At 43.4% G+C, this 121896-nt stretch overlaps 2 protein-coding genes across 2 annotated transcripts; one reads left to right on the forward strand and one right to left on the reverse strand.

Annotated features, from left to right (window-relative positions):
• Positions 1–27325: 27325 nt before the first annotated feature.
• On the forward strand, positions 27326–112202 carry KIAA1210 (KIAA1210 ortholog). The gene is made up of 13 exons (XM_086388257.1): positions 27326–27520; positions 56595–56641; positions 58509–58579; positions 64107–64272; positions 67203–67329; positions 67569–67694; positions 70903–71046; positions 97147–97344; positions 100873–100981; positions 101922–105620; positions 106712–106911; positions 108282–108387; positions 109880–112202. Exons 1-13 carry the CDS (start codon positions 27455–27457, stop codon positions 110050–110052), a joined length of 5232 nt encoding a protein of 1743 aa, XP_086244383.1. The 5' UTR covers positions 27326–27454; the 3' UTR covers positions 110053–112202.
• Positions 112203–115804: 3602 nt separating this feature from the next.
• CT47C1 (cancer/testis antigen family 47 member C1) lies at positions 115805–119090 on the reverse strand. Its single transcript, XM_086388258.1, has 3 exons — positions 118279–119090; positions 117271–117412; positions 115805–115955 (listed from the first exon to the last, which is right to left on the reverse strand). The coding sequence occupies exons 1-3, from the start codon at positions 118883–118885 to the stop codon at positions 115943–115945; spliced, it is 762 nt and encodes a 253-aa protein (XP_086244384.1). The 5' UTR covers positions 118886–119090; the 3' UTR covers positions 115805–115942.
• Positions 119091–121896: the final 2806 nt, after the last annotated feature.

Consider the following 121896-nt stretch of genomic DNA (forward strand, 5'->3'; position numbering starts at 1 on the left):
ATCACTGCAGATGGTGACTGCAGCCATGAAGTCAAAAGACGATTGCTCCTTGGAAGATAAGTTATCATCAACCTAAACAGCATATTAAAAAACAGAGCCATTACTTTGCCAACAAAGGTCCGTCTAGTGAAAGCTATGATTTTTCCAGTAGTCAAGTATGGATGTGAGAGTTGGGCTATAAAGAAAGCTGAGTGCTGAATAATTGCTGCTTTTGAACTGTGGTGTTGGAAAAGACTCTTGAGAGTCCCCTGGACTGCAAGAGATCCAACCAGTCCATCCTAAAGGAAATTAGTCCTAAATATTCATTGGAAGGACTGATGCTGAAGCTGAAACTCCAATACTTTGGCCACTTGATGTGAAGAACTGACTCATTGGAAAAGACCCTGATGCTGGGAAAGATTGAAGGCAGGAGGAGAAGGGGACGACAGAGGATGAGATGGTTGGATGGCACTATCAATGGACATGAATTTGAGTAAACTCTAAGAGTTGGTGACAGACAGGGAGGCCTGGCATGCTGCAGTCCATGGGGTTGAAAAGAGTCGGACATGACTGAGTGACTGAACTGAACAGGCACATCTCGGAGAGCTCTCCGGTTTGGTTCCAGATCACCTCGATAAAGTAAATATTGCAATAAAGTGACTCACACCATCTTTTTTTTGGTTTCCCGGTGCATATAAAAGTTATGCTTATATTATATTGTTATCTATTAAGTGTGTAATAATAGCATTATGTCTAAAAAACATATTATTAGTCACTCAGTCGTGTCCAACTATTTGCTACCACATGGACTGTAGCCTGACAGGCTCCTCTGTCCATGGGGTTCTCCAGGCAAGAATACTGGAGTGGGTAGTCATTCCCTTCTTCAGGGGATATTCCTGACCCAGGGATTGAACTTGGGTCTCTGGCATTGCAGGCAGTTTTTGTTTTTTTTTTTTTTTACCAGCGAAGCCCTAACTAAAAAATACTTTATTGCTAAAAAGTGCTGACCAAATGTTGGCAAAATGGCATCCATAGTTGTGCTCAACGCAGGGTGGCCACACATCTTCCGTTTGTTCAAATCGCAGTGCCTGCAGAGTGCAATACAGTGAGGTGCAATCAAATGAGCTATGCCTGTAATCTCACTGAAGCCTCATGTCAGCCCTCTGAGGGAGGGACCACTGTCATCTTACAAAGAAGTTACAGTGACAGAGGGATCCATGCTGTAAAACCTGAAGGTGTGCCTAGGCCAGCTCTGCCGATTGTTGTAGGTTTAGTCACTTGCCAAGCAAAGGCTACAGTATTTTCGGAACTCACAGGAGGGGCTGCTTCAGGCTTCATAGGCATGAAGGGAGGTGAGGACACTCTGTGCAGATGTTTGCATGTAGGCAGTGCATCACTCCTTAGCTCCCCTCCCCCACCCTGCCAGCTTCCGTATGGGAAGTCTGTTGGTGATTATTCTGGCTTCTATCTTGTTAACAAACCTCGTGGCCAATTGTTAGCTTTAAGAACTATCTTCCTTTAAAAAATCATTCAGGAAATCACTTTGTTTTTGAAAGCTTAAGACAGCAGGGAAGCAGGTCTGTTCATAGGATATCTGCTATATTTGAGTTTCTCTTTGTAAAGTGCTCTGAACATGGAATATAAGTGATAATTATCATTATTGTATTCATATTAGCTGAGTAATGCCTATTACTAGAATAATTTAGGCCTCCAGCTTCTGGCCCTTTATATGCAGCAACTAGCTAGACACCCCTTCCCCCCCTCATCCCCACCCCACCAAGTACAACCTGCAGGGGCAGATCCTGCAATCTTAACAGGACTATGAATTCTTGACTAACTGTTCTATGACCTGAAGGAAAAGCAGGCAGGAAAGTAAATTGTTCTCTCTTGGCCTTTAGTGTGTCCATTGGCAGATTTAGGCAGATCTAGGACAGTAGGCTAGTTTAAAAAAAAAAAAAACCAGCAGCTTTATTGAGATATAATTTATATGCCATGCAACTCAATCTAATTTTTATAACTTCTTGTTATGGCCATTTCTAAACATAGAAAAAAGTACCTGGTGGCTAGGTGGTAAAGAATCTGCCTGTAATGTGGGAGACTCAGGTTTGATTCCTGGGTCAGGAAGATCTCCTGAAGAAGGGAATGGCTACTCACTCCAGTATTCTTGCCTAGAGAATTCCATGGACAGAGGAGCCTGGCGGGCTACAGTCCATGGGATTGCAGAGTTGGACACGACTGAGCGACTAACACACACACACACACACACACACACTCATATACACAGAAAACAGTAGAATGAATCCCCATGTACTCACCTCGGGGCTGCAACAATGAACAACTACTGGCCGATTAATCTTGTATCCATCCTGACACTCCTCACCCTCCTCCCCATATAACCAGGAGTATTTTAAAACAAATCACAGAAAACATGTGAATTCACCTATAATATTCCAGTGTGTATCTCTAACACAGAAAGGATGAAAATAAAATAAAACCACAGGAGCTAATCTGGGTTCAGATTGCTACACTGGAAGTTTCTGTAATGTGATGGGGGTGGTGGTGGTGGTGGTGGGGGTGGTGGTGGTGGTGGGGGTGGGAGGGGGTGTTCACGAAAGGCTTGGGAGGATCTATGTCCTCCCTGAAGCTATGCAAAACACTGTGTATTTTGTGAGGGGGCCACCGAAGGAGTATAGGCTTCTGTGTGGATGTGTCTCAGGGAAGGAGGGGCAAAACCCAGACTTCCAACAAATGTCAAAGTGGTGTATGACCCCATAAAGGCTTAGAGTCCCTGGTCTAGACAAAGGGGCTAAGTAGACCTGGCATGGATAAAAGAGTCTTAGTTTTCAGTGGCCAGCAGGGGGCGGCAGAGTTGCTGGGAAGAATGCCACAGCGTTGGGCCTGGTGTGGAGGCTTTAGCCTTTCGGCCTGCGGTCTATGCCAAACTCAGGGAGTAGCATCATTTTGAGTGGGGCCCTAAATCTTCCCGGTACCTCAGAACCCCTTGGTGTGGTGTTTTAAGCGTGCAGATTCCCGGGGCCCACCCGCCAGCCTTCTGAGTCAGTGGGTCTGAAATGGGGCCTGGGAATCTTCGCCTGTTCACCAAGCTCCGGCTTTGAGAAACACAGGTTCCGTGGCTAAGAGCACCGGCTTTGGAGTCCCACAGGCTTGGGGCTGAACCTTGGCTGTACCTCCTATCATCTGTGTGGCCTCGGGCAAGTCATGAGACCTCTCCTTAAAGTGGGCCTACTTATAGCTCCTCTGCCCCATGGTTGCAAGAAGTAGGTTAGATAATACACATAAAATATGTGCATGGTGTCTTACATGAAGAATGGCACTCAACTGGATGGTAGTTCTTTTTCTTCTTTTTTTGTTAAAAATGACAAATAGTGACTGGAGTTTCTCTGGTGGCTTAGGGATAAAGACTCTACCTGCCAATGCAGGAGATGAGGGTTTGATCCCTGATCTGGGAAGATCCCACATGCCTTGAAGCATCTAAACCTGTGAGCCACAACTGCTGAGGCTGTGCCCTAGAGGCTATGTGCGGTGACTACTGAAGCCCTGGCACCCTAGTGACAGTGCTCTGCAACAAGAGAAGCCACCACAGTGAGAAGCCCTCACACTGCAACTGGAAAGGAGCCCCTGCTCACAACTAGAGGAGAGCCCACGCAGCAATGAAGACCCAGCACAGCCATAAATAAATAAATATTATAAAAAATAAAAATGTGCCACAGTGACAGGCTTTCGGAAGGGCACTCCTTACTGCCCCCTGGATGATAAGGATTTACTGTCCTTCTCATAGAATAATCTAGATTTTAAAAAGTATCAAAAGTTTATATGAGTCATGGGCTCTGCTGACTTCAGCTGACAAGAATGAAGCTGAGAAAACTGATGGGCTGAGGTGGTATTATCAAACTGCCTGGGCCAGAGTGGAACTGGAGTGTTCCTTTTTTCCCTAGACTAGGCCTTCCTGGAGTTTGTGTTCATCTGGAGCATGGCGCATTGGTCAGCAAACCCTTCATAGCAAAGCCAGCCTGATTTGGCAAATATGTTTCCTGGGCCACAATGAAGACTCCAGGAGAGAATGTGGCTGACTTGGGGCTGGTCCCTCTCACTTGGAGAAAAGGAATTCAAAGCTCACATCCAGCTAAAGGGGGAGTGGGGAGCACTGCTTGCCATACTTTCATATGCATGGGGGAGGCTCATTGTGATGCCAATGGCCTTTTCTAACTTCCAAACCCTGGTGGTCTCTGGGGACCCCGGGTTGGGAGGCACCAGCGCTGGGTCTAGATTTCTTTTATACGAGGGAAAGGCCCTGCTAGGCCTTTATGAGGGCAGGGCCCTGTCTAGGCCTCACCAGAAAACTGTAACACGTACTCAGGTCCCCTGGCCTTTAAAACAGGATAATCTGCCCATGAACACTGAGGCCTCAACTCCCCCGTGTCCAGCCTTTTTCAAGGTAAATGGACTTTCTCACCTTGCTGTTACCCTTGTTTTTCCAAGCTTACCTCCATTCTGGTGTCTGCGTGGTGTCTGACTTTCCAGGTCCCATCTCTTGTTTCTGGCTCTGTGCAAGCCCTTGGAAATGAACAGTCAGACATGGCATTCTCCCCTCACCCCTGACCCCCACAGACCCTCTGGTCTCCTGGGACACAGATCATATTTTTTAGGGACTTCGGGTAATTGTCCTGCCTCTGGGCCTCCTGCTCAGGAGAGCTGGCCTGGTCACCTCCATCCCCAGACGAGTGGCCATATAAGTTGTGAATGCAAATGAGTAGTGATGGGCTCCAGAGGGCACTGGCTGTCCAGGTTGCTGTGAATGGATGGCTGGTGAGGGAGGGAGTGACCCTTCCTCCCTCGAGCCAGCGCTTCTGCCTGTCGACTGTGCTCACAGGTCCAAAGACAGGCTGGTGGCCTTTTGGTCCTGGAAGGAACTCTAGGGCCAGGTTGGGGCTGACTCCAGGTCTGTTCTCTGATGGCTGACAAGCATGTAGGCCACTTTTCTGCCCAGAGGCCTCTGGCTGCAGGGTCCTTGGAGCCAGTGGGGAGCTAGCTTGAGCTATCTCTGGCCTTCTCAGCAGATGGAAACTTGGACTGGTGAGAATCTTGGGGAAGGGACTTCATGGAAATTTCTGGGAAACTGAGGCTTAAGCAGAAAGCCTATTTTGTCATCCTCCCCGTTGAAAGAGTTCAAACTGTCTGAGGCCTTCTTCCTGTCTTCCTGAGCTCAGCCTGGTGGCTGTCATGAGCGTTTATGTGGTGCTTAAGCTTCCCAGCTAGCTGGGATCACTGCCCATGCTGAGGAAAGACACCAGCAGTGTGTCATACTGTGACCCCAGTAAATGTCCAGGTAATTATGCATGTGTGTGTGTGTGTGTGTGCACACTTGTGTTTTGGAATGTTGATTTTTTTTTCCCTAAAGGAGAGTTAAGGAAAATGTTTGCACAGGGAACTCTGTTCAATCTTATGTGGCAGCTTGGGTAAGAGGGGAGTTTGGGGGAGAATGGATACATGTATATGTATGGCTGAGGCCCTCTGCTGTCCACCTGAAACTATCACAGCATTGTCAATCAGCTATACTCCAGTATGGGCTTCCCATTTCAGGGTTGTAGGAAGATAGGGAAGAAGGAAGAGTTAGGGACTTTGGGATGGACACGTACACTGTGCTATATGGCAATGGCACCCCACTCCAGTACTCTTGCCTGGACAATCCCTCGGACGGAGGAGCCTGGTAGGCTATAGTCCATGGGGTCGCTAAGAGTTGGACACAACTGAGCGACTTCACTTTCACTTTTCACTTTCACTTTTCACTTTCACTCATTGGAAAAGGAAATGGCAACCCACTCCAGTGTTCTTGCCTGGAGATTCCCAGGGACAGGGGAGCCTAGTGGGCTGCCGTCTATGGGGTCGCACAGAGTCGGACACGACTGAAGTGACTTAGCAGCAACAACAGCAACTAACAAAGACCTACTTTATAGCACAGGGAACTCTGCTCAATTTTATGTGGCAGCCTAGATGGGAAGGGAGCTTGGGGGAGAATGGATACATGTACATGAATGGCTGAGTCCCTTTGCTGTTCACCTGAAACTTTCACAACATTGTTAATCAGTTATCCAGTTTAGTTCAGTTTAGTCACTCAGTCGTGTCCAACTCTTTGCGACCCCATGAACCACAGCACGCCAGGCCTCCCTGTCCATCACCAACTCCCAGAGTCCACCCAAATCCATGTCCATTGAGTTGGTGATGCCATCCAACCATCTCATGCTCTGTCATCCCCTTCTCCTCCCACCCGCAATCTTTCCCAGCATCAGGGTCTTTTCAAATGAGTCAGCTCTTAACATCAGGTGGTCAAAGTATTGGAGTTTCCGCTTCAACATCAGTCCTTCCAATGAACACCCAGGACTGATTTCCTTTAGGATGGACTGGTTGGATCTCCTTGCAGTCCAAGGGACTCTCAAGAGTCTTCTCCAGCGCCACAGTTCAAAAGCATCAATTCTTCTGCACTCAGCTTTCTTTGTAATCAGCTATACTCCAATGTAAAATAAAAAGCTTTAAAAAAAATCTAAAAAAAAGAGAGCTAAGGAAAATGCTTGAGGAGGCCCAAGTAATTGATTGAGCCTGCGTCCTCCTAGGAAACAGACTCTTCTGACCCGAAATTGTTTCAGCCAAGGATGATTTGGAAAATCAGACAAAGCAGCATTTAAGGAGGGCTGCCAAAGCCACCCCTCCCTTGGTACCATTGGCTAGACTAACTTCAATTTGGGTTTCTGTGTTCATTTGAGTTTTCTCATGAAGAATAGCCCAGGAGCTAATCACTGAAGGAAATTTGATAGGGTGCTGCTGTGCTGAATGGAGAAGGCAATGGCAACCCACTCCAGTACTCTTGCCTGGAAAATCCCATGGACGGAGAAGCCTGGTGGGCTGCAGTCCATGGGGTCGCTGAGGGTCGGACACGACTGAGCGACTTCCCTTTCACTTTCCGTTTTCATGCATTGGAGAAGGAAATGGCAACCCACTCCAGTGTTCTTGCCTGGAGAATTCCAGGGACGGGGGAGCCTGGTGGGCTGCCATCTATGGGGTCGCACAGAGTCGGACATGACTGAAGTGACTTAGCAGTAGCTGTGCTGAATGCTGTGGGGGACACAGAGATCAAGGAAGAAAGAGCCCTTGCCATCAAATAGCCTCATGAGGAAATATGACAGTAGTGTTACAGGGTAGTTTGGGGCTTATTCAGAGCCTTTTTCTAATTTTATGGGTGGGGGCCCAGGAATCTATTTGATCACACTGCCCAGGAGGCTTGGCATTTATGGCAAGCCACTTCTCTCCAACCCTTGGGGTCCTTGGCACAATGAGACAGTCAGACCAGATGACCTCCCAGAGTTTGTCCTGCTCTGATACTCTGAGATTCCCTGAAAAGCCAATTCACTAACCCCACACAGAGGCCTATAATGGCTGCCAGACTTACCCAGACAGATAGCCTTTCTAGGAGCTCTGAGGAGGGGGAATCCTTGTTGAATTGGTGAGAATGGCCTTTCCTTGTTGCCAACAAAGCTCCATCTAATCAAAGCTATGGTTTTTCCAGTGGTCATGTATGGATGTGAGACTTGGACTATAAAGAAAGCTGAGCACAGAAGAATTGATGCTTTTGAACTGTGGTGTTGGAGAAGACTCTTGAGAGTCCCTTGGACTGCAAGGAGATCCAACCAGCCCATCCTTAAGGAAATCAATCCTGAATAATCATTGGAAGGACTGATGTTGAAGCTGAAACTCCAATAATTTGGCTACCTGATGCAAAGAACTGACTCATTGGAAAAGACCCTGATGCTGGAAAAGATTGAGGGTGGGAGGATAAGAAGATGACAGAGAATGAGATGGTTGGATGGCATCACTGACTCAATGGACATGAGTTTGAGTAAGCTCTGGGAGTTGGTGATGGACAGGGAGGCCTGGTGTGCTGAAGTCCATGAGGTGGCAAAGAGTCAGACATGACTGAGCAACTGAACTGAACCGACGGCCTTTCTTCATGGAGATGTTCCAGATGAGGCCTCAGAGGGTGGAATGAGGATTTGGAGAGTGTGGTGAAACTATGTGATCAAAGGTTCAAGGCTGTACAGTGCTGCTCCTCTGTTTTTCTTTGTGCTTCTTACCGGGGACTGGCAATGGAAGAGTTGAGCTGGGGATAAGAAAGTCACACTGAGCACCGCTGAAGGCCAGATCTCAAGACCCTTGAAATTTCTCAGATCCCATTCCTGCACAATGTCAGGGAACCCTCATTAGCTACTGACTTGTTGTTACTTGGGGGGAATTTCATGAGGTCATTAATTCATTCCATAAACCTTTACTGAATGCTTACTTCGGCTAGGTCTTTTTTTTTTTTTTTTTGAGATATAATTGACATACAACATGATATTAGTTTCAGTTGTACAACATACTGATGTGATATTTGTGCTGCTGCTGCTAAGTCACTTCAGTCGTGTCCGACTCTGTGTGACCCCATGGACGGCAGCCCACCAGGCTCTCCCGTCCCTGATATTTGTATATATTGCTAAATGATCACCATCATAAGTCTAGTTAACATCTGTTACCACACAGAACTACAAATTTTTTTTCTTGTGATGAGAACTTTTAAGATCTACTCTCTTAGCAACTTTCAACTCTCCAATTCAATATCATTAACTATAGTCACCATGCTGTACCTCACATCCCCAGGACTTATCTCTTTTATAACTAGAAGTGTGTACTTTTAGACCTCACGGACTTGGTCTTGTGTTGAGTGCTAAAGCTACATGAAGTGAAGTGAAGTGAACTCGCTCAGTTTTGTCCGACTCTTTGCGACCCCATGGACTGTAGCCCACCAGGCTCCTCCATCCATGGGATTCTCCAGGCAAGAATACTGGAGTGGGTTGCCATTTCCTTCTCCAGGGGATCTTCTGAACCCAGGGATCGAACCCTGGTCTCCCGCACGGCAGGCAGATGCTTTATCCTCTGAGCCACCAGGGATAGTGGCTACATAGATGAATAAAATGTTGTGCCCATCCTTTAGAGCCTCAGTTTGAGCAGTCAATTACAATGAGATGGGTGCATTCAAGACCTTACATGGTGAGCAGAGAGGCTGTGGTGGGGGAGAGGGGACAAGGAAGACCTCACAAAGGAGGTAGATATGATTCACCAGATTGAGGGAGGAAGAGGGGAGCACTTTGGGGTAGAGGTGGTAGAGAAGTGTAAAACTGTATGGCACACCAGTGATGAATTAGCACAGCTTGACAGCTTGTAGGCCTCTAGCTGATATAAATGGTTTGAGGCCCCTATGGGACTGTTGGGGTGTTGAGTACAGTATAGCAGGGGCCATTGCTTGTGTCTCACCAAGTTTTCCCACTCTATCTTGAAGGACCTAGGGAGGCAGAGGAGTGATTTGAAAACAGATATTGACTTGGATGAATTTGACTTTTAGAATTTTCCCTCTGGTGGTTTTATAGATGGCGGGGATGGAATGAGTTGAGTAATAGCCAGAAAACTATTGAGAATAAATTTCTCTGGTCCACTGAGAGTTGATGAATTGGGGCAGTACTGTGGAGACTGAGCTACAGGTGGACTGGAGATCTATTTGGTAGTTCAAATCTGTAGTTTATTGATTAGACAGTGGGGTGTTGAGGGAGAAGATGGAGCTGAGAATGACTTCCCAGTTTGTGACTGGGATCATTAGGTGGGAGGGGAAGGTTTAGGAGATTGTGGATTAAGGAGAGAAAACAAGTTCAGTTTTGGACAAGCTGAGTTTGAAGTGTCTATGGGACATCCAGGTGGAGATGTCCAGTTGTTTTTGTTGTTTAGTCACCAACCTGTGTCCAAATCTTTGTGACTCTATGGACTGTAGTCCACCAGGCTCCTCTGTCCATGGGATTTCTCAGGCAAGAAGACTGGAGTGAGTTGCCATTTCCTTTCCCATGGGATCTTCCTAACCCAGGGATTGAACCCACATCTGCTGCATTCGCAGGTGGATTCTTTATCACTGAGCCACCAAGGAAGCCCTGATATCCAGTAGGCAGCTGGATAATGAGAGAGGCGCAGCTGAGAAATGTTTCTGAGGAGGGATTGCTGGATCCTGTGTTTATTTCCTCCCTATATATTAAAAAAACAATCTTTTTACTCTTAATACACTTCTAAAGACATATTTTGGTGCTATATAAGGTTTTATAATTTCTCCTTCCCAATATCTACATATCTACCATTCATAGCACATCACATATCCACTCTAAAATTCCTATTATTTATATAAACATTCCCCTAAATCATGAGGGCAATTAAAAGATCTCAGATCTCTTCTTGACTTCTTGCAGTCAAGTGTGGATATTCCAAAAGTCAACCAGGTATTTGCTCAAGATTCTAGAAGTCATTGTAGTTTTCATGGGCTTATTGGCTGTTTGTATATCTTCTTTATAGAAATGTCCATTCAATTATCTTGTCCATGTTTTAAATTAGGTGGTTTATTTTTTGTTGTTGAATTGTAGGGGTTCTTTTTATATTCTGGATATTAATTGCTTATCAGATATACAGTTTGCAAATACTTTCTCCCATACTTTGGGTACATTCATTTTTATAGAATGACTTTTCTTTGAACAAGGATCCCAGTCCTGTTCCCCTAGTTCTACAATTGACTAAAATGAGGATAACACACCCTGCCCTGCCCAATAATAATAATAACAAACACTTATCAAGCACTTGATAAGTGTTAGACACTATTCTGTTTACACATATTAACTCATTTAATCTTTGAACAAAACTGTCAACTAGGTACTATTTTATTTTCATCCTTATTTTATAAATGGGAAAACTGGGTTACAGAAAGTATGTGACTTGCCTGAGGCCAATAGGTGCCAGAGCTGAGATGTTACCAAGCACCCTGGCCTTAAAACCATACATTAATGTCTCAGGGAACTCAAACAGGGGCTTTGTATCAACTTAGAGGGGTGGGATGGGAAGGGAGATGGGAGGGAGGCTCAGGAGGGAGGGGACATATCTATACATAAGGCTGATTCATGTTGATGTTTGACAGAAAACAACAAAATTCTGTAAAGCAATTATCCTTCAATTAAAAAATAAACAAAGTCAAAAACAAACAAACAAAAAAACCCATACATTCACCCATTTCACCAGGCTACCTCCCTTACTGTGCTCTTGTGAGGAGCCAAGGTGTGAGGAAGGCCAGAAAACTGGTAAATGCTGTAGAGACAAGAGATGGTTTTCATTTCTGGGCATATTCAGAGAACAGTGAGGGTTCATTGACCTGGACAGGCCAGATCAGGGGCACACTAAGATCATGAGGAATCAGGGAGAGGCCTGTGCCAGGCACAGGGCCCAGGATACAGACAGACCATGGGCTTTGGAGTCCAGCCACAAGACATGAAGATAAAAGATGTGCCCTTCACATTGAACTCTCTCTGCCAGGTCTCCAATTGTTAATGTGCGTTCCCTAGGAATATGGGTTGCTAAGCCATGTCTGACTCTTGGCGACTCCATAGACTGTAGCCTGCTGGGCTCCTCTGTCTATGGGATATCCTAGGTAAAGATACGGGTGTGGGTAGCCAGTTCCTTCTCCAGGGGATCTTCCCAACCCAGGAATTGAATCTGCATCTTCTGTGTCTCCTGCATTGCAGGCAGATTCTTTACCCTCTGAGCCATCGGGGAAGCCCTATGTCCCCTAGGAATAGTTCCTTGTATCTACATAACACTTAAAAATTAAAACAGAGGGTTACACACATTATTCCACCAGATCCTTGTAATGACCAGTCAGACGGAAAGGGTGGGGGTTATTGTTACTATTTTACCAATGGGGAAATTGAGACTCAAAGCTTAAATGCCTAATCAAAAGCCCAAGTTAGTGGCCAAATCAGAAATAAAACAATGATCCTTGAATCTTTTCATTCATTCAGTCAGTTCAGTCGCTCAGTCATGTCCGACTCTTTGTGACCCCATGGACTCTAGTATACCAGGCTTCCCTGTCCATCACCAACTCCCGGAGCTTGCTCAAACCATCTTGCCCTGTCGTCCCCTCTGTCATCCTCCTCCCTTCAATCTTTCCCAACATTAGGGTCTTTTCCAGTGAGTCAGTTCTTCGCATCAGGTGGCCAAAGTATTGGAGCTTCAGCTTTAGCATCAGTCCTTCCAATGAATATTCAGGACTAATTTCCTATAGGATGGACAGGTTTGACTTACTTGCTGTCCAAGGGACTCTCAGGAGTCTTCTCCAACATCACAGTTCAAAAGCATCAATTCTTTGGTGCTCAGCTTTCTTTATGGTCCAGCTCTCACATCCATACATGACTACTGGAAAAACCATAGCTTTGACTAGATGGACCTTTGTCAGCAAAGTAATGTCTCTGCTTTTTAATATGCTGTCTAGGTTGGTCATAACTTTTCTTCTAAGGAGCAAATATCTTTTAATTTCATGATTTCAGTCATCATTTGCAGTGATTTTGGAGCCCCCCAAAATAACGTCTCTCACTGTTTCAATTGTTTCCCCATCTATTTGCCATGAAATGATGGGACCAGATGCCATGATCTTAGTTTTTTGAATGTTGAGTTTTAAGCCAACATTTTCACTCTCCTCTTTCACTTTCGTCTAGAGGCTCTTTAGTTCTTCTTCTTTCATTCATTCATCCATAAATCTCTTTGCACACAAAGGAGCCTATTCTTTCCCTAGCTTGGGAGCCCAATAGGCAGGAAAAGCTATGTGTGCTAACCTCTCCCTCTCCCAGAGAGAGGTGAGCCAGAGCTTGACCCCGGGTCTCTCACATGAAAGCTGTGCAGGTCACTAAGTGTTTCCTTTTCAGCCCCTCATCAGCAGCTGGCTAGGACCTTGGTTCTGAGGGTCAGGAACTCAAGCATTTATATACCCCTCTAGGTCGACACTGTCTCCCTTCTGTGATGCAACAACTCTATGAAAGAAGTCCAGAGGACACCATTGCCTCCATGGATAGATGTGGAAACTGACACCTGGGAGGGTGAGTAATGTGCCTGAGGTCATGCTGCTAATAAATGCTGAAGGATCTGCCTTCAATATCAGTATGTTTTTTAATCACTACAGCAAGTTGCCAAAAGGCCCCTGGGGTGGTTAATGGTTACAGACTTAACCACTGAAGTTCTGTATTATGATGTGGTTGTGCCACTTCAAGTGCGCCAGTATACACATCCTGGGCTGCCCTGGCCAATAGCACGTAGCAAGCTTGGAGCAGACAGCCAGCAATGTGGTATGGCATTGTGCAAATAAACAAACAGCACCCAAATGAGAACCAAAGACACTACTGATTCAGCGCTTACTACACCAGGGAGTCAGCCATCCTTATCTGGCAGAGACTCTGAGGTAGGCAGGGGAGGGGGAAAGCTTTACAGTGAAAAGAGGGGAAGGCTTCAGGTATGACCTGACTAGAGGCTGTTTCATGGGGAAGCTGGAGGTGGGCTAACTAGAAGCAGGATATCCTATACAATTGGTTTGTGAAGCCCATTTGGCTTCCTCTGGCTATTCCTGAGTTGGAAGTGTTGAGGGTGTGGGAGGTGGAATAGTGGCAAAAATAGGGAATCTGGGCTGATTATTGAGAGCTCATGGTTTGATGCCCCAGCTGGTTGTTACAGAGGTATGGGTCACAGTTCTATTGTCATACACTATATGGTCTTGCTATTGTCTGCTTATATATCCAACTTTTCAAAAGAAGGCAGTGAAAAATTGCCCTAACTGAAAAATCTATTGCAGTGGCTAAAATGTCCATTGTTGCTGTTCAGTCGCCAAGTCGTGTCCGACTTTTTGCCACCCCATGGACTGCAGCATGCCAGACCTCCCTGTCCCTCACCATCTCCAGAATTTGCCCAAGTTCATGTCCATTGAATCGGTGAGCTCATCCAACCATCTCATCCTCTGTCATCTCCTTCTCCTCCTGCCTTCAAACTTTCCCAGCACCAGGGTCTTTTCGAATGAGTTGGTCTTCGCATCAAATGGCCAAAGTATTGGAACTTCAGCTTCAGCATCAGTCCTTTTAATGAGTATTCAGAGTTGATTTCCTTTAGGAAAGAAAGGATTTCCTTAAGACCCTAAAATGTGTCTTTTCCCATAGGTTTAAGGTACTGCGATTTTGGAGCTTTTTAACACCAACCCTAACAGGGTTTTTGTTATTTGATTGATTTTGATTGACTCATATGTGTCTGTCACTGTCACCCATGAGAAGCTAGTTTGCTGTGTACAGGAGAAGAGAGTTCAGATTAAAAGTTTGGTGGAGGAGGGTGAGGGCAATGTCTGGACTCCTGAGGCTATGCTCAGTCAAATAAGACCAGGCTGGAGATCGGAGGAGGGCACTCAAGAGTGAGCACTCCCCAGATTAAACAGAATAGGTATGAAAGAGCCTCCAAGACATTTTTTCAATTGATGCCCTCCATTCAGAACACTTTTGCAGCATATCGGTTGTCTTAATTCACCCATGCCACTTTCCACTATGACTTTTTTCCCATTTATTTTAATTAGTTTATTTTTGGTATAGACTTCCTTTTTTAAGAGCAGTGTTAGTTTCACAGCAAAATTAAAAGGAAGACACAGACATTGCCCATATATCCCCTGCTGCTCACATGCACAGCCTCCTGCAGAGAGGTACATTTGTTACAGTTGATGAACCTACACTGACACATCATTATCGCTCAAAGACCATCATTTACATTATGGTTCACTCCTTGTCTTGTACATTCTATGGCTATGGACAAATGTATAATGACATGTATCCACCATTATAATATCATACAGAATATTTTCACCACGCTAAATATTCTCTCTGCTCTGACTGTTCATTGCTCCCTCATCCAAATCCTGGCAACCACTGATCTTTTACCATCTTGAGAGTTTGCCATTTCCAAAATGTCATATTGTGGGAACCGTGAATCATACAGGATGCTGCCTTTTCAGATGGGTTTTTGCCTTAGTCCATTTGAACAGCTGTAACAAAATTCCAAAATCTGGTTGGCTGATGAACATTTCTCATAGTTCTGGAATTCCAAGACCAGGGTGTTAGTACAGTTGGTTTCTGGTGAAGACCCTCTTCCAGGTTGCAGACTGCCGACTTCTTGGTCTGTCATTGAACATGGCAGAAGGGTCGACCTAGTCCTGGGGCCTCTTTTATAAAGGCACTAATCCCATTCATGAGGGCTCATGACCTAATCAACTCTGAAATGCCCCACCTCCTAATACCATCACTTGGTGCTTTAGGTTTCCAACGTATGAATTTGGAGAGGACACAAACATTCAGACCACAGCAGCCTACTTCATTAAGCAATATGAATTTAAATTTCTTCTATTCTCTTTGTGTATTGGTAGCTCATTTCTTTTTAGCACTGAATAATATTCCATTGTCTGGATGTACCACAGTTTATTTATCCATTCACTCATTTTCTAAAACTACATTTTTTTATTTGGCTGCATTGGATCTTAGTTGCATCATGTGGGATCTTCCATTGCAGCACACTGACTCTCTAGTTGTGGCACATGGGCTCAGTAGTTGTGGCATGTGGGCTTAGTTCCCCAACCAGGGATTGAACCCACAGCTCTTGCATTGCAAAGCTGATTCTTAACCACTGGGCCACCAAGCAAGTGCCCCCATTCACTTATTGAAGGATATCTTGCTTGCTTCCAAGTTTTGCAATTTTGGATCAGTTCAGTTCAGTCGCTCAGTCGTGTCCGACTTTTTTCAACCCCATGAATCGCAGCACACCAGGCCTCCCTGTCCATTACCAACTTCCGGAGTTCACTCAGACTCACGTCCATTGAGTCAGTGATGCCATCCAGCCATCTTATCCTCTGTCGTCCCCTTCTCCTCCTGCCCCTAATCCCTCCCAGCATCAGAGTCTTTTCCAATGAGTCAACTCTTCACATGAGGTAGCCAAAGGATTGGAGTTTCAGCCTCAGCATCAGTCCTTCCAATGAACACCCAGGACTAATCTCCTTCAGCATGGATTGGTTGGATCTCCTTGCAGTCCAAGGGACTCTCAAGAGTCTTCTCCAACACCACAGTTCAAAAGCATCAATTCTTCGGCGCTCAGCCTTCTTCACAGTCCAACTCTCACATCCATACATGACCACAGGAAAAACCACAGCCTTGACTAGATGGACCTTTGTTGGCAAAGTAATGTCTCTGCTTTTGAATATGCTATCTAGGTTGCTATAAATGTGTGTGCGTGCAGGTTTTTGTGTGGATATAAGTTTTCAACTCTTTTGAGTTGTATCCTACAATCTATAACAATAAGCGAAGCAAAAGTCGCTCAGTCATGTCCAACTCTTTGCGACCCCATGGACTGTCCATGGAATTCTCTAGGCCAGAATACTGCAGTGGGTAGCCTTTCCATCTCCAGGGGATCTTCTCAACCCAGGGATCGAACCCAGGTCTCCCACATTGCAGGTGGATTCTTTACCAGCTGAGCCACCAGGGAAGCCCAAGAATACTGGAGTGGGTAGCCCATCCCTTTTCCAGCAGATCTTCCCAATCCTGCATTGCAGGCAGATTCTTTACCAACTGAGGTATCGGGGAAGTCCCACCTTTAATTCTAATTTCTTGTTAATTCTGATAGTCTTTTTGTCAATTCTTTCAGATTTTCTACCTAGACAGTCAGTCATCTGCAAACAAATGCAGTTTTATGTCTTCTTTTCCAATTTGTATACATTTTACTTCCTTTTTGTCTTAGTGCATTTAGCTGCTACTTCCAATATGATGTTGAAAAGTGGAGGTGTGAGAGGACATCCTTGTCTCATACCGGATCTTAGTGGGAAAGTTTTAAATTCCTCATCAGGTATGATCTTGGATTTAGGGTTTTTGTAGGTATACTTTCCACAGTTTGTTGTAATCCACACAGTCAAAGGCTTTGGCATAGTCGATAAAGCAGAAGTAGATGTTTTTCTGTAACTCTCTCACTTTTTTGATGATCCAGCAGATGTTGGCAATTTGATCTCTGGTTCCTCTGCCTTTTTCTAAATCCAGCTTGAACATCTGGAAGTTCTTGGTTCACATACTGTTGAAGCCTGGCTTGGAGAATTTTGAGCATTACTTTGCTAGCGTGTGAGATGAGAGCACTTGTGTGGTAGTTTGAACATTCTTTGGCATTGCCTTTCTTTGGGATTGGAGTGAAAACTGACCTTTTCCAGTCCTGTGGCCACTGCTGAGTTTTCCAAATTTGCTGGCATATTGAGTGCAGCACGTTCACAGCATCATCTTTTAGGATTTGAAATAGCTCAGCTGGAATTCCATCACCTCCACTAGCTTTGTTTGTAGTGATGGTTCCTAAGTCCAACTGAGGTATGGGGAAGTCCCACCTTTAATTCTAATTGCTTGTTAATTCCGATAGTCTTTTTGTCAATTCTTTCAGATTTTCTACCTAGACAATCATGTCATCTGCAAACAAAGGCAGTTTTGTGTCTTCTTTTCCAATTTGTTTACATTTGACTTGTATACGCCCACTTGACTTCGCATTCCAGGATGTCTGGCTCTAGGTGAGTGATTACACCATTGTGATTATCTGGGTCATGAAGATCTTTTTTGTATAGTTCCTCTCTGTATTCTTGCCACCTCTTCTTAATATCTTCTGCTTCTGTTAGGTCCCTACCGTTTTTGTCCTTTATTGTGCCCATCTTTGCATGAAATCTTTCCTTTTTCTCCTTTGCTTTTCACTTCTCTTCTTTTTACAGCTATTTGTAAGGCCTCCTCAGACAGTCATTTGCTTTTTTGCATTTCTTTTTCTTGGGGATGGTCTTGATTCCTATATCCTGTATAATGTCACGAACTTACATCCATAGTTCATCAGGCACTCTATCAGATCTAGTCCCTTAAATCTATTTCTCACTTCCACTGTATAGTCATAAGGGATTTGATTTAGGTCATACCTGAATGGTCTAGTGGTTTTCCCTACTTTTTTCAATTTAAGTCTGAATTTGGCAATAAGGAGTTCATGATCTGAGCCACAGTCAGCTCCCAGTCTTGTTTTTGCTGACTGTATAGAGCTTCTCCATCTTTGGCTGCAAAGAATATAATCAATCTGATTTCGGTGTTGACCATCTGGTGATGTCCATGTGTAGAGTCTTCTCTTGTGTTGTTGGAAGAGGGTGTTTGCTATGACCAGTGTGTTCTCTTGGCAGAACTCTATTAGCCTTTGCCCTGCTTCATTCTGTACTCCAAGGCCAAATTTGCCGGTTACTCCAGGTGTTTCTTGACTTCCTACTTTTGCATTCCAGTCCCCTATAATGAAAAGGACATCTTTTTTGGGTGTTAGTTCTAGAAGGTCTTATAGGTTTTCATAGAACCATTCAACTTCAGCTTCTTCAGCATTACTGGTTGGGGCATAGACTTGGATTACTGTGATATTGAATGGTTTCCTTGGAAACGAACAGAGATCATTCTGTCATTTTTGAGATTGCATCCAAGTACTGCATTTCAGACTCTTTTGTTAACTATGATGGCTACTCCATTTCTTCTAAGAGATTCTTGCTCACAGTAATAGATATAATGGTCATCTGAGTTAAATTCACCCATTTCAGTCCATTTTAGTTCACTGATTCCTAAAATGTTGATGTTCACTCTTGCCATCTCCTATTTGACCACTTCCAATTTGCCTTGATTCATGGACCTAACATTCCAGGTTCCTATGCGATACTGCTCTTTACAGCATTGGACTTTACTTTCATCACCAGTCCCATCCACAACTGGATATTTTTTTGCTTTGGCTCCGTCTCTTCATTCTTTGTGGAGTTATTTCTCCACTGGTCTACAGTAGCATATTGGGCACCTACTGACCTGGGGAGTTCATCTTCAGTCTCCTTTTCATACTGTTCATGGGGTTCTCAAGGCAAGAATATTGAAGTGGTTCGCCATTCCCTTCTCCAGTGGACCATGTTTTGTCAGAACTCTCCACTATGACCTATCTGTCTTGGGTGGCCCTACACGGCATGGCTCATAGTTTCATTGAGTTAAACAAGGGTGTAGTCCATGTGATCAGATTGGTTAGTTTTCTGTGATTGTGGTTTTCAGTCTGTCTGCTCTCTGATGGAGAAGGATAAGAGGCTTATGGAAGCTTCCTGATGGGAGAGACTGTCTGAAGGGGAAACTGAGTCTTGTTTTGATGGTGGGGCCATGCTCAGTAAATCTTTAATCCAATTTTCTGTTGAAGGGCAGGGCTGTGTTCCCTCCATATTATTTGACCCGAGGCCAAACTATGGTGGAGGTAATGAAGGTAATGGTGACTGTCTTCAAAAGGTCCCATGCACTGCTTCACGTAGTGCCCCCACCTCTGCAGCAGGCCACCACCAACCCACGCCTCTGGTGGAGACTCCTGGACACTCACGGGCAAGTCTGGGTCAGTCTCTTGTGGGGGTCACTGCCCCTTTCTCCTGGGTCCTGCTGCACATAAGGTTCTGTTTGTGCCCTCCTAGAATCTGTTTCCCCAGTCCTGTGAAAGTTCTGGTGGCTCTATGGTGGGGTTAATGGTGAGCTCCTTCAAGAGGGTTTATGCCATACCTAGGTCTACTGCACCCAGAGCCCCTGACCCGGCAGCAGTCCACTGTTGACTCATACCTCCTCAGGAAATACTCAAACACAATTCTGTCTCAGTCACTGTGGGTCTCTGGGTCCTGGTACACACAAGGTGTGTTTGAGTCCTTTGAATGTCTCTGGTAGGTATGGGGTTTGATTCTAAATGTGATTCCGCCCCTCCTATTGTCTTGCTGTGGCTTCTCCTTTGCCCTTGAACATGGGGTATCTCCTCAAAGTGAGTGTACCAATGTAGATTCTTACCATTAGCGTGGGAGAGTTCCCTTTTCTCCATACCCTCTCCAGTATTTATTGCTTGTCTTTCTTTCATTCCTGATACTAGTAATTTGAACCCTTTCTATTTTTCTTAGTAAGCCCTAGCTGTGACTCTGAGAGTTGTCCACATGAAGCCGCCAATAATTTGTTCAGGTTTTCCTGCCCCAGCACTGGTTTCTGGAGCAGTTTATGCCTATGAATATTGGCTTTGGGGAGCCATCACTCCCTGCATTTGCTTGTCTGTCTCTCCAGTCTTGGGGGCAGCAGTTTGTCCTGAGTCCACCCCACTCTTATGGATCTAGGAAGAGTCATTGATTTTATAGTTCAGCTTTCTACTTGTTAGAACAGAGTGGTGACACCTAAGCTTCTTATGTGCAGAACCAAAACCCAGAAATCCTGTTGTATGAATTTTTTCAGTTGTATTGTGATATAATTGATATATAACGTCATGTAAGTTTAAGATGTATTATGTGATGCTTTGATACATGTATATATTGTGAAATGATTACCTCAATAAAGATAGTTAACACCTCCATCACCTCACATAATTACTTTTTTGTTTGTTTTTTGGTGAGAACATTTATGATTTACTCTCTTACCAACTTTCAAGTATTTCCATATGACGGGACTGAAAACCCAAATGAACTTTTTGGCCAACCCAATATCTAATACAGTATTGTTAACTATAATTGCAATGCAGTACATTAGATCCCCAGAACTTATTCATAAAACTGGAAGCTTGTACTCTTTTACCAACATCTCCTCATTTCTCCCACTTCCCAGCCCCAGGCAATCAGCATTCTACTCTCTATTTCTATGAATTCAACTTTTTTAGATTCCATATATGTGAGATTGTACAGTACGTGTGTCTGCCTTATTTTGCTAAGCATAAGACCTTCAAGATCCACCCATGTTGTCATCAGTGGCAGGATTTCCTTCTTTTTTCATGACTGAATAATATTCTTGTGTGTGTGTGTGTGTGTGTGACATTTTCTTTATCTATTCATCTGTTGATGGACCCTTAGGTTGTTTCCATGTCTTGGCTATTGTGAATGATATACATGTAGGTGCAGATATGTCTTTGAAATAGTGATTTCCCTTTCTTTGTGTATATACTCAGAGTGGGATCACTGGATTATATGGTAAAAAAAAAAGTGAAACTGTTAGTAGCTCAGTCGTGTCTGACTCTTTGTGACCCCATGGACTGTACCCACCAGGCTCCTCTGTCTGTGGAATTCTCCAGGCAAGAATACTGCAGTGGGTAGTCATTCGCTTGTCCAGGGGATCTTCCCAACTGAGGGGTCAAACTTGGGCTTCTTGCTTTGTTGGCAGATTCTTTACCATTTGAGCTACCAGGGATGCCCAGATCATATGGTAACTCTATTTTAATTTTTGAGGGAACTTCATACTGTTTTCCATAGTGCTTGTACAATTCTGTATGATTTTATTTATATAACATTCTCAAAATGACAAAATTATAGAAAAGGAGAACAGATTAGTGGTTTCCAGGGCCTGAGGTAGGGGACAGGGTAGAAGGGAAGTAGATGTAAGTGTGAAAGGACGACATGAGGGATCCTGGTAGTGATGAAAATGTTCTATATCTTAATTGTACTGTTATTTCCCTGGTTGTGACATTATACTGTAGTTTTGCAAGATGTTACCATTGGGAGAAACTAAATAAAGGGTACATGGGATCTCTCTGTATTACTTCTTAAACTGCCTGTAAACCTAGCTCAAAATAAAAAAAGAAAAGACCTTTCTGCTCCTCTGTTTATCCCTTTCTCCTGGGCTCTCATTTGGGTCAGCATTGATGTGTAAAAGCTAAGTCATCTTGAGGCTGGTGGTAATTCACCAGAGCAGTTGAAGCTGGCAGTCAAGCAGGTGATGTATAAGAGGTGGCCTGAAAATCAACATCTTTCCTTCATTCCACCCCAACTTAAATAGCTTCTGCACTGGACTTACCATGATACCTCAGCCTCTCACCATTGATGTCCCTCTTTGGGAACATCTCTTAGCATGCCTATGCTCTTTGTGGCTGAGACAAGTAATATGTTTGTTGGCATGATTACTTTTACCTGCTACTGTCACCTTTCACACACTAAGGTGTTGAGTAAACACGACAGACTTTGGGTCTGAGTGTGAGAGAGAGGTCACTGTGGTAGTTCTTAAATTCTCATTCCCAAGTGTCATCTGAGAGTCTTCTGGTGAGCAGTTATCAAAGAAGGAGGGACAACTTCTTGGCCTGGGAGGGAGAGATTGCCAAGGTTGCCTGTGTGCGTGCTAAGTTGTTTCAGTGGTATCAGACTCTTTGCAACCCCCTGGACTGTAGCCCACTAGGCTCCTCTGTCCATGGGATTCTCCAGGCAAGAATACTGGAGTGGGTTGCCATGCCCTCCCCCAGGGGATCTTTCCGACCCAGAGATAGAACCCATGTCTCTTATGTCTCCTGCTTTGGCAGGCAGGATCTTTACCACTATTACCACCTGGGAAGCCCCCCAAGATTGCTTACCAGGTGAGAAAAAGATGAAAAAGCAGGATAGAACATGATTCATTTTTGTGTGTTTGTTTGCCTTTTGTTTTTGTAAATAAAAAGAACCCAAACCGTATATGCAAGAAGGAATCCAAGAAGTAGGATATGGACTTGCTGGGAGTGAAGGGCAGAGAGGGGCTTGTAAGTTTCATTATTTTATACCTTTGTGTACCATTAGAACTTTTCAACCACTTTTTCTTTCTTTCTTTCTTGGGAGTCTTTGGAGGCCAGCTGCCCTGGCTACATGCCTTTGCTTGTCGCACTGACCAGTCATTCAACTCAGGATGCCAGGGGCCTAGGAGGGAAGGGTTAGGAACCCCCTTCTCCAGGATGTTAAGTAACGAAGGAAATAAAATGACAGCAGGAGGCTGTTTGGGTTGGCCTGTGTGAATCACTGATTTCAGACCAGGGGGTTGCTTTCTTCTCAGCTGCCCGGGCAAGGAAGCCAAAACAGTTCCCTGCCTGACTAGGTGGTGAAAATCCCACTTTCTGTGCCAAGCAAGTCTCCTTCCTCCAGTGGGGGTGGCATCTCTGGGCTGACGGCAGGGTGGAAGGGGGCTGCAGGCTCTGGACCATGATGCTTGTAGGGGAGGTGCAATTTGGCAGTGCTTCTGACCCCGGAGGTGGCAGCCAGGTGCCTCACACCTCCCAGCTCTGGGCTCGTGAAAGTGTGAGTGATGAATGTGTGTGCTTTCTCTTTCCCCGTGATTTTCAGGTTGGAGGTCATTATTTTGGCCAAAAGGGAAGTGAGGGAAAAAAAGATTGGATTCTTCCTCTTTCCTGAGCACCGCTGCATCCTCAGGCTTGAGGGCCAGGGAGCTGGGGGGAGTGGGGAGGGGTCATTCTAGACTTTTCACACAGTCAGGAGAGAGGAGATGAAGACATCCAGTAAGAAACTGGAAAGGGTCTCCCACTTCCTGGCAGCTTTGCTCCCAACACCACTGGCCCCATCTGAGCTCCAGTTTCCACTCAGGAAAGGGAAAATCTGAAACACAGGCAGATCAAGCAGGCAGGCAGATGGATGGGTGTGCATTTAGAAACATTTCACAAACGGTCTGTTTACAAACATCTCCGCTCAGCCAGGCGGGTCCACTAGGACCACACCTGGAGACAAGTTTGTGTTATTGGGTACAGAGCCTGAAAGCAATAGAACTACATTCTAAACAGTATACACTTCCTCCAAATCGGGACTGTGGCAAGCGATGGTGACTTTCTCGGTTGTCCCCTCCCCCAATCCGAGGTGTCGAGAGACAGAAGGAGTTATTCAGTGACTCTGAAGACTGCCAGATGGGGGAAGAAGAGGAGAAAGAAGGCGAAGGGGAGGGAAAGTGGACGAGGATTTGAAGGAAGAAGTTGACTGTGGTCTACCATTAGCCAATAGCTTTGTAAGCATCATTATGTAAGCATGCCTCCCTTTCAGCCCTCCAATTCCAGGGAGGCGTCCTTTCCTCCCCCAACTCCCATCATAGTATCTTTCTGGCTTGCCCCTCCCCATCCTTACCAGCTCTGCCCTGAATGTGAATTTACATCCGACTTGAACCTGTTTAAAAATGTTGGGGATTCGGGGAGGTCCCTGCTCCACCAAGTGTAGTTTCCCTCTGTTCATCTCCCTTAAAGATAGCTCTGGCTCTGTTGGTCTTTAATTCCTGAATCTCACCTGCCCCCAGACTCCCTAGGGTGTTGTGAGGGCAGATTTTCTGAAGGCACTCGGATGTCTGGGTGGATGGCTCCATAGAAGCTGTAAGTCAGCTCTTTAGCTTATCCTCCCAGGCTTTCTGAAGTGTCACTCCATCTGAGATGCTGTGGTCAGCAAGGTCATGTGGACTCAGACTCTAATCTGCTTTGTCTTTCTCTTTCCCAACCCCTAAACTCACCATTTCTTTGCCAGTCTTAGCGAGAACACATTAAGTGAGACATAGAAAATAGAGGGAAGAGAGAAAGAGCAAGAGGGAGACAGAAGCCACAAGCCACAGGGATTGAGAGGAAACTTCTGAATGGTTTGCATCTGCTCAGAAGTGAGTGAGTCTCACTATTCTCTATTTAAGGCCTTAGTGATTACAGAATTTTTTTCAATAGCAAGATGTTTAAAAGTCTTGGTCTGATTTTAAAGTCAATCCTGAAGGTTTCAGATGAATGTACCCAGCATGTTTTAGACTCACTGGAATCACTGATTAGAGCCAGAAAGCTCAGATTCCCTCCCAAAGCGATGGAGGCATTTATCTAAGAACTGGGGGAGTCACTTGAAGCATTTGCACCCCTCTTTGGTGGGGAGGGAGCAGTTGTGCCCTGCTACCCCTCAAAATCTGTCTTATTGACCTGGCATCCTAAGGATGTGCCCACCTTGCTATGCAGAAATCATCCCCATCCTGAAAGCCAAGTAATGGAATGCATGTCTTCCTGGTATTTACAAAAAGTGACACTTTCCCCCAAAGTCTGGATATACATGAAGGTATCTACCTTCAATTTTAAGACTTAAAAAACATCTATTTCCCAAATTGTTATTTTTATAGTCATATCTTCTTACTCAGCTCCCACCATGCATTCTCTTCTACTGGTCTGTCATAAACAACATGTCTTTGGGCGTGTGATCATTTTCAAGTCAATGTTATGACTGACCATAGATCTTACAGAACAGTAACCTCTAAGTCAATTCAAAAAAGTACTCTGTTCACTATCTATGACTCACAAAGTGCTGTGCCAGCTGTGATGGTAGGTACAAGAAAATATGTAAGAAATGCATCTTACCCTCTGAAGACTTAAATCAAAGTTAAGGAAACAGGATACATGCATTTGAAACACCTTGAGAACAATAAAAGATGCTTACTCCTTGGAAGGAAAGTTATGACCAACCTAGATAGCATATTCAAAAGCAGAGACATTACTTTGCCAACAAAGGTCCGTCTAGTCAAGGCTATGGTTTTTCTAGTAGTCATGTATGGATGTGAGAGTTGGACTGTGAAGAAAGCTGAGCACCGAAGAATTGATGCTTTTGAACTGTGGTGTTGGAGAAGACTCTTGAGAGTCCCTTGGACTGCAAGGAGATCCAACCAGTCCATCCTAAAGGAGATCAGTCCTGGGTGTTCTTTGGAAGGACTGATGCTGAAACTCCAATACTTTGGCCACCTCATGCGAAGAGCTGACTCATTGGAAAAGACTCTGATGCTGGAAGGGATTAGGGGCAGGAGGAGAAGGGGACAACAGAGAATGAGATGGCTGGATGGCATCACCAACTCGATGAACATTAGTTTGAGTGAACTCCAGGAGTTGGTGATGGACAGGGAGGCCTGGCATGCTGCAATTCATGGGGTCACAAAGAGTCGGACACGACTGAGTGACTGAACTGAACTGAACTGAAGTACAAGAACAACAACAACAAAAAAACCACATCAGTATATAACCAAATGTTAAATGACCACAGCATGATAATACCAATTCCACTCAGTTATTGAGACCTTCCTAAGGAACGTACACCATGCTTATGGCATTACATTCGTTATCTCATTTTAATCCTCTTAACAACCCTATGGGAGAAGGCAATGGCAACCCACTCCAGTACTCTTGCCTGGAAAATCCTATGGACGGAGGAGCCTGGTAGGCTGCAGTCCATGGGGTCACTAAGAGTCGGGTACGACTGAGCGACTTCACTTTCACTTTTCACTTTTACGCATTGGAGAAGGAAATGGCAACCCACTCCAGTGTTCTTGCCTAGAGAATCCCAGGGACAGAGGAGCCTAGTGGGCTGCCGTCTGTGGGGTCGCACAGAGTCGGACACGACTGAAGCAACTTAGCAGCAGTAGCACCAACAACCCTATGAGATAGGCTCTATTGAATATCTCCATTGTAGAGCTGAGGGAACTCAGATTTGCCAAGAGTAAATAATTTGTTGCTACACATTTCATAAAAGCAGGCAAAGCTAAGATTTTGTTCCCAACTTTTAACTTTGAAGATACCTCAAAGCTACTGGAAAGTGGAAAGAATAGTGTAATATTCATATTGCTTCACCTAGATTCACCAACTCTTAACACTTTACCACCTTTTACTTTGTCATTCTCTTTCTTTGTCTCTGTCTTATACATACACACACACACCCCTACACATTTTCTTCTGAACTATTTTAGCATAAATTGCAGACATCATTCTACTTCACCTCTGAATACTTCAGCATGAATCTCCTAAGAACAAAAGACATTTTCCCAGAAAATGACAATGCAGTTATTACACCTCAGAAACTTAGCCAGAGTCAGGACTTGACCCCAGCTCTGACTTCAGAGCATGAACAGCAAGTTCTGTGAGAGTTCAGCATAAACAGCCATCAGTGCAGTCTGGGAATCACAGGATGGATTTTCCATGGACTTTCTCCTCCTAATTATCCACAGTAATGGAAGAAAGGAGTTGGCCAAATAGCTGCAAAGCATGCATAATCAGAAAACCAAAGTCCATGGTTTTCGGAGTGCGTTCTGTTTGGGTGGGAGGGGAATGACACAGATTTGCCTTCCTAATTAGCTTCTTCTTTGGCCAATCTTAAAATTGGTCTTTCTCAACCACCCACTGACATTACAACTGGGGTAGCTACCACAGAAGTTGTTCTTTGATGAAAACACAATAGCAGAAAATCCCCTAAGTGGGTAAGCCACATATGAATAACAGAGAACTGACCACAAATTCCAGCTAAAAAGGAATTCTAGCTAGACATGTTAGCCACAGATCAGGATTCAGTATCTACAATATATTAAATAGATCTAGTCCTTGGTTAGTTATGTTAAGAAGATAGGGTTCCATGCGCTCCCCTGCTCACCCAGTGAAATTCCAGAAGCAGGTGTTGCTCATTGCAGACTGAAGGAGGAAGCAGGCCCGGTGCTACAGATCAACCAAAAGCCCCTGAGGGACTCTGACCTGGCTTTCTTCTCTCTATTCAGGGAAGCCAGATTTAGACAGACTGTCAGATTAGCCCCAGTCCTGTGGTGCTTACTGACCTCCCTGAATGCAGAGCCAGGAGAAATCTTGACCTTTTAAAAATCCTTGATTTAGCTCAGTAATTTTAAGAAGCCAAAAGCCCGCGTCTGCACTTGCTTCGCTTTTCACGCTTTCACCAGCCACTTCACAGGTGAAAATCTTGCAGATCTCTGCGTCTCTGATGCCAGGACGGAGACATCCCTTCACAGAACTGGGATTGAGAGAGATAACCTCCTGCACTTTCCAGGTAGCCAGCATTAGGTCACACTTTGGGGCTCTCTCCAGACCTTTTGGTTTGGGGCAGACACAATCTGATCAGCAAGTATTTCTGAATCCACTGAGCCCTGATATAACTGGGATCCACTGGGAATATGCAATTTTTGGTGGGGACTTTTATCTCGTGGGCATCACTTGAGATCACACAACATTAAAGTCATTTTTGCTCTTGTGTTTGTGACCCCAGACTTGCTTAGGGAGTAAATGGTTTTCCTTAGGATTAAACAAGAACAAATGGGTCAAAAATAGTGTTTTGGTTGAGATGCTAAGACTTGCACCCTTGCTATTCAGAGTCCCTTTGGGGCCTCACCTTTCTCTCCCTTCCTCTGTCCCTCCCTCCCCTCAGTCTGAAGATCTCAAATGCCAGAAAGCGACTTCTTTGCATTTCCTCCCCAAAGCTGTGGAGTGTCCTTCCCCTCCTGGATCAAAGTCTTCTCTAATTCCTCAGGCCATCCCTTCCAATTTACTCCTTACACTCGTCAGGGATCCAGGGAGGCTAAGAAAGAGCATCTGGTATCTTTCACTAAGGATGCTGTGGTTGTGGGATGTTGGAGGCAGAGGATAAAGGGAGTTAATAGTTCCTAGCCACTAAGGAACAAGCTCTGCCCTTTTTGGACCCAGTTCAGAAGACAGCAAGAAGCCTCTGAGAAGAAACTTTATCTGTCCGCTGATAGCGCTGGCCGACGTGTTTGGGGCTCCGTGTGCGTGAGCACGGGCGTATAGAGCTGCCCCCAAGGGCAGGCCCCCAGCGCTGGCTCCTAAGCGCCCCAGCGGTTAGGGCGCGCAACTGGCCTCCGGCTCCCTCGGAGGCGCCATGGCTATGTGTTCCAACTGCCTGAAGGCTGCAGAGTAAGTGGTGGGCGCCGTAAATGCTGCAACTGGACTGCACGGAGTGGGGAGTGGCACAGCGCTGGCCGTTGCTGCGGGCACCTCTTCCCGCCTGAGCCCGCCGCCAGCCGGGAAGAGCGGCCACTGCCAGGCAGCCGAGAGCGCGCGGCCTGGAACGCGCCGCCTCCGGGGCTCGAACTCTCATCGGGCAGGAAGCTCCCCGGACTCGTGCAGGTGTGTGTACCTGGGCCTGTGCGCGCGCGTGGGAAAGCGGTGGTCGGGGCGCGTGGACCAGGACTCAGGTCTTTCGGAGGGGGCGGGACGGGGTGGGGCTGCACTTGCAGGCTTTCTCTTTCCCGCCTCCCGCCCGCTGTCCCCACCTGGCTCATCTGAGTCCCCCGGGAGCTCGGGCTCCCGTCGGGAGAGAGAAGAGGGGAAAGGAGGAGAGAGGGATGGAAAGAGAGAGGGGGAATTTGGGTGAGTGGAGAAAATCACCTCAAATTTTCTGAGCCGTCTTATTTTGTGAAATCTGTTCCCAGCTGTTCAAGGCTCAGCCTCCCAGTTACTGGACGTGGCGTTAGCTCCAAGCAGTTTATTCTCACTAGGTGTTCCTGGAGGTGTTTTTGGATGTCATGTGTGCGTCTTTCATGCAGTGACAATAGGAAGAAGCAGAATGGATCTAGTCATATGATTGATTAGTGGGTGTGCAGTTATTTTGCATTTTCATTCAGGAAGCTAACACTCTTCTCCCTCAGCTCTCACAATCCTGAACCACGCCAGAAACTCACCTCACTCATGGAAGGTCTCCAATTGTCCAGAATTGCCGAGGGGGTTGGGTGTTTCGCCTGGCCCCTGGAGTCCTCTGTCCTTATGGAAAGGCACAGCGTGGACAGCGACCGGCGGCCTCTGGCCTGCAGGCCCACAGTTGTATTCCACGTGACTTTTAGTGGCCCTCCATTTGAGGCACCCGAGAGGGGAGATTTAGGCATGGAGGTGTGGGTAGGCTGGCTGCCCGTGTTGCTGCTTCTCCAGATGGGTACCAGAGCACGCTCCTGTTCTTTCAGTGCGGAGTGGACCTGGCCTCTTGAAAGGTGAAAAGCATCCTTGCAACTGTTTTATCACCCCAGCTCCTGGGCTGACTGTTGTCCCCTCAGCCTAGGGCCTCAGATGGATGACATGGAAATGACAAGGCTTTCTCTGTGGTACTCACTGTAGCACCAGATCACGGACAGGTAGATGGAAGAGGCTTTAGGAGGAAGAGGGAGATGACAACTATTACAGTAGGAGAAGATGCTAATGATGTTGTTATTGCTCCCAGGTGGGTGTGCAAGCCCTTCCTCCGTGGGGCTCAGTGCTGGTTTCTGTTTGATCCTCCTGCTTGCAAACACATGTGGGGCCCTTCATCCTAATGTCCGCTTTCCATGCAGCCTGAGGTTTTTGGGGTGGAAAAGGGGGATTAGTGGACCAAATGGCCTCTTCCTGTGGCCAGTGTTAAAGGGCCGAGCTCATCTGATGATTTATGGAATCTGGGCTGAAGGCACAGGGGAAATGATAAGAGAGCATTTGAGGAGATAAAGGAGTTAAGGCTTCTGTAAATAAGAAGCTAGGTCCTCACAGGACCTATGGAGACTCAGGAACCATTCAAAACGACTGTGCACCTGCTCTGTAGCAAGTTTTGTGCTGAGCATCGTGGAAGAAACTTAGGCTTTGCCTTCCTGGAGCCAAGCAAGCATGGTGCCTGGCACTGATACTCGTTGAAGGAATGTTGTTGACTGAACCAAGATGCTCTTGAGGAGCTTGCCTTTTGCAGAAGTGGTCAGCCTAGTCAGCAGCAATTTGCCAGAGGTGGGGTGAGAGGCATAGGCTCCCTAGGACAAAAGGTAAAGGAGGACAAGAGCCTGGGGTGAGAAGTAGGGGGAAGGGACTGGAAGAAGGAGATGAGATGAATGGCAGCGGAGAACAGAATTTGGGTGAGTGGAGAAAATCACCTTACATTTTCTGAGTTGTCTTAATTTTCCAAATTTGTTCCAACCTATACAATATGTAGTCTTCAATTTATTTGATGTGGTGTTAGGGTCCCTTTTCTGAGCTTTTTTGAGAGCTAGGGGGAGAGACAAACCAGGAGGGAGATTGGGCTGCTGGAACATTCACTGCTCCTCCTGTGAGCTTGGGTTTCCTGTCACTCTCCACACCTCCCTCCCATATGCCCCACAGGAGGGTTTCCTAGAATCAGAACTTGGCCACCTTAGGAGGGTGGCACCCTTTCAAGGAGGCCTAGTATGCTTTGAAAGTTGAATTTGGGTGGAAACACAGAGTTAGTTCACAGTCTCCTCTGCAGATCACAGTTGCATTCTAGATTTTTTATACAGGTGGGTACATTTATGATATGAGATGGAGCTATTTGGCCAGTGATGGAAAAATGTTCAGAGCCATCCATATCCTTGTAGGTATGGCTCCATGCCACCAACCCCATTCGCCCCTCGCTCTAACCAGATGAGTTGCTAGGGTACCAATTTTTGTGTTTAAATTCAGAAACCAGTTCTTGTTAGATCTAGCTCTTGCTTGAAATAGCTAGCTATTAAGTTCTTGTTTGAGATAGCTAGCTATTAGCTAGCTAAAAGTTCTGTTCTTTTCATAGACACAAAATGACAGAAGGTGACAAGTGAATTATCAAGGATCAGTAGGTGTGCTTGTTAGTAAAAGGGAGAAAGTAGTAGGCATCTTGAATTATGTGAGATTGTTTTGTGAAAGTACATGAGGAGGTGGAGGAAAAGTGTAAGACCTTTCTTAACCAGACAAGATCCTGTGATGGTGCAATGGGCGAAAAGGTTTTCATTTTAAGGGTGAGAAAACCAGACACCAAAGTTGGGTCACATAGTCAATAACAGGTGTAAGATTAGAATCCTGGGTATCCTGTCTTCCAGTGTAGAGCTGTACAGTTGGGGAAAGAGGAAAAACCATCTTCTGAGCAAAGGATTAAAAGCCTGCATCATGGTGCTGTGAACTCTCGCAGAGGTTGATTCAGCCCAAAGCAAAATAGTGAGCTAGAGCAGCTTGGGTTTTGGCAACCTCAGTCTCCCTTGTCACAACCATTTCCCATTTCAGCCCCTTCCCGCTCTGGGTGTTCTGGGCCTTCACCTTGCCCTCCTCCCCCAGCCTCTGGTGTCCCAGGTTGTGGACTCCTCTAGGGTAACACACTGCCATCCTGTGGCCCAGGGGCTAGTTCCTGGCCAGACTGGCCGGTGGATGCTAGGTTGGCGGGCCTGGATGGATTACTCCTGATGATGTGCGTTTTGATACACCTGGCTGTGTTTGTGTCACTCTGATGCTCGGGGCTCAACCTGAGGACTTTGCAGGTTGCTGAGTGCCTCACATCGTGCTGGGCAGCTTCTCCTACTGTCAGACAGGATGCAGGAAGCTGAGAACTTCTGCCACAAGCCCTGACCCCTGACCAGAGAAGAACTATTGTAATTGATGGGCCTGTCTTCTCCCCTTTGCTGCAAAACTTCCCTGATGACCCCCTAAGCAGTGGAGGCTGCTATATTTGAGATTAGAGGTCACACATGTTAGCTCTTTCTGAGTTCCAGTTGTTGGTATTCAGGGGGCCCATGCATTCTCTTTTTTAAAAATTTATTTATTTTTGACTATGCTAAGTCTTCATTGCTGTGTTTGGGCTTTCTCTAGTTGTGGTGAGCAGGGGCTATTCTTCGTTCGATCCACGGGCTTCTCATTGCAGTAGCTTCTCTCGTTGCCGAGCATGGGTCCTAGAACATGGGCCTTCAGTAGTGGTGACTCGTGGGCTCTGGAGCACAGGCTCAATAGTTGTGGCTCATGGGCTTAGTTGCTCCATTGCATGTGGAACCCTTGCATTGACAGGTGGATTCTTAACCACTGGACTACCAGGGAAGTCCCATGTATTCTTTCTTGGCCCTGAGCACCCAAGTACTAGAGGAAACCCACCCCTAGGTCCCTCCAGTGGCTGATGATCTCCAGGCCATCTCCCCTCTCACCTGTAGCCTGTTCTCCTGAACCTGAGGCTGACAGGCATCGGGGGAGCTGTGATGAACATGAAGCCTGGCTCCCTTTGACCTTCCAGTTGGGGAAGGCAAACATGGACGAGCAGAAAGCTCCTGAAATGTTTGTGGAGCTGCAGTCATTCAGCTTGCCAGCTCAGATCCACCCTCCACTCCTCACTGTTATTAAGAGTTTGGTGGCTCAGTGGTAAAGAATCTGCCTGCCAAGCAGGAGACCTGGGTTCCATCCCTGGGTTGGGAAGATGCCCTGGAGAAGGGAATGGCAACCCACCCCAGTATTCTTGCCTGAGGAATACCATGGACAGAGGAGCCTGGCGGACTACCAGTCCATGGGGGTCACAAGGAGTCAGACACAAATGAGCGACCCAACAACAACAACAACAACAATGTGGTCATTAGAGGTCCCTGTGGCACTTTGCTTCCTTCTCTTCTTCACTTCTTCCATTTTTTGTTCTTCTAGTTTTAGAAGAAAAACTATTAACTCCAGTTCCCCTGGCAAGGGGTACAGACTGACTGTTGCATTTTGCTAACCTGCATTCACCCTGTGGCGTCTGCATGAGGCCCTATCCATTCATAAACATGATAAGAGAGCCTTGGGGTGGCAGGTGACCACCCAGGAGGCAATGCCCTGGACCCCCAGCCTCACCCTCTGCTGGGGAGGTGGGGGAGAGCCAGATCTCTGGAAAGTTCTTGAATAAACTACTTGCCACATTTACCAGCTGACCGAAAGTTTGTATCCTTTGATTAGAACATTGTTAAAATATTTAACTTTCTGAAAAAAATTCATTTAGGAGTGAATGGCTTTCAAAGCTTTCAGAGATTTCTCTGAGGATGCAGTTGGCAGGTCCCATTGGTCTTTAGCATCTTTCTAGGGCTTCCCTGGTAGCTCAGCTGGTAAAAGAATCCACCTGCAATGCAGGAGACCCAGGTTCAATCCCTGGGTGGGGAAGATCCCCTAGAGAAGGGAAGGCAACCCACTCCAGTATTCGTGCCTGGAGCCTGGTGGGCAACAGTCCATGGGATTGCAAAGAGTCAGACACGACTGAGTGACCAAGCACAGCACAGCTTTCTAAGGAGTGTTGCATTGGTTGTAGGGAGGTTTAGCTTCCTTAGGCATGTATGAAAACTGTGGAAGACTAATATTATTTCATCAGTAAACAAAATTTCAGCATTTTGTACGGGAATGTTTACACTAGTTTCTTTTGAATCTTTGAAAGCCCATATTCTGTTGGCCCAACTTTAGAATTTTGGGATTCTTTTACCAGTTTCTCAAATAACACAGCATTTTGTTATTTCTGGAAGTCAGTAGCCAAAATGCAGTGTGTGATGTGATTGCTCCTATTGTTTCCTCATTGATTTTCTATGCTGACAGTCCTTTAGCTTTTTTTTAAGATTTTTTTTTTTTTTTTTGCTGTGGGGCATTTTTTTTTTAAGTTTTTATCCAATTTGTCATAATATTACTTCTGTTTTATTTATTTATTTATTAAAAAAATTTTTTTTTTCTTTACGATATTGTATTGGTTTTGCCATACATCAACATGTATCTGCCACGGGTGTACACGTGTTCTTTTGTTTTATATTTTGTTTTTTTGTTTTTTGGCCTCGAGGCATTTGGGATCTTAGCTCCTCCCCCATCCTAGGGATCAAACCCGCACACCCTGCGCTGGAAAGTGGTCTTAACCAGTGGACCTGCCAAGGAAGTCCCTCCTTTAGCTTTTTAAACCAATTTGTTCCTTATCCTGCCTTGACAACTTCATAGTCACGGTTAATGGAGAGGAAATTGGAGGGACTCATAATACAGTACATCACAGTGATCCTCACTTGGCATCTTCACGCTCATCCTGCTGCTTTAAATGGTCTTCCTCTTTCAGGAAATCTTCAGTAGCTCTTAAACCCACTCAATGTAAATTACTGTAGACCGTGATTGACTAAAAAAAAAATAAGTGTCAGTGAAATGGCTTGTTTTCAGGAGGCCAAGGTAAGGTCGTGATAAGATTTGCCATTTGATTGCTTCAAATACGTTTGCTAACCCTTAACCCAGAGGTTCTCAGCAGAGGTGTGGGGATGGTCGGCTCCCCCAGGGGATGGTTGGTCATATTGGGAGACTTGCTCTGTTGTCAGAACAAGGGGGAAGGTGTGCTACTGACATCTAGTGGGTAGAGGCCAGGGATGCTACTTGGCATCCCGAAGTGCACAGGACTGCCCCCACAACGAATTCTCCAGCCCCAAATGGCAGTAGTGTCAAGGCCGAGAAACCCTGCCTTCGATGAATAACATTTTAAGTAGAAGTCTGAGGAGGGTCTAAGCACCCAAGTGCTTAGACCAGCTCTATCCAACAGAAGTTTCTGTGTTGATGGTAATGTTCCCTGTCTGTACTATTCAATTCAATAGGCAGTAGCCACACATGGCTGAGCACTTGGAATGCAACCAATGTGACCAAGGAACTTGGTTTTTAATTTTATTTCACTTTAATGAATTTAAAGTTAAATAGCCCCATGTGGCTGGTGGCTTCTATACTGGACTCAACTTTATTTTTTACAATATTTATTTATTTATTTGGCTGTGTTGGGTCTTAGTTGCAGCACTCAGCCTTTTTATTGCAGCTTTTGGGCTTCTCTAGTTGCAGTCCATGGGCTTAGTGGCCCCCTTCTCTAGTTGTGACATGTCAGTTTAGTGGCCCTGTGGCATCTGGGATCCCAGTTCCCTGACCAGGGTTTGAACCCAAGTCCCCAGCATTGGAAGTTGGATTCTTAACCACTGGACCACCAGGGAAGTCCGTGCACTCAACTTTAGAGGCACTATAGTCCAGTGGGGGGATCAGACAGTCCTGGAGTTGAGTCCCTGGTCTACCACTTTCTAGCTTTGTGGCCTCATGTATGTCATCTAAGCTGCTAAGCCCCAGTTTCCTCATCTGTAAAATGGGGGTAATAATGGGACCTAGTCCTCGGAGGATTAGGATAGTCACTGAAATAATGCATGAGAGATGAAACATGTAGTGAAGTGCCCAGCACAGCAAGCATTTGAGAGATGTTAATAGTTATTGCCAGAGATTCATGATTAATATAGTAATTGGCATCAAGTAAATGGGGCTTCTGTGGGGCTTACAAATGAGTCCTCCCGTGGAACTTAAAGGGCACTTCTGAGGCAGAGCCCTGACTCTCAACCCTCATAGCATTACCACAGATGTGTCCCCATGCCTTTTTGGGGCCTTGGTTTTCTTATCTGTAAAATGGGAATAGTGAAAATAATAATGCTACTTCCTTTTTAAAATTATTTATATTTATCTTCTTATTTATTTTTGGCTGTGCTCGGTCTTCACTACTGCATGGGCTTTCTCTAGTTGTGGTGCTCGAGTCTCATTGTGGTCACTTCTCTTGTGGAGCATGGGTTCTAGGGTGAGTGGGCTTCCATAGTTGCAGAATGCAGGCTTTAGAGTGCTGGCTTCAGCAGTTGTGGCGCATGGGCTTAGTTTCCCTGCGGCATGTGGAATCTTCCTGGACCAGGGATCAAACCTGTGTCCCCTGCATTGGCAGGTGGATTTTTAACCACTGGACCACCAGGGAAGTCCTGCTTCTCTGTTTATGTCACAGAATTGTCTGGACAGTCACATGGTTGTAAAGGTGCTTTGAAGAGCACAAGGCCCTCTCTAAGTATACAGTTTATGAGTTTGCACGAGGTTAAAGCATCTGCCTGCAATGCGGGAGACCTGGGTTCGATCCCTGGGTTGGGAAGATCCCCTGGAGAAGGAAATGGCAACCCACTCCAGTACTCTTGCCTGGAGAATCCCATGGATGGAGGAGCCTGGTGGGCTACAGTCCATGGGGTCGCAAAGAGTTGGACACGACTGAGCGAATCCTTAGTAGTAGTAGTAGTGGTGGTGGTGGTGCTTTTGCTTAGATTTGGTGCAAAATTCTGCCTTGGTAGACCTATCTTCAGTTTGGGATGGGAGGGCCTGAATCAGGGAGTTTGTACTGGGGAGTAGCACAAGCCAGGAGCTCCACACAATGTCAGGGCCTCCTCTGTCCAACACCTAGCTAGTAACGAGGCAGGAAGCCCAGGTACCACTTTAATGGTACGGGGAAGTTTGGCGTTTGGGATTGGGTCATCAGAACAATGTGTAGACTGGCCTGGCTTGCAGGCAGCTAATGAAGGAGCGAGGCATCTAGCTCAAGGGAAGAGAAGGCCCCTCCCAGAAGCTTACCTTGTGCTATCAAGGACATACTGCCCCAAGTCTCGGCCACCTGGCATAGTATGTGGCCTGAGAGATACACATGTACAATTACTGCAAGTATTCGGCACCATATAGTAGAAAGAACATGGGGTTTTGGAGTCAGACATGGGCTTGCATCCTTACAGTGCTACTTACTAGCTGTGTGGCCATGGGTGAGTACCCAAGCCTTCCTGGGCCTCAATTGTCTCATCTGTAAAATGGAGATAATGACCCTACCTTGTAGGGCTGTCACACGGATCCACTCAGGTAACTCACAGGCACATAGGTTGCCCTCAGTAAATGTGAGTTCCCTTGCCACCTAATGTTGACAAACAAAGAACAACTTTAACCAACTAATGAATCATACTCCTGTTTTTGTTCTTCTTAGATGTAAAGGGAAAATGAGAGTTTTCTCCTCGTGACCTGGGAGAATTGTTTAGATCTTTTTTTTTTTTTTAACATTTTATTCATGTGGACCATTTTTAAAAGTCTTGATTGAATTTGTTATAATATTGTTTCTGTTTTTTGGCCTTGGGGCATGTGAGATCTTAGCTCCCTGACCAGGGATTGAACTCATAACCCCTGCATTGGAAGGCGAAGTCTTAACCACTGGACTGCCAGGGAAGTCCCTCAATCTTTCTTAAGAAGAGGAAAAAGGGAAAGGATTCTCCTTGCTGTGCTACTTCTCTGTCTGGAAGAGCAGTATGAACTGTTTAGGGGTAGATGAGAATGAAGGCCAAAATACAGAGCTCTGAGTTAGTCATGAAACAGTGTAAATGAGAAGCCTGAGTGGCCTCTCCTGGGCTGGGGAGTCCCCTGAGAGAAGTCATCATACTCTGTGTGCCAGACAGAGGCCTTCTGGGGACAGTAGGTTTCCCAGGCATTTGGAATTTAAACTCAAACCATATCTGTGGCCACTTGATGCAGTGACAGCTAAAGAGCAAAGGACACAGGTTGGATGCAGTTGGCTTTGTCATCACATGGCCGTGGCCACAGCCCCAGGCCCCAGGTCCCAGGGCACAGAGCCATTTGACAATGCTGCTGGTCACCAAGGGGCTGGCTGCTGGAGAGTATGCAGATAATACAGGGAGCCTCATCACCTACTTCTGGGAAACCAATGAAGACATACGGGGACATAGGTCATTAACGCCATGGCAAGGAGTCTTCCCATGGAGAAGGGAGGGTAGTAATGATAGTTGTTGTTGTTTAGTTGCTCGGTCATGTCCAACTCTTTGTGACTCCATAGACTGCAGCATGCCAGGCTCCTCTGTCCACCACTATCTCCCGGAGACTGCTCAAACTCATCTTCATTGAGTCAGTGATGCTATCTAACCATCTCATCCTCTGCAGCCCCCTTCTGCTTTTGCCTTCAGTCTTTCCCAGAATCAAGGTCTTTTCCAAAGAGTTGGCTCTTTGCATCAGATTGCCAAAGTATTGAAACTTTAGCTTCAGCATCAGTCCTTCCAATGAATATTCAGGGTTGATTTCCTTTAGGATTGACTGGTTTGATCTCCTTGCTGTTCAAGGGACTCTCAAGAGTCTTCTCCAGCACCACAATTTGAAAGCATCAATTCTTCGGTGCTCAGCCTTCTTAATGGTCCAACTCTCAATCTGAACGTGACTACTGAAAAAACCATTTTGGCTAGACGGACCTTTGTCTGAAAGTGATGTCTCTGCTTCTTAATACACTGTCTAGGTTTGTCATAGCTTTTCTTCCAAGGAGCAAGTGTCTTTTAATTTCATGGCTGCAGTCACTGTCCACAGTGATTTTGGAGCCCCCCAAAATAAAGTCTCTCACTGTTTCCACTCTTTATCCATTTATTTGCTATGAAGTGATAGGTCCAGATGCCATGATCTTAGTTTTTTGAATGTTGAGTTTTAAGCCAGGTTTTTGACTCTCCTCTTTCACTTTCATCAAGAGGTTCTTTAGTTCCTCTTTACTTTCTGCCGTCAGAGTGGTATCATCTGCATATCTGAGGTTGTTGATATTTCTCCCGGCAATCTTGATTCTACCTTAGCTACCATGTATTGAGAGCTTAGTATGTGCTACCCCTCATGCTTTATATGAATTAGCTCATCAGGTCCTTCTCTTTTTTGAGCACTATTCTGATTTCTTCTTAGCACATAGTAGGTGCTCAGCAAACAGTTATTGAGTGAAGGAGTCCTCAGTTAACCTATGCTGAAGGTACTCTTAGCCCCACTGAACATATAAGGCAATTTCATTTCTGAACAGTTCAGTGACTGGCCCAAGATCACAGGCTAGTCACTGATAAGAGCCAGGATTCACATCTAGATTTGTCCTACTTTGTGGCCTAATCCTTTTGCCATTATGTCATGCTTCCTTCTCAGAAGGTCAAGGTGCCAGATTTCTCTCTCTGCAACAAAAGAACATCTGCTAAATTTCTTAATATGACAATCAAAGCATGATTTGCCAAAACATTTGATAAATTGGACTTCATTAAAATTAAGAACTTCTGCTCAGTGAGAGACATTGTTCAGAGAATGAAAAAACAAATCCAGAATATGAGAAAATGTTTGCGAAACACATTAATGAAAAATCATTTGTTTCAGAATATAAAAAGAACTCAGAAGTCAAAAACAAAAGAAACTACTGGACCAGAGACTCAAGGCCACTGCACAAAGACACCTACTTCCTCCATCACCCCAGTTCTGTCTCCATACAGGTTCCTTTTATGGATAAGGAAATGGAGGCATGAAGAAATTATATGAATTGTCCAAGTCACATGGCTTGTTGGGATCTTATTAGTTAGATGTTCTAGCCCTCAAAAAAACTCAGAACCTGATGGAGAGGGGAAGAGTTTCATCTGTTGGGGCCAAGGCTAAATGGGGAAAAAAATAAACAAAGGGCCCTATATTGTCAGAGCAACTTGCTTGAATTTTTTTGAAAAGTAGAAACATAAAGCTGTACACCTCTCATTTGAACATTTGGAACTATTTTTCTTGTTACAAACACAACATATTGTAACAATATAATTCAGATATCTACTGTAGTATATACAGTAGATGTTCAAAATGAGGAATGGAAACAAGAGAAGGGAAAGAGAAAAGATAAGACATGGGAAAGTCTAGATATGGATAGGAAAAAAGGAACAAATAGTAGGCACTGTATTTCAGAAAAGATTCTACCAAAGATTGATAAAGTTATGTTACATGTTTACATCAATGAGGTCATTATCCCCATCCTATAAGCTATGGGTCATGGTTACTTCCCCTTCCTTATTGCACCCAGCTCTCCCCTTTCCATTAGCCTGAATGTTCTGGAAAAATGGAAAGTATGTCAAGGGGAAACTCTTCTGAGCCCTATGGGGGTCCTTGGAATCAAGGCAGACCTGCCTGCTGACATTTTGAGCAGAGCCTAGTAGGTAAGGGAGCAAAAGCCTGCTCTTCTGGGTATGAACAGCTTTCTGTATTAGTTCAGTGTTCATTTGTGGTACTTGGAGGGGGTTTCTAGAAGCCCTTTAAGAGAATGAGATGAAAAAAAAATTCCCACTAAACCTCCATCTTCTATTTTTGAAAGACATAATATTGCTTTCACTTGTGAAGAATGTTTGTTTCTTCTGTGCCTGTGGCTTCCGAAGCCAAATGTCAATGATCTAAAGACCTTATTTCATGTAGAAATGGCCTATGTTTGCTTATTCAGAGTTGGAGGAAACTCTCTGAGATGGGATAGTTAATTCTCTGATAGGGATTAACTCCTGATTTGAAAAAAAAAATTTTTTTAATATTTCATTTGAAGAGAAAGAAAAAATGAATGGGGAATTTTATATCAAGTCTCTTGCAACCCTGTGTATTTTTAAAAATAGGGAAGTAGGTTAGGCTTCTCTACAAGTTAAAAGTAGGAGAGTTTTCTGAAAAAAACAAAACAAAACAAAACAAAAACAAAAACAATAAGCTGCATTGCAGGCAGATTCTTTACCATTTGAGCTACCAGGGAAGCCCGGATCATATGGTAGTTTTATTTTAATTTTTTGAGGAAAATTCTGAAGGCTGGTCCCCGGTTGGCAAACTCAAGCAAGGCTTATAGGGGACCTCTGCAAAATCTAGCCTCTCTAGGTATGAACTGTGAACCTTGAATGATTGTCTCAGTGAATCATAGAATCCTGGAATGCCTGGGCTGAAAAGACCCCTTGATCTAAGTCCAGCCTAACCTCTTACTTCTTAGGTGAGGAAACTGCAGCCCAGAGAGAGGACTGGGAGTGCCCAAGGCCTCACAGTTAATGAATAGCAGGACTGGGGTGTCAACTTTCCCTAAGTTACTCTAGGACTGCTTGGAGGTTCAATTCTTAAACACATTCATTAGAAAAACAAAACGTCTTCCCTTGCAGCCTCAGTTCTCTCTAGTATCATTCAAGTTGCTTTTTCTTCACCACCACGTCCATTTCTTATGGCTCCCCACTTCAGCTTTTCTGTTCCAGCCAGGCCTGGTGGTCACCCCTGATTTACATTGGGGTTTCCTTAAAGTGGGGTGTTTGGACTGTGTACCTCTGTACCCAGGAACTTATGGAAACTGCAGATCTGTGGGCCCCACCCGCCATGGAAGAATCAGAATCCCTGGAGGCGAAGACCCCAGAATCAGTGATTTTTCATGTAGGTGAGTAACTTACAGCTCCCTCCTTGAATCCATTTTTTGCACCATGGTCCATGTCTGTACTATAGTTTTAAAAAGTGTACTATTTCTTTTTTCTTTTTCTTTTTGAAATCCAATTGCTTTATGGAGTTGTGTTAGTTTCAGGTGTCCAACAAAGTGACTCAAATATATATATATATATATATAATCAGATTTTTTCAATTATTGGTTATTACAAGATATTGACAATAGTTCCCTGTGCTATCAGATCAGATCAGTCGCTCAGTCGTGTCTGACTCTTTGCGACCCCATGAATCGCAGCACGCCAGGCCTCCCTGTCCATCACCAACCCCCGGAGTTCACTGAGACTCACGTCCATCGAGTCAGTGATGCCATCCAGCCATCTCATCCTCTGTCGTCCCCTTCTCCTCCTGCCCCCAATCCCTCCCAGCATCAGAGTCTTCCAATGAGTCAACCCTTCACATGAGGTGGCCAAAGTACTGGAGTTTCAGCTTTAACATCATTCCTTCCAAAGAAATGTCAGGGGTGATCTCCTTCAGAATGGACTGGTTGGATCTCCTTTATAGGGAACTATTAAACAACTATTGTTGTTTATTTTATTTAATCCCAAGCCCCCAATTTATTCCTCCTCTACCCCCTACTATTTCTTGAGTGCTCTCTTTGTACCAGGCACTGTGCTATTTTTCAATCATTCCTCAGATGCTGGCTGTGTGCTCCCATCTCATCCTCAAGTAGACCACCTGGGAGGGGCCATGTGAGCGCCCGTGCTGGGCACTGTTCCCACGGTGGCTTTTCCCCTGCCAGGCCATTCTGACCACAGATTCTTGTACCTTAAAGTTGAAGAAAGCCTGGTAGATTTCTGTTCTTCTGGGTCTCACTGCTACTTTTCTTTTCCAATGAAGTGGTTACCCTGCTGGGAAGAGCTTTGTTGCACACATCATTTACCTCTTCTTTTCTAAATAGCCTATTTTTAAAAATATTTTATTGGCGTATAATTGCTTTACAATGTTGTTATTTTCTGCTGTACAATGAAGTGAATCAGCTATACATGTACATATAACCCCTCCCTCTTGGACCTCCTGCCACCCCCCACCCCTCTAGGTCATCACAGAGCCCTTAGATGAGCTCCGTGTGCTATACCGCAGGTTCCCACTAGCTATCTATTTTACGTATTGTACTTCTTCAAAGTAACAATAATTTTATCTTCCCTGCGTGGGGGTGACGGCAGCCAAATGAGGGAATGAGCGTGAGAATGCCCTGAGCACTGTGCCCGGGGATCCTCTCTGCGTCTGAGGCCTGCAGTGAACACAGTAAACCAGAAATCTCCTTTCTGCCCTTGGCCATCTTGGCCTTTCTCTCCTCCTCTACTAGCCGCCATCTAGCCTGGCCCAGTTCCAGGCTGTGTCTTTCAGGGGGTCCCTCTTTCTCCGCCCTCTTGGTGTTCTGTTTAGCCTCAGGCTCTGGGACACTCCATTTTCCAATCCATTGCTATCTGATGTCCCTTGTCCTGGCATCTCCCTCCTGTGGCCCTGTCAGCGTTTCTCTGGAAACTTCTGGGTTCTTTTGTAGGCACTGGACCAAAAAGGTTTGAGAGTCAGGTGTGAGAGCAGACCTGACTTTAAGCAAAATGGACGTAGGTGAGCCAGGTACCACTCAAGCCTCAGTGCCCCAAGCACATCACTTCAAGCCAGAGTCTTCAGGCTCTTCCTGGTCACCCGGGGCTGGTGACTGTCACCTGCCCTCTCTGTCCCACCCCCAGCTCACCTATGCTGACACTCAGTGTCTCAGGCCTCAAGCTGTCAAACTTTTCTGCCTAGCAAATGGGCTTTCCGAGCGTGGGCTTCCCCTCCCAGGCTTTTCATGATGACTCCAGCATACACCGAGAGGTCCCTTCCAGTCTCTTTCACTACTTTAACATGGAGCCACCCATAGAAGTGCCCTCTGGAACCTCCTATGCTGCACTGCCTCCCACCTGTGAGTCCTCCCCTCTGAGTTCTCCTTCACCACTCTCACCCTCCCTCTTCCTTGACCTCATTTACAGCTAGATCTCGGCTTTCTACTACTGCCTTGCCGCTCCCTGTCCAGCTTGGCTTTGTGATGTGTTCTGGACACACTTCTCCAGCTTAACCTTGGCTCTCTGCCTCCCTCTGCCCCCCAGTCCCCTGTGCCACACACATGTGCAGGCAACACACACTCTGGCTTCCTGTGCCATGACTATTGGGCCCTGCAGAAGCCTCCCATATGGAGTCAATACCCAAGAGTTTATTTAGCCTTTGAGTCCTCATCTTCTTATGAATTCCTGTCCTAAAATATCATGAAAGAACACAAGACCAGTTTGTCTCACCTCCTCATTTTACAAATGCAGGAACAGAGGCCCAGCTATGACTGAGGCAAGGCCACAAAGATGAGCTGTAGAAGGGCAGAATCAGGACCTTCTGATTCCCAATCAAGCCCTGCTCTCCATTTTTCATGTGTATCTTTTTCTTTGTCATCAGGGAATGGGTCATTTTAGCGTAGCGCTTATGGGCTCTGGAGTCAAATGGCCTCATTCAAATCCTGCCCTCACCATGTACGCGTGTGACCCCCGGGGAAGTTACTTAGCCTGTCAGTTTCCTCATCTACCAAATGGGAGCGGCATGAGAATAAATAGCACCTACCTCATGAAATTGCTCTGAGGATTAAAAGGGATGGTGTCTGCAAAACACTTCAGACGGTGTCTGCCCATACTGAATGTCAGCAGTAAATGTTTGCTGTTTTATTTTATTATTGTCTCCATAGCCCCCAAACAGGACTGAGTACATAGTAGGACTGCATGTGTTACAGAGAGACCTCAAGAAATAATAGTCTGACTTTGTTGTCTGATCCTAATGGTGGGTCTAATGCTAACGGTGCTAATTCTAATGGTGGGTGTTTTAGGCCAAAGAGAAGACAAAGATCTTGGGACCAGAGAGCGCTTGGATAACTCTCCCTGCAGCTCTAGGTAGGCAGCTGCTGCTTTGCTCTGTTGCAGGGCTGTCCGTGGGATTAAGAGGTAAGGAAATCTGGGGTTTTAAAGACACCCCCAAATCTGACCTTGACTGAGATTGGCCAGGGCTCTCAGATTCTTGGAGGCATATTTATTTCAATGGTCCTGGACACCTCGGTGATGGCAACATCACCCTTCCTTCTTTCCATTCCCTCCCTGTGGAGACGTGGGACCTTGCTTTATGTCACCCTGGAATTGGGAGGCCAAGGGCTATTCATCATAGCCATGAAGTGGTTGCCTCTCCAGCCCCATCCTGTGGGCTAAGGGACCTTAAGATAAAACCCAGAAGTTACAAGTGGGCTTCGCGGAAGTCACAGATAGTTCAGCTTGGGCTGATGGCCTATTTTTGTGGCTTGGATCTTTTCCGTTTATCTCCCCTGCCTCCCCAACCAGGGAACCACTGCCAATGCAGGAGCCAGCCAGCCACAGAGAATTCACAGCCTGCTCCAGCATCACTGACCTCTTTTCTTCTTCTTTTGCCTTTTATCCCTCCTTGAAGATTTTTGATACAACAAATACAGGATAAAATAGAAAGCCTCAGACACACTCTGCTTGGGATGCACTTGCGAGCTGGAGGGGAGTTGGGGTCTAGATCTCTTGGCACCCAACACACACTTAAAGCTGTGAAATCTATCCTCAGGGCCCCTTGACTCCATTCTGGCTCTTCCTTGAGTCTCCCAGTGTCCCCATGTTTCCTGCTCCCCTTGCTTGTAACCCACTTCAGCCTGGCCATCCATGCTACAGACCTATCCCCTTTAATATCATGTGATCTCGCATCACAATATGTGTTCAGTGAGCCATTTTTGGCGGGACTCTATTGTTAAAATGACCAGCAAATCTTTGCAAAGATATTACGGACTGATAATGACTTAGCAAGTTATCCTGTTTTCAAGTCCTATAATGAGCTAAGATGTGAGATTCTTTGGGGCAGGAGCAAGTGGGCATTTAATACCAGATTTTGCTAATTAAGGAGGGAGCAGCATGTAGTGGTCAAATCATGGGCTCTGAAATCCACCCGAACTCGGTTTGAGTCCTAGCTCTATTACTTACTGCTTGTATGGCCTTGCCCAGATTATCTGATTTCAGCAAGACTCGGTTTTCTCATCTGGGAAATGGAGCTGAATTTAAGAAAACAAAATAACACAGCCTACTTCATAGGGCTCTTATGAGGTTCAATGAAATAATGCATGTAAAACCATTTTCACAGAGCCAACCTGGCACAGAGTAAGGACTCAGCAGTTTGATTGTATTAATTGTGTCATATGAATTGCCCCCTGACTGTGCAAGAGCAGAGCTTTAATCATAGTCTATGTAGATTGACAAGACAGAATACAACTCCCCATCAGCTAGGCTCTGAGGCCACTGGGGAGATGACAGAATGAACCTTTGAAGCCAAGTTCTCTGCATTTTTATGTATTTATTTTTTATTGCACTGGGTCTTCGTTGCTCTGTGGGGGGTCTTCTCTAGTTTCAGAGCATAGGCTTCTCATTGTGGTGGCTTCTCTTGTTGCAGAGCATGGGCTCTAGGGCACAAGGGCTTCAATAGCTGCAGCATGTAGGCTCAGCAGTTGCAGCTCACAGGCTCTAGAGCACAGGCTCAATAGTTGTGACACACAGGCTTAGTTACTCCAACCGCATGTGATATCTTTCCCCATCAGGGATCGAACCAGTGTTCCCTGTGTTGGTAGGTGGATTCTTCACCACTGGCTCACCAGGTAAGCTCGATCTCTGCATTTTTAACCCGCACCCCCAGTGTGCTAAGTCACTTCAGTCGTGTCTGACTTTGTGACCCCATGGCCCATAGCTGGCCAGGCTCCTCTGTCCATGGGATTCTCCAGGCAAGAATACTGGAGTGGGTTGCCATGTTCTCCTCAGGGTATCTTCCTGATCCAGGGATTGAACCTGCGCCTCTTACATCTCCTGGCATTGGCAGGTGAGCTCTTTACCACTTGCGCCACCACATCCCCAGCAGATCTAAGATGTTAGGAGCCACATGAGTTAGGTCTTTCTGTGCTTCTCCTGGTTTACTAGAGGGGTGAGGTGCAATGATGGGGAAAGAAGGCAGAACCAGAGCCTTTTCAAATGGAAGTGCTGGAGAAGGAAAAGGCACAGAGAAGGAAACAAAACAGAGAAGAGGAGGGTGGGGGAACCCTGCAGCCAGCGTGGCTGTGGCAGCTGCTTCTTGGAGATAAGGAGTGGATCTTTCCAGTTCCTCCCTTCTCCCACTGGAGAGATGATGCTCTGCAGACATTTTGAGCAGGTTTCCAACCAAGACAACCTCTTCTTTTGAGGTTGCCAGGATAAAGACATGTGCTCTGGATGACAACAACAGGGTGTTGACAGGTATTCCTGAAACGGGCTTCCATGTGATGGGGCAGTGGAGTGGTGGGCTGTCATTTTCCTCTGGCCTCCGGGTGTGGAAGAAAGGCCTGGGGGACAGTTACTCTGGAGCAGGTGTCCGAGGCAGGAGTCCCCTAGAGGGTGTGTCTGGGTGTCTGATGATTCTGGTGGCCACATGCCCACGGGTGAGGGCGTGGAGTGTGGAGGAGCAGCCCTCTAGCCCTTGGACAGCTTCCTGTTGACATCCATGGGCATTTGCGGGTTGGCTTTGCAGAGGCTGCTGAAGAGGTCTTTTCAAATAATGAGCCACCAAAGCTTTCCTGGTGGCTCAGATGGTAAAGAATCTGCCTGCAATGTGGAATACCCAGGTTTGATTCCTGGGTCAGGAAGATCCCCTGGAGAAGGGAATGGCAACCCACTCCAGTATTCTTGCCTGGAGAATCCCATGGACAGAGGAGCCAGGTGGGCTGCAGTCCATGGGGTTGTAAAGAGTTGGACATGACTGAGCGACTGACACTTTCGTTTTCAAAGCCATGTATCAGTTTCTGCTTTGGGCAGAGACCCACCCAGGGTCCTCAGAGCCAGGATAGATGACTGTCAAGATTGTTCTCCTCAAGTGTATGGGTACCAAGGAGGAAAAGAGGGCAGGTGGGATGAATTGGGAGATTGGAATGGACATATATACACTGTACTATGTATAAACTAGATAATTAATGAGAATCTACTGTATAGCATGGAACTCTACTCATTGCTCTGTGGTGACCTAAATGGTAAGAAAATTCAAAAAAGAGGAGATATATGTATACATACAGCTGACTCACTTGGCTGTACAGTAGAAACTAACACAACATTGTAAAGCAATTATACTCCAATAAAAATTAAAAAAAGAACGATTTCTCCCAAGTCCAGCATCCCATGAGGGATGGGATGGGATCCTCTGCACCCAGGAACATGAGCAAACAGAGGTTCCAGAGCTAACTGGTTGGCCTCGAGCCTGCTGAGACATGCTGCCACCCTGGCCCCAGCTGTGAAAATGCCAGTCATGCTGACGACCTCAGAAAGCCCTGATTTGTGCATGGAAGTAGTCAGAGCCTGGGTGGAACTCAGCATCACAGCTGTACCACTCGGAGTGAATGCTGCCAGTCAGTGGGGTGACTGGCCATGTCAGAGACATTCTGATAACTGGTGGGCTTGTTAGGTGGGACTTCTAGAGCTCGTTATGTGATTTGAGGGGCAGCTGTCTCCATCATGGAGTCCAAGGGCCACATTTCAAGAATTGGCCAAATCTTTGGTTTCCTCCCACCAATCTCATGCAAGGAAAAGAGGAAGGGGGAATGATCACGTTCCATTAGAGGTTAGCTTATTTTACAACTAGTAAGGGGAAAAGGGGCCCTTTCTCATACTTTCATTTCAGGGGGAGCCCTGGTTCCTCAATGAGTTGGCATCCTGGCAAAAGACACTTCCTCTAGACGTAGCTGGGTGCTTCTCCTCCCCCTTCCCAGGTCATGCCTCAGAACGATCGGCCCAAGAATCTACATCCACTGGTTGGTGGTTACACAGCACACACACCTGGCTGAGGGGACAGAGTATAGGCATATTTGAAAGAAGTTGGTGACGTTCTCTTAACAAAGTGAGCCTTCAGGGTTTTCACCTGTTCTAATATTTGCAAGGTCTATCTAACCTGCTCAGCTGACAGGCCACTTGCGAGAGTGGTAACCTATGTTCTTGTGCTTGTGGTGGAATGGGTTGGGGAAGGGGATAAACAGTCCCCTCATGGACCTCTTACCAAATTCTGCCTTGTGGCTTACATGGCTCCAAACCTGCCCCACTTTTTACTTCATTCTCAATTGCAGCTGGGGCCCATAGGACTTGTATTTGTATTCTATTCATATTCATGTTCATTGCTGTGTAACAAATGCCAAAAATTTGAGTGTCCTACCACACAAATTTATTATCTCTCAGTTTCTATGAATCAAGAGACTAGGCATGGTTTATCAGGCCCTCTGCTCAGGGCCTCACAAGACTGCAGTCAATGGATCAGACAGGGCTGAGGGCCCATCTGAAGTTATTTTCCAAACTGACTGCTTGTTGGCAGAATGCAGTTTCTCTGAGGCTGTGGGGTTGAGGTCCCTACTTCCTTGATAGCCGTCAATCAAGGGTTGCCCTCAGCCCCTGCTGTTCTCTGCCACTTGGTCCTCTCCACAATATGGCAGTTTGTTCCTTCCAGGCCCACAGGAGAGTGTCCACTGCAGCTTTGAATCTCTCTGACTTCTATATGTGATCTCTACACCCACCTTTTTTTTTTTTTTTTTTTTACTTCAGACAGCAAAGAGCATTTATTCACTAAGATAACTATATTGGTAAAGATGCTTTCAGATTTTTATGAAATTATTTCCAGTCATATATCTGAGACATTTAACAACTGTTAAATGTCTGTTTAACAATAAATAACTGTCACACTGGGATTTCTTTGGAAGGAATGATGCTAAAGCTGAAACTCCAATACTTTGGCCACCTCATGTGAAGAGTTGACTCATTGGAAAAGACTCTGATGCTGGGAGGGATTGGGGGCAGGAGGAGAAGGGGACGACAGAGGATGAGATGGCTGGATGGCATCACTGACTCGATGGATGTGAGTCTGAGTAAACTCCGGGAGTTGGTGATGGACAGGGAGGCCTGGCGTGCTGCGATTCATGGGGTCGCAAAGAGTTGGACACGACTGAGCGACTGATCTGATCTGGTCTGATATTACAGTGTACAGGTAAATCTTACCACTGTATTGCATGTGTGAATGCTAAGTCTCTCAGTCGGGTCCAACTCTTTGCAACCCCATGGACCATAGCCTACCAGGCTTCTCTGTCCGTGGGATTCTCCAGGCAAGAATACTGGACTGGGTTGCCATGCCCTCCTCCAGGGGATCTTCCTGACCCAGGGATTGAACCCAAGTCTCAGGCACCTCCTGCATTGGCAGGCAGGTTCTTTACCACTAGGGCCACCTGGGAACCCCTACTGTATTAGCTATGTCATTTTGAAAGTATTATTGTGCAACCTTTTTAACAAAAGTTCTACTAGAAAATTATGCCCTAATGTCTTAAGACACATTATATATAAAGAATCCCATGGCTGATTCATGTGAATGTAGGGCAAAAACCACCACGATATTGTAAAGTAATTAGCCTCCAATTAAAATAAATAAATTAATTAAAAAAATAATTAACTTTTTATGATCCTCAGGGGAATTGATAAAGTAGCCATTCAAACATTGTTTGTAAGGCTTGTTTCTGGCTAAATCCCAGTTTAGAGGGTCCATTGATGACCAATGACTTTGGTACTGTTTCTTCCAAACTACCTAAAAATAAAGATCAGCATCAAAATACTGGGCAAGCCAATGTCTTATTAACGATATAAGAGTTTTGTATGAAATATGAAAACCTTTTTAGTTGTATCTTTGGGGTGAAGGACTGAGATCTAGAAAATGAAATACGGAAACACTAGTCAAATTTTATGATCACATCCATAAACCCACTGTTTTTTAATTGGAGGAAAATTGCTTTACAATGTTGTGCTGGTTTCTGCCATATAACAATGCAAATCAGTCATAATTATACATATATCCTCTCCTTCTTGAGCCTCCCTTCCCCCTCCTATCCCATCCCCCACCTCAAGGTCATCATAGAGCATGAGGCTGGGCTCCCTGTGCTACATAGTAACTTCCCTCTAGCTATCTATTGTACAAGTTGTTGTTCAGTCACTAAGTTGTGTCCAGCTCTTTGTGACCCCGTGGACTGCAGCACGCCAGGGTTCCTTGCCCTTCACTTTCTCCTGGAGTTTGCTTAAACTCATGTCCATTGAGTTGGTGATTCCATCCAACCATCTCATCCTCTGTCACCCACTTCTCCTTTCCTCAATTTTTCCCAGCATCAGGGGCTTTTCCAATGAGTCAGCTGTTCACATTAGGTGGCCAAAGTATTGGAGCTTCAGCTTCAGCATCAGCCCTTCCAATGAATATTCAGGGTTGATTTCCTTTAGGATGGACTGGTTGGATCTCCTTGCTGTCTAGGGGACTCTTAAGAGTCTTCTCCAACACACATGATAGTGTATATATGTCAGTGCTACTTTCTCAATTCGCCTACCCTCTCCATCCTCCGCTGTGTCCACAAGTCCATTCTCTATGCATAGATGCACTTTTAAAAGAGACCACCTGATTAGGCCAGGTCCACCCACACTCAAGGGGCAAGGATTTATAAGGCATGCAAACCAGGGAGGCAACAACCTTGGGGGTCATTGTAGAATTCTGCCTACCACAGACTCTATGAAAAACATTTTAATCTATCAAATTTTTAAAATGAGGCCAGCTGCTTCTCATTAGCATTCCCCACTCTGGGAAGGCAGCAAAGCTGTCTAGCAAATTCTACTGAATCTTTAAACATGACCAGGCTGTGGTTAAAACATTTCAACAACCTTGGAAGACAGGCCTTTTTACTTGTTTTTTCTCTCCTCCTCTCGCCTCCCCAGAGCCCTTGTTCAGCTCTTAAGTCAGATGGTTTGAAAAGGAAAAGGCTGTTCTGGGGCTTCAGCATCTGGGGCTGGCCTAGAGAGAGTTTCTATTTCTGCTGGGTCAGGCTTCCCGATGACCATTATTACAGGGCTTTATGCTCTCTGGAAGTGGTTCTGAAGGCCTCTCATCCTTTGCTGGATAAAAACATACATTATCTCCTTTTTCCTTACTCAATTTGCCAGCTTTTTCATGGGACTTCATGTAGAGGGTTTGTTTTTTTTTTTTTTTTTTGCTGTGAGTGTATCTCAAGTTGTTCCCATATGTTTAAGCAAGCAAGTAATTCTCCCTGATTCCTATTTGTCACTACATCCCCCCTCTCCTAACTCCTGCACTCATCCATCCGTAAACAGTGGGCACCTTCATGAGCCTGGTATCATACTAGGTGCTGTGTTAGTTGGTCCGTCATGTCCAACTCTTTGTAACCCCATGGATTGTAGCCCGCCAGGCTCCTCCATCCATGGGATTTTCCAGGCAAGAATACTGGAGTGAATTGCTGTTTCCTTCTCCAGGGGATCTTCCCAACCCAGGGATGGAACCTGGGTCTCCTGCATTGCAGGCAGACTCTTTACCATCTGAGCCATTAGAGTGCTAGGTGCTGGGGATCTCCAGATAAGTGAAATGGGGTCCCTGTCTTCAAGGGGATATCAACTACGACAGACACGTCCAAGGGGCCAGGGGCGGGGGCAGAAGGGGCAAGGGCGTGGGGTGAGGGCAGTATCTTTGAGCTGGATTTTGAAGAATGTGTAAGATTTCAAGGATGCGGGGCCAAGGGAGGCGGTGTTCTGGGCCAAGTGGACAGCTTGTGTGGAGCACAGACAATGCAAAAGAACACGCTGTGTTCAGGCAATGACGAGTGATTCGGGGAGACCAGATCATGAGGGTGCGAGTGGGGGTGGACTGCTGGAGAACAGAGCGGGCGGGGAGCACCTGCTAACTGAGAGCTTTGTTAAGATCTTGGCTGTGATCCTGCAGGCAACAGGAAGGGGGTGAACTCGTCTAAGCTCATGGTCAGATTGAGATAGCACTGAGGTGACAGCAATTTTTGCTAAACATCATAAATAAAACTATAGACCAGCCCAGAAGCAGTGCCAAGGCCACCGTTAAAGAGCACTGGTATAATTAAGGAACCAATTCACTTTAAACTTCTATAAGCCATAATGAGAAACATGAAAGTAATGCAGTCTGGGACTCCCCTGGCGGTCCAGTGGTTAAGACTCTACGCTTCCACTGTGGGGGACATAGGTTTGATCCCAGGTCAGGGAACTAAGCTCCTGCATGCTGTGCAGTGCAGTCAGAAGAAATAAATTAAAAAAATAAATACAGCCTTTCCTCCTCTCTGAAGAGATACTGGGGAAACAAAGCTCTGGTTAATAAGGTCAGCCTGGGGGAAGTGGAAAGAAGTTTTGCCTATGGTGGTGGCTGGAAAGGAGGATGAGGCAGACTGTGTTTCCCTGAAATCTCATCTAGGAGGACCTGGGCCTCGCCTGGCAGAGTGGGGCTCCACACACAGGCGTCTCGTGCCTGGGAGCAGAGTCTCTGTGACAAGGACAAGAGAGCTTGGTTCTGTGCAGGTGGATAACCTAGTGGCGGGGCCTGCCTTGCTGGGAGCTACTAGGCTAGTGAATAAGAAGTTTCCTCTCCCAGAACAAGTTTTCCTTTGCCTCCTGTAGCATGCCTCGACTTCTAAGAAACTTCTGACCACAAAGATGGTTCTTTCGTTACTTCTCCTTTTATTGAATCTAGGCATTTACTCCACAAACATTAATCAAGTGCCTTATATATCTGCCTGTGATGCAGGAGACCCAGGTTCAATACCTGGGTTGGGAAGATCCCCTGGAGGAGGGCATGGCAACCCACTCCAGTATTCTTGCCTGGAGAATTCCACGGACAGAGGAGCCTGGTGGGCTACAGTCCATGGGGCTGCAAAGAGTCAGATACAACTTAGCAACTAACACTTTCACTTTATATATGTACCAGGTACATTCCAGGTGCTGGGAGATCCAGTCATGATCAAAACGGACAAGGCCCCTGCCCTAATGGAATTTACATTCTAGTAGAGGAGACAGATAAGACGTTGTAACTAAATTAACATAGAATGTAATTTCAGAGAGTGATGACCAGCAAAGGATAAAGTGACAGAGACTAGAGGCTTTAACTAGAATGATCTCAGAGGTTCTGTCTGAGAGGTAACCTCGGAGCTGAGTTGACTTCTATAAAGGAGGCATTCATGCAACCATCTGGGGAAAGAGCCCTCCGGGCAGAGGGAGCAGCAAATGAAAGACCCTGTGATTGAAAGAGGTTGGGCGTGCTAGGGATTAGCATGAAGGCCAGTGAGGCTAGAGCGGAGGAAGAAGGTGGGAGGGTAGCAGGCTTGGTGGTCAAGGTGGGCATGGTTGTGGGACCAGAGCACATAAAACCCAGGAGGAGTGAGTGTGAGGGGACCCAATCATCTGATACACACTGTTAGGTGGAAATGTTGGCTGCATGCATGCGTGCTTAGTCACTTCGATCATCTCCAACTCTGTCCGACACCCTGGACTGTAGCCCATCACGCTCTTTTGTCCATAGGATTCTCCAGGCAAGAACACTGGAGTGGGTTGCCATGCCCTCCTCCAGGGCATCTTCCCCATCCAGGGATCGAACCCATGTCTCTTAGGTCTCCTGCATTGGCCAGCAGGTTATTTACCACTTGCACCACTGGGAAGCCCCCAGAAATGTTGGCTACACAGCTGCTATAGGAATGTGGAGTTCAGGGATGAGGCTCAGTCTAGAGACAGACGTTTTAGATTCTAGTGTCTAGATAGTATTGATAAAGGATGAATGAGATCATCTAGAATATGGATAGTGAAGGAAATGGCAGCCCACTCCAGGATTCTTGCCTGGGGAACCCCATGCACAGAGGAGCCTGGCAGGCTACAGCCCATGGAGTCACAAAGAGTCAGACACAACTGAAGTGGCTTAGCACACAGAATATGGTAGTCAGTAGCCCCATGGTGCTACTGAACATTTGAAATGTGGCCAGCCCAAATTGAGAAGTGCTAGACATATAAAATACAAACCAGATTTCAAAGACAGTATATAAAAAAAAGAACATAAAATACCTCATTGATATTATTTTTATAATGATTATGTGTTGAAATGATAAAACTTCGGTTCTACTAAGTAAAATACATTATTAAGATTAACTTCACCTGTTTCTTCTTGCTTTTTAAAATGTGGCTGCTAGAAAATTTTAAATTACCTCTGTGGCTTGAAATTGTGGCTCCTGTTAACATTTCCATGTGATGGTGCTGGTCTAGGAAATCACTGTACATACAGAAAAGGGCCAAGGGTAGGGCCCTCAAATGCTACAACATTTCACATCCAGGGAAAGGAGGAAGATACAGCCAAGGAGGGTGAGAAGGAACAGCCAATGAGGCAGGAGGAAAATGAAGGGAGTATGATGTGATGTTCAGAAAGGCAAGTGATAAAATTATTCAACAAGGAGGGAGTGTCAGATGCTGCTGGGAAGGCAGTTCAAGTAGCAGAGGGTTGGATTGAACATGAGCAGTTTTACTGCAGTGGTTTGGAAGTAGTTGGATTTGGAAAGCTGGTTGGAGAGAGCACAGAAGTGAAGACATAAGAGTGGTAAGCTAAGAGAGCTCTTTAAAGTTTGGCTTTAAAGAAATGCAGAGAAATGGGTGGTAACAGGAAGAGGATTTCAAATCTGGAGAAGGTTCATGTGTTTGGTTGTGGTTGTTGGTTTGTTGGTTTGGAAGGGGAGACAGCTCTGCTGATGGTGGTACTGTCCTCAGGGCCCTCAGTTGGGGAAATAAGGCAAGTATGCCAGAAAGAATTTGAGACAGTTGAAACTCAAAGGTTATTTAGATTGAATGATTTTCTTAGAGCTCTAGGAACACAGATGCTGGCAGGATGCCTTCTTTCTTTGTTTTCCCTTTGTCTTTCATCTTTTTTCTTTTTGGTTGTCCTTCCCCTTCTTTCTTCTACCCCTGACAGTGGTGGGTCAAAAGCAACGTTTGCCAGTCCAGGTTCCATGCACGGTACTGGATGCTTGGGGCTGGTGCACTGGGACGACCCAGAGGGAGGGGAGGGGAGGGAGGAGGGAGGAGGGTTCAGGATGGGGAACACGGGTATACCTGTGGCGGATTCATTTCGATATTTGGCAAAACTAATACAATATTGTAAAGTTTTAAAATAAAATCAAATTAAAAAAAAAAAAAGCAACGTTAACCTGCTGTGGCCTGGTATTTTGGAAAATGAGCTCCTTTTCCATGGGCTTCTTTAAAGCTCAGAGATAGTTTATTTCCCAAGTGTCTAAGAAGCCTTTCTTAGTGGCAGGGGAAAGGGACACTGCCATGTTTTTTAAGATGTCACAGGGACTCACCAGTGATGTGAATTGTTCCTGGCCTAAGGAATTCTCCTGTTCTCCTGTTGACTTTCTGAGGGGCTTCTGAATTGCTCTATCCCTTTGCTTCTTCCAGATCTCCAGATGGAACTTGTGTGTGTGTGTGTATGTGTGTGTATATATATATAGTTTGTGTCATAATTAGTGAGTACTGTGTGGATCTGGGGTTGTCATCTTCGGGCAGAATTATGATATTGGATTATAGACTTTGAGTGATTTGAATAAAGTGCCAATACCTTTCAGTCAAAGCCCACCTGGAACACATCTGCCATTGAACAAGCTGGTTTTATTATTCATTGCAGTGAGAAAGAACACAAACCCGTGGGGAACCATGAGACTTTTCAGTGAGAGAGTCTCAAGTCATTTTGATACCAGGACCCTGTCAGCTTTCCATGTGGTTTGGAAACTTTTGCTTGCCAAGGCCTCAGTCACTCTCAGTGGGTGACCGCTCAAGTTCACCTTCACCTCAGAACCTGTGGTCACCACATCAGAGCTTACGGCTAGAGGGCAGTGCAGGCTGGGCCTGGAGCCCATCTATGAAACAGCAATGGCAGGTTGACTATTTCTGGAAGCAGAAGAGATCCAGGGTAGGGAGAGGGAATCCAGAACCTACTGAATTCAACTTGATGGTACTTGAATCAAGACCCCAAGGGGAGCTATGATAAGGAGCTATGATAAGTCCCTGCCTGCCTCTCCACAGTGCTCCTGCTATATGTGAATATAGCATCCTTTCTCTGGGTTATGGTACTGATCAGAACCCTTCCCCTCCACACACCAACTCTGATTAAAAATGTCAGCATAATTTAATGTAAAGTTTAAAAATAAAATAAAATTTAAAAAAATGTCAGCATAATTTAAAAAGTGTGATTATCAACTGATATGCTTCCCTAGTCGTATCATCTCTAGCTTTGGCTAGAATGAATGGAAAATGTATTATGATTAAGGTTAATATAAAGGGAAAAAATCTAAAGCATTATATTGTTGTTGTTTTAGTTGCTAAGTCATGTCTAACTCTTTTTGACCCCATGGACTATAGCCCTCCAGGGTGCTCTGTCTGTGGAATTCTCCAGGCAAGAATACTGGGTAAGTTGCCATTTCCTTCACCAGGGGATTGTGCCTAACCAGGGTTCAAAACTGGGTCTCCTATAGGTTCTTTACCACTGAGTCACTCGGGAAGGCCAAAACATTATGTAGGAATACCTATATCTTGATAGCAAAAGCAGTACAGAAGATGAAAAATAAAATGAAATTTCAGAGTATTATTTTTAGATATGTAAGTAATTCCTTGTGCTTTTGAGTCTACAGAGGCTAAAATTTAAACAAAAAGCTTGTTGAAATTATTGCTATGTATTATGCATCATTTCTTTAAATAAAAAATTTGAGACTTGCCTAAAAAAAAGAAAATGTACAGTAGACTCTCAGTTGATTATCTGCACTAATGGAAAGGAGGCCAAGGATAGATAATTCTCCTATGACATAGAATCAGAGTCAAGGGAGAATTACCCTTTTGATGGTCACTTTGGCCGTTTCTCATTTTGGGCTACTTAAAACAATGCTGTAAGAAACATTCTTGCATGTATATTTTTGTGTGCAAGTGTGAGTATAGCTACAGGGTAAAGTTCCAGTTGTGATGTTACTGTATCAAAAGGTATGTATATATTTTTTATTTTGATACTGTGAAATTGCTTATTCAGAGAGCAATTTACACTCCATAATGTATGAACATGTCTATTTTTCCCATCTTTGTCAGCATGGAACATCAAAATTAAAACTTCTTGACAATCTGATAGGTGAAAATGTTGACTTGATATTTTGATTTACATTTTTTTAATTATGAGTAGGACTGAGCATTTCTTTATGTATTTCTTTTTTGATAAACTTCCTGTTGTATCATTTGCCCCATTTTATATCCAGTTGTTTGTCTTTTATTGATTTATATGCACTCTTGCCAGTTAAGAAAATCGACCCCGAAATCTGTATTTGCTGTAAGTATTACTTCCTAGTTTGTTATTCATTTGCTGACTCTACTTTTTTTGGCCAAAAGTTTAAAATTTTTATGTAGTCGGGTATCTTAATTTTTTCTTTATAGCTTATCAATACAATTCTGTCTGCCTGGGTACACCCATGAATAGTAAAAGGCCTCCAAATCTAATGGGCCCCCACACAAAGCAATAGACCAGGTTTTGTATATTTGTCTTTTATTTTTTGGTAACAGCTTTATTTATTTCTTTGTTTTTGGCTGAACTGCATGGCATGTGGGATCTTAGTTTCCTCACCAGGGATCAAACATGCACCTCCTGCATTGGAAGCATGGAGTCTTAACCACTGAACTGCCAGGGAAGTCCCAGTAATAGCCTTATTGAGCTGTAATTCATATATGATACAATTCACTCTTTTAAAGTATACAGTTCAGTGCTTTTTAGTATATTCAAAGATTTGGAGACTTCCCTGGTGGTTAAGAATCTGCCTTCCAATACAAGGGATTCACGTTTGATCCTTGGGGGAACTAAGATTCCGCATGCCACAGAGCAACTAACCTGCGAGCCACAACCCTCTCACCACAACAAGGATCCTGGGTGCCACAACTAAGACCCTATGGAGCCAAATAAATAAAATTTTTAAAAAACCAAAGATTTGTGTGACCATCACAATTAATTTTAGAATATTGTTATTACTTCAAAAAGAAATTCTGTATTCTATCACTCAAAAAACACCTCTAGCCCTAAGCAAAATACTTTCTGTGTTTACCTATCTTGTACATTTCATGTAAATGGAACCATTGTCTTTTTTAAAGGAAGAATAGTTCTCTCTAATGGCAATTCCCTTTATATATCTTTTCTTGCATAGTTTAAGAATCTAACTGGAGGATAAGGAGTCAGGTAAAATGATTGTGTAATATACTGGATATTGAATGATTTTTTTTGGTTTCTTGCTCTATATTTTATTTTAGTGAACCAATTATGTCTGAATCACTAAGTGAAGTTTCTGGCAGTGTGGAAGTTCTGGAGACCAGTGATGAGGGTAAGTAACCCAATATAATCTTGATAACTAGAACTAGACTTGTTTAGTGTGTTTAACCCTTAGAAGACAGAATCAAGTCACAAGAAGACAAGTTCATATCAAATTTCTAATGATAATACTCAGTCAACATTTACTTTTCCATCTTCTAAGCTCTTCTCTTTCATCTCAATCTCTGATAGTCTAAAAAGTTTTGTCTAGACCTTGCAGTCTTCCTTGAAGATGGTTACCAGGTTCTGTTTACTAAGGCAAAAGGAGTATTTCTGCTTAATCAGAAAAAGAAATAAGAACAGGCCATGATCTGAGAGATTCAATTGAGGTTTTGCCATAGATAGTAATCCAGATCTAACTAATAGATAAATTTGTAATTTTGAGGTGTAAAGGGGGTATAGTAACAAAAGACATCACCATAGGCTTCTATTAAATGGGAACAATTTACAAAAATTTCTTTTGCAAAATCTACTTAGATGTGTATTCATTTAAATTATAATTATAAACTATGAATCACCTGTGAGTGATAGGAGACCATGGATGGGGTAATAGGCAAAGGTCACTAAACAATGATAAGTTTTACTGACACTGAAAAAAAATGTGGAGGGAAGGGGAAGAACCCAAAGATATAAGGTGAGACATTGAATTTAAAGACAGAACTGAATTGAAGAGTTCACTGGGTTGTTCTTCAATGATTGCTGAATTTTCTTAGTAGTGTGTTGGGCAGAAGACTTGGTCTGGAAAGACAGAGAGCAGGGAACCTTCTTGAGGCTTCCCAGAGGCCTGATTTCACTAATGAAGTGAGTAGGGGGATGCTGAACATGGTGCATGGACCCCTGAGGACAGGGCTTGGGTCTTCATCTCTGTGTCACCATTGTTCAGTATTGGGCCTCAGAGAGCGTGATTAGATGCTCAAAAGTTTTTAAGAAATGAATGAATAAATAAATGAATGATAGGCCTCCTCACCAAGGCAGCCCCAACAACCAAATGAACTGACCTATCTTTTTGGATATGAGCTAGACAGATGTCTACCAAAAAAGATGGCAATGCAGTGCATCTTGATGAAGAGTGGAGGTAAGGAAATACCCTTTCTCTATTCACAATCCTTTTTAAGAGACCAAACATTTGGGTACATTTGTAGTATGAGTCATTGCCAGACAGAGAATACAGTGGCTGTTGGGAAGTTGAAGGGAAGAAAGGCTAATTAGAAGAGTTTTCTTTCCAAGAAGCAATGCAAGAGAGCAAGGTCACCATTATGTGCCTTGCATTTTGAAAGCTCATTAAGTTCAACCCAGAAGGGCCTGTGTGCATGGTAGGTAAGCAAATACACAATCCGAGGTGATAATTTCTTCATTGGAGTTGTGTTTTTTTCTCTGGGGGAAGGTCAGGGGATGGCTTCCATGGGCTGTTTCCTGGCATGTGACATACTGCCGGCCCTCAGTGCATGGGGATGTTGAAAGCTACTGCCTGTTTGGGAATATGTAGTCCTTGGACTTGGACAGGGAGGTCAATGGCTTTGTTACAGGAGAAATCCAGACAGCTGTCAGCTCACTGACCATCACTGCTGTGCCTTGTAGGGGAATAAGTTACCCAGTGTATAGGTGACCTACATAAGTCTTGTTGTTGTTTAGTCACTCAGTCATGTCCAACTCTTTGCGACCCCATGGACTGTAGCACACTATGCTCCTCTGTCTATGGGTTTTCCCAGGCAAGAATACTGGAGTGGGTTGCCATTTCTTTCTACAGGGGATCTTCCCCACCCAGGGAATTGGGAAAGCTCATAAACCCAAATGAGCTTTTTGGCCAACCAATATTTTACATCCTCATGGGAAAATAAGCTGTTTCTGCCGAAATGGAAGATTGGAGGGAAATTGGAATGTGTGCATACTTAATTTTTAACACCTGTTATAGTTCTTACAGAGAAGGCAATGGCACCCCACTCCAGTACTCTTGCCTGGAAACTCCCATGGACGGAGGAGCCTGGTAGGCTACAGTCCATGGGGTCGCTAAGAGTCAGACATGACTGAGCGACTTCACTTTCACTTTCCACTTTCATGCATTGAAGAAGAAAATGGCAACCCACTCCAGTGTTCTTGCCTGGAGAATCCCAGGGATGGGGGATCCTGGTGGGCTGCTGTCTATGGGGTCTCACAGAGTCAGACACGACTGAAGTAACTTAGCAGCAGCAGCAGTAGCAGCATAGTTCTTAAGTCATTAGTCGTTTGGTTAATTTAGGAACATAAAAATGTGTCAAAACATAATTTGGTTTGTACAAATTATGAAGTTTTGTACAATTATGTTTGGTACACTCAGTTTTACAGCCTGAAAAATTTATTGGAAGTGTTTTTATTCAGTTATTAAGTGTTTATAGATTGTGTCACGGATCTAGCTACCACCTGCTGATTCTCTCCTGGCTCTCTTTGCTGGTATGTAAGAAGCAGGTTTGCAACTTGAAATCCTCTAGCTTTGCCCACCTCCCTTCCCTTATGGGATTTCTAGGCAAGAAGGACAATAACCATTATGGTTCCCAACACTGAGCAGAAAGTTGTTCTCATTTCAGAAGGCCAGAAGGAGATCTGCCTGTCAAGAATCAATAAATCCCATTCCTTCTGTTTGAAAAATGGCAGTGGCTACAAAGGCTCCTTCCTGTTTGTGAGATGGCACTGCCCAATTCTTAATCACTGGGCAGCAATTATTTAGTGGTCTGTTGGAGCTGGCTCAGGCTGACTTGAGGGGCTGTGCATGTCTCTTCCTAAATGTCATATTACTAGCTTGAAATTGACCACCGTGGGAGTATTTACACCACAGAAGTAGGCAAATACTACAGATAAGGGCATTTATCCTGAGATCTAATTGGTAAATATATCCCAGTAAAAAACTGAGTATAGTCATTAACAGAGTATAGTAATCAGGATTTTACATTAAAATATCCCTATTGCATGGATTTTAGGAATCCTTAGGGGGTGGGAAGATTAGAAAGCTGGGGAGCAAAATGCAGATTATTTTAGGGCCAGCCTACTCTGTCCTGTATACTTTTCAGCACTTTCACGTTGAATCCTCACAGTAGTTCTATGAGGTCAAACATCATTTTAAATAATTCATTATCCTAGAAATTCGTTTAATTTTTTTCCTTAAAAAATTAAAAAAGGGAACTTGGGAAAATATATATTTCCTAATGCGTCTTCATGCTTTATTCTGTCTGTCTCAAGGTACACTTGCCAAATTTATCCTAACCATGACCCTATGTAGGTATATCCTAGTAAATGAGAGATTCCTCAGACCTTTCAGAACTGAAGTTACTTAAGCAAGGATTATCAAGCATAAATACTACCATCTTCCTTCATTGCCCCAATGGTGCTTCTCTTTATCTATAGATGGTTAGATGGTTAGAATTGATAGATCAGTTTTATAGATAGAATTGAATCTGGTCTTAATAGACAATAATTGATTCCTTAATTCTAGCTCACTTATTAGCATTTACTACATGCCAGATCCTATGCCAAACTCTTTCCTACATTATTTACAATTTATATCAATCGTGATAAGGGCCAGCATTTAAATGATAGGATGCTTAAGAATGGCTGTGCCCAGTGATCTCAATTTAAGGAAGGGATGTGACAAGCTATGTTGGTTCTCTGCACCCCTCAGTGGGTTCAGCTGTCTCTGGAGTGTCACCGTGTGTTTGCACTGTGCTAGTTGCTAAAAAGGATGCTAAAGAGGGCCTGCCTACAGCCCTGAGCTGGGGGACAGTAGCTAAAACATAGAACCGTATCTTATTCCTTTCTCATTGATACACAAAACATAGTAAGTGCTTGACCTTAATAAATGTTCACTGAATAGTTGAATGAATGAATGAAGGCACAGACTAGAGACCATTCAGGTGCAAAATGTGTGGTGCCAGCAGTCAAGTTTTAAGTGTGCAAAAAGGAGCATGAATTGTAGTGATGGTGGAAAATTGGACTTAAGGCAGGCCTTGAGGTTTATAAACCTTTCTAAAGGTTCTAGACTAGGCAGGCCCAGGAGCAATCAGTACACAGACAGGCCATAGTATTTCAGCACTAGAAGGAGCCCTACTTCAGCATTTGCCTAAGTGTGTTTTGCTAGATGTTCTGCATACATGCATCGGGGAGACAACACTGATACCCAGTTTCTTGGCACTTCACCATCCACATAGGCATGTTGAAGTTTCAGAAAAGTTTTGTTGGAACACAGAGCCCTAAACTGTGTTTAATCAACATTTTTCAGATTGACTAGACTGCAGAACCCCCTTTTCATGCAATAGACCTATGAGCATCCCTCTGAACACGCTTTGGGAGACACTGATTAGCATGATCCCCTTATTTTCCAGCTGAGCCCCAGAGAGGTTGAGTGACTTGCCTGAGGTTACAGAGCTAATCGATAGCAGAGCCAAACCAAGCTCAGTATTCCAGAGTTTTCTTACTCTCTGGTGGTGTTTTCCACCACACCACTAAGCCTATCTTATAACAGTCTTGTTGGCTTCCAGAGACCAGGCTGTTGGGAATTGGAATGAGACACCTGAGTTGGTAAATTACTGCATGTGAAACAGTAAGAGCAGGTTCCTTCTCACGGATGAATGCAGCACAAACTCCCCTGCCCTCCCCCTCTTCTGAGCCGGGAGAAAGATACATGTGCTTATTAAGAAACTCAAGAAAACCCAGAGAGAGCCTGAAGAGCATTGAAAACTCACATTCCTCACTGCTGCCCTGTTTTGTTTTGTTTTGTTTTGTTTTTAATGATAGTAGACCAAACTTTCAATTATCTGCATTTGCAGAGGGCAGCAGCCCTGTAGGTAATCTGAACCAATCAGCAATAATTGAGGAACAGTGCACATAATACACCCACACATACATGCACACACACACCCTCCCTTGCAAAATTCTTTGGTGATGTTGTCACGCCTTTTGCACAGGGTGCTTCTTTGCCCAGCACCCCTTTCTGCCCAATTCCTGGCCCTCTCCCTTCCTCATAAAGCCCTTCTTAGAAGACATCTTCCATGACCACACCAACCCCCTGCACTCGTTCCTTGGGTCTGCATCCTTGCAGCACACAGGTTGGGCAATACCAGCTCCCACATGGATTTCCAAAGGTCCTGAAGTATCTGTCACATGTGGAAGCTTGGCTTCCCAGCTGGATCACAAAAACTCCAGTGATCAGGGTACCAAGTGCTTATGTTGGCTCAAAAGTTGCTGTGTATGAATGAACTTCTTAGGGCCAGGGAAGAGGTGTGTGTTAATAGTTGAAATTGAGAGGCAAGTGAATGCAGGGTGAGTTGAGCATGAATAGAGGCTGCCCGGAGGCCACAGGCTGGGGCCTGAGCTTCTGCTTTCACCAGAAACTCAGATACTTTGTTGGTGAGTTCCTAAGAAGAGAACAAAGCAGATGAACAATGCCAGGGGCACTGGTGCAAAAGCTAGGGCCTTTTGGGATCCTACTCCTCATTCCCAACATGAAAGCCATTTCCTCTCCTGTGTTCCCTTCCACCATCACACTCTGTCTCACTTGCATTTATAACTTCCAGGAAAAAAGAAATCCAGATTTAAAGCCTTCAAGAGCTTCTTTGGCAAGAAGAAGAAGAAAGAGCCCAAAGATGTCCGTGGAGGGAGACGGCTCAAAACAAGCTTGTCCAGCAGCAGTATTGACATCTCTTTTCTGAAGTCAGTTCAAGGTCAAGAAACCATGCCAGGGTAAGCTCAGGACGGGTGGGGGCTGAGGACAAGGCAAAGGGCAGGGAGCTACAGCCAGGTCCTCGTTTGGCAGCTGAATCATCACTGGCCTTTGGTCCCCAGGGGCTCTTGCTCACCCTGTCTGTGGGAGGTGGGTCTGCAGCCTTTGCCAATGCAGCCACATCCTGGGGGGTTTGCCCTGTGCTCATAGATATATGCTTGCTGTCTGGGTTTCACAGCTCAGTGGGTTGGATGGGGCATACCAAATGCATATCCCACTCCCCTAAGAGCACTGGGTAAGAGGGTGTGGGTAGATCAGGGCAATCCTGCTGTGTCACAGCTACAAGCACTTGAGATGTGGAGCCTACCACTAGAGAGGAGCTGGTGGCCTCTGTTTCATAAGGGAAGGATAGTCTCCATCGTTTTGGAAGCTTGATCTGATTTGCTTGCACTGCCCTCAGACTCCAGATCTCATAATGTGTGATTAAAATCTTAGATGGTGAAGCCATCTAGCTGGGTTGAGACGTAAGGGTGAAATCACTGTGTTAATTAAAAACAACAACAACAACAACAAGCAAGCAAGGAACCCAAGTCTATTTCTCCCTCCATCCCAAGAGACTGGGGCAAATGCTGTAACTGATCATATAAGTATGGGGAAGACTGTTTCTCAGCCACCACTGCCATTCCTGTTCAGACTTTCATCTTTGAAGCCCCAAATTCCACATCTTAGAAATGTGGAAAATCTGGACGCCCAGTACCCCCCAGGCTCTTTCTGGATCAATTGAATTGCCCTCTATGGAGTTCCACTTGGGCCTGTTCCCCTGGCCTTAAACCCCAGACTTATCTGAAATCCCAACAAAACTCAAGTGTCCTGCTATCCATTGCCTCAAGGCTTTGCTTGGAGGTAATGAAAGCTAGTGGAGGTGATGGAATTCCAGTTGAGCTATTTCAAATCCTAAAAGATGATGCTGCAAAAGTGTTGCACTCAATATGCCAGAAAATTTGGAAAGCTTAGCAGCGCCCACAAGACTGGAAAAGGTCAGTTTTCATTCCAATCCCAAAGAAAGGCAATGCCAAAGAATGTTCAAACTACGACACAATTGCACTCATCTCATACGCTAGCAAAGTAATGTTCAAAATTCTCCAAGCTAGGCTTCAGCAGTATGTGAACTGAGAACTTCCAGATATTCAAGCTGGATTTACCAAAGGCAGAGGAACCAGAGATCAAATTGCCAACATACATTGGATCATAGAAAAAGCAAGAGTACCAGGAAAACATCTACTTCTGCTTTATTGACTACACCAAAGTCTTTGATTGTGTGGCTAACAACAAAATGTGGAAGATTCTTAGAGATGGGAATACCAGACCACCTTACCTGCCTCCTGAGAAATCTATACTCATGTCAAAAAGCAACAGTTAGAACCAGACATGGAACAATGGACTCCAAATTGGGAAAGGAGTATGTCAAGCCTGTATATTGTCACTCTGCTTATTTAACTCATATGCAGAGTCAGTTCAGTTCATTTCAGTCACTCAGTCATGTCCAACTCTTTGTGACCCCATGGACTGCAGCACGCCAGGCCTGCCTGTCCATTACCAACTCCCAGAGTTTACTCAAACTCATGTCCACTGAGTCGGTGATGCCATCCAACCATCTCATCCTCTGTCATCCCCTTCTCCTCCCGCCTTCAATCTTTCCCAGCATCAGGGTCTTTTCAAAAGAGCCAACTCATTGGAAAAGACTCTGATGCTGGGAAAGATTGAGGGCAGGAGGAGAAGGGGAAGACAGAGGATGAGATGTTTGGGTGATATTACAGACTCAATGGATGTGAATTTGAGCAAGCTCCAGGAGTTGGTGATGGACAAGGAAGCCTGGAATGCTGCAGTCCATGGGGTCGCAAAGAGTAGGACACAACTCAGCAACTGAACTGAACTGAACTAATAAGACAGTTAGCAAATGTGTTATACTGCTTACTAACAGCGCAGAGGTCTCATTAAAATGGACCTTAATGAGTGCATTGAATGTGAGGAATTTCAGATAGCTTTACTAGGGAGGGAGATGGTTTTGCACTGAGGGGCTGGCTTCATACCTCACAAACCATACATTATAGACCATTGCCTTATAGGTCTCAGTCAGTTCAGTCACTCAGTCGTATAGGTATAAGGAAGACTAAGATTAGCTCTACTAAAATCCAGAGGGTGGGGTGGAAGAGGGAAGATCTTTTATAACTTTCACCTTAATAATAGCAAGACTCAGGGTCTTCCTTCCCCTTCCACAGTGTTGTCACTGCTGAACTGTAAACTTTCAGTGGTGAATTATATGGTATGTAAGCTATATCTCAGTAAAGCTATTATATATAAAAAACTATGTGTGGATCATTTGAAAACATTAAAATTATGCAGAAGTACGTAGAGTATAAAATGAAAGTACTCCTGCTGTTCCTAGTGCCATTCCTCAGAGGGAAACACTGCTAACAGTTTGGTGGATATCCTTCCAGACTTTTCTCTATGATCACAAACTATATATGTATGTAATATATGTGTGCTCAGTCACTTCATTCATGTCTGACTCTTTGTGACCCCATGGACTATATATAGCCTGCCAGGCTCATCTGTATATAAGATTCTCCAGGCAAGAATACTGGAGTGGGTTGCCATGCCCTCCTTCAGGGGATCTTGCCAACCCAAGGATCGAACCGGAGTCCCTTATGTCTCCTGAACTGGCAGGCGAGCTCTTTACCACTAGCGCCACCTGGGAAGCCCATGTCATATATGTATATGTATTAAATGGGACCATACTATTCTTTATTTTCCTCACTCAGTATCTCATGGAAGACTGTGTGTGTCAGCACATATGCTTCTGAGGTGTCTGTGGTAGGCCATAGTATAGACACACATGTATCTTTGGTTCCCTTGGCTGCTTTCATAAGACTTTTTCCTTCCTGGCCAGGGCCAAGAGCAGAATGGGGATCAGAGCCCTGTCTCATGACAGCATCTTTATGTTGGAGCCTGACCCTGAAAGATCAGAAAGGAAGCTGTACCCCTCTCCAGAGATCCCAAGAGGCAGACCTTTGCAGGTAATGGCAAACTGGAGCATCAGCTCATACTTGGACTCCTGATTCCACCCCCACTGTTGTAAACACTGGATAAGAGAATATCTAAGTATATGATGTGCTTCCCTAGTGCCTGACACACAGTATTGGCCAGGATCACCATCTTCACTTCTCTTTATGCACCCCGAAAATGCTCTGAGTATTATAATGGTGACATTAATGTGCAGGCATTCCAACCCCCATGTTTTTTCTTTCTTCCACAGAAATCTCATGTTTCTACTACTCTGCCTAGAGCTGGGACTGGTAGCATGCCTGAAGCTATGTTTGGAACTGTGCCAAGAGGTGCAGCCAGAAGTGAATTCCATGTTGCAGGCTACAAGACCACCGAGGTAATAAAGTAGAATTGTTCAAAGTCAAACAGGCAGACCTATGCTTGAATCCCTGCTCTACTATTTATTGGCCCTGTGACATTGGGCTGATTACTTAATCTCTCTGAGCCTTCCTTTCTTCATCTATAATGGGTGTAATATAAATATCTAGTTCAAGGGGTTGTCTGTGAGGATTGAATAAAGACTCAGAGAGATTAAAGAAATTGTTCCAGCTGACCGTATAGTTAGTGGTAGCCCTGGAACTCTGACTCAAATGTGTCGACCTCCAACCTATTAGCCTTTCCATTAGCCCAGTCTCTAAGGTGTTGAAATTCTCTGGCCCTGCCTCAACAGGAAGGAGGGCACATCTTTAGTCTCCATTGTCTGAGGAAACCTCACAAATAGCTGAGGAAAGAAGAGAAGGGAAAGGTAAGGGAGAAAGGGAAAGATATATCCATCTGAATGCAGAGTTCCAGAGAATAGCAAGGAGAGATAAGAAAGCCTTCCTCGTGATCAATGCAAAGAAATAGAGGAAAACAATAGAATGGGAAAGACTAGAGATCTCTTCAAGAAAATTAGCGATACCAAGGGAATATTTCATACAAAGATGGGCACAATAAAGGACAGAAATTGTATGGACCTAACAGAAGCAGAAAATATTAAGAAGAGGTGGCAAGAATACACAGAAGAACTGTACAAACAAGGTCTTAGGTAACCATGATGGTAACCATATTGGCGTTATCATCTATCACCTAAAGATAGATAGATATCCTGGTGAAGTCAAGTGGGCCTTAGGAAGCATTACTATGAACAAAGCTAGTGGAGGTGATAGAATTCCAATTGAGCTATTTCAGATCCTAAAAGATGATACTGTGAAAGTGTTGCACTCATTATGCCAGCAAATTTTGAAAACTCAGCAGTGGGCATAGGACTGGAAAAGGTCAGTTTTCATTCCAATTCCAAAGAAGAGCAATGCCAAAGAAGGTTCAAACTACCACACCAGTAGTACGCATTTCACCTGCTAGAAAGGCCATGCTCAAAATCCTTCAAGCTAGGCTTCAACAGCCTGGAATTTCACACTATGTACTCTGCATATAAGTTAAATCCGGAATTTCACACTATGTACTCTGCATATAAGTTAAATAAGCAGGGTGACAATATGCAGCCTTGATGTATTGTTCCCAGATCTACCTGTTGCTTCTTGACCTTCATACAGGTTTCTCAGAAGACAGGTAAGGTGGTCTGGTATTTCCATTTCTTTAAGAATTTTCCACAGTTTGTTGTGATCCACACAGTCAAAGGCTTTTGAGTGTTCAGTGAAGCAGAAGTAGATGTCTTTCTGTAATTCTCTTGCTTTTTTCTATAATCCAATGGATGTTGGCAATTTGATCTCTGGTTCCTCTGTCTTTGCTAAATCCAGCTTGAACATCTGGAATTTTTCAGTTCACATACTGCTGAGGGAAAAAATGGAAACAGTGACAGTCTTTATTTCCTTGGGCTCCAAAATCACTGTGGACAGTAACTACAGCCATGAAATTAAAAGACACTTGCTCCTTGGAAGGAAAGCTATGACAAACCTAGACAGCATATTAAAAAGCAGAGACATCACTTTGCTGACAAAAGTCTGTCTAGTCAAAGCTATTTGGTTTGTCCAGTAGTCATGTATGGATTGTGAAAGTTGGACCATAAAGAAGGCTGAGAGCCAAAGAATCGATACTTTTGAACTGTCATGTTAGAGAAGACTCTTGAAAGTCCCTTGGACTGCAAGATCAAACCAGTGAATCCTAAAGGAAATCAACCCTGAATATTCATTGGAAGGACTGATGCTGGAGCTGAAGCTCCAATACTTTGGCCACCTCATGCAAAGGGCTGACTCATGTGAAAAGACCCTGATGCTGGGAAAGATTGAGGGCAGGGGGAGAAGAGGGCGACAGAGAATGAGATGGTTGGATGGCATCATGGACTCAATGGACATGAGTTTTAGCAAAGTTCAGGTGATAGTGAAGGACAGGGAAGGCTGGTGTGCTGCATTCCATGGGGTTGCAAAGAGTCAGACCCAACTTAGTGAGTGAACAACAAAAGCCAAGTAAAGCCTTCCGTAAAAGTTAACTTTTATGGAATAATATAATATTCTGTATTATATTAATTATATTAATAGGATAAATAATAATCACTGCCATTATTACAGTGATTATTATTACAATTGTGCTTTGGGATTGTTAATCCCCGAGGTCTGTTGTTAAGAACCCCCAGTGGGGCCTAGTAGTCATAAGAGGGCAACGTAGATGTTGGCCAGGAGTACTCCACAGACAGAAACTCAATGTGGCTCCTTTTCTTTGGCTTTGAGAGTTTGACATCCATCTGTCCTGAGCAGGAGCAGAGCCTATGACAGAATCAAGCATGTCAGCTCCATGTCAACAAGGATTTTGTTTTGTTTATTGTTATAGACCCAGTGCCTAGAATGGTGTGGCACATTGTACATGCTTAGCCAGTATTTGTTAAAAAGATAAAATCAGGGATTCTGATACACATCAAGAGGATCATGGCAGGGGCCAGTGCCTCAAATTCAAGTATAACATGAACTCCTAACTGGAATCAACTAAATCAGTCTGCTGAAGCTCAAGGTAAAACCAAATGAACAATTTTTATCCCCTTCAGAAAACTAGTCATCCAGTTCTAACCAGGAATAGTTGTGTAGATTTTCTAAAATTGCCAGAAAATCAGTCTCAACAGGCTTAAGATAAGCAACCAACACAGTCAAGATTCCATCCAGACGATTCCTGGACAGAGAGAATGATAGAAATAAAGATTGTAGCCTGGATGCCAAGCCCAGAACATAACCCAAAGACTCATCTCCCCAAGATCTGGACTTCCAAAGATAAGACAAAATCAAAACAAAGATCGGACTCAAATAAGATTTCTAGTTGGCATCAGTAGGAGATAACACCAGGGTTCTGGTTTTGAGCAAGGAAGCAATTTGAAGTTTCTGTCTTTGCGATTGGCAAAAGTGTGCAGCAACCCAGAGTGTGAACCCAGGCTATTTATTAGTCTTTGGTTTGTGTAGGTACTAGAAGTGAAGACAAGGAAGTAGGAGATTCTTTCCTTGGCTCGTTTTTTTTTTTTTTTTTTTCCCACTTAGGGTTCTTAACCCTTCAACCTTTGAGCGACAGGTAATTTGGGGGAAGGCACACAGTTTTTAACTTTTTCTTTCTATACTCTTCCTTGACAGAGTCCACTACTGCATCCATGCCAACCCAGCATCAGCTCACATCTCATTCGATCTGACTCCATCTCTAAGGATCTTGAAGAAATGTCTGTTAATTATGAATCACCTAAGAAGAGTTCATCATACAACATCTTGACAAGCAAGGAGGTGAGTGTTAGTTCCAGCCAAAATTGCAGGTTAAGGGCGGTGGGTGCACAAGTCAGAGGCATTATTTCTTCTTACCTTTCTTTTTTCCTGCTGTAGCTCAATACTAAGGGGATGTTTGGGGAAGGAGCCACCATTTTTGGCTTTTGATTTGCCTGTTGGTTTACATTTTCTGTCCAATTCTAAAAACCAAATAATCAGCACTGTAATTTATAAGGTATGGGAGACAGTATTTTTGGAAAAAATAAGATTGTGGATGTTTTCAGTTCTTTCATGAAGAAAACTAATAGAGATTTTTATGTAAGTAAAGCCTCTACAATTTCAAATGCCAAAAATACCAAAGGTTAGGGCATATAGTATGGTTTGATAAACACATATCCGTATGAAAAATCATTTGACATGAGAGGGCATGTATGTGTATTTCATGCATCTAGCTTTGGCCAGCCAACAATACCCATCAACAATAGGAAAATCAGTAGACCGTCCTCATTAACACCTCCATTCACAAACTGTGAATGGAACTGTGGTTAATTGGATTGGCTTTTTCCACATCAATCATGATGATCATATTATTTTTCCTTCATTCTTTCAATATGGTATATTACATTTGATTTTCATATATTATACAGTGATTTTCATATGTTAAACCTCCTAATTCTTGGGTAAATCCCAGTTACTCATCATGTATAATTGCCCTTAAAATGCTGTTGGATTTGGTTTGTTAGTATTTTGCATGTGTATTCATGAGGGATTTAGGTTATACCATTCATTTCTTGTGATGCCTTTATCTGGCTTTGGAGTCCTGGTAATGCTTGCCTCGTAGAATCAGAAAGTGTTCCCTCTTATATGTGTTTTGAAATATTTGTGAAGGATTGGTATTATTATTTAAAAGTTTGGTAGAATTCACCAGTGAAGCCATCTGGTCCTGGTTTTCTCATTGTTTTGAGGTTTTGATTACTGATTCAATCTGTTGCTATAGGTGTATTCAGGTTTTCCATTATTTTTTTATTCAATTTTAGTAATTTGGATGTGTCTGGGAATTTATCCATTTCATTTAGGCTATCTACACAAGTATTCATAGTACTGTTTTATAATCCTTTTTATTTCTGTAAGGTTGGTAGTAATTGTTTCCTTTCAATTCTGAATTTGTGTCTTATTTTTTCTTAATCAATGTAGCTAAAGATTTGTCCATTTTGTTTTACTTTTTAAAGGATAGACTTTTGGTTTCATTGATTTTCCATATTGTATTTCTATTCCCTATTTCATTATCTCTGCTTTAATCTCTATTATTTCCTTCCTCTTTCTAGCTTTGGGTTTAGTTTCATCTTTCTGGGTTCCTTAAGGTGGAATAGGAGAAGGCAATGGCACCCCACTCCAGTACTCTTGCCTGGAAAATCCCATGGGTGGAGGAGCCTGGTAGGCTTCAGTCCATGGGGTCGCGAAGAGTCAGACATGACTGAGCGACTTCACTTTGACTTTTCACTTTCATGCACTGGAGAAGGAAATGGCAACCCACTCTAGTGTTCTTGCCTGGAGAATCCCAGGGACAGCAGAGCCTGGTGGGCTGCCATCTATGGGGTCGCACAGAGTCGGACATGACTGAAGTGACTTAGCAGTAAGGTGGAACATTAGGGTAGTGATTTGAGAGCTTCTTTTTTTAACAAGCATATACAGCTATGCATTTCTAAAGACTGTTTTTGCTGTACCATATAAGTTTATGTTGTGTTTTAGTATTAATTCATGTCAAAGTATTTTCTAACTTTCCTTTTGATTTCTTCTTTGACCCATTCATTGCTTAAGGGTATGTTGTTTAATTTCCACCTATTTGTGAATTTTCCAGTCTTCCTTCTGTTATTGATTGTGTAGTTTTGTTCTGTTGTGATCAGAGAAGATATTTTGCATGGTTTTAATCTTTTAAAATTTATTAAGACTTATTTTGTAGCCTAGCATATGGTTTATACAGGAGAATGTTCATGTGCATTTCAGAAGAATACATATGCTCTTGTTGAATGGAATATTATACATACAAATATATATATATATATATGTTAGGTTTGTATTATTGTTTCAAGTTCTCTATTTCCTTATTGATCTTCTGTCTAGATGTTTATTCATTATTGAAAGTGGGATACTGACATCTCTATTATTGTATAACTGTCCATTTCCTCCTTCAATTCTGTCAATTTTTGCTTCATGTATTCAGGAGTAGGTCTGTTTTTTTTTTGGAGGGGGGTCTGTTGTTTTGTTTATGACTGTTCTATCTTCCTGATGGATTGACCCGTTTATCAATGTATAATGTCCATCTTTGTCTCCTATAACAATTTTGACTTGAAATCTGTTTTGTTTGATTTTAGTATAGTTGCCCTAGCTCTCTTTTGGTTATCATTTTCTTAGAATCCCTTTAATCATCCTTTCACTTTCAACTTGTTTGTTTTTGGATCTAAAGTGAGTTTCTTGTAGACAGCATGCAAATAGATCATGTTTTTAAAATTCATCTTGCTAATTTCTGCCTTTTGATTGGAGAGTTTAATTAATTTACACTCATAGTAATTACTAATAATGAAGGACTTCTGCTGTTTAGCTCTTTTTTGTACCTCGGTTCTTCCATTACTATCTTATTTTGGATTAAAAAAAAATGTATTTATTTTAATTGGAGGCTAATTACTTTACAATATTGTAGTGGTTTTTGCCATACATTGACGTGAATCAGCCATGGGTTTACATGTGTTCCCCATCCTGAACCCCCTTCCCACCTCCCTCCCCATCCCATCCCTCTGGGTCATCCCAGTGTACCAGCCCTGAGAACCCTGTCTCATGCATCGAACCTGGACTGGTGATCTGTTTCACATATGATAATATACATGTTTCAATGCTATTCTCTCAGATCATCCAACCCTCACCTCCTCCCACAAAGTCCAAAAGACTGTTTTATACATCTGTGTCTCTTTTGCTGTCTTGCATATAAGGTTATCATTACCATCTTTCTAAATTCCATATACAACTGAAGTGACTTAGCAGCAGCAGCAGCAGCATACTGTATTGGTGTTTTTCTTTCTGGCTTACTTCACTCTGTATAATAAGCTCCAGTTTCATCCACCTCATTAGAACTGATTCAAATGTATTCTTTTTAATGGCCGAGTAACATTCCATTGGGTATATGTGCCACAGCTTTCTTATCCATTTGTCTGCTGATGGACATCTAGGTTGCTTCCGTGTCCTGGCTATTATAAACAGTGCTGCAATGAACATTGTGGCACGTGTAGGTGTCTCTTTCAATTCTGGTTTCCTTGGTGTGTATGCCCAGCAGTGGGATTGCTGGGTTGTATGGCAGTTCTATTTCCAGTGTTTTAAGGAATCTCCACACTGTTCTCCATAGTGGCTGTACCAGCTTGCATTCCCACCAACAGTGTAAGAGGGTTCCCTTTTCTCCACACCCACTCCAGCATTTATTGCTTGTAGATTTTTGGATAGCAGCCATTCTGACCAGTGTGAGATGGTACCTCATTGTGGTATAGATTTGCATTTCTCTGATAATGAGTGATGTTGAGCATCTTTTCATGTGTTTGTTAGCCATCTGATGTCTTCTTTGGGGAAATGTCTATTTAGTTCTTTGGCCCATTTTTTGATTGGGTCGTTTATTTTTCTGGAATTGAGCTACAGGAGTGGCTTGTATATTTTTGAGATTAATTCTTTGTCCATTGCTTTGTTTGCTGTTATTTTCTCCCATTCTGAAGGCTGTCTTTTCACCTTGCTTATAGTTTCCTCTGTTGTGCAGAAGCTTTTAATTTTAATTAGGTGCCATTTGTTTATTTTTGCTTTTATTTCCAATATTCTGGGAGGTGGATCATAGAGGATCCTGCTGTGATTTATGTCAGAGAGTGTTTTGCCTATGTTCTCCTCTAGGAGTTTTATAGTTTTTGGTCTTGCGTTTAGATCTTTAATCCATTTTGAGTTTATTTTTGTGTATGGTGTTAGAAAGTGTTCTAGTTTCATTCTTTTACAAGTGGTTGACCAGTTTCCCCAGCACCACTTGTTAAAGAGATTGTCTTTTCTCCATTGTATATTCTTGCCTCTTTTGTCAAAGATAAGGTGTCCATAGGTGCGTGGATTTATGTCTGGGCTTTCTATTTTGTTTCATTGATCTATATTTTTGTCTTTGTGCCAGTACCAGCGTGTGTCTTGATGACTGTGGCTTTGTAGTATAACCTGAAGTCAGGTAGGTTGATTCCTCCAGTTCCATTCTTCTTTCTCAAGATTGCTTTGGCTATTCGAGGTTTTTTGTATTTCCATACAAATTGTGAAATTATTTGTTCTAGTTCTGTGAAAAATACCATTGGTAGGTTGATAGGGATTGCATCGAATCTATAGATTGCTTTAGGTAGTATAATCATTTTCATTATATTGATTCTTCCAATCCATGAACATGGTATATTTCTCCATTTATTAGTGTCCTCTTTGATTTCTTTCATCAGTGTTTTATAGTTTTCTATATATAGGTCTTTTGTTTCTTTAGGTAGATATATTCCTAAGTATTTTATTCTTTTCGTTGCAATGGTGAATGGAATTGTTTCATTAATTTCTCTTTCTGTTTTCTCATTACTAGTGTATAGGAATGCAAAGGATTTCTGTGTGTTAATTTTATATCCTGCAACTTTACTATATGCATTGATTAGCTCTAGTAATTTTCTGGTGGAGTCTTTAGGGTTTTCTCTGTAGAGAATCATGTCATCTGCAAACAGTGAGAGATTTACTTCTTTTTTTCTAATCTGGATTCCTTTTATTTCTTTTTCTGCTCTGATTGCTGTGCCCAAAACTTCCAAAACTATGTTTTGAAATAGTGGTGGTGAGACTGGGCACCCTTGTCTTGTTCCTGACTTTAGGGGAAATGCTTTCAAGTTTTCACCATTGAGGATAATGTTTGCTGTGGGTTTGTCATATATAGCTTTTATTATGTTGAGGTATGTTCCTTCTATTCCTGCTTTCTGGAGGGGTTTTCTCATAAATGGATGTTGAATTTTGTCAAAGGCTTTCTCTGCATCTATTGAGATAGTCATATGGCTTTTATCTTTCAATTTGTTAATGTGGTGTATTACATTGATTGATTTGTGGATATTAAAGAATCCTTGCATCCCTGGGATAAAGACCACTCGGACATGATGTATGATCTTTTTAACATGTTATTGGATTCTGTTTGCTAGAATTTTGTTAAGGATTTTTGCATCTATGTTCATCAGTGATATCGGCCTGTAGTTTTATTTTTTGTGGCATCTTTGTCTGGTTTTGGTATTAGGATGATGGTGGTCTCATAGAATGAGTTTGGAAGTTTACCTTCCTCTGCAACTTTCTGGAAGAGTTTGAGTAAGATAGGTGTTAGCTCTTCTCTAAATTTTTGGTAGAATTCAGTTGTGAAGCCATCTGGTCCTGGGGTTTGTTTGCTGGAAGATTTCTGATTACAGTTTTGATTTCTGTGCTTGTGATGACTCTGTTAAGATTTTCTATTTCTTCCTGGTTCAGTTTTGGAAAGTTGTACTTTTCTAAGAATTTGTCCATTTCTTCCAAGTTGTCCATTTTATTGGCATATAGTTGCTGATAGTAGTCTCATGATCCTTTGTATTTCTGTGTTGCCTGTTGTGATCTCTCCATTTTCATTTCTTTTTTTTTCTTTTTTTTTCTAAATTTTATTTTATTTTTAAACTTTACATAATTGTATTCGTTTTGCCAAATATCAAAATGAATCCGCCACAGGTATACATGTGTTCCCCATCCTGAACCCTCCTCCCTCCTCCCTCCCCATACCATCCCTCTGGGCCGTCCCAGTGCACCAGCCCCAAGCATCCAGCATCATGCATCGAACCTGGACTGGCAACTCGTTTCCTACATGATATTTTACATGTTTCATTGCCATTCTCCCAAATCTTCCCACCCTCTCCCTCTCCCACAGAGTCCATAAGACTGTTCTATACATCAGTGTCTCTTTTGCTGTCTCGTACACCGGGTTATTGTTACCATCTTTCTAAATACCATATATATGCGTTAGTATACTGTATTTATGTTTTTCCTTCTGGCTTACTTCACTCTGTATAATAGGCTCCAGTTTCATCCACCTCATTAGGACTGATTCAAATGTATTCTTTTTAATGGCTGAGTAATACTCCATTGTGTATATGTACCACTGCTTTCTTATCCATTCATCTGCTGATGGACATCTAGGTTGCTTCCATGTCCTGGCTATTATAAACAGTGCTGCGATGAACATTGGGGTACACGTGTCTCTTTCCCTTCTGGTTTCCTCAGTGTGTATGCCCAGCAGTGGGATTGCTGGATCATAAGGCAGTTCTATTTCCAGTTTTTTAAGGAATCTCCACACTGTTCTCCATAGTGGGTGTACTAGTTTGCATTCCCACCAACAGTGTAAGAGGGTTCCCTTTTCTCCACACCCTCTCCAGCATTTATTACTTGTAGACTTTTGGATCGCAGCCATTCTGACTGGTGTGAAATGGTACCTCATAGTGGTTTTGATTTGCATTTCTCTGATAATGAGTGATGTTGAGCATCTTTTCATGTGTTTGTTAGCCATCTGTATGTCTTCTTTGGAGAAATGTCTATTTAGTTCTTTGGCCCATTTTTTGATTGGGTCGTTTATTTTTCTGGAGTTGAGCTGTAGGAGTTGCTTGTATATTTTTGAGATTAGTTGTTTGTCGGTTGCTTCATTTGCTATTATTTTCTCCCATTCTGAAGGCTGTCTTTTCACCTTGCTAATAGTTTCCTTTGATGTGCAGAAGCTTTTAAGGTTAATTAGGTCCCATTTGTTTATTTTTGCTTTTATTTCCAATATTCTGGGAGGTGGGTCATAGAGGATCCTGCTGTGATGTATGTCGGAGAGTGTTTTGCCTATGTTCTCCTCTAGGAGTTTTATAGTTTCTGGTCTTAAGTTTAGATCTTTAATCCATTTTGAGTTTATTTTTGTGTATGGTGTTAGAAAGTGGTCCAGTTTCATTCTTTTACAAGTGGTTGACCAGATTTCCCAGCACCACTTGTTAAAGAGATTGTCTTTAATCCATTATATATTCTTGCCTCCTTTGTCAAAGATAAGGTGTCCATATGTGCGTGGATTTATCTCTGGGCTTTCTATTTTATTCCATTGATCAATATTTCTGTCTTTGTGCCAGTACCATACTGTCTTGATAACTGTGGTTTTGTAGTAGAGCCTGAAGTCAGGTAGGTTGATTCCTCCAGTTCCATTCTTCTTTCTCAAGATCGCTTTGGCTATTCGAGGTTTTTTGTATTTCCATACAAATTGTGAAATTATTTGTTCTAGCTCTGTGAAGAATACTGTTGGTAGCTTGATAGGGATTGCGTTTAATCTATAAATTGCTTTGGGTAGTATACTCATTTTCACTATATTGATTCTTCCAATCCATGAACATGGTATATTTCTCCATCTATTAGTGTCTTCTTTGATTTCTTTCACCAGTGTTTTATAGTTTTCTATATATAAGTCTTTAGTTTCTTTAGGTAGATATATTCCTAAGTATTTTATTCTTTCCGTTGCAATGGTGAATGGAATTGTTTCCTTAATTTCTCTTTCTGTTTTCTCATTATTAGTGTATAGGAATGCAAGGCACTTCTGTGTGTTGATTTTATATCCTGCAATTTACTATAGTCATTGATTAGTTCTAGTAATTTTCTGGTGGAGTCTTTAGGGTTTTCTATGTAGAGAATCATGTCATCTGCAAATAGTGGGAGTTTTACTTCTTCTTTTCCAATTTGGATTCCTTTTATTTCTTTTTCTGCTCTGATTGCTGTGGCCAAAACTTCCAAAACTATGTTGAATAGTAATGGTGAAAGTGGGCACCCTTGTCTTGTTCCTGACTTTAGAGGGAATGCTTTCAATTTTTCACCATTGAGGATAATGTTTGCTGTGGGTTTGTCATATATAGCGTTTATTATGTTGAGGTATGTTCCTTCTATTCCTGCTTTCTGGAGAGTTTTTATCATAAATGGATGTTGAATTTTGTCAAAGGCTTTCTCTGCATCTATTGAGATAATCATATGGTTTTTATTTTTCAATTTGTTAATGTGGTGTATTACATTGATTGATTTGCGGATATTGAAGAATCCTTGCATCCCTGGGATAAAGCCCACTTGATCATGGTGTATGATCTTTTAATGTGTTGTTGGATTCTGATTGCTAGAATTTTGTTAAGGATTTTTGCATCTATGTTCATCAGTGATATTGGCCTGTAGTTTTCTTTTTTTGTGGCATCTTTGTCAGGTTTTGGTATTAGGGTGATGGTGGCCTCATAGAATGAGTTTGGAAGTTTACCTTCCTCTGCAATTTTCTGGAAGAGTTTGAGCAGGATAGGTGTTAGCTCTTCTCTAAATTTTTGGTAGAATTCAGCTGTGAAGCCGTCTGGACCTGGGCTTTTGTTTGCTGGAAGATTTTTGATTACAGTTTCAATTTCCATGCTTGTGATGGGTCTGTTAACATTTTCTATTTCTTCCTGGTCCAGTTTTGGAAAGTTGTACTTTTCTAAGAATTTGTCCATTTCTTCCACGTTGTCCATTTTATTGGCATATAATTGTTGATAGTAGTCTCTTATGATCCTTTGTATTTCTGTGTTGTCTGTTGTGATCTCTCCATTTTCGTTTCTAATTTTGTTGATTTGATTTTTCTCCCTTTGTTTCTTGATGAGTCTGGCTAATGGTTTGTCAATTTTATTTATCCTTTCAAAGAACCAGCTTTTGGTTTTGTTGATTTTTGCTATGGTCTCTTTTGTTTCTTTTGCATTTATTTCTGCTCTAATTTTTAAGATTTCTTTCCTTCTACTAACCCTGGGGTTCTTCATTTCTTCCTTTTCTAGTTGCTTTAGGTGTAGAGTTAGGTTATTTATTTGACTTTTTTCTTGTTTCTTGAGGTGTGCCTGTATTGCTATGAACTTTCCCCTTAGGACTGCTTTTACCGTGTCCCACAGGTTTTGGGTTGTTGTGTTTTCATTTTCATTCGATTCTATGCAAATTTTGATTTCTTTTTTGATTTCTTCTGTGATTTGTTGGTTATTCAGCAGTGTGTTGTTCAGCCTCCATATGTTGGAATTTTTAATAGTTTTTCTCCTGTAATTGAGATCTAATCTTACTGCATTGTGGTCAGAAAAAATGCTTGGAATGATTTCTGTTTTTTTGAATTTACCAAGGCTAGCTTTATGGCCCAGGATGTGATCTATCCTGGAGAAGGTTCCATGTGCACTTGAGAAAAAGGTGAAATTCATTGTTTTGGGATGAAATGTCCTATAGATATCAATTAGGTCTAACTGGTCTATTGTATCGTTTAAAGTTTGTGTTTCCTTGTTAATTTTCTGTTTAGTTGATCTATCCATAGGTGTAAGTGGGGTATTAAAGTCTCCCACTATTATTGTGTTATTGTTAATTTCTCCTTTCATACTTGTTAGCATTTGTCTTACGTACTGTGGTGCTCCCGTGTTGGGTGCATATATATTTATAATTGTTATATCTTCTTCTTGGATTGATCCTTTGATCATTATGTAGTGTCCTTCTTTGTCTCTTTTCACAGCCTTTGTTTTAAAGTCTATTTTATCTGATATGAGTATTGCTACTCCTGCTTTCTTTTGGTCCCTATTTGCATGGGAAATCTTTTTCCAGCCCTTCACTTTCAGTCTGTATGTGTCCCCTGTTTTGAGGTGGGTCTCTTGTAGACAGCATATACAGGGGTCTTGTTTTTGTATCCATTCAGCCAGTCTTTGTCTTTTGGTTGGGGCATTCAACCCATTTATGTTTAAGGTAATTACTGATAAGTATGATCCTGTTGCCATTTACTTTATTGTTTTGGGTTCGAGTTTATACACCGTTTTTGTGTTTCCTGTCTAGAGAATATCCTTTAGTATTTGTTGGAGAGCTGGTTTGGTGGTACAGAATTTTCTCAGCTTTTGCTTGTCTGTAAAGCTTTTGATTTGTCCTTCATACTTGAATGAGATCCTTGCTGGGTACAATAATCTGGGCTGTAGGTTATTTTCTTTCATCATTTTAAGTATGTCTTGCCATTCCCTCCTGGCTTGAAGAGTTTCTATTGAACGATCAGCTGTTATCCTTATGGGAATTCCCTTGTGTGTTATTTGTTGTTTTTCCCTTGCTGCTTTTAATATTTGTTCTTTGTGTTTGATCTTTGTTAATTTGATTAATATGTGTCTTGGGGTGTTTCTCCTTGGGTTTATCCTGTTTGGGACTCTCTGGGTTTCTTGGACTTGGGTGATTATTTCCTTCCCCATTTTAGGGAAGTTTTCCACTATTATCTCCTCAAGTATTTTCTCATGGTCTTTCTTTTTGTCTTCTTCTTCTGGAACCCCTATGATTCGAATGTTGTAGCGTTTAATATTGTCCTGGAGGTCTCTGAGATTGTCCTCATTTCTTTTAATTCGTTTTTCTTTTATCCTCTCTGATTCATTTATTTCTACCATTCTATCTTCTAATTCACTAATCCTGTCTTCTGCCTCTGTTATTCTACTATTTGTTGCCTCCAGAGTGTTTTTAATTTCACTTATTGCATTATTCATTATATATTGACTCTTTTTTATTTCTTCTAGGTCCTTGTTAAACCTTTCTTGCATCTTCTCAATCCTTGTCTCCAGGCTATTTATCTGTGATTCCATTTTAGTTTCAAGATTTTGGATCAATTTCACTATCATTATTCGGAATTCTTTATCAGGTAGATTCCCTATCTCTTCCTCTTTTGTTTGGTTTGGTGGGCATTTATCCTGTTCTTTTATCTGCTGAGTATTCCTCTGTCTCTTCATCTTGTTTAAATTGCTGAGTTTGGGGTGTCCTTTCTGTATTCTGGCAGTTTGTGGAGTTCTCTTTATTGTGGCGTTTCCTCACTGTGTGTGGGTTTGTACAGGTGGGTTGTCAAGGTTTCCTGGTTAGGGAAGCTTGTGTCGGTGTTCTGGTGGGTGGAGCTGTATTTCTTCTCTCTGGAGTGCAATGAAATGTCCAGTAATGAGTTATGAGATGTCTATAGTTTTGGGGTGACTTTGGGCAGCCTGTATCTTGAAGCTCAGGGCTGTGTTCCTTTGTTGCTGGAGAATTTGCTTGGTATGTCTTGCCCTGGAACTTATTGGCCCTTGTGTGGTGCTTGGTTTCAGTGTCGGTATGGAGGCATTTGATGAGCTCCTGTCAATTAATGTTCCTTGGAGTCAGGAGTTCCCTGGAGTCAGGGTTTGGACTTAAGTCTCCTGCTTCCGGTTATCGGTCTTATTTTTACAGTAGTTTCAAAACTTCTCCTTCTATACAGCACCATTGATAAAGCATCTACATTAAAGATGAAAAGTTTCTCTACAGTGAGGGTCACTCAGAGAGGTTCACAGGGTTACATGGAGAAGAGAAGAAGGAGGAGGGAGTTAGAGGTGACCCAAATGAGATGAGGTGAATCAATAGTGGAGAGAGTGAGCTAGCCAGTAGTCACTTCCTTATGTGCACTCCACAACTGGACCACTCAGAGATGTTCACAGGGTTATACAGAGAAGAGAAGAAGGAGGAAGGTGACAGAGGTGGCCAGAAGGATAAAAGGGGGGAATGAAAAGGAGGGAGACAGATCCAGCCAGTAATCAGTTCCCTAAGTGTTCTCCACCGTCTGGAACACACAGAAATTCACAGAGGTGGGTAGAGTAGAGAGGGGTTAGGGAGGAGACACAGGCGACCTGGTGGAGAAAAAGGAGAGTCCAAAGGGAGAGAGAGCAGTCAAGCCAGTAATCTCGCTCCCTAGTGAAAAATGGGTCCTGAAGATTGGGTCCTTAAAGGTACAAAATTGGTAACAAATACATAAAAGCAAAAATTAAAAATCTAGAGTAGAGTTTGGAATTTCAAAAATACGATGTTAAAGAAAAGAAGAAGGAAAAGAAAGAGAGAAAAAACGAACAAACAAAAACAAACAAGGTCGCGAAAATTATAAAGAAAGTACAGGTACAAAATTGATAACTAATACCAGAAAGCAAAAATTAAAAATCTAGAGTAGAGTTTGGAATTTCAAAAATACGATGTTAAAGAAAAGAAGAAGGAAAAGAAAGAGAGAAAAAATGAACAAACAAAAACAAACAAGGTCGTGAAAATTATAAAGAAAGTACAGGTACAAAATTGATAACTAATACCAGAAAGCAAAAATTAAAAATCTAGAGTAGAGTTTGGAATTTCAAAAATACGATGTTAAAGAAAAGAAGAAGGAAAAGAAAGAGAGAAAAAACGAACAAACAAAAACAAGGTCGCAAAAATTATAAAGAAAGTACATGTACAAAATTGATAACTAATACCAGGAGGCAAAAATTAAAAATCTAGAGTAGAGTTTGGAATTTCAAAAATACAATGTTAAAAAAAAAAAAGAAGAAGAAAAATAAAGAGAGAAAACAAACAAACAAATACGAACAATGTCACAAAAATTATAAAGAAAATACAGGTACAAAATTGATATCAAATACCAAAAAGCATAAATTAAAAATCTAGAGTAAAGTTTGGAATTTCAGATATACAATGTTATATAAAAGAAGAAGAGAAAGAAACAGAGAAGAAGAAAAAGAAAAAAAAAAGTCACAGAAATTATATATAAAAAAAACTATAGGTACAAAATTGATAACATATACCAAAAAGCGAAAATTAAAAATCTAGAGTAGAGTTTGGAATTTCAAAAATACAATGTTAAAGAAAAGAAGAAAAAAACAAAATCAAAAAAAAAAAACAAACCAAAAAAAAAAAAAAAAAACAAGGTCAAAAAATTATAAAATATATATATATGAAGTTTGCTGAAAAAGAAAAAAATAGGGTCTTTTTTTTTTTTGCAAAGTAATAGGTTATAAAAGTGAAAATTAAAGGAACAATAGAGGACTTAAAAAAATTTTTTTAATTAAAAAAAAAGAAAGAAAGAATGATCGTAAAAATAATAAAAATATATCTAGGACTTTTTTTTTTTTTTTGTGGGTGTTGTGGGTTCAGTTCATTTTTGGCTAGTTCCTTGGTCAGATTTATATTTCTCAAGATCTATAGGCCCCTTCCTATGTAGTCCGTAGTAACCACAGGGTTTTGATCTATTGCCTGTAGCTTCCAAGGCGTTTCCCTCTGTTATATCTTCTTTTGTTTGCTAGTCTCTTCAGTATCTGGTTTCCGCCCTGACACAAAGGGGATGGTGGAGGACACTTTTTTTTTTTTTTTAGGCTCACTTGTTCAGTCGCGCTGTGGGGAGGGAGGGAGGGATGCTGCAAACAAATAACACTGGCGTGGGCTCGCAGTGCCTCAGCCACACTGGGTCTGCCCCCACTCACGGCGCGTGTAGCCTCCCTGTCCACACTGCTCGGACTCTAGGTTGTTCCGCCGGGAACAATCCGAGGCTGGCCCTGGGCTGCATGCACCTCCCAGGTCCAAGCCGCTCAGGTTCAGGCACTTGGGTCGTCCTCAGAGGCGCAGACTCAGTTGGGCCTGCGTTTTGTGCTCTTCCCAGGTCCGAGCAGCTCAGGTGATGAGGTGTTTGGCGAGCGCCAATGCTGCGACTTATCGCCTCCCCGCCACTCGGTTATCTGGGTGTAAAACCGGCGCACCTTCTCAGGCAGATGTTGACCGTCCAGACCCCCAAGAAGTTTTAGTTAGCAAAGAAGCCTGCTTACAGTTTTATAGATAATGTCTCTCTGGGGCTGCGATTGCCCCCTTCCGGCTCTGGCTGCCTGTCACCGGAGGGGGAAGGTCTGCAGCCGGCTATCTCTGTTCAGTCCTTTGTTCCGTGCGCGGGCCTGGTGGTCTTAGGTTAGGGCTGGCTTTTCGCGTGGTAGATATCCCACAGTCTGGTTTGCTAGCCCAAATTATTTCGCTCAGATAGCGCTCAGGGTATTCAGGCCAGATTCTTACTCTCAGCGATGCAGCCCGCGCCGCGCCTCCCTGCCCAGCCCCCGCTTGCTAATGGCGGATGCAGGCGTCTGCGCTGCTTCTCTGCTGGGGGAGTTACGCTGGGGGAGTTACCGTAGGGCTCGCCATCTTCGAGTTTTAATTGTTTATTTATTTTTTCTCCCTGTTATGTTGCCCTCTGTGCTTCCAAAGCTCGGCACAGATTCGGCAGTGAGAAGGTTTCCTGGTGTTTGGAAACTTCTCTCTTTTTAAGATTCCCTTCCCGGGACGGAACTCCATCCCTCCCTCTTTTGTCTCTATTTTTTTTTGGTTTTAATATTTTTTCCTACCTCCTTTCGAAGAGTTGGGTTGCTTTTCTGGGTGCCTGATGTCCTCTGCCGGCATTCAGAAGTTGTTTTGTGGAATTTACTCGACGTTTAAATGCTCTTTTGATGAATTTGTTGGGGAGAAAGTGTTCTCCCCATCCTACTCCTCCGCCATCTTGGCTCCTCCTCTCCATTTTCATTTCTAATTTTGTTGATTTTCTTCTTCTCCCTTTGTTTCTTGATAAATCTGGCTAGTGGTTTGTCTTTTATTTATCTTCTCAAAGAACAAGCTTTTAGCTTTGTTGATTTTTGCTATGGTCTTTCGTTTCTTTTGCATTAATTTCTGCCCTAATCTTTAAGATTTCTTTCCTTCTACTAACCCTGGGGTTCTTCATTTCTTCCTTTTCTAATTGCTTTAGGTGTAGAGTTAGGTTATTTATTTGACTTTTTTCTTGTTTCTTGAGGTAAGCCTGTATTGCTATGAACCTTCCCCTTTGCACTGCTTTTATAGTGTCTCATAGGTTTTGGGTTGTTGTGTTTTCATTTTCATTCATTTCTATGCATATTTTGATTTCTTTTTTTATTTCTTCTGTGATTTGTTGGTTATTCAGAAGCATGTTGTTCAGCCTCCCTATGTTGGAATTTTTAATAGTTTTTTTTTTTTTTTCCTGTGATTGACATCTAATCTTACTGCATTGTGGTCAGAAAAGATGCTTGGAATGATTTCAATTTTTTTAAATTTACCAAGCCTAGATTTATGGTCCAGGATGTGATCTGTCCTGGAGAAGGTTCCATGCACACTTGAGAAAAAGGTGAAATTCATTGTTTTGGGGTGAAATGTCCTATAGATATCAGTTAGGTCTAACTGGTCCATTGTATCATTTAAAGTTTGTGTTTCCTTGTTAATTTTCTATTTAGTTCATCTATCCATAGGTGTGAGTGGGGTATTAAAGTCTCCCACTATTATTGTGTTATTGTTAATTTCCCCTTTCATACTTGTTAGCATTTGCCTTACATATTGTGGTGCTCCTATGTTGGGTGCATATATATTTATAATTCTTATATCTTCTTCTTGGATTGATCCTTTGATCATTATGTAGTGTCCTTCTTTGTCTCTTTTCACAGCCTTTATTTTAAAGTCTATTTTTTCTGATATGAGTATTGCTACTCCTGCTTTCTTTTGGTCTCCATTTGCATGAAATATCTTTTTCCAGCCCTTCACTTTCAGTCTGTATGTGTCCCTTGTTTTGAGGTGGGTCTCTTGTAGACAGCATATACAGGGGTCTTGTTTTTGTATCCATTCAGCCAGTCTTTGTCTTTTGGTTGGGACATTCAACCCATTTACATTTAAGGTAATTATTGATAAGTATGATCCCGTTGCCATTTACTTTGTTGTTTTGGGTTCGAACTTATACACTTTTTCTGTGTTTCCTGTCTAGAGAAGATCCTTTAGCATTTGTTGGAGAGCTGGTTTGGTGGTGCTGAATTCTCTCAGCTTTTGCTTGTCTGTAAAGCTTTTGATTTCTCCTTCATATTTGAATGAGATCCTTGCTGGGTACAGTAATCTGGGCTGTAGGTTATTTTCTTTCATCATTTTAATTATGTCCTGCCATTCCCTTCTGGCCTGAAGAATTTCTATTGAAAGATCAGCTATTATCCTTATGGGAATCCCCTTGTATGTTATTTGTTGTTTTTCCCTTGCTGCTTTTAATATTTGTTATTTGTGTTTGATCTTTGTTAATTTGATTAATATGTGTCTTGGGGTGTTTTGCCTTGGGTTTATCCTGTTTGGGACTCTCTGGGTTTCTTGGACTTGGGTGACTATTTCCTTCCGCATTTTAGGGAAGTTTTCAACTATTATCTCAAGTGTTTTCTCATGGCCTTTCTTTTTATCTTCTTCTGGGATGCCTATGATTCAAATGTTGGGGCATTTAACATTGTCCCAGAGGTCCCTGAGGTTGTCCTCATTTAATTCCTTTTTCTTCTCTGCTTAATGCATTTCTACCATTCAATCTTCTACCTCAATTATCCTATCTTCTGTCTCTGTTACTCTACTGTTGGTTCCCTCCAGAGTGTTTTTGATCTCATTTATTGCATTATTCATTATTGATTGACTCTTTTTTGTTTCTTCTAGGTCCTTGTTAAACATTTCTTGCATTTTCTCAATCCTTGTCTCCAGATTTATCTGTAACTCCATTTTGTTTTCAAGATTTTGGATCATTTTTACTATCATTATTATGAATTCTTTTTCAGGTAGACTCCCTATCTCTTCCTCTTTTGTTTGGTTTGGTGGGCATTTATCCTGTTCCTTTACCTGCTGGATATTTCTCTGCCTTTTCATCTTGTTTATATTGCTGTGTTTGGGGTGGCCTTTCTGTATTCTGGCAGTTTGTGGTTCCTCTTTATTATAGAGGTTCCCTCCTGTGGGTGGGGTTGGACGAGTGGCTTGTCAAGGTTTCCTGGTTAGATAAGCTTGCATTGGTGTTCTGGTGGGTGGAGCTGGATTTCTTCTCTCTGGAGTGCAATGAAGTGTCCAGTAGTGAGTTTTGAGATGTCTGTGGGTTTGGTGTGACTTTGGGCAGCCTGTATATTGAAGCTCAGTTCCTGTGTTGCTGAAGAATTTGTGTCGTATGTCTTGCTCTGGAACTTGTTGGCTCTTGGGTGATGCTTGGTTTCAGTGTAGGTATGGAGGCTTTTGGATGATCTCTTATCGAATAATGTTCCCTGGAGTCAGGAGTTCTCTGGTGTTCAAAGGTTTGGGGCTTAAGCCTCCTGCCTCTGGTTTTCAGTCTTATTATTACAGTAGCCTCAAGACTTCTCCATCCATACAGCACTGATGATAAAATATCTAGGTCAATGGTGAAAAAATTCTCCACAGTGAGGGACACCCAGAGAGGTTCACAGAGTTACATGGAGAAGAGAAGAGGGAGGAAGGAGATAGAGGTGACCAGAAGGAGAAAAGGGGGAATCAAAAGAGGCAGGAGCAGTCTAGCCAGTAATCAATTCCTTATATGCTCTCCACAGTCTGGAACCCTCAGAGAGGTTCATGGAGTTACATAGAGAAGAGAAGAGGGAGGGAGGAGATAGAGGTGACCAGGAGGACAAAAGAGGGAATCAAAAGGAGAAAGACAGATCTAGACAGTAATCAGTTCCCTAAGTGTTCTCCACAGCCTGGAACACACACAGAGATTCACAGTGTTGGGTAGGGAAGAGAAAAGGGAGAGGGGAGATAGAGGTGACCTGGAGAAGAAAAAGGAGAGTCAAAAGGGGGAGAGAGTAATCGGGCCAGTAATCACACTCCTAAGTAAAAATGGATATGGAAGATTGGATTCTTAAAGGTACAAAATTGATAAAAAATACCAAAAAGCAAAGATTAAAAATCTAGAGTAGAGGTTAGACTCTCAAGAATACAATATTAAAAAACAAAAACAAAACAAAATCATAAAAATTATAAAAAAATATATGAAGTTTGCTTTAAAAATAGGGTCTTTTTTGCAAGGTAATAGTAGGTTATAAAAATGAAAATTAAAGGAGTAATAGAGGACTTAAAAATAAAAAAAATTAATTAAAAAATTATAATAGTAAAAATATATCTAGGAATTTCTCTGCACCTGTTGTGGCAGTGTGTGGTCAGTTCAGTTTCAGATAGTTCCTTGTTCCAGCTTATACTTCTCAATGTCTCTGCTGCTGCTGCTAAGTCACTTCAGTCATGTCCGACTCTGAGCGACCCCATAGATGGCAGCCCACCAGGCTCCCCCATCCCTGGGATTCTCCAGGCAAGAACACTGGAGTGAGTTGCCATTTCCTTCTCCAATGCATGAAAGTGAAAAGTGATAGTGAAGTCGGTCAGTCGTGTCTGACTCTTAGCGACCCCATGGACTGCAGCCTACCAGGCTCCTCCACCCATGGGATTTTCCAGGCAAGAGTACTGGAGTGGGGTGCCATTGCCTTCTCCGCTCAATGTCTCTAGGCCCCTTCCAGTGTAATCGGTGCTAACTACAGGGTTTTAATCTGTTGCACCTGTCACTTCCAAAGTGGTTCCCTCTGTTTATTTTGGCTTCTTCTGTTTGCAGGTCTCTTCAATGTCTAATTTCTGCCCTGACACAAAGGGGCAAAGGTGGTCACTTATTTAGTCTCACTTGTTCAGTGGGTAGGGAGGAACACTGCAAACAAATATCACTGGCATGTGTGGGGAGTGCTTGCAATGTCTGGGCCACACTGGGTTTGCCCTCGCTCACAGCGTGTGCACTTTCCCAGTCTACATTGCTCAGGCTCCAGGTTGCTCTGCAGGGGAACTGTCTAAAGCGGGCCCTGGGTTGTGTGCACTGCCCAGGTCTAAGCCACTCAGGTTCAGGTTCTTGGGTACTCCACAAAGGTGCAGATTCAGTTGGGCCTGCGTTTTGTGCCTTTCCCAGGTCCAAGCAGCTCAGGTGACCAGGTGCTTGGTGAGCGCACTCTCCCCAGGTGGGGAGATGAGTCCTATCGCCTCCCCCGTCCCAGCCGCTTGGTTTCCCAGGTGCACCGTCTCAGGTGTGTCGTGTGTCTCTTCTGGGGAGCTGATCTGTGGCTGCGACCCTCCAGGCGGATGTCAGTCATCCAGAATCCCAGGAAGTCTTGGTTAGCAACTGGGAGCCTGCTCGCAGTTTGGTAGAGAATGCCGCCTCTGGGGCCGAGTTTGCCTCTCACCTTCCAGCTCTGGCTGCCCCCTGCTTGCCTCCCTGCCTCCGGCGGGGGATGGGCTGGTCTGCAGCCAGCTAGCTCTCCTCTGGGATTTGCTCAGTCCTTTGCTCTGTGAATGGGCCTGGCAGTGCCTTAGTTTAGGGCTTTTCGCAGGATAGTTCTCTCTCTCTCTCTGGCTATCCCACAGTTTGGGTTACTATTTCATGTTAGCTCCCTCAGATTGCCCTCAGGGCATTCAGGCCCAGTCCTTACCCTGAGCAATGCAGCCCGGGCCTCCCTGTTTAGCTCCCTGCTTGCTGGTGGTGAATGTGAGCATCTGGGCTACTTCTCTGCTGGGAGTTGCCGTTAGGCACATAATCTGTGGGTTTTATTTATTTATTTATTTTTCTTCCCAGTTATGTTGCCCTCTGAGATTCCAAAACTCCCCACAGACCCGCTGGTAAGAGGGTTTCCTGGTGTTTGGAAAATTCTCCTCTTTTAAGACTCCCTTCCTGGGATGGGTCTCCATCCCTAATTCTTTTGTCTCTCTTTTTATCTTTTATATTTTGTCCTACCTCCTTTCAAAGACAATGGGCTGCCTTTCTGGGTGCCTGATGTCCTCTGCCAGCATTCAGAAGTTGTTTTGTGGAATTTGCTCAGCGTTCAAATGTTCTTTCAATGAATTTGTGGGGGAGAAAGTGGTCTCCCTGTCCTATTCCTCTACCATCTTAGGACTGCCATCCCTTATTTTGGATTTAATTAGAATTTTCAGTGTACTATTTTCATTCCCTTCTCATTTCCTTCTTTATATATTTTTAAGTTATTTTCTTAGTGGTTACCTTGGGGATTACACTTAAGAAAATTAACATTTTAAAACAGGTAGTTTTCTCTTTCTTTTGAGTAAGCTAACTATATATTTTATAGATTAATGAATAGAGTTAACCTATTTATAGTCAACATTTCCTAACATCAGTCTAAACATTTGTCTTGCTTAACGTAGTAAACTCTCTATTAGTAAATTCAAGAATTGAGTCAAGTTGTTATAGGTTAAATGTTGGGCTTACAGGAAGAAATTCTAATCTCTGATGCTCTCCCAAGCATGAGAGTTTCTTAGCTATTTCTGCTAAGTTATTGCTCTGGTTTATTAGTTAAGGAGGGTGAATACAAGGAGGGGGCATGTGGCAGCAACAGTAGCAATAGTAGCAGCAGTAGCATCCCATGAAGGAGCTTTAATCACCATCCCAAGCAGATGTGCTGGCCTGGATGCTTCTCTGAGCTTCTCATAAATTATGACACCCCCGTCTCTTATATCCCCAAAGGCCTCCCCACAAACCCAGCTCCGACTGCCTTCTCACTAAGCATCAAGTAGGGAGCTAGGCAGAAAACCAAATCAAATAGAGAAGTCAGACTAAAGATGACCAAATCTCTATCCTCTCAAAGCGTCTGCCTGCAATGCAGGAGAGCTGGGTTCAATCCCTGGGTTGGGAAGATCCCCTGGAGAAGGAAATGGCAACCCATTCCAGTATTCTTGCCTGGATAATTCCATGGACAGAGGAACCTGGTGTGCTACAGTCCATGGGGTCACAAAGAGTCGGACATGACTGAGTGACTAACACACACTACCCTCTCAGTCTTTCCAAGTTTGCTGTTTTCTTCTTTCTTTTCTGAGCTGCTGCCTCCAACTGGTGACACAGGGAAATACATGTTATCTCTCAAGGACCCAAAGCTTACTTTTTCCTCCAAAACCCCTGGGGCAGAATGGGACGGACTGCCTTAAGGCCTTGTTGTCTAAGACTACTTCTTCCACACTTCCTTGGGTAAAGAGTTGGGTGCCTTGTCCCTTTCAGTTCCAGTTTAGCAAAGCCCCCTCTTTCTTCCCCATCTTCGGACCAGAGGAGCCTCCTACTTAGAGCTTCCCTGACCCCTGCTACCTTCCCAACCCCGTTCATCTTCTTCAGTGAGTCAACTTCATATTCCCCAATGAGTCCGTAGAATATTTTTCCTCAATATGGCTTTTTATGGAGAAAATTGTATGGAAAAGAAGTCATGCATTTTCACTCTTGAGAAAGAGCTGTATCAGTTATTTTGGTGCTTAAAGCTTGAGCTGATTAACTGCCTAAACTTTAGTCCCATTGCAGGATAAGTGTTGCTAACATTTAACATGGTGGTGGTTAAGTAGCTTCCAGTTATTCCACTGTATTGGCTAATGAAGAGTTCATTTAGATTGCTGCAAGGTTCTCCCCTTATCATGTCTCTTGCTTTGCCCATGATGGCTTACTTCATAATTCACCATTATTATTTACAAATAGGTCTCCAAAGCCCAGAACAATATTCTTAAAAATCCTCTGATATATCAGAAGAGAGCTTAATACCCACTTCCCCATTGCTGCATAGAAATTTGTAGCTTACAAAGTTTTTTTGCATAGATATAGGTGCATTTCATTCTCTCAAAAACTCTGAAATGTAGATAGGGAAGATACTATTATTCCCATTTAGGGTGGAAAAAACTGAGGTTCAGAGAGGTGAAATGACTTGACCAAGGCCGCAGTGCCAATCAGAGATACAGCTGGGACTCAAACTGAGGATTCCTCCCCAAATTCATACCAGTTTTCACTCAGCCACGTGGACTCTAGCAGTTCTCTAAATTTGGACAATCAATGCCCACCAGTAACAATAGCAGCTAATACTTGCTCAGACTTCCCTGTGTGAAAGGCACTTCACATGTATCATTTCATCTAATTTTAAAAACAGCACACTAAAGTGTATATTATTATTATCCCTATATTAAAGACATAGAAACTGAGGCTCAAAGAGGTTAAGTAACTTGTCTCAGCTCAAACAGTTTTAAAAATGGCTTGGCTAGGCCCTCAAATTCAGGTCTTTTTGACTCCAAAGTTCATGTTCTTATTCTCTATACTACTTAAGAAACTGGGGAGCTTCAGATAGCAGGGAGCTCCAGGGGATATGTGAAATTCTACCTCCTACAACTTTCAGGATGGCAAAATGGCACGACACCTTTTATGAAACAGAAATTCTGAGTGAGGCTGCAGCTGCACAGGAATTCCCAGGAATGAGTACATAATGCACTTTGAAACACTTGGGAAATTAAAGTCCTAACAGCCAGTCATATCCTGTGCGAGCGTACCATGGCAGAGAAGTCTCCTACTGAGAACTACTTTTCCCACCAAGAGCTGCTGCTTCTTCTGGAGATGTTCCAAAGACTACTTGCCAAATACTACTTACTACTTTCAGCTGAATGGCTCATACAGAACCTAGCTCCCTAGCATCCCAGTGTCAAAACCTCCCAGATAGTTTCAGAGTGAGGTTTTTCCTAAAGTGACAGCTTTTCAGGCCAAAGGCTTGATAAAATCTGGCCTAAATAGCCACCAGGTAATGCCATTATTTAAGATACAACAATTGGGAACAGATAAGCTATCTCCTGCACACACTGAATCTAGAAATTGCTAGAATTTTGCTGAGCTTGATTTGTTTGATATTCCAAGCAGCAGCCAAACTTCTCTCTATCCCCACTCAAGTGTTTCTTATCAATAGTTAAAATGGGAAAACCCTGGCACCATACAACAGACAAAGAAACCATCAAAAGCATGATCAAAAGGGTGTATGTTTGATTGAACAATTTTATACAGGGTTCAGAAACTTGACAGAAAGGGGAAAGGAGCTAAAACATGTTTTAATTGTTCAAAGAGCACTCCTTACCCCCACTAACAGCATATGACTGTCCAGCACCCCTCCCAATCAGTGCTGAAGGATCCCCTCCCCTGCCCTAAGTCCTGACCCAGGTTCCTTCCCCAGGAAGGTTCTGGGTTAGTAGCTGCCAGGCCTGGCACATCTCCCAGATGTTGAGGTGAAAGGAGCTCATTTCACTCCAGCTGTTAATTAGAAGCTGTCTGTGCTAACTCTGCTCTAAATCTCAGGAGAAGGAATGAAAACGTCTTGGCCTTCCTGAATAATATGCACCTTGGGTGTGTTGGCTCTCCGAGCACAGAGAAGGAGGAGTGGGGTTGCAGGAGGGGTGGCAAAGGAAAAATAGAGGAGGGAGTCCCATTTCCTGCGCTTGTTTTCTTTCAGGAAAGGATTCAGTTTGTTTTTCCTGGGTAGCCTGGAAAATCCTGTGGTTGATTCCTGTGGTAACTTTTCTAGGTTTCTCCTGACTAATGTGGCTGGAGGAAAAAGCAGGGCCTAAGAAGGAACCCCGCTTCCCAGAGGGAACAGATATGGCTGCCTCCTGTTCTAAGGCACCTGATGTGATTATTTAGGAGCTTGCTGTGCTTCTGTTTGAAAATAGGAGCCTTTCTCTTCATGGCAGATAACTAGACAGTGGTTCACAACTCTAGCCCCCAGAAGACTCACTTGGAGAACCTGTTAAGCCTATTCTAAGGCCCCCCTCCCCTGATAGTATTATTCATCAGATCTTAATATGTCTGTAAAAGTGCTTTTTTAGCACTCACTCCAGGTGATTCTGATACTGGGGGTGGGGCGGGGGTTCCCAGACCATATTTTGAGAAATATTGCCCAGCATTCCAAAGAGCTTATTTGAATAGTTTATTTAATTCACTGGTGAATTTAAGGGAAGTTGTAAAATATATACAACGTACATATTCTAAACCCAACCACAGAGATGCTCTTAGGGCTGTTTTGAATCACATGCCTGAGCTTGAGTGCCATAATCAGGTGGAGATGATGCTTGATGGCTTCACACTCTCATTTTTTGTCCAGGTTTGAGGGTAGCTGTGGGCCTGTGTATAGACTGAATGCTCAAATATTCCTTAATGACACTCCATCAGGCATAAGGAGACTAGTGGCCATTATTAAGTTTGACGGACTCTTGGCTTAGGCTGTGATTGGGAACAGATAAGCTATCTCCTGCATACATTCAATCTAGTAATTGCTAGAATTTTGCTGAGCCCGATTTGTTTGTTATGCTATAAAATGTGTTTCATGAAACAGTGCTTTTACCTATAGTGTTATGCTACAAAATTTGGGATGACAACTGAATTGAACATGTTTTTTTATTAAGTGTGCATTTACTTGCTGAATAGGCATCATATGTCAGTTTTCATGCAAAGTAGGTTACATGGTATCCTCTAGAATACCATGATATCCTCTAGCAACTCTATTTCTAGATCCACAGACTGCTGAGACTTTTTCCATCTATCTTTGGCTGGAGCTAGTGAGTCTCAGAAAGAATAACTAAAATGATACAGAGAACAGAGCAGCTTTTTCTGACGACCTCTCAGAAGGTCAATGTCTCTTTGGAGCTTTTAACATAATTAATTCACCCGATCAACAAACGTTTATTGAGCAACTACTGTGTACTAAGTACAGTTGTAGGTGTTAGGAATACAATAGTAAATAAAACAGATGAAAACTCTTTATGAAGTTTATATTGCAGTGGAGGGCATGATATGGACAATAAACAAGAAAATAGGCAAGACATAGAGTATGTTAGACAGTGATAAAAAGTGCCAAGAAGGAAAAAAATAACCAAGGGAGGGGGATTGTGACGTGTCAGCGTAGAAGGCTAACATTTCAAATAAGTTGGCTGGGGAAAGTGTCACTGAGAAGGTGGCTTTTGTATCCAGACCTGAAGGGAGTAAGTGAGCTAACACTGACATGGGGGAAACGCAGAAACAGCAAGTGAAAATGCCTTGAGGAAAGAGTATGCAAGAAATGTTTGAAGAACAGCAAACCAACATTGGGTCTGGAACAAAAAGTGGTAAAAAGCCACAGTCAGAGAGGGAGTAGAGAGACGGATCACGTGAAGTTAGTGGGGGCACAGATGTTGCCATCCAGTTCCAAAGACCAGAACCCTAAGACTACTCTGAAGCATGAAAAAAAATATTCAGAACAATAAAACAAGAGCCACTAGTCTGTATACTGAGTACTAAGTTCATAATTCCAAGAGATAACAGAAGCTAAAGATAAATTAATAGTGTCAGGATGAGGTGTTATAAATTCATGGATGGCAGTTACCTAAAGAAGTTAGAAAGGGCTTGGGACCACTCTATATTTTGTGTGATGGGCCCCACAAAGATAACTATCATTCCGCTCCCTTTCCTAGAATCAACAAGAGGATGGTGAGCTGAATGTATTAGCAGTCTGATCCACTAGCTATGTTAAGTCCTCAGGCGTTGGAATCACAGGCCATAAAAGAACCATTTTGGGAGCTAAGATAGTAACTAAGGTTATCACTGGATCAACATATAATGGTCAGGGGGAAATGTGAAGGGATGTGAAAACTGCAAATACCCTAGCACTGCATAAAGCTAGTTTGGGAAGAACTAGTGAGTAAACACACATGGAAGTTCTGTCTACCTGCTAAACTGCATCATTTGCCACTGACATTCAGGAGAGAGAGGGGTCATCACCTTGACTTCAAAGGGGCTTCTGCTAGCACAAATACCTGGAACTTCTTAGAAAGAAGAGGTGCTCTGGGGTGTCTCTTCAAGGTGTAGAAAAAGCCATGTCAAGAAGCCTGGAGCTGTAAAGCAATTATCCTTCAATAAAAAAATTAATTAAAAAAAAGGAAGCCCAGAGGAGACTACTTTGAAAGTCCTACAGAGGAAGCCAACTAGGAGTCCCCTGGCCAGATAGTTTGGAGGCATAGAGGCCAGCCATAGCAAGGACAAGGCGACAGGCTCCATCCCCACCCTGTTGGTGGTGGCGCACTCCATCCCTCTGGGCACTGCCATCAGCCTTGCATCCAGAAACCGTAAATATAAGGTAGTGTACTGTCTGTGCAAATGCAGCTTTCAGACAAACCCTCTTCCAACCAGATTTCTTCCTTCCTCCAAGCACTCCTATGGAGAAATCGCTGAGCTCTGATGGGTTTTACTGACATAGATTGTGCCTCTCACCCCAGTCAGCCCCTTCTGTTAATATAAGAGGGGTACAAGACAAGAGAACATGCAAAACCTTTGACCTTGTGAACTCCGTATAATGGGGTTCCTATCCTGAGGGCAAAGGGGAGCTCCTGAATGCATTCTAAGCAGGGGAGCAACCTGAACATTTTGTTTCTTGTTTTCACCTGCAAGGGAACCAGTTGAAATTGTGCACCTTGCCTCCAATGGGTCCATTGACCAGAAGCTTGACTCTAGCTGTAGGAAAAAGGGACAGCAGATCATGAAGGAGTTTGCTAGGAATGTTTCTTCAGCCAGAGGAATTTCTAACTTTGAGACCAAGGCCAGCATACAGAGCTGACTCATTTCTCTTTTCCTACTCTCTCCAGAGTGCCTTTGAGCCCTCGTCTGGACTGGTTCGCTCACAGTCCTTGATCACGTTTGCCATGCCCTCCTTGTCCAGCAGCACCCAGGTGCCTGTTGGCTTCAACACCCCAGCCACCACCCAGAGCTGTTTGGATTCCTCAGCTGCTCAATACAAGATGGCTTTAGATCCCTGGAAACAAAAGAAGAACATCCAGGTGACTGTAAGTCCTTCAGGAGGCCTGGGAATACACTCCCATATAAGAAAATATGAGTTCTAGGAGTTCCCTGGTGGTTAGGATTCTAGACTTTCACTGCTGTGGCCTGGGTTCAATATAAAGTCAGGGAAGCAGAATCTGCAAGCTGCGCTCGTGCCCCACCCCCCAAAAAGATGAGTTCCAACCTTTGCAAACTGCTCCTAGGGAAGTGGTATGGTTTGGGGGATCCATACCCTAAGTAGGGATGGTAAAGTCAAGGACACTGTCCCAGGTTTGACAGCCCTGGAAAGAGGTGAGCATACTTGTGTCTAGAGCCTGGGATGTTCCATGTAGAGGGAACTTACATAAAAGGGATGGAAGAAAGCAGAAAGAGTGACCTAAGTCCTAAGAAATTGCTTACTGGCTTAGTATCTGGGAATTCACTCAGCGCTCTTTGTAGAAGACATTCAATCATAGCCCAGATCAGGATTCTGTGTAATTATGAACCAGATAAGACCCATGAGTTATGGCAGCTCTGTTCCACTTCTTTGGAGGTCAGGCTTCCAGCAATGCCAAGCATTCAGAACTCAGCTATTAGCCCCTCCAAAGACCTCTCCGTGTCACATACAGGTCGCCAAGTTCTTATGCTTTCTAGCACACTCAGGCAAGCCAATTATGTTTAAAACATGGCCACAGACCCAAATCAGATCTGATACCAAAGAGAAGTGACAGTTGATAGCAGAAAGAAATGACACAAACTATCTGGGGTCCTTTAGTATAGGGATCAAGAACCTTGGCCACCTGTATCAGGGCCACACTGTATCAGCATCCAGTGTAATAGGTCATGTTCACTACTCATCCACATCATCAAGAAAGTTGGACTATATTCCCTGATCTGTGTTTAGGAGGATAGGGAAGTAATTCCTTTGAAAAAGATTTTTTTACTAAAAACTAAGAATTAAATCAAGAACTTCCAGATGTACAAGCTAGATTTAGAAAAGGGAGAGTAACTAGAGATCAAATTGCTAACATCCATTGGATCACTGAAAAAGCAAGGGAATTCCAGAAAAACATCTACTTCTGCTTCGTTGATTGCAAAAGCCTTTGACTGTGCAAATCACAACAAACTGTGGAAAATTCTTAAAGAGATGGAAATACCAGACCACCTTACCTGCCTCGTGAGAAATCTGTATGCAGGTCAAGAAGCAACAGTTAGAACCAGACATAGAACAATGGACTGGTTCAAATTTGGGAAAGAAGTATGTCAAGGCTGTATATTGTCACCCTGCTTATTTAACTTATATGCAGAGTACATCATGCGAAATGCTGGGCTAGATGAGTCACAAGCTGGAATCAAGATTGCTGGGAGATATGCATATCCATACATGAAGGCTGATTCATGTTGATGTTTGGCAGAAACCAACACAATTCTGTAAAGCAATTATCCTTCAATTAAAAAATAAATAAAATTAAAAAAAAAAGTTGCTTGGAGATACCCACTAAGGGCAGAAAGCAAAGAGGAACTAAACAACCTCTTTGACAAAGGTGAAAGAGGGGAGTGAAAAAGCTGGCTTAAAATGCAACTTTCAAAAAACTAAGATCATGTCATTCAGTCCCATTGGCATTTCCCTTCACGGCAAATAATGGGGAAAAAATGGAAACAGTGGCAGATTTTATTTTCCTGGGCTCTAAAATCACTGTGGAGAGTGACTGCAGCCATGAAATTAAAATTAAAAGCTCCTTGGAAGAAAAGCTATGACAAACCTAGACAGCGTATTAAAAAGCAGAGACATCACTTTGCTGACAAAAGTCCATATAGTCAAAGCTAAGGTTTTTTCCAGTAGTTATGTACAGATGTGAGAGTTGAACCATAAAAAATGCTGAACACCAAAGAATTGATGCTTTCGAAATGTGGTGCTGGAGAAGACTCCAGAGAGTCCCTTGGACAGCAAGTAGATCAAACCAGTCAATCCTAAAGGAAATCAACTCTGACTATTCATTGGAAAGACTGATGCTGAAGCTGAAGCTCCAATACTTTGGCCACCTGATGTGAGGAGCCGACTCATTGGAAAAGACCCTGATGCTGGGAAAGATTGAGGTCAGGAGAAGGGGGTGACAGAGGATGAGATCGTTGGATGGCATCACCAACTCAATAAACATGAGTTTGAGCAAACTCTAGGAGATAGTGAATGACAGAGGAGCCTGGCATGCTACAGTCCATGGGGTCACAAAGAGTCAGACACGACTTAGTTACTGAATGACAACAACAAAGAATTTTTAAAATTTGGTATTTTAAAGAATGTGTCGGTTAGCTGGAAGAGTCACTTGGCTGAGTCTTTAGCCTCTAACTCTGGGATATAAGTAAAGGGCTATAAATCAGAGATGGAGGAGATGAAAAGATTTAATAGTTACAGGCATTTTACCAGGAAGGACATTAAAGCGCAAATAGATGTCCAAGGTCATACACTCTGGTAATGGCAGAAGTAGGACCAGAACCCCATCTTCTGACTTCCAGTTCAGTTCTATTTTCACCCCCATCACGTTGCCCCTAGCTTAAACATTGCAGTTTTGCTTTAGTAAGAGAATAAAGTATAAGATCAAAGAACAGCTGGCAGAATGGTGGGCCTAGGAGGAAGGTCTTCTAGTAGCACTGAGAGAATCTCCTTGGTTCAATGTCAAGCAGAGGGTGATCAATCACTAGGCCATATACATCCAGTCCTGTATATGCATGATCACCTGGACACTTCACCACAAACCTGGACACATAGGGAATGTTGATGAAGGAAGACTTAGCAAGACCCTTCTTTCTGACTTCTTTCTGCATAGCCTAATTGAGGTAAGGCCTGGGTAGCACTCTCTAACAAGGTCAGGGCATGTACTTCTTCCTTTTGCCTCTCTCCCTGACACATGGATGAATGAAAATAAAAGTGTGCAGGATCCTTTATGACAGAGAGGCTGCTGCTACTGGCTCCCTGCTTTGGAATTTCTTAGATCTTTAAGTCCCACAGGAGGGTTCCCCTTATTCTTAATTTATAGATGTGGACAGAGATATAGAGAGTAACTTGCCCAAGATATACGGAGAGCACGTGATGGAGCAGAGATCTGAACCCAGGTCTATCTGACCTGATCCATTCAAAAGTAAATAATTTTGAGCTGAGTCTGCTTACCAAGGCACTTCAAGTGGTAACATAGAGCTGTATGTTTGCCTTTAGATGTATATCATGGTTGTTATCAGGCCCCACAGCCCCATCATCAGGTTGATGGCCTTGCAGTGCAGGTCAGTGGTTTCTGGGGTGTTTTCAAGAGTTCCCTGCAGCGTATCACTCAGAGACCAGAAACTTCAAATCTAAATGAAGTACTGCCAGTAGGTAAAATGATCACCAAGTTATGGATACTACTGAAATAATTTCCATTGTGAATGGTATTGTTATGCTCCCAACTCAGCCATTTGGATAGCAAGGATTTTTTTTTTCCTGATGCTTTTTTTCCTTTGGCAACCACGCAGGGGTGGGTGGAGAGCATTTCAGCCTGATTCAAAGTCTTTTCCTCTTCTAGGTGAAACCAAAACAGGAGGAGCCAAGCCTCCCAGTGGCTTCTGAAGAAGAGAAAAGCACAACCAAACCGAAAGAAGCTGACCAAAAGAAGCTGAAAAAAGACAGCGCAGGTTGGCATATCTTCGCCATCACCCATAAACACATACTCAAGCTTAATGGCACAGTGCTATGTGACAAGAACTATATAATGGAGAATTGCCCAGGCCTCTATCCTTGGTCTTCTGAGGGCTTAAAATTTAAGATGCATATTAATGTGGTCCAAGTTTCTCCGTTTGAACTGCCCATTTAATATAGTTGCCACCTGTGTTAGGTAAAAGGCCATACCTCCAGTATTCTTGCCTGGGAAATCCCATGGACAGAGGAGCCTGGAGGGCTAGAGTCCATGGGGTTGCAAAGAGTAGGACACGACTGAACACACATAGTAATATTACAGGGAAGAGAAGACCGACCTGTAGAACTGCTGCCTTGTGTTTGACCTGAAGCCTGTGGATCAGTGCAAATGTTAAGGCTTTTCAAGAATTTCTTTGCATGTATATTATGTTAGATTATTTTAATAAAGAGAGTTGAAAGCAGAAGTGGGGAGGGCATAATCCTACCTTGCAGATAACCCCTGTTGACACCTTTCTTAAAAAAATAAAAATACCTGTATATCATGTTAAAATTAAGTAGAATTAAGTAGAAAATATAAATACTAAGGAGGAAGTAAAATTTCCTTTCACCCTGTCCCAGTCAGTTTCCTAAAAGGTAATTGTTGTTACAAGTTCAAAAATTGCTTTTTGATGTGTCTTACTTCTAATGGTGGAACAGACTGTTGATATGCTGGTGATGTGCTAACCTTGGAATCAGTTCATAAAACTGAATTTCATTTATATTTAAAAATTTCCAACTGCAGAAGGCTAACAGTGACCTAGTCATTCTCTATCTTTTGAGTAGCTACTTCTCCACACTAGGGAATTCAATAGCAAATAGGTACCCATTGGGACAAGGCAGAGTATTCTTATTTTAGAAAATCAAAAGAACACATTTTTCCTTTCCTTCCGTTTGGTACAGGTGCCTCAAGCCAGGAACAGAGCAACAAGACTGAGATTGCTAAACAGAAGACAATGGATCCGGCTACAAACACAGATGCTACTGAGAGTCAGAGTTACCCATTTCCAGCAGCATACATGAAACGCCGTGGAAAGAAAAGCTCAAGTACTTCAGGAATGAGTGAGTGTGGATCCAAAGGAAGAAGCTTTAAACAATCCACTGGAGTGCTTGGCCTAAGTGATGGAGCTGGGTCCCCACCTGCTGATAAGAACGCCAGGGATTGCCATTTCTGGCAACTGTCCTTGGAGAAGCAAGTCATGGAGCAGCCCACAACACCACAGACAGAGAGCACTACTCCTCAGGAGCTGCTGTCAGGTAAAGATGACCCAGGAAGGGGAATTGCTGATGCAGATTTTGAAACCAGAAAAGCATCAGTATCACAACTCAAGCCTGAAGACATGGAAGAGCCCGTGGTGGGTGGTCTGTCACCATCCCATGAAGATGGGACTTCTGGAGCCAAGAAGCCAGAAGCCAGGGCTGCTCTATCACATGTGGCAAGGCCATCTACACCCCAAGATGCTCTCTCGGTGGCAGTGTACAGTCAGATGTTTATGGAGGCTTCTCAGAGCCAGCCAGAAAAGGAAGAAGCTTCTGGCTTTGATGTGAAAAGTGTCCAATTTAAAATGAAGTCCGCTCAAGAGACCCTCAAAGAAAAGCCTCCCAGAAGTGTTCTACAGGCCTTAACAGCAAGGATCTCCAGGAGCGTGAGTGCCTTGGTGGAGGGAACCCTTTGTGCCGGGAGACCACCTCCCAGAAGCCTTTCAGGGTCCTTCGGGAAGTCAAAAGCTGAAGTCATCATCGCAGATTCCAAGAGCACTTCAGAGGAGGGCGGTGATTCTGAGCAACAGCTGGCTCCTGGACATTCTTCCCTACCGTCCAAGATGCACAGGAATGAAGACATCTTCCCAGAATCAAAAGGTTCAGCTGTGGAGCTGAGCAGTCTCGAGCAGCAGCAGGCCCCTACATATTCTTCACAGTCCTCGGGGAAGTCCAAAGCCACAGCTATCTTCTCTGATTCCAAGAGCACTTCCAAAGAGGGCAGTGATTTTGGCCAGCACCAGGCTCCCACACCCTCTCTCCAGCCCCTGAGCAAGTCCAAAGATGGCCAAGAAGTCTTCACAAAATTGGCTTCCTTGGGACAGATGAGTGGTTCTAATGAGCCACCGACTCCCACGTGTGCTTCTTGGGCTGTGGGAGAGCCTGAAGACAAAGTCTGCACAGGATCAAATAGCCATGTGGAGAAGTACAACAGTGCCAGTGACACAAAAGAAGTCTCCCTGGCTTCAAAGACCATACCTGAAGTGCAGGGTGCTTCTGAGTGGCAGGTGCCTCCCGGGGACACTTTCCAGTCCTGGATGAGCCCTCAATTCGAGCAACACGCGTCCACAAGCCCACAGAGCGTGGCCATGGAGTGGGGCATTTCCATGGAGCCACTGCCTCCCAGAGTGAATTCTAAGCGCCTGAGGAGGCGAAAAGTTGAGCCACCAGTCTCCTTGGATTCAGGAGTGATAACACTTAAAACGATGACTTCTGCCGGCGTGCTGCCTCCGAGACATCCTTCTCAGCCTTCATTGAAACCAGCAGCTCAGCAAGAAAGCTCTGTACATCCAGAGAGCCCCGATGTTGAGAAGACCACACCTGCACACTTGCTCACTTTCCCACATCCTTCCCAGCCTGCGGAGAGGCCAGCAGTTGAGTACCAAGACTCCATGGGTGCAGAAAGCACTGTGGTTGAGAAGAGCATTTCTATGAAGCCACTGCTTGCCAAGCATCATTCTCAGCCCCCAAAGAGAGCTCTAGCCCAGCAACAAGTCTCTGTGACTTATTGTGAAGCTGAACAGAGTGTATTTGCAGGTTTGGAGGGTTCTGTTGCTCAGAAGATCAGTCTGGTGGAGAAATTGCTCCCCAAATATTCTCCCCAGTCCTTGACAAATCCTCGAGCCCAGAAAACCTTGGAGAGCACTGCTGTTAAGGAGGGCAGCATTGTGGAGGTGCCACCTCCCCAGCCCTCGGTGAAGTCTAAATTCCAGCCACAGACCATTCAACTGGAGTCTGTGAGTGCTGCCACAGAGTGGAGCAGTCCAGGGGTGCCTGTGCCTCCCAGATCCACCATCCAGCAGTCCTGGGAGATCCCCATGTTTGAGCAACCAGACTCTGAAGGTCCAGAGAGTGCTGCCTTCGAGTGGAGCATTATCATAGAGCCGCTGCCTCCCAGAGGGACTTCTCAGGCCTCGATGAGAGCGGGAGTCAAACAAGCAATCTCTGAAGGTCCAGAGAGTGTCGACACTGAAGGGGATGCATCTACTGAGCTGCTGCCTGACAAACATCCCTACTCCATCGTGAGACAGAAAGTCCAGCAAATATCATCGAGTTTTGAGAGTGCTGCTGCCAAAGTGGGCATTTCTGGAAGGCCACTGCCTTCCGTATATCCCAGACGAGTGCTTAAAAAGTCAAAAGTTCTGGAGATGTCCTCACGTCTAGAGAGCATGGCCAATAAAGAAGTCATACCTAAGAAATCGGTGATTGTCAAGCGTCCTTCTCAGTCATTTGTGAAGTATATGGCACAGCATGTCTTTTCAGAGAGGCCTGCTACAGAGGAGGGAACTCACATGGATCCTTCATCTTCAAATCCACCTTCCAAATCATTGAAGCCGAAAGTCGAGCAGCAAGTTTCCTCAGGCTGGGAGAGTACCAGTGTTGAGGGAGCCATTTCTCTGAAGCAAGCGCCCATGAAAAGCCTTTTACCAAGCTTAGGGAAGCCCAAAGGCCTGCAAGAAGTCCTCTCCCATTCAGAGAGAGCTCCTGCGAAGCCGAGCAGTTTTAAAGAGCAGCTGCCTCCCAGACATCTTGCCCAGACACTGGGGAAGCCTGAGTACCAGCAGGAAGCCTCGTCAGCTTCTGAGAGCTCTGCTGAAGAATGGAAGAGTTCTGAAGAGTGGCTGCCCGGCCAATGCCCCGGCCCAGTCAAAGATGGAGCTGAGTTTCAGCTACTGACGCTCTCAACAGGCCCAGTGAGTGCACCTGTGAAGCGGAGCCGTTCTCAGCAGCATCTGCCTCCCAAACAAATTTTTCAGGCTCCTGCAGACCCTGAACATCAGCAACAGGTTTATCCAAGTCCCGTGAGTGCTGCCGCTGAGGGAACCATTTTGGAGAGTGATCCTAGCTGCTGCTCTCTACCCAGAGATCTGGCTTCTCCAAGCAGAATCAAGAAACCCAGCCAAAGCTCTGAAGACCTCTCTAAGAACGTCACGACTGCCCCTACCAAGCCCATGCTGGCCACTGCTCCTTTCTTGCAAGCGCCCACTTCTGGAAGCAGTTCCTCTCAGGAGGAAGTTCCTGAGAGTGATGATCAAAATAACAGCTATTCAGATTCATCCAACAATGGGGCTGATGTTGAAAAGCTTTTTGGAGTCCGACTGAGAAGAACCTCTTCCTCACAGAAGTATAAGGGTAAGAAACAAGGTTTTACCAAGCTTTCTTCACCCTCCTTGGGCTCAATTTCATCCTCTGTAGGTACAGCCCAGCCAATCAGAAGGGCTTCCAAGGGGGCCCTGGGCACCATGCAAAACCTCACCACAGTATCTGACTTGGCAGAGAAGCAACAGAGGAGGCCCAAATCTGAAAGGATGGCCAAGAAGCAACCTGGTTACAGGATTCCAGGTGAGTCTTTATCTTCCCAGATGGGCAGCAGGTATCAAGAGGAGAGAAGAACCAGAAAGCAAAGTCTTGAATGGGAGGAAGTCTGTTCTAGCCTTGCCCATTGCCTTGTGGCTTTGATAGGGCTGGTTTGGGGATTTAGGGGCAGAATAATGCTCTATTCTAGATGAATAGATTTGGAGATTGTTAACTTGAAGTCTTCTCTTTCCCAATGGGGTCTCCTTTGGACATTTGTCCATATTCTGTAATGGACACGTAACCATCTCCCCACCCCTCTTACCCCATATACATGCAGATGGGATTTTATGCCTTTCTCAAAATACCTTTACATGTATTATGCTCCCTTGAACACCACGTAGCTTTTTATTGTTTACTTTTTTGTTTTTTTTTTTTGCTACTCAGCATGTGGGATTTTAGTTCCCTGAGCAGAGATCAAACCTGCTGTAGTTGAAATATGGAGTCTTAAGCACTGGACCTCCAGGGAAGTCCCCCATGTGTATTTTTGAAGCCAACTCATTAATAGAGCACTATATTCAGACTCTCAGCTTGAAGTCTTAACTTATTGTAAATGTTTGTACTTCCACAGCTTCTTAACTCACCTGAAATGTCTAAGAATCAAGAGCTAGGTGACTTTTTGAGCATTTATTCCTCTCCAAGCCTTTGTACCTTCAGAATTATCATCACATAGTCTTGTACATGCCTATAACCATATCCATAACCACACACTTTCATTAGAGACCATGAAGTAACAGATGCAATAAGATTTTCCTTGGACTTAGAGAAATGACATCAGTGGCCTAATCATCTGGCCTCCTAGGAACTTCTCTAGCTCACTTGGAAACCATTGTCCTACGTGAACTGGGGATAGAAAGAGAGATGGACAAGGGAGGGAAAGGGACCAGGAAGAGGACAGTTGACAAACTTTGAAGTTGTGGGGAAGGCACTAAAGAATGGGGCCCCTCTCTATATGTTGTTTATTTTCATTTGGCAGTTAACAAGGATCCCATTTGAGACATTATTGTGGGTAGGTCCCAGTCAGTCTCAAGACCCAGCCTGCCTCACTTTAGTTCTACTTTCTTTCATTCCTTTCTCAGGAAAAGCTCCTGGTCGACGGTCAGAGTATGCCGCCTCAGAGGCAGCTTGGATAACCGCGATAAAGCAGGAGCAGGGGAGCTTCCAGGCCAACATTCCTCCCAAAGAGCCAAGACCCAAGAGTAGAGCTGCAGCCAAGGCTGAGAGGAAAGAACCCAGACATGGAGTAGGACCTCGAGCAGCCTCCAAAACACTCCAAAAGGTCATTGGAGCCAATTGATTAAGCTGGTGTTAGGAATTTTGCCTAATAGTTCCTCACTTCCTTGGGTGCATTAATCAAGGCAAAGGGACTTTGGAGGGGAAAGACTTGGTTTGTACTCATAGAAAGGTGCCCCCACTTTATGTTCCTAAAGGATTTGTGAAAAGTGGTGCATAGAGAAGATTCTATAAATCAAATCTTGTTCTAAATATTCTAGAATAGGATTCCTCCAAATTGGTTGAGGCATAAGTAGATATAAGAAAATCCCAAAGGTCACCACTGGGGTGAGTTGAATAACTATTCTTATAAATATTTTAGCCTCTAAATATGTATATGCATTTAAGAAAATATGAGTGGAATTAAACTATGTTTTTTTCACTTAACATTTTATTTCTGGGCACCTTTCCATTATCAGTACATAATGATTTACCTTTATGTAAATAAAGGTAATGTTTGATGTTCAAGCTTCCACATATTGATTTGGTTTGGTCTGGCACCTTCCTATAGATTAAAAGTGAAATTATGTGATTAACTAGGCTAATGGATCAGAACATGATAGGATGACGTCTTGCTTTTAATGTCCCATTTGCAATGTCTTTGGAAGTTTTAGAATGAGGACCCCTCTTGTCAGCCTCAAGAAAACTCAATGAAGTTCACATAACAAGAGATGTCTAGGTTCTTATACTTTTAAGTGCTTAAAGAATTTGTTGAAGAATCATGTGAAAATCTGTTTTCACTTTTTGCTTTAAAGATCTTTTCATTTCATCATTATTATTTTTATGGGAGCAGGATCATACAAGTAGAAAAGTCTACCTTGGTTAAAGTTTTGTCAGAGGGAAATACACTAAGATATGTAAACTAATTAATTTAGATCAGTTGTGGTGAGGTTAATTTGGAAAGCTTAAACTGTACCATTTTGAAAAGACCTATAGTTATATCATGGCATGAACACAAAATGTAAACAAGTTTTGTTGTGTAGAAATCTATGGAACCCAATTAATTGATAAGATTTGTTTGCAACCACCACATTTCAGTTAGCTTTCTGTTAAGTGCTGGTAAACTGCTAGAGAAAAGGTTGTAATCGGGCTAAGTAATTCTCATGTTAACCTGTTTACACTGTTTATATGATTAGATAACCTTTTCTCACAGCTCAGAAAGGTGATAAAGTTGAACCAGCTTAGATTTTGTGATCCTAAATTCTAAACCTAGGTGCTTTCTGTGCTCTTTCCTTCCTTACCTCTCTCTCTTTCTTTTTGGTTAATGTTGAACTTATAATACCCAGGATTGGACATGTACCTATGATCTGACTAAGTAATTTGCTATTTTCATATCAGGACTTATAAGATCTTTCTCTTTTCATTTTTGTATTAAAGAGAACTGGCCTTGTAAGTGAAAGCCAACCAAGAATGGTTCCCACTTCTGATGTCAAGAGACAAGAGAAGATGGCACCAACAAAGCCTCCAAAGTCTACCAAAACAGGTAAAACAAAAACAAAAACAAAAAAACACCCTATCCCTCGACTCCCAGAAGAGCTCTCATAGAATGTGAAACTTCCCATTTCAAACTCAGGCAATACGTGTCTCTTCCCCCAAATCAGCTTGTGATTCTCTCATGGTACTTCCATTAGATACAGATATTAGCTTGTTTTAGGAAAATCCAACTATTATGACTAATATAAGTCAGTCCAGTGTGTAACTTTCAGAGGTCCTTTCAGTCTTTTACCCCATCAAGGAATCTGTATAGGAACAAAATTGTGATCATGCACTAGAAGGTTCCTGTGGCTGGTATTCAAAAGGAGAGAATACCAAGCCACTTTCTAGTTCACAGCAAAGTGGTATTTTCTCACCCTCTACATTCCCAGTGAAACTGTGAAAAATAATCTTGTATAAATGCCCAATAGTATTGGAATTTTAAAAACTATTTAAAACGCTTGTTTCAACCCCTCCATATTCTGAGCAGGGGTATGAGAGGTGGGGCATGTTGAAAGCTGAGAAAAACACTGTGCTGTGATAAAATCGAATGGGGTCTCACCAGTACAGTTATGTGTCAGAGGGATTTTTTTTTTTTTTTCTAGAAGGAGCAGGGAGAGGGGAGGATAGGTTTATACTGCGTCATCTTTGTTCTCTTCCTTAGTCTATCTCATGAAGAAATTAGACTAGGAATTTAGGAATCCACTGTCTGGCCATGATATAGCAGCACAGCAGGTCAAGTGAATAGCCTCTCATGGGCATGGTACTCTTATCAAGTGGTTTTCAACTCTCACTATGTGTTAGAATCACCTGATGTGATTTTTAAAAAATTATATATGGTCTTGGATCCATTGCTGGAGATTCTAATTCAGTTAGTTCATGAAATAGCATGTGCATTTGTATTTTTAAAGAGACCCTAGGTGGTTCTAATATGTGACCAGAGTTGAGAACCACTGGCTGACTCTAAGCCGCTAAGTCAATCAACCGTAAAGCAGGATGAGGAAGGAGGTACTTGTAGAACTGGGGCATAGCGAGGTAGTCTGCTCAGTAGGAGCAGTTGATATAATGTTATTTAGCATAGACTTTTCTTGGGTGGACCTATTGAGTCATCAACAGTGATTTCATACAACATAAGGGATTGGCAAAACAAAAACAATGTTACCTTATTTGAAATTTTAAAAACTGAATGGATACCATATAACATGTTTCCGCTCTGGTCTCAGTTCAAAAGTGTAAGACAGTCCAATAATGACGACCCAAAGATTGGCAGTTACAGCTGCAGGTATTTATTCTCAGGCCTTCCAATGTCCAGGCCTCTGTGGTTCTAGCCATATTGACATTACTCCTTTCACATACCACCCTATAGCATTGCCCATGCACTGACTTTTAGAAACCAGAGGAAACCTAAAAGGAGGAAAATTTTTATTGCATCCCATAAACATACTTCAGTATCTCTGGGGCTTCTTACTGCTTATGTGTTATTTTCTATGGTTTGGTTCCAGTTGGATTTGAAGATGAGAAGATAGTTCAAGTACCTTCGATGGAAAAAGAAACCAGGTCTGCTACACTTCCAGCCATGCTACCACAGCCGGTTGAGCCAGCTGAACCAGTCTGGTTCTCCCTGGCCAAGAAGAAAGCTGAGGCATGGAGCCATATAGCAGAAACGATGCAATAAGCCGCTCCTGGGTGGAGTATCAGCATTTCAAATTATAATTGCCAATAGCTATATTAATGCCATGTAGTGAATTATTTACAGTAGCCATTTTTATTAAGCATAAGAGCCTTAAAATGGGCATTAAAGCTAATAATTATTTGAATTAAATAGATGCCATGAATGCCCAACCTTCAGTACAGTCACTGCCAGCATCTGAAAACCCAGCATTTCCTTTATAAAAACTATGTAAAATGTTTGCACTTCTGTTGAATTGAGAAATCTTTAACTTTGGACCATAGACTGTAGAAGGGAAAAAGCGAAAACATTTTGTTGGAGCAACTAAGAGGTGGGCATTTCCCTTGATCAAATAAATTCACTCTAATGGAAATATCCAGATGATCTGGTCCAAGGATTGGCTTATATGTTTTATGAGCCTAATTAAATGCTTCAGTTCTTTCCTTGTTGCTCTGACTTTGTAAAGCCTCCTAAAGAAGAGGTGGTATTGATAGAAGTGAAAATTCTGGGTTTCCAAGAAAAAATTTGCACAGCCAGCTCCCCAGTCTGTCCATTGCCCTTTGAAACACCTTGTTTGTATCCCTGAGGGCCCCCAAGCCCTGCAACTTACACAGAGCTCTCTTTGCACATGCCGCATGTCAACCTGTCGCAAGTCTGGCAGCTGTGAGCACCTTCCTATGAGGCATAACATTCCTTGGGGACTATCATACTCCCCTGAGGGCTTAGCCCTCCAATGTTTGACCTCTTACACCAGTGCTATTGTGGTCCTGTCTAGTTGCTCAGAAGCATAGTGCATGTCATACACATCCTATTTGTAAAGCACTTAAGGCCCTCTTAAAATTCAAAATTCTGCAGATGGGGGCTTCCCTGGTGACTCAGACAATAAAGAATCTGCCTGCAATGCAGGAGACCTGGGTTTGATCCCTGGGTCAGGAAGATCCCCTGGAGGAGGGCATGGCAGCACACTCCAGTATTCTTGCCTGGGAAATCCCATGGACAGAGGAGCCTGGTGGGCAACAGTCCATGGGGTCACAAAGAGTCAAACACAATTGAACAACTAAGCACAGCACAGCACAGCAGAGGCCAAAAGCTGTGCTTTTAATCAAGCAGATGGGAATCCTTCCACGAAGGAAGTCTGAGGCTCCTGGACACTGTCTTATGCCCAGGCTCCCAGTAGCCCAGTTTCTTGTTGCTTTCCCTCAGCAGCCTCTGTTTCACAAGATTTGGGCTCAAAGCAAGATTGAATTCTCAAAGCCACAGAACAGGTCTTTCTGCTAACTGGAAGCCTGGAGTGATTGAATTAGCCTTTCCCTGCCCTCATTCCTAGAGGCACACACACCCAACACTCACTAGGCTGGACAGCTCCCACCTCCCCAGTGAACCACTCACTCCAAGTCCTTGCCCTCCATTCCACTCCCCCCCAACCTGCCACACACACACACACACACACACACACACACACACACACACCACTAACGGAGAGCTCCTTCTGGATGCCTGGACAGTACCTAGCTCATTTTCTCAGGGAACCCAGAAGTGTCTTAGTATTACACCTTTCATGGTATCTGCCTCTGTCACCATGGAGCTACTTTGTTTAAACAGAAATGCAGCCCTAGATGTAACTGTGCCTTTAATTTCTGAGTAGGATGCTGCCTTATGCAAGAAAATTTCAGGGGCTATAGGGTGGCAGAGGTAATTTCAACCCTTGGTGCTTGGTTTTCCTGATGATGGTATAATGTGATACTGTACAATCATTTGCTGGATTTTGCATTTTCTCTATAAAACAAGTACTTTTCCTTATACTATATTTTTGCCTTTTTGATAATGCTAGGTTTTTGATTGATTGATTGGGTTTGATTTCTGTTGTATTTCCATAGTGAACAGTTCATTAAGGTAGATGCCTTTACCCAGGTAATCCTGGTAGGTTAACTGTTACACCTCCCTTTTCTCAGGCTGGACCATAATTAGGTTATTCTCACTGTAAGAACTCTCCATTAACAATTTCTTTTTCACAGTTAACAACAAAAAAATATGTTTTAAGAGGTTAAGTCTTTTTTAATGCATAAAGGTACATTTTGATAAGTTTTCAGCTTCTTTTAGTATTCTTGATTTCTGCTGTATGCAAAGCAAATAAATTCAATAAAGCTTGTTCTATAGTCTGTCTCTGTCTGTCACATAGGGAGGGAAATTAAATAGGTTATTGACAATTTAGACCCAAGGGTTGTCAGAAGAGCAAATGATCTTGAGAGGTTGTGTGGAGCAGAAAGGACCCCTATGCAGGTGTGCCTGACCAAGCTGATGGCCTCCAGGTGGGCGTCTATATGAGGGAGTGGTACTACTAAAGAGGGGGTTTTCATATGTGTAAACACATGAGGAGCAAAGAGATGGGTGGGAGAGAAAATGCAGACAGGCGAGTAGAGGGGACAAGATGGAGGTTATACTGCAGCCTGGCTCAGGGACTAGGTCTGAGTCTTCCTGCAAGATGAGCTTCTAGAACAAGCCATTATCAAAAGGAAGGGGCCCCGCTGTGCTCAGCTAACAAAGTGTACCACAGAGTGAGCAAGGGGAAAGAGTAACAGAGCAGATATTTAATCTGGCATGTCCATAACATTTGTCCTATTTGCAAGGTTCAAAAAAAAAGAGTTTAGTTAGGGATCCACATAACATGTCTAAAAATATTTGAAATGTTCAAATCAAATGATAAACCATTAAATAAGTTGTATCTCCTTCTATGACAAATGTACCTTCCTAATGAGCTGAAAGGCCAGGTTGGGATTTAGTATTCTCAGACTCCTCTAAGTTCTGCCCTGATGGCGTGGGAAGAGCTGCCCTCCTTCCCTTCCCCCGCCCATGCCCTGGCTCCTAGGCCAGGCCGCATCCCCTTCTGGGCCTACAACCCCTCCCTGGGCCTGGGAGCACCCACCCCAGCAGTGAGTGCAGTCAGCCCTCCCCAGGACAGGTCTAAGAGGAGCACACGGGCCCTGGAAGCAGGCTAGGGACTGTTCAGGGCTGCCAGGTACCTGGAGCATGGGCTAGCAGGGACACAGCCCTTGTTCCCATGGGCTGGGCTCCTGGCCCTGGCGGGAGGGGTGTGGCTGGAAGAGGACCAAAGTGGCCCTCTAACACTTAGAGCTCAAGACAGAGATACCTCTGCCTGGGCCTGGAAGCAATACTGTTTTAACAACTAGCAGTGCAGAAATACTAACAAATCAGAACCAGGTTGAAGGGCCTCAAATTGTCCTAGTTGACCTGCCCTTTCAGTTGAAATAATGGTGACAGGGAGTGTTTGCCTTCTGTCTCACCATGTGGTTCTAGCCATAAGGAATAATATAACACATTTTAAAACATCAGCATCAGTGACAAAAAAATGACAGTGTAAGTGTTAAGTTTACTTTGACAGATATTAGTGGAGCACCTACTAAGTGGACAACTCAGTGCCTAGGACTTTGGGAAAGATAAAACGTTTTAAGGCCCCAACCATTCAGAATCACAGTCATGGGGGATGTGAGCTGGGGGCAGGAGATACACACATATGTAAATCATGTACAAATACTTGGACATACTATTCACAATAATCAAAAGGTGGAAACAATGCAAATGTCTACCAACAAAAGGAATGGATAAACAAACTGTGGTATATACATACAACAGAAATATTTTTCAGCCCTAAAATTAAATGCTGATACACTCTACTATGTAGATGAGCCTTAAAAACCTTATGCTAAGTGAAAGAAGCCAGACACACAAGTTCACATATTGTATGGTTTTGTTTATAGGAAATGTCCAGAATAGGTGTTCATTGATATAGAAAGCAGATTGGTGGCTGCCAGAGAATTGGAGGGTGAGGAAATGGTGAATTGACTGCTTAATAGGTACAGAATTTGGGGGTGATGAAAATGCTCAGAACTAAAGATGTGGTTGCACAAAATTGTCAATGTCATTGAATTGTTCACTTTTAAATGGTTGATTTTAAGTGAACTTTACCTCAATTAAAAATGCTAATATAAGTTGTAATATAAGATGTGCTACCACAGAATATGAGAGAAGGTATCAATGTTACCAAGAGAGCACTTAGGAAGCTTTAATTAAATGCAGAAATGAGCCTGTCTAGTCTCAGGTCCCCAGGCCCATCCCCTTCTCTGATCCTCTGATCAAATGTGACTTATCCTTTTTTCCCTCTTAAACAGAGTCTAGATATCAAGCTTATTCTCTCCCTTTCCTCTATTTCACTCATTTTTAATTATGAAATATTTTAGACCTACAAAAGGTATAGAGAATAATACTGTTGACATCTATGTACTCACCACCCAGCTTAAGAAATGTAATATTACAAATATAGTTGAAGCCCACTGTGGATCCCTCCCCAATAGGATCACCATCCTTTTCTTTCCCCAAGGGGCAGCCACCATCCTAAATGCAGTGTTTATCTTTCCACTGCATGCCTTTCTGCATGCTTGAGTACACACACACATCCTCACAGGCATTGCCTTTTACTCTGTGTCTATATCCACCATGCGTACCTGGTGAGTGAATGTTCTCTTAGACTTCATATACCTGGTATCTTGTCTGTGACCTTCTGAAACCAGCTCTGTCCCTTGGATATTTTTCTGGAAGTGTTAGTCATTCAGTCGTGTCCAACTCTTTGCGACCCCATGCACTGTAGCCTTCCAGGCTCCTCTATCCATGGAATTCTCCAGGCAAGAATACTGGAGTGCCATGCCCTTCTCCAGGGATCTTTCCAACCCAGGGATAGAACCTGGGTCTTCTGCATTGCAGGCAGATTCTTTACCATCTGAGCCACCAGAGAAGCCATCTCCTATACACAGCCTCTCTGTGTCTCAGCCCCTGTGAATCCTAATTTCCTCCCCAGTTCAGCCACTACCGTCCTATTCAATTTTTCTCCAGCATCCCCAAGCCAGTGAACGAAGGCTGGTCCTACCATAGATGGATCTCAACTTCTCCCCCTGTGGCTCTCAACCAGCACTTTTCAAACCTTAGCTGCGTCAGAATCCCCTGGAGGGCTTGTTAAAACACTGGGCCCCACTCCCAGAGTTTCTGATTCACAGGTCTTGGGTGAAGATTAAGAATTCCTGAGTGATGCTGATAATGCCATTCTAAGGACCAAACTCTGAGAACCAGTGCTCCAGATCAGCCTCTGGGCTCAGGTTCAGCAGCACCATCTGGCCTCCAGGCTAGCTGGGCCATCCATCAGGTTTCCTTCAAAAGCACCCAGTACTGTGAAATACACATATAACACAAGTCATGTATAATTTTAAATGTTCTAGTAGCCATAGTTAAAAAGTAAAAAGAAACTGGAGAAAGTCATTTTAATGCTATATTTAATACTAAATTATCATTTCAATGTGTAATTAGTTATTAATGAGACTTTACATTATTTTTTTACACTTGCAGCAGATTTCAACTCAGGTTAGCCACCTTTTGAATGTTCCACAACCACACGTGGCTAGTGACTAATGTAGTAAACAAGCTCAGTTCTAAAGGCTTGATCTCCATTTCTGTCTTTACAAAAATTGTTTTAAACTTGATATTTCAATTTATTTGGGGCTGCAATAAAGAATTTAAAGCAAGCTTACCAAATGGTGGAAAGTGATGCCTTCCAATGAAAGTAAAGTGGGTCAAACAAGAGGGAAAGAGATTTGAGTCAGGATTATTTATCTAAACAAAATCTGCCTGCACTTAAGTTTATTAATGTAAAACAAACTTATTTTTAACTAGAACAAACACTCTCAAACATATCTGTAGATGAAAGAAGTCATGTTGTTGGATATCACTTTTAGGGAAATGAATTTTGGGATGGAATCAGCATTAATAACATTCCCATGGGCTTCTGCAAAATGAAAACCCTGAAAATCAGGATCCTTCTTTCTCCATCTTTCTAGTCTTCCAAACTGCAGGATGAAATGAGAGAAAATGAACAATTATTCAGCATTAACCAGCACCAGAGACTTTCTTAATCTAAGAAAACAGTTGGCCCTATCTATCTTTGCTGCTATCTATATCTGAGGGCTGTTATCTCAACAAGTAGGGAAGAAAAACATATTTTCCTCTTGTAACCTGCATCATAGATATTGGTGCATGTACAACCTGATGGCTTCAATTATGTGATCCTACCAACATTGTCTCCTCTTGCCCAACACCATAAATGTTTTTTCCCTTTGAGAGGCTATTCTGGGACTTAAATCACTCTTATCACCTTAGAAGTCTGTGCTCAGTCCACAGATGATACTCCCTTACTCTCCCAGACCCTCAGTTTCCATATCTACCATATGAGAAAGAGGCTGTTTTGAAATACACCATTATGAAAATGAGGGAAAAAATGTTAATCATTAAAGACAAGATATATCTTGTACCTTCATTATCAGCTCAGTGATAAGCAACAGTCATACTATGACAAAGTTGCTCTTCTTTTAACTGTCACATAAAATTTAAAAATCTACAACTGAACAAATGTTTAGCTATTAATCACTAAATGTGGTCCCTACTTGAAATTCTGAACTTTTTGCTATTTGTAAGTAGTCACATTCTAAAAGATGTCATCTCTTAGTGCAGGAGACTCCACTTCTGTGGTCAAGAAATAAACACTCTACTAGTGCAAAGCCCAGTTACTTTCACTGATGCTTCTAGTAACTGTTTACTAAACAAATACTGGTCTTAGGTATTGATACATTTACAACTTGTTAGTAGTCTTACAGGTAGAGGACAAAAGACCTCATAAAAATAAATGAGGAGCCATGAAGTATATTTCAGTACATAATGCACTTTATATTACTAGGTGCACGCTGCTGCTGCTGCTAAGCCGCTTCAGTCGTGTCCGACTCTGTGTGACCCCATAGACGGCAGCCCACCAGGCTTCCCCGTCCCTGGGATTCTCCAGGCAAGAATACTGGAGTGGGTTGCCATTTCCTTCTCCAATGCATGAAAGTGAAAAGTCAAAGTGAAGTCGCTCAGTCGTGTCCGACTCTTAGCAACCCCATGGACTGCAGCCTACCACGCTCCTCCATCCATGGGATTTTCCAGGCAAGAGTACTGGAGTGGGGTGACTAGGTGCATGAGTGTTCTATAAACATTAAGTAGGCAAATTTGAATTGCTGAACTAATTTTAAACAAACTTTTTCTTAATTTACTGGGAGAATTAAAAAGCAAAAACAAAATTTGTAAATGCCTGGGAATAGCTGGGTTATTTTCAAAGCTATACACAGATACCTGGATTTTCTGGGCTTGTCCTTTGCTGGGTCCAGATTCTTTTCTGGTTCTTCTTGTTTTTTGTTATACTTCTCTTCTTTCCCCTCACTTTCAGTGTCTTGGACCTCTTTTTTGGAGTTCTCATCCTGGTGCTTGGCTATTTCTTTAGTGAAGAATAATACAGACTTTAGGATCAGAGGTTCACAGGAAAAAAAAAAAAAATCCCAACTCATAAGGAATAGCAACAGACATCCAGAACTCTACCCTCAGGAGAAGCAGGAGGATAGGAGCAACTAAGAAAAGAGTAACTGGGGGCCTTCCTTCTGGTGGATACAATACTTCCATGGCCCTCACTTTGCTGCTGCTTGATCATTTTCACAATCACATTATTTCTTCTCTAGTAAATCTGTCACCCTGTGCTACTGATTACTTCTGGCCAAAGATCAGAATCCTCTGGGTCTGATGCATTCTATATGTTTTGGTCAGAACTTTCTCACCAAAATATGTTTCGCCTCAATGACAAATTCTATAGTGAAGCTCATTAGTTCCTCAACCCCCTGAAACTTCATTTTGATCAAGTGCTCCTGTATCAGTTCATAGTATTTTTGGATCAACTTTCCAAGAATCTTGCCATTTTTAAAAGCTATGAACCAAATATGAGGTATGCCACTTGCTTGTTCTCTTCCATGTCCTCTCAAGCTCCCTCCCAAACACCTGCTTTCACTGATCTTCACCTGTGGGCTTATAACTGGCACCGACCGATCATCTCAGACCTCTTACCAGGGTTGGCAGAGGGAAGCTTATTTCCTTCCTCCCCCGCCCCAAACCAGAGAGGTCGTTATGGAGTTGGGCTTCTACTGGGCCCCTCTGGCCTTCGATTCAAGGAGGCCCTGACTCCCAGCCTCCCTTCCCAAGGCCCTCCTCTGAGCCTGCCCCCCTTCTCGGGATCCCTGGTCCCCAGACCCGGCCTGCAGATGCCAGTGTCCCCGTCCACCCCAACCACCCCTCCCCGCCCTCCTGAAGGCTCACCCTCAGGGGCAGCCGGCTCCTGCGCCATTTCCCACAAGCTGGACTCCTCGGACTCCTCGGCGGCTGTCTCCCATAAAGAAGCTTCCTCGGCTTCCTCCGCCTCCTCCACCTCCTGGGCTGGGGCCTTCCCCGCCGGCCCCTCCCCCGGTCCATCCGACGACACCAGGGGCTCAGAGAACTCGGGAACCGCGGCCGAGCCTTGATTGGATGAGTGCTGCCGGGCCCGGTGCTGGGCCGACATGTGGCCGTTGTGGGGCCAGATGAGGATGTAGTCGTTGTAGTAGATGCGGTTCAGCACGGAGCGCACCAGGTCCAGCAACGTTAAGCGAAAGCCAGCCATGGGAAAGTGGTGCGCTTCCACCGTGAGGTCCAGGCTCCCTGCCTCCTCTTCCCCCTCCTCAGCGCTCCCGCCCTCCAGGGCCGCCTCCCTTGGGCCTCCTGAGGACACGGCGATTCCGCCCGCCCCAGCCACGGCATCACCCCTGCGAGGCCCGGAGTTGCGGTCCACACCTTCGTGGGCTCTGGACGATCCGGCCTGCACCCCAGCCATGCCTTCTGGGCCTTCCTGCCCATCAGGGCCTGGATCTCCACCCCTCGTGGTGGACATGGCACTGGGCAGTTACCTCAATTGGGCGGGTGATGACGGCAACAGCACAGGTGGTGGCGCCTGAAGTGGCTGCCCTGAGGGGAGGCTGAGGGTGGCAGGATGGGACGAGGCGGCCACTGAGAGGACGACAGGAGGCCCCACGACAGGGAGGGTAGGCAGCCAACGGCGGGAGCGTCCCACCGAAAGCTGGGCCTCAGACGGCAGTGGAGCCAGGCCTGACACAAAAGATTCCCCTAGGTCACAGAGGAGGGGCGGGGCCAGAAGAGTAGCCAATAGGACGTGCCCTCACGTCACGAGCTCTGAGCTCATTTGCTGACAAGTGAGGATTGACGTGCCCTGTGTCCAATGAACAATCAAGGCACTTAGATTGTAGAATTGTTCACAATCGTCTCCTGGTTCTTTTGACGCCCTGGGTTTGGTTCTAGCTTACATTTAAGTCCCTGTCCTTTTAGTTTTACGATTGTCCAAAAAATCCACAATGGTACAATATATCGATAACATGGGCTGAGGAAACTTCTGTAAAAGGCAGAGAGTTAACATTTGGGGCTTGGAGGTGCTCAAAGGTAAAATCAAGATGGTTATTATGCAGGTACTTACATAACAGAAGTCCACAACAAATGTCCACAAATGTTGCTGAAACTAAAAAATATTAATAATTGCTTACAATGTTTAAATAATATAGGTCTATTAGTGAGAAGAATGAAATTCTTTTGGCAGAATATAGTTTTGCTTAACTGAAGATCAAAGTGTTCTCTGTCATCAAAACTGCATATGTTCATCTGTTCTGTAATGAAGTTTTACATACCACCTTTGCAAATGTCTTTTCACACAGATATTGGCAAGTACTGATATCAGGCCATGAGACAGGTACTTCTAAATACTGGTATCAATCCACAAGCATATGATTTTAATTTAGCATATTCATTATTTGGAAGAAAATTATAGAATTCTATTAGGTTCTTTTGATATTTGCCTTTTAGCATGTCATTACACTGCAGAGTAATCACTTTCATTTGAAGTTTATGTGGAAGCTCCTCAACTGCACAGTTTAGTGGATCTGAAATATGGAATTTTCTTTGTACTTGCATGGTGGTGGTGGTGGTGGGTTAGTCGCTAAGTCGTGTCTGACTCTTGTGACCCCATGGACTGTAGCATGCCAGGCTCCTCTGTCCATGAGATTCTCCCAGTAAGAATACTGGAGTGGGTTGCCATTTCCTTCCCCGGAGATCTTTCCAACCCAGGAATAAAACCCGGGTCTCCTGCATTGCAGGCATATTCTTTCCCAACAGAGCTATAAGGGAAGCCCTTGTACTTGCATAGAGGACTGAAAAAAAGCTGCTGGAATTATAATATGAGCTTGAACATATATCTACTGTAAATTTGTATGTGAATAGAGAGCGCCCTTTGGAGAAGGCAATGGCACCCCACTCCAGTACTCTTGCCTGGAAAATCCCATGGACAGAGGAGCCTGGTAGGCTGCAGTCCATGGGGTCGCCAGAGTCGGACATGACTGAGCGACTTCACTTTCACTTTTCACTTTCATGCATTGGAGAAGGAAATGGCAACCCACTCCAGTGTTCTTGCCTGGAGAATCCCAGGGACAGGGAAGCCTGGTGGGCTGCCGTCTATGGGGTCACACAGAGTCGGACACGACTGAAGCGACTTAGCAGCAGCAGCAGCAGAGAGCTCCCTTAATTTAACTTTTGAAAGCATCTGAAGATTATAAAGCAGTCTGACATTACTTTGATTCAAATAATGTTAATTGTCATTGAAATGACTTTACCACAATATGTTTTTTAATATAAGCACTGTTTGCTTTGTAATTTTAGGTTTAGTTCATTAAGAAATATTATCAAACCTGGAACAAAAGCTAATTTCCAAATCCATTCAGTGTTAAATGGTAATTGAGGGAGATGTTCTCAATCAAAAATATTTCAATCTCCACCATGAGCTTAAAAAATCACATACACATGGACATACACACACAGAGTGGTAGAGAAATTCAGGATATCCAACTTCTATTTCTCACAAAAGTTCACAGAACCATGATGGTTAAGTTCATGAGAGTGAATGGTGTTCCTCATTAACACTGTCAGTTTAATAACACATGAGAGATTCAAATATTGTCTGCAATGTGACTGCTGATAAATAATATAATGAATAACCCAAAGAGTTAAAGACCTTATATTTTCACAAATGTTGTATATTTGTTCACTAAGTCTTCTTCTCCACTCATATTTTTAACACCATCGTTTGTAACATCTTAACAGATTCCACTTCAGGTTATACTAAGTGCTTTTTCAACTTCTTCAAAAACATTCAACCCAGAGTAGTTACATGCAGATTGTTCACAGATACTAATTCTTCAGTCATTATAAACTGCAGTCACCAACCTCTCAGTCCTAGTCTGCCCAATTCTGTTATTGCCAAATTCATTGGATGACAAGTATGAAATTTTTGACATATTTTGTTAGACAATGCAAGTATTGATACTACCAGGAAAACCTCAGGCAGGCCTCGAAACTGAAGTCTCTCTCAAAGTAAATAAAAATGTTGACTGACTATATCTCTCAAATTTCTTAAAGAAAAGTCATAGCTCTGCCACTTGTCACCCCAAAGATGAGCTCATTAGGAAGCTGCCAATAAAAAACTGTGGCTGTGAAATGACAAAGGTTACTGTGACTAAGCATTTCAGAGCTGAGTCACTAGTGACTAATTCACACATAAGGAACAGTAGTACCAATATAGGATATATGATGCAAAACCAGTGCCTCTGTCCATACAGTGAAAGGTGATCTTTCATTTGGGGTCTAAGCTACCTTCATGTCCCTTACTGCTCACTCTGATTTAACAATAAACAGCTACATAGCTTAACATCAGAGTCAAATCTCTGTGATACTCAATATGAAGTGGACACAGAGCAACTAAATAAAATTCATTCAAGGAATTCAGAGAAATCACTGGCAACATTTTTGGTAGTGAATATCCACTGGTAGAAAAGCTTGAGGGGT

This window comes from Bos grunniens, chromosome X, assembly GCF_055505025.1.
Source record: "Bos grunniens cultivar Pamir isolate PY7600 chromosome X, Bosgru_T2T1.0, whole genome shotgun sequence".
Lineage (NCBI taxonomy): Eukaryota > Metazoa > Chordata > Mammalia > Artiodactyla > Bovidae > Bos > Bos grunniens.

Excerpts from the sequence above, each read along its gene's own strand:
- CT47C1 (XM_086388258.1), bottom strand. The coding sequence starts at position 118,885 with ATGTCCACCACGAGGGGTGGAGATCCAGGCCCTGATGGGCAGGAAGGC. Across the intron at positions 117,413-118,278 it reads GGAGCCGGCTGCCCCTGAGG|AAATAGCCAAGCACCAGGAT; the intron begins GTGAGCCTTCAG and ends TCTTCACTAAAG.
- KIAA1210 (XM_086388257.1), top strand. The coding sequence starts at position 27,455 with ATGCCAGGACGGAGACATCCCTTCACAGAACTGGGATTGAGAGAGATA. Across the intron at positions 67,695-70,902 it reads CAGGCTACAAGACCACCGAG|AGTCCACTACTGCATCCATG; the intron begins GTAATAAAGTAG and ends CTTCCTTGACAG. Across the intron at positions 108,388-109,879 it reads TCCAAAGTCTACCAAAACAG|TTGGATTTGAAGATGAGAAG; the intron begins GTAAAACAAAAA and ends GTTTGGTTCCAG.